Below are 104247 nucleotides of genomic sequence, written 5' to 3' on the forward strand. Positions count from 1 at the left end.
TGAAGGTGAATATTATTTGAATTGGAGCATACTTGATTGATATGTAGCTGTACAATAATGGAGTAAACGCTTACTTGCTTATGGCGGCACTATGTGCAGGATGATGTCATGCCATAGCTCACCGTTATTCATGACAGCTGGAAGGTCCCCTGTTGTGAGACCAGTGTCTCTGCATATGTTGTCCACGCAGGTTTAATGTGGTCTTCCAGGAGGCCTGCGCCCATGAGAGGACACCCACAGTATGAGACTGCTGGTAGCTAGCTCGAGATGCCTGGAACAGTGACCAGCAAATCTCAGCCTCCTTAAAACATTGACAAATTGACACAAAATGTAATAATACTTTTTTAATCACATTAAACAAAAGGGACTGCAGAGCAGGAACTCTGACATTCATCAGTGATGACCAACAGTTTGGCCATTTTATTTTACACAAAACAATCTCCCCTCCAAGCCATAAGCAACTAAATAACAATATTTACATAGATAAAAATCCAATACCAAACCCCAATAACCACTGAGCTTCCCAAATCAATCGAACTGGAACCTTGAACACTGAAAGCTGGACCTGCTTATGAATGTGAAAGACTATATAAACTAACTTTAAATCACAACTTCCGTTTCTTTACACATCTTCATAGCATGTCCTTATCTGAACTGCATTCAACTATTTACACTTTTGTAAATGCACATGGTTTGTATAAGAATAGTTCAGATCTTGATTCCTATAGTACAATGCATTTCTACTTCTGTCAACACAGTTTGACTTGTGCCTCCATAAGGATGGCACCAATAACACAAACAGCCCCCTAAAGAAGATCACAATCACGTTGAATTATTCTGTTAGAAGTGACCCTCCTACGACCTGTTCAACAAGAATGATGTGATGTTTAAGTGGTAAATCTCTTAGTGGTTGATTCACATTGATAAACGTGAGGAGGGTTGAACAACAACTTAACCTGCCGTGGGTTTGCATTTGTGGTGCGTTGTGAGGCTAATGACTCAAATCATCTTTTAACACTTACAATAGTATTGCTTAAAATGTGTGTGTGTGCGTCTTGTCTGCTTTAGGCTTTTGTGCTATATGCTGCATTCTACATTATGCTTTCCTAAATAGCCTGTACGTGTGGTTAGCTGCCCACTGTAATACACTGCATATTATCAAATGTACAAATGTTCGTTGCAGAGATTAAATGACCATAGAAGAAGACATGCAGTTCAGAACATAAACCAATATTTCACACCATCCCGTAGGCTCATGGTTTGACTTAACAACAGTATTATACGTACATGAGCATTGGAAAACTGTGTAAATATGTAGAAATAAGTCAATAATACAATGAAAACACAGGCAAGAAATATTCACCTTGTGTATCCTGTCTCGGTATCCTTGCTCAGGTCAAATACAGCAGCCTATGGGTAGTACAGTCAGAAGGGAGGCAGCTAAAATCACACAAGCACTCGGATGGACACCGACACATACAGCGAGTGGATGCATAGATGGAATTGGAGATCCAGAGGTAAACCCAGTCAAGAGCACAAGACATGACCGATATCAAGATAACAGTTGAAGAGGCTGGAACTCAAGGTTAAAATCCAATTGATATTCACATCTCAAATCTCCCCGGCAGTCAACAGAAAGTCATGTTATAGTAATATCTCTGTTGTTATACTTTTACAGGTCTAGGCTTCGTTTAACTATACACTTCTCCAGACAAAGTCAGAGGCAAAGGGTTTGAATAAGGCAAGGAAAAAAAAAAAAAAAAAAAAAACAGTTACGGATCGATCAAGACGAATAACATCGTCAACAAAAAGCCATCAACAGTATGGGTGAAAACAACACAAATCCCTAAGTCAGTCCATAAAACAGACAGTGACATGGGCAAGTACTTTGTTCCTTTGAAACCCCATGTCTTTGTACAGTGAAGTCAATTGGTGATGTGAAATGTTAAAGGGATACTTTGGGATTTTGGCAATGAGGCCCTAACCCTTTATTTACTTGAAGGAAGTTAGAGGTAGTTTCACGAGCCACACCTATACACTTCGAGTCATTGCGCTAACGCTAGTTGGCAATAGATCGTGAAACTACCTCTAACTTCCTTCATACTGGACACAGAGACATAAAAATGTTATCCACAAGTTCATCTGACTCTAGGGATGCCACAACCCATTGCCACAACCCTGAAGTATCACTTTAATAACAAAACATAAATGAATCAGCTGGGCTTCAACTGTAACATATGAAACTCCCACCAACAAAAAAGTGTGACCTCAAATATATAAATATCAAGTACCACTTGTCCCCTCTCTTTGAAAAGGAAACAAAAAGATCTGAACTGTTGCCATAACATGAAAACCTATTTACATGTATGTACATATATTGAAGTAAAAGAGTCATATATATATATATGTATATACTGTATATCCTTCCCTGATCAGTTAAGGCCAAAGTGCTATGGGTGCGCAGCTGCTCCAAACTTTGTATAGGCTGCATTTGCATTTAAATGTTCCTCATTTTTTTCCTCCAAAACAAAATGACAAAAAGCAAAATGACATCAAGCTCACGGGGCTCTTAAACTAGTGCTACGTTCTGTCTCAAACATGTAAAACTAAGTAACTCTTGCATCTAGAAGAAAACTATCAAGCATTTTTTTACACCAGTTCATCTTTCTTCATTAGAAAAGCAAGTGTTGTACAGCATATACATAGTGCCAGCAGACATATGAGGACTTCCCAGAGCTTTCTGGGGAATCCTGTGGGTTTCCTGTAATGCCCTCTACCACTGAAAGAGGATCATGGGTAGTCTGTGTGAGTCGAGGAGAGTTGTCCATTGTCCAAAGCTGATGGAGAGGATAACATGGGTATACCAGAGTCTGGGGGTGAGCTCCAGGGATAAGGCCAATCAGAGCATGCCGAAGCCCTCACTGCCCTCACTGATGGCGAGCTTCAGCATCTTGTGCAGCTCCTCATAGGAGTCATAGGTAGGGAGGCACAGCTGGTTAAAACTAGAGAGAAAAGAATCCACAGAGTCAATTGACAGTTGTGTATGTGTTTATTCTACAAGATGTATAGTGTGTCTGTGCATTATTCAAGTAAAGAACTGAAACCAACTACATAGTACATACATGTATATGAGCCAAGTACGAATGTGAGTGTGAGTGTGCATATACTGTAAATGTCCGTCTGTGTGTGTGTGTCTGCCCGTCCACTCACCAGGTGTGTGCGGTGGGCAGGGTGCTGTGTGTGGGCGCAGCGATGATCTGGAAGGAGGGGCAGAGGGTGCTGAAGCCCCCGGGGGGCAGCTGGGAGGAGCCGGTGGTGAACTGCAGCAGGCGAGCCAACTCCTCCTGGGTGAAGCTGGACACCACGGCCCAGAACCACTTCATCACCTAGGACAACACCAGAACACAGTCAGCATGGGGCTCAACACGAGCACATTTAACACATCTCCATCAATGCTGTAGCAAAGCAGTATCTTTCACCGTGTACTATGAGTCAGACCTGGTGATGTCACCCACCTTCTCTCTGAAGTGCCAAGACCCTCCTACGACCACAGCATGGGCCTTGAAGTCCTGGACATCAATATCCCCCGTACCACACAACAACAGCTAGGGACAAACAGACATTTAGACATCACAGGGCCATAAGAGTGACATTTAGAATATATGACGAGGGATGTACGCTTGGAATGTATGACAGTGAATGTGATTTTATGCAGCATACCTCCAGCTCATTCTCATCAAATATGGCCAACAGGTTCTCTGGAACAAGTTCATTCAAACCTGCAATTCACAAAACAGTTTGTTGCCTATCCCCTTACAGAGATTCCAGATTAGACACACAGGTGAATGTGAAGAGCCCTGTCTGGCCCTGTCCGGGGGTGTCCTCGGATGGGGCCACAGTGTCTCCTGACCCCTCCTGTCTCAGCCTCCAGTATTTATGCTGCAGTAGTTTATGTGTCGGGGGGCTAGGGTCAGTTTGTTATATCTGGAGTACTTCTCCTGTCCTATTCGGTGTCCTGTCTGAATTTAAGTGTGCTCTCTCTAATTCTCTCTTTCTCTCTCTCGGAGGACCTGAGCCCTAGGACCATGCCTCAGGACTACCTGACATGATGACTCCTTGCTGTCCCCAGTCCACCTGGCCGTGCTGCTGCTCCAGTTTCAACTGTTCTGCTTTATTATTATTGGACCATGCTGGTCATTTATGAACATTTGAACATCTTGGCCATGTTCTGTTATAATCTCCACCCGGCACAGCCAGAAGAGGACTGGCCATCCCACATACCCTGGTTCCTCTCTAGGTTTCTTCCTAGGTTTTGGCCTTTCTAAGGAGTTTTTCCTAGCCACCGTGCTTCTACACCTGCATTGCTTGCTGTTTGGGGTTTAAGGCTGGGTTTCTGTACAGCACTTTAATATATCAGCTGATGTACGAAGGGCTATATAAATAAATTTGATTTGATGAGGCCATACAATATCTACGTTTGTATCCTTACCTTTGAGAAAGTGTTCCACCTCGTCTCGCACCTGACTGGCGAGCCTGTACTGGGCCAGCAGGTTCAGATAATGCATCTTGTTCTCATTGTTGACAGCAATCTGAGCTCCTCCAGATATCAACTCCACCACCTGCAGTGACAGAGTAACAGAGCTCAGGACATGACTGACAACACTTACCGAACCTGACACACTACCTCTACTTTTACACACTCCACTTCTATTTAGGAGTCCTAAGCAGTCTACCGAGGAACTCATATGGGTTTCTTCTGTTTAGTTATTGCTTTCTTTTTTTCCTGTGAGATGACTTGGTGGATAAGGGAAGTCATGTCAAACAGAATGAATGCCTCATCACCTTCTCCAGCTGTCCCGACTTGCTGTACTTCTCCTCGGCAAACACCAGGTCCATTTCACTGACATCATTGTTTAGGATGACGCAGACTTTCATTTTGTAGAACTCCTGATCATCCGTCTCAAAGTACTGCCGTGGAAAATGAAATAAAAACACAGGAAAATGGAATTGAAATAGAATGACGTGTTTACCTCGGCGAAACAATAAGGATGACTTATCCACTTAGAGTGGCAGGTTCAGATCTTAATATGTTCTAGAAACACCACAACATACAACTGAACAATGCAACACTTACAATTTGATAACAATTAGGGCTGGGCGATATGGCCAAAATCTCATATCCCGATATAGATCATTTTCGGTAAATTCAATTTATAAATAGTCGATATAAAATGACCACATGTAAAGGCCTATTTCTTATTACATTTTGAATTATACTCAACAACTAAAAAGGTACTTACTCATATTTGATTATTTATTTTATTTAGAACCTGTGCAAATTTTCAATTAAGCATGAAACAAAATAAAATATGAATGTATAAAATCTAAAACGGTCAATAGAAAACAGTCCAACTATAGTTGCAAACAAAATAAATATAGGCCTGAAATATATATTATTTTGGGGGGCTTGCCTGTTTTGCATGTTATTTTGTCATTAATACGTGTCACATACCAATTTGGTACCTTGGGTCAAGTGTTAGCACCAACTCACGAAACCCTCGTTTCTCGACCGTGTAAACTGGGACCATGTCTTTGCAGATGGAAGTTGTAATGGCAGCTGTTACCTCCTTCCATCTTCGTGATTCATTGCCATATAGTGTGCCGTGGGCAAAAGCCTCTTGCAACGAGTCGGGGGTTTGATTGGAGCACTCGACTGTACTTTGTTGGGTCTCATCCGTTGACTCTCTCTGTATTGTTTGACATGATCCTTGCGTAGATGGTAAAAGAGGTTAGTGGTGTTTGAGCCTGTTGTTGGGACCGGTCTGCGGTATATTTTTCAGTGGACGGTTTTCTGGTCCATGTCAAACTTTTCATACCCAAATCACGTCCATGTGACCGAAGTAGCCCCTCTTTTAGGTACGAGCCCCGTGTCTCCGTGCTCTGTGTCACCGTGCTCTGTGTCACGTTCACTCTCCTCCATGTTTGTTTGTGTTGCAAATTTCCTTTCTCACGGCACATGTGGAAGAACACAAAGCTTCGTCCAATTGGTGAAAAATATTGCCGTAAAGAGTGCGATTTGCAACAACGAAATAAACAATAGAGCACAATATGAAACGATAGACGGTTTTCTATCGTCACACGATATATATCGTCATATCTCCCAGCCCTAATACTAGCCGAAGCATAGAGGTAAACATTGGGAGTGAGGTCTAACTCCAGTTCCTCTGAGCGGCTGTGGGACTGGGGTGGAGGGCGTACCTTGTAGTTCATCCTGAGTCCGATGATTTGGGCTAGGAAGGAGCGGGTGAAGCGAGCACGGACCATCTGCTTGTAGGCCCCGCCCAGGGCTGACTCGTACAGGCACTTCCCCACCACGCGGCCGGCAAACTCATACATCTTCAGACGCAGGTGGACCGGCCGCTCAGCGTTGGGATGGACCTGGGAAGACAGGCAGACACATTACCTCACTATCATATTGGCAAAGTCAGTGAATATTGACCCTAGCCGTATAGTGTTAGTTGTGCTGGTGAGGTCTTACCAGTCCCTGGTTGTCGTCACTGAAGCGAGTGAACAGCTGATTGGTGGTGTCAAACAGGGTCTTACAGACGAGCTCAAACCACTCCCTTCGAGGCCCTCCCCAGTCCAGAGCTAGGGGCCAACACAACACACATACTTAGTCATTCAACAGCCCTTACCACAAACAACACTAGCTGACCGGCCTGTCATCTGCTGATCTTACCTTCCTCATCCTGGAACACCACCTCAAAGTTCTTACTCCAGTCCGACACGGAAAAGTTCCGGGTGGATTTCAGAGACTGGGGAGAGAGAGATAGATTTTAAAACATTGTAATTTTCAATTTCCAATCATTGTCATCATATGAGTCTGCTGTAGCAGTTCTAAATCTCACTGCAGCTCGGAGAGTAGTTGCGCGGTGGATTCACTCACCGAGTCCAGGATGCAGTGGCGTGTGATCTTCAGGCAGGTCTTGGTGCGAGGTCTCTTGGAGTGGATGTGTCTGAGCTCCCTCTGGAAGAAGCTCACCTTGTCCTGGAACGTCTCCGAGCCTCCTGACAACGGCATAAAAAACATACAGATCTTAACCATGTACTCCCCATGGACACTGAATTGGAAGAGGAAGGAAACTAGGGCTGACCCCATTTAGTCGAATGGCCGATTGTTTGGTTGATAGGCTGTTGGTTGACCAAGATTGATTTAGTTGAGCAGTAGCAAAAAATAAATACAAACGTTAATGGTGTAGACACCTGTCTGATTGGCACCTGTCTGAGCGGACTAATCCATTATGGAGGCTGTAGGGATGGCATAGTCCATCACTATAAAACATGTGCTTTTGAAATTGTATATGGTTATATTATGTAAGAACAATGGTGCAACACTAATAACAATTATATTATTTATAACAAATGCACTTTCTGCCATGTTGGATAGCGGTCGCAGTTCTGAAACATCAGTGCGCTCTTGAATTGGCACCTTTTCCTAGACCAGCAAAGATAACCAGCATATTGGTGTTGAGAACAATGTGGTTGAGGCAGCAGCTGAGTTACGAGATGAGAAAACAGCCCTTTCCTTAATTGCCTAAGAAAAGTGAGGAGAGGGGAAACCAACTTAATTAGGTCTATAATCAATAGCCTAACTGTTAAATGTGCCTGGCTATATAAATCATCCATATGTATGTAGAGAAATAAGACAGATCCTGCTTCTGTTGCCAGTTTGAGTGTTTGTTTAATAGCCTGCTGATTCTGTGAGCACCAAGCCTCATGCAACCACAACATGTTGGATAAACAATTTCACAAATTTGTCTGTTTTTAATCTTTGCTATGCTGTAATAAAGGCAATGGACAGTCGGGGATAGTCCTAAAGGAAACCAACCGATATTCTTGTGCAGGAAACGGATGAAGGTGGCAGCCATGATGTTTCTGTCTTTACAGCTCAGCTCCACTGGCGGCTGGATCCCATCATCCACCACTAGAGTCAGGTACTTGTGAACAGGGTCAGGGCCGTAGTATGTGAACTGGGAGGGACAGAAGAGGAGGGTGAACACACCAGCTCATTAAATCTACTGATAAAAGGTCAGAAAGCATTATGTGGACATCGTACAGTGTTTCAGAGCAGTTCTGCTTGTCCTACCTTTGTCCCTGGACACACTCGAAAGGTAAAAAGGCGCCATGGAATAATTTTCAGGTAAAACTCCTTCACAGACAGTTGCTGTGTAGCAGAAAAGTACATTTTCCAGTCAATGACAAGTCTGCAACACACCCAACTGAAGAGCATGTACTATTTCTATGAAAATAGCTTTCCCTTTCTATCCCCTCTTCACCCACCTTTGGGGATATGTAGCAGTAGACCTTTTTAGGTTTCTTGACCTTCTCTGGCTGGTCTTCTACAGGGGAGTCATGCTCGTCCTCCTCGTCCCCTATGGAGGGTCGACTCTGAGGGGCCATCAGAGCCAAGGCTGGGAGCTGCCACGAGGAGTTACTGTAGTTACTGTAGTTCCCTGTGCCGTAGAGGTACGCCTCAAAGTAGATGCTGATCCCTGGAGTTGACACGTTCTTCTCCACACAGTTCTTCTCATTCTCTGTGGGGGAGGTGGAAGAGTAGCAGTTGAAACACAGGAGCGATGTAAGAGATTTTACTACACAAAGAACAAAAGTCTTCATATACACTGTACATGATCTAATTTTGAGTATGATAGACTGACTTTCTGAAATTACTTCCTTCACCTCAGCCTGTGTAATCGTACCCTAAAATAGGACCCTTACTCACCACTGAGAACGATGATGTCAAACTCCCCGTTGCTGATGGGCAGGTCGTTATAGGAGATGCGTGCCCGGAAACAGCCCTTCTTCCTAAGGGTGATCTTCAGCAGTACCTGGCACAGCTGCTTGTTGGACGTCACTGACTTACTGTAGTACTCCTCCAGGCTGTCGTCGTCCACTGTGCCCAACTGATAGGAGGCAGATACAAAATGGATTCCCATTTTCCACTTTCACAGTCTAAATTCCAGAAACAATCGACTTCAGGCTGTTATATGAGGATTGTTATATTGGGTCTCAAGTGTCTTACCGAGTGGACGTGGACACTGTAGTTGACCTCGTCTATGAGTGAGGTGGAGTTACTGGTGGGGTTGCCATACTCGTCCCGGGGCTCAATCTGCAGGGTATGCTGCTGGCCATATACTAAGACCAGCGTGGAGAAGTGGTAGGCTATCTTAGTTTTAGATGGGACCACTGTCCCTGAAATTAACAAAGAAAATAATGGAAACAGATGAGCATTGAAGGAACGTTTCAAATTAAAGTATGTAGTGTTTACCAGTACAATACATGCAATGGCCCTGAGACAACAGAGAAAAACAACTATTTTTCATTTACACAAAGGTTCAAGTTGCTTCCATGTTAAGGGAGCATTTCAACAAGTATCAAGCCTGAATGATCAAAGCTGTAGAGCATGATGACAAATGAAATCATTCCAAACATTGTAATATACAACCAGATGAAAATACAATGTTCCGAAAAATATTGATTTTGTCTTAAATAAACTTGATGTCATGACCAGCATCACATCATGCTATATTTAGTAAACAAATCCAAACTATAAAACAGATTGCGATGAAGAATACTATTAACAGCCTTATTATCGTGCTATGAGGACAAACAATGGAAAGAACATTGGAAGTAACATTGGCATTATAATAAGGGGTATCAACATTTCTGGTCTGGGTGGACATTCATTCCTACTAGGCAACTTCAAAGTTATGTTCTTTATGAGCAAAAGCACATGATTATCAATATCAATTACTTAAATGTCATCATGTCATCCATGCTTTGTATTAAATCTTACAAATATAGCTCAGTCCTGTCCTGAAATGGGTTACTTACACAGCCCAAAAGATCATGACCGTACCTGGCTGGAATATCTTGTAGTAGGGGCTGTAGGCCACGTTGAGTCCTCCCAGTTTGACGGCCACCTCATAGCGCCCGGCCTTTCGGACAGTGAAGGTCACTTTGACCACGTTGGACTCTGGCTCCTGCAGAACCTCCTGGGTGACAGGGATGTCTAGGGCCAGCTCTATGTGGGTGATGTTGACTCTTAACCCCACGGGCCGGTGGGCAGGGAAGGGCTGGCCGTTCTTATAGAAGAGCTGGGGTAGAGAGTCAGAGAAAACCATGAGAAACCATGGCAGGAAGTCTTGCACTACAACTTGTGCCAGAACACCATCCTGCCAACAGTCTATTCATTGTGTGCTTTATGATCCCAATAGAAACCCAACAAACAAGCCAAATAACAGAATCACTGATTTCAATCTGCAGAAACAAAAATATCCTTCCTCCACAATCTTTAATACTTGATGTAGGTTGTTGTCCTTTAATCATACAGTTTCAAACATAAACTAAACTCTTAAAATCCAGAAATTACTGAAGCAGACTTCAGATTTCAAGCCATTAGGTAGGTAAGGATCTTACCTGAACACGGAAGCTCATAGTTTGGCCCACTTCCTGTGGGTCCTTCCAATCCCATGACACATTGCAGGAGCGCGGGTCCAGGTAGTTCCCCCGTACATAGTCGTAAATGCTGCGGTCGCCCCTCCTCCCAGGGTCATCATTCTGCAGGAAGCTAACCACCCGCGCAGCGAGCTCACATAGGAACTTGATGGTAAAGACAAACGCTATGATGGAAACAGTAATTCCACCTGACAGGGGGAGACATTGTCACAGAGAGCTAAATGTGATTAAATGCACAGCACACATTAGTAGAGACCATTTGCAATGCAATATTACTTCAAAGAATGCCCTCCAGGTCTATTTGATGTAATGAGCTGCAGATAAGCAGTAATTGTATGGGTAAAGCCTGAAAGTCTTGGGACACAAACAGTAACACAAGTTCAAATATGTACTTGTAAGTTCAAAGTTCTTCCTGATAATTCTAAACTACAAGTTAGTTTAGACTCACTCACCAATCACGTAAAACATGAGGTCCCTTATCAGAAAGCACAGTGCCACAGTACAGCCAAATATAAGAGCTCCCGCTGAAAGAGAAACAAAGAGACGGCATACTTCACTTGACTTTCACAGCACAGAAGGAGCTTTTAACAGACATTTCATATAAAGCTGGCGTGCTCTAGTGTACACCATTCATTCTGAGAGGGCATACTTACAGATCAACTTGGAGGATTGACTTGTATTTCACTTTTGTTTTCTGATTCATCTGTAGACCATAAACCTTTAAATGTAGCACACGCCCAGGTTGGACTCTGCATCCAGGACGTTCATCTGGAAACCTATTAGGTCCATGTTGTCCTGCACTACCCAAGTACTGCAGTATATGGACTAGGGCTGACCCCATTTAGTCCACTGGACGATTGTTTGGCCGATAGGCTGTTGGTCGACGGAGATTTTTTTTAGTCGAGCAGTGGCTTAAGAATGTATAACACGAGACACCTGTCTGATACACGCCTGTCTGATACACGCCTTCCTGATACACTTCCTGATACACGCCTTCCTGATACACGCCTGTCTGATACACGCCTTCCTGATACACGCCTTCCTGATACACAGCTGTCTGATACACGCCTTCCTGATACACGCCTGTCTGATACACACCTGTCTGATACACGCCTTCCTGATACACGCCTGTCTGATACACGCCTTCCTGATACACGCCTTCCTGATACACGCCTGTCTGATACACGCCTTCCTGATACACGCCTTCCTGATACACGCCTTCCTGATACACGCCTTCCTGATACACGCCTTCCTGATACACAGCTGTCTGATACACGCCTTCCTGATACACGCCTTCCTGATACACACCTGTCTGATACACGCCTGTCTGATACACGCCTTCCTGATACACGCCTTCCTGATACACGCCTGTCTGATACACGCCTGCCTGAGTGGACTAATCCATTGCGGAGGCTGCGTGGGTGGTACACCAATATCACCAGTACTACTAATTACAATGTTGGTTTGGCTATGGTCATTTCTGTTAATGCATTCAATATAGTACGATTACAGTCTAACCATCATTGTAGGAGTGGACACGTTGTTTGCAGAGTGCACAACCTATGCTACACTTGTGAGAGAGAAAAAAGTTGTGATTTATGTAATTATATTTACGAGTTGTCCTGTCAATCTTGAGTACGCACCTCATTTCGCATAGAAGTAGGCCTAGGCTACCTGGCCTGGGCGCAAATGTAGGCCTACAAATATTCCCGTTTGGGCATTTGATACCATTTTGAATTGTCTTAACTCACTACCACTGTGGAGCTTCTCAAAGTAGTTTTGTCTTCGCCTTAAACTGCAAGTAAATTAAGTCTGTTTTTACATCCACTGAGAATGACAAAGTTGTGTGTCTGTCTAAGCTCACCAGCGTGGGAAACTCGAGGGCCCAGAAAATGGTATACAGTGTTGCAAGTTTGCTAGCATGAGCTTCAGGCCAGACCAAATTAATGGTTGATACAATGTTTCAAGTTCATTACAGAAAGGCCATGCGTAGCAAATATGATTAATAGGATATTTATTTTTGAAATCAGGATATTTTCTACCTGCAGTCTGCAATGTTTTTAATTTGTTGGCTTTATTTAGGCTATTTTTAAATATTGTCAATGGCAATAGAAGTTACTTTTAGATTTGTATCAGGAAAGGTTTTCTTCTGGTTAGGCTATATTGATCTCTGGCTCCCTCTTTAATAATTTGTGCATCTTCATTTTAATCGCAGTGCTTAAAGCATCAGACAAGCTCAGTAGCTTACATATAGTTGATTTTATTCAAATATAGGGTGTGTCTAATATATATATATATATATATTGTACTTTTTATCTCCTCAATTTTGTGTGGGTCGGCAGGTAGCCTAGTGGTTAGAGCATTGGACTAGTAACAGAAAGTTTGCAAGATTGAATCCCCGAGCTGACAAGGTAAAAATCTGTCGTTCTGCCCCTGAACAAGGCAGTTAACCCACTGGTCCTAGGCCGTCATTGAAAATAAGAATTTGTTCTTTTAACTGACTCACCTAGTTGAATAAAGGTAAAAAATAAAATATCCAATTGGTAGTTACAATCTTGTCCCATCGCTGCAACTCCCGTACAAACTCAGGAGAGGCAAAGGTCGAGAGCCATATGTCCTCTGAAACACGACCTTGCCAAGCTGCACTGCATTTTCACACACTGCTCGCTTAACCCGGAAGCCAGCTGCACCAATGTGTCGGAGGAAACACCGTCCAACAGGTGACCGAATTCAGCATGCATGTGCCTGGCCCGCCACAAGGAGTCACTAGAGTGCAATAAGACGAGGACATCCCGACCGGCTAAACCACCCCCCTAACCCAGATGACGCTGGACTAATTGTGTGTCTCCCGGTCACGGCCAACTGTGCCATAGCCTGGGATCGTGACCCGGGTCTGTTAGAGCGCTGCGCCACTCGGGAGGCCCACATTTAAACATTTCAATCGATTGGTCAAAAGCACAGACGACTCTCGGTTGACCAAGTTTTTTAAAAGTTGGGAACAGCCCTAATGTGGACACGTTATTCACTGATGCACCACATAACAAAGGCAAATCAAGATTTTCCAGGAATAGGAGTTAGGTATCTTCTCTGACACCAAGAATAGCCTATCACAGAAGCATAGCTATTTGCTAATTGAGAGTGTATAGGCCAATGAGAATCAGTGTGTGGACTACAGTACGTAAATTAGGATAGGAAATGGTACATTGGAGAATTGTAATGTAACAACATAGGCCTAGGCCAGTGGTTCTTAACCTGGGTTCGATCGAACCCCAGGGGTTCGGTGAGTCAGTCTCAGGGGTTCGGCGGAGGTCAAGACACACATCCGATTCATATGATTCGTGATGACATGCTCCGCTTGGCCATCATTGGCTGCAGGTGATCACGCTACATCGCTTGGCCTATCTGTGCTGCAGGGAATTTGGTGCGCTCAGTAGTCGACTTGTGACTGTCGTGATGGTACGTCTTGTGATTTCTTTCTTAATATTTTAATCCCTTCATACTTACTATGTCGAGCAAAAAAAGAAAGTGGTCGGACGAATATGTACAATATGGATTCACATGTATAACGGAACGTTATAAAACCAGCTGTGTTGAAGATGGCGAATATCATGCTGGGAAAAGAGGCTGAAGTTATTACAAATTCATCCATCAGCGACAAAATAGAGGACATGAGCAAAGACATCTTGGCTCAAGTAGTTGCAGATCTGATTTCAAGCCCGGAAAAATTCAGCCTTCAACTCGACGAGACCACAGACGTTTCCAATCTAAGCCAGCTTGCTGTATTCGTGCGCTGTGTGAAAGACGACGTGATAAAGGAAGATTTTTTTTATTTTGTAAGCCTCTTACAACAACAACTAAGGCAGCCGCTGTGAAGAAACTTGTGGATGACTTCTTCAAAGACAACAATATTTTGTGGGATATGGTTTCTGCAGTTTGTTCGGACGGAGCTCCAGTCATGCTGGGATGAAAGTCTGGTTTTGGTGCGCTAGTGAAAGCCGATGCACTGTTACACATTGTATTCTGCACAGGCATGCGTTGGCAACAAAAACCTTGCCTCAAACTGGCAGAAGTATTAAAAATTGTGGAATGCGTGAACTATGTGCGAACTAGTGCTCTGCGGCATCGCATCTTCAGTGAGCTGTGTAAAGAAATGGACTCTGAATTCGAGGTACTTCTGTACCATTCTAATGTTCGGTGGTTATCCCGGGGACAGGTGCTGAATCGTGTTTTTGCCGTGCGTGTGGAATTAGCCCTGCATTGTCATGCAGATTGCTTCAACAGTTCTGAGTTCATTCTCATTTTAGTGTACATGGCCAATATCTTCGCAGCTCTCAATAAGCTCAATCCAAATATGCAGGGCGGTGGAGTCAACATCATCGAAGCGGAGGAAAACCTAAAGGCTTTTCAAAAAAAGCTACCGTTATGGAAACGACGAACAGAGAACAATAACTTCGCAAACTTTCCCCTGCTGGATGACTGTGTAAGTAAGATCGAAGATGTATCTGGAATCAGAGACATTTCTGTACCTACGGAACTGAAGCAAGCAATTGCCACGCACTTAGATGAGCTTGCAAAGTCTCTCGACGGATACTTCCCTACAAGAGAGTCATATCCAGCATGGGTGAGACAGCCGTTCACGTTTAGTGTTGAGACAACAGATGTCAATGATGAATACCTTGATGAAATCATTGAAATTCAGCAGAGCCAGGTTCAACAGCAACTCTTCAGAACAACAACGCTTTCAACGTTTTGGTGTCAACAAATGGTAACGTACCCTGTTATTGCTAAGAAAGCTCTGGAGATTTTCATACCGTTTGTTACAACATATCTTTGCGAGCAATCCTTTTCGAGGATGCTGGACATAAAAACGAAGAAAAGAAACAGACTTTGTTGCGAAAATGACATGAGTGGAACTTGCCAAGGTGAAGCCGCGCATTTCTGAACTGGTCTCTGAAAGGCAACAGCAGAAGTCACACCGATTTGCAGTAAATAGTCATTATTATGTTTTTGTGTGAAAATCATGTTTTGATGATTTTGTTCTTTGAACACAGTGATGTTGATGCATGGTTCATTTTGTGCACCAGCCAAATATATACCTATGTTTTGAATTTGAAAAAATAATGTAATTTCTCCAATTAAGAAGGGTTCGGTGAATGCGCATATGAAACTGGTGGGGTTCAGTACCTCCAACAAGGTTAAGAACCACTGGCCTAGGCCTTAACATTATGTGGTTGCACTTTTTTGGGGGGGGTGAAAGATTTTATTTATGATTACGATTTTTTAAATCCAAAACATCCCATGTACAAACAACAACAAGCAGACGCACACAAACATCCACAACATCATCCCCGCCCAGACCCACCTGCTCACACCCCCATCTTCAGCACTCGTATTACTCTCCGCCACATGACTTCAAAACGCACCATTTTTTATCTCTCCGTCACCAACGCACATTTAGATAATAAAGCATTTGACCTTTCCATTGTGTTAACGATTTATTTCCAGTCAAGCATATGTTTTCTCAAGATGATTGATGAGAAAAGTATCGTCCAACACATCGGGTATCACACTGCACCCTCAAGCTTGATGCCCTCAATCTCACACAACTTATCAATGAACCTACCAGATAACCCCAAATCCGTAAACACGGGCACCCTCATAGATATCATCCTAACTAACTCACCCTCCAAAAACACCTCTGCTGTTTTCAACCAAGATCTCAGCGATCACTGCCTCATTGCCTGCATCCGTAATGGGTCTGCGAGCAAACGACCACCCCTCATCACTGTTAAATGCTGCCTAAAAGACTTCTGCGAGCAGGCCTTTCTAATCAACCTGGCCGGGGTATCCTGGAACGACATGGACCTCATCCCGTCAGTAGAGGATGCCTGGTTATTCTTTAAAAGTACCTTCCTCACCATCTTAAATAGGTATGCCCCATTCAAAAAATGTAGAACCAGGAATAGATATAGCCCTTGGTTCACTCCAGACCTGTCTGCCCTTGATCAGCACAAAAACATCCTGTGGAGTTCTGCATTAGCATCGACTAGCCCCCATGATATGCAACTTTTCAGGGAAGTTAGGAACCAACATACACAGGCAGTTAGGAAAGCTAAGGCTAGCTTTTTCAAACAGAAATTTGCATCCTGCAGTACAAACTCAAAACATTCTGGGACACTGTAAAGTCCATGGAGAATAAGAGCACCTCCTCCCAGCTATCCACTGCTCTGAGGCTAGGAAACACTGTTGCAACCGACAAATCCACTATAATTGAGAATTTCAATAAGCATTTCTCTACAGCTGGCCATGCTTTCCACCTGGCTACGCCTACCCCGGTCAAATGCCCGGCACCCTCCAAAGCAACCCGCCCAAGCCCCCACCATTTATCCTTCACCCATATCCAGATAGCTGATGTTCTGAAAGAGCTGCGAAATCTGGACCCCTACAAATCAGCTGGGCTAGACAATTTGGACCCTCTCTTTCTAAAATGATCTGCCGAAATAGTTGCAACCCCTATTACTAGCCTGTTCAACCTCTCTTTCGTATCGTCTGAGATTCCCAAAGATTGGAAAGCTGCCACGGTCATCCCCCTCTTCAAAGGGGGAGACACTCTAGACCCAAACTGCTACAGACCTATATCTATCCTACCCTGAATCTCTAAGGTCTTCGAGAGCCAAGTTAACAAACAGATTAATGACCATTTTTAATCACATCGTACCGTCTCCGCTATGCAATCTGGTTTCCGAGCTGGTCATGGGTGCACCTCAGCCACGCTCAAGGTCCTTAACGATATCATAACCGCCATCGATAAGAGACATTATTTTGCAGCTGTATTCATCGACCTGGCCAAGGCTTTCGACTCTGTCAATCACCACATTCTTATTGGCAGACTCAACAGCCTTGGTTTCTCAAATGATTGCCTTGCCTGATTCACCAACTACTTCTCTGATCAGAGGGCCTATTGTCCTGACCTCTGGCAGTCTCTATGGGGGTGCCACAGGGTTCAATTCTCGGGCCGACTCTCTTCTCTGTATACATCAATGATGTCGCTCTTGCTGCTGGTGATTCTCTGATCCACCTCTACGCAGACAACACCATTCCGTATACTCCTGGCCCTTCTTTGGACACTGTGTTAACTAACCTCCAGATGAGCTTCAATGCTAAAAACTAAATGCAACTCTCCTTCCGTGGCCTCCAACTGCTCTTAAACGCAAATAAAACTAAATGCAAGCTATTCAACCGATCATTGGCAGCACCTGCCCGCCCATCCAGCATCACTACTCTGGACGGCTCTGACTTAGAATACGTGGATAACTACAAATACCTAGGTGTCTGGCTAGACTGTAAACTCTCCTTCCAGTCGCACATTAAGCATCTGCAAAATGAAATCTAGAATCGGTTTCCTATTTCGCAACAAAGCATCCTTCACTCATGCTGCCAAACATACCCTCGTAAAACTGACTATCCTACCGGTCCTTGACTTGGACGATGTCATCTATAAAATAGCCTCCAACACTCTACTCAGCAAACTGGATGTAGTCTATCACAGTGCCATCCGTTTTGCCACCAAAGCCCCATACACTACTCACCACTGCGACCTATACGCTCTTGTTGGCTGGCCCTCGCTTCATACTCGTTGCCAAACCCACTGGTCGCCTTTCCTTCCAGTTCTCTGCTGCCACTGACTGGAACGAACTGCAAAAATCACTGACACTGGAGATTCCAATCTCCCTCACTAGCTTTAAGAACCAGCTGTCAGAGCAGCTAACAGATCACTGCACCTGTTCATAGCCCATCTGTATACAACCCATCTATCTACCTCATCCCAAAACTGTATTTATTTATTTTGCACCACAGTATCTCTACTTGCACATCAATCTTTTGCACATCTACCATTCCAGTGTTTAATTGCCATATTGTAATTACTTCGCCACCATGGCCTATTTATTGCCTTAACTCCCTTATTTTACCTAATTTGCACTCACTGTATATAGACTTTGTTTCCTTTTTTTCAACTGTATTATTGACTGTATGTTTTGCTCATTCCATGTTTAACTTTGTGTTGTTGTATGTGTCGAACTGCTATGCTTTATCTTTGCCAGGTCGCAGTTGCAAATGAGAACTTGTTCTCAACTAGCTTACCTGGTTAAATAAAGGTGAAATAAACAATAAATAAATAAATATGCAGACAGACGGATTAAAAGTACATTTACATTGTAATATTCTGACAGCCAATTTTCTAACTCCTCCAGTAACTTTTGGGCTTTATAGCATTCCCAGAAGGCATGGATTATTGAGTCATTGTTCGTTTTACACTTAAGACATAACCTGTTGTGCTGTAGAATGTAGCATGCGCATCTTCAATATGTAACCATTGTTCCTCTTTAATCCATTTAACTATATATCACAAGTAAAATCCCTGAGTGGCGAGTTGACACAATTCCAGGTCTGGAAGGTTAAAACTAGATGTCGACCAATTATGATTTTCAACGCCGATACCAATTATTGGAGGACCAAAAACAAATCGGCTGATTTAAAACAACGTATTAATAATGATGACAACTACAACAATACTGAATGAACACTTATAATACATCAATAAAAATTAATTGAGCCTCAAATAAATAATGAAACATGTTCAATTTGGTTTAAATAATGAAAAAACAAAGTGTTGGAGAAGAAAGTAAAAGTGCAATATGTGCCATGTAAAAAAGCTAACGTTTAAGTTCCTTGCTCAGAACATGAGAAAATATGAAAGCTGGTGGTTCCTTTTAACATGAGACTTAAATATTCCAAGGTAAGAGGCTTTAGGTTGTAGTTAATATAGTATTTAAAGGACTATTTATCTCTATACTATTTGTATTTCATATACCTTTGACTATTGGATGTTCTTATAGGCACTTAAGGCACTTTAGTATTGCAGTGTGACGTTTGAAACGCTATTAGCGCGCACCCCGCTAACTAGCTAGCCATTTCACATCGGTTACACCAGCCTAATCTCAGGAGTTGATAGGCTTGAAGTCATAAACAGCTCAATGCTTGATGCACAGTGAAGAGCTGCTGGCAAAACGCAAGAAAGTACTGTTTGAATGTATGCTTACGAGCCTGCTGCTGCCTACCATCGCTCAGTCAGTCTGCTCTATCAAATCATAGACTTAATTATAACATAATAACACACAGAAATACGAGCCTTTGGTCATTAATATGGTAGAATCCGGAAACTATCATTTTGAAAACAAAACGTTTATTATTTCAGTGAAATACGGAACCGTTCCGTATTTTATCTAACGGGTGGCATCCCTAAGTCTAAATATTCCTGTTACATTGTACAACCTTCAATGTTATGTCATAATTATGTAATATTCTGGCAAATTGGTTTGCAACGAGCCAGGCGGCCCAAACTGTTGCATATACCCTGACTCTACGTGCAGTGAACGCAAGAGAAGTGACAATTTCACCTGGTTAATACGGTCTACTAACCTGGTTTTCTTTTAGATAAATATGCCAGTTTAAAAATATATACTTCGGTGTATTGATTTTAATAAAGACATTGGAGTTTATGGTTAGGTACAGGTTGGAGCAGCGACAGTCCTTTTTCACAAATACGCACCGCATCGATTATATGCAACGCAGGAAACGCTAGATAAACTAGTAATATCAACCATGTGTAGTTAACTAGTGATTATGATTGATTGATTATTTTCTATAAGGTAAGTTTAATGCTAGCTAGCAACATACCTTGGCTTCTTACTGCATTCGCGTAACAGGCAGGCTCCTCGTGGAGTGCAATGAGAGGCAGGCAGGTGGTTAGAGCGTTGGACTAGTTAACTGTAAGGTTGCAAGATTGAATCCCAGAGCTGACAAGGTAAAAATCTGTCATTCTGCCCCTGAATAAGGCAGTTAACCCACCGTTCCTAGGTCGTCATTGAAAATAAGAATGTGTTCTTAACTGACTTGCCTAGTTAAATAAAGGTGTAAAAAAATATTTTTATTTACTTATTTATTTATTTTTTTTTTAATCGGCCAAATCGGTGTCCAAAAATACCGATTTCCGATTGTTATGAAAACTTGAAATCAGCCATTCCGATTAATCGGTTGACCTCTAGTTAAAACCACCCTCCAACTTAGGAAGATGTCAAACTTTCCCTTTTATTCTATGCGTTCTATTTTCCCATATAAAGTCTGTTATGACTGAATATACTTGTTTAAAGAATCTATTCTAATCTATTACTTTTATTATTTCCATAATTATCCCCCCCCATGCAAATCTTCTATCCTGAGATTTTAGAGTATTCTGATAATATCTTTAGCAAAGGGGGGCATTGTCAGGTACAGTGTATTCAGAAAGTATTCAGAACCCTTTCTCTTTTTCCACATTTGGATACATTACAGCCTTATTCTACAATGGATTAAATACGTAAAAATCCTCAATCTACACATAATACACCATAATGACAAAGCGAAAAAATGAAATAAAAAAAATGCCTTATTTACATAAGAATTCAGACCCTTGCTATTAGACTATTAGTTTCCACTGATCATCCTTGAGATGTTTCTACAACTTGGGAGTCCACCTGTGGTAAATTCAATTGATTGGACATGATTTGGAAAGGCACACACCGGTCTATATAAAGTCCCACAGTTGACAGTGCATGTCAGAGCAAAAACTAAGCCATGAGGTCAAAGGAATTGTCCGTAGAGCTCCGAGACAGGATTGTTTCGAGGCACAGATCTGGGGAAGGCTACCAAAACATTTCTGCAGCATTGAAGGTCCCCAAGAATACAGTGGTCTCCATCATTCTTAAATGGAAAAAGTTTGGAACCATCAAGAATCTTCCTAGAGCTGGCTGCCCGGCCAAACTGAGCAATAGGGAGAGAAGGGCCTTGGTCAGGGAAGTGACCAAAAACCCAATGGTCATTCTGACAGAGCTCCATGGTTCCTCTGTGGAGATGGGATAACCTTCCAGAAGGACAACCGGCACTTCACCAATGAGGCCTTTATGGTAGATTGGCCAGAATGAAGCCACTCCTCAGTAAAAGGCAGATGGCAACCCACTTAATGTTTACCAAAAGGAACCTAAGGGACTTTGACCATGAGCAACAAGATTCTCTGGTCTGATGAAACCAAGATTGAACTATTTGACATGAATGCCAAGCGTCTAGTCTGGAGGAAACCTGGCATCGGCAGGGAATGGGAGACTAGTTAGGATCGAGGGAAAGATGAACGGAGCAAAGTGCAGAGAGATCCTTGATGAAAACCTGCTCCAGAGCGCTCAGGACCTCAGACTGGGGTGAAGGTTCACCTTCCACCAGGACAACAACCCTTAGCACACAGCCAAGACAATGCAGGAGTGGCTTCGGGACAAGTCTTTGAATGTCCTTGAGTGACCCAGCCAAAGCCCGAACTTGAACCCGATCGAGCATCTCTGGAGAGACCCGAAAATAGCTGTGCAGTGACGCTCCTCATCCAACCTGAAAAAGCTTAAGAGGATCTGCAGAGAATGGGAGAATCTTCCAAAATACAGGTCTGGCAAGCTTGTAGCGTCATACCCAAGAAGACTTGAGGCTGTAATCTCTGTTAAAAGTGCTTCAACAAAAGTACTTAATGTACTATTTGAGCATTGTTAAACTTATGGGTATGTAATCAGCAGGGGACTGTCACATATTTTCTTGGTTTTAATATAACTGTTTGATACATGGAACTAGAAAGCACTGAACTGAGTGACATGTGTTGTCCTTTGTGTAAATAGGGGTGGTACTTTGTCCCATAATGATAAAAATAATTATATGGGAAATCCATGCATTCCTGGTGCTTTTCTCCGTCCGAATGTTTTAACAGTGTATCATATTTATATTTGGGTGATATCTTTTTTTAGTGATCATTTTTTGTCTGCTGATAATTCAGGGATGCAAACTGGTGAGGGCCCAAAAATGTGACACTTTTTTGGGGGGGTTGAAACATACAAAAAATCCCTGCTTGGGGGAAATGCAGGTTAACTAATTAAACAACAAAGAATATGATCTACATGATCAGTCTCTGTGTGTAAAATAAGAAGTGGTAAATGTGAACCTAACTCACAGCTAAAAAATGTAAAGAAAGCAATCCAATGTTATTTGTTGCCTAAAGTTTACTGCAAATGACACTCATGTCTTGAGAAAAAAACAATACACTAATATTGCAGTTAGCCAAGACAGCCTTTATAATAGAACGCTCATGACCACACGCACATATAAATATTGCACTTGAGAAACAAACATATTAAAAGTAGAAATAGAATGAAACAAACAGGCATTCTATTCTTGCTCTATTATAGTGGCCACTATAGCAGACATCGGTCAAGTGCACAAAGCTACATGTGCGCAAAAATAATGTTCACAGAGTGAAAAAACTATAATCCCCCTCACACACGTGTTAGTGTCAAATTCAACAGAACAAAAAAATTCAACAGTGTCAAATTCAACAGAACAAAAACTATAATCCCCCCCCCTCACACACGTGTTAGTGTCAAATTCAACAGAACAAAAACTATAACTCACACATAATCAACAGAACAAAAACTATAATCCCCTCACACACGTGTTAGTGTCAAATTCAACAGAACAAAAACTATAATCCCCCTCACACACGTGTTAGTGTCAAATTCAACAGAACAAAAAAAACTATAATCCCCCTCACACACGTGTTAGTGTCAAATTCAACAGAACAAAAACTATAATCCCCTCACACACGTGTTAGTGTCAAATTCAACAGAACAAAAACTATAATCCCCTCACACACGTGTTAGTGTCAAATTCAACAGAACAAAAACTATAATTCAACAGTCAAATTCAACAGAAAAACTATAATCCCCCTCACACACGTCACACACGTGTTAGTGTCAAATTCAACAGAACAAAAACTATAATCCCCCTCAACAGAATTCAAAAACAAAAACTATAATCCCCTCACACACGTGTTAGTCAACAGAACAAAAACTATAATCCCCTCACCCCTCAACAGAACAAAAACTATAACACACGTGTTAGTGTCAAATTCAACAGAACAAAACTATAATCCCCTCACACACGTGTTAGTGTCAAATTCAACAGAACTATAAAAACTATAATCAACAGAACAAAAACCCCTCACACACGTGTTAGTGTCAAATTCAACAGAACAAAAACTATAATCCCCCTCACACACGTGTTAGTGTCAAATTCAACAGAACAAAAACTATAATCCCCCTCACACACGTGTTAGTGTCAAATTCAACAGAACAAAAACTATAATCCCCCTCACACACGTGTTAGTGTCAAATTCAACAGAACAAAAACTATAATCCCCCTCACACACGTGTTAGTGTCAAATTCAACAGAACAAAAACTATAATCACACCCCTCACACACGTGTTAGTGTCAAATTCAACAGAACAAAAACTATAAAACTATAAGAACAAAAACCCCCTCACACACGTGTTAGTGTCAAATTCAACAGAACAAAAACTATAATCCCCCTCACACACGTGTTAGTGTCAAATTCAACAGAACAGAACAAAAACTATAATCCCCCTCACACACGTGTTAGTGTCAAATTCAACAGAACAAAAACTATAATCCCCCTCACACACGTGTTAGTGTCAAATTCAACAGAACAAAAACTATAATCCCCCTCACACACGTGTTAGTGTCAAATTCAACAGAACAAAAACTATAATCAACAGAACAAAAACCCCCTCACACACGTGTTAGTGTCAAATTCAACAGAACAAAAACTATAATCCCCCTCACACACGTGTTAGTGTCAAATTCAACAGAACAAAAACTATAATCCCCCTCACACACGTGTTAGTGTCAAATTCAACAGAACAAAAAAAAACTATAATCAACAGAACAAAAACCCCCTCACACACGTGTTAGTGTCAAATTCAACAGAACTATAAAAACTATAATCAGAACCCCTCACACACGTGTTAGTGTCAAATTCAACAGAACAAAAACTATAATCCCCCTCACACACGTGTTAGTGTCAAATTCAACAGAACAAAAACTATATCTGTGGACTACACTGCACATTATTACATTGTACACTTTCTGCCTGTGGACATCTGTTCTACAATGTGCCTGCAGAGCATGATACCCTTTGCTGGTATAATTGATCTCTTTCAGGCAGAGAGGACACCTGGCATAACCCCTTTTTATCCACTGTATTGAAAAAGTGAGAAAGAGGGAAAGTGTTGTGTTCCTTTCACCTCTATAGTGGCATCCAGCTTAAGCCAGGCCCAGCTCCAGCTACACTTGATACCTGAATCCACTTGTTGAACAAGCAACGCCTCATTTTCACCTCATTTTCTCATTATGAAAATTAACCACATTCTGTAGAGGGAAAACATTAGTTAACAGATAGTGGTTAGTTCTTTTTTTCCAACTAGGCAAGTCAGTGAAGAAAAAATCTTATTTTCAATGACGGCCTAGGACCAGTGGGCTGACTGCCTTGTTCAGGGGAAAACGACAGATTCTTACCTTGTCAGCTCAGGGATTCGATCTAGCAACCTTTCAGTTACCCAATGCTCTAACCACTAGGCTACCTGCCGCCACAGATAACGTAAAAATTTCACACAGATTGCCAGGGTTCAGTAAGCAACTAACGCGTTATAACTTGAGGAACGGAAAGGAATCGTATACCAGTTAATACTATAGCGAATGGTTAGGTTACTAATGTTTGCTCATCTGATGTGATCTGTAAATTATTTGTAGAGATGACATTTTTTTCTCAGTGTCTTTGAAGGTTCCTTGAATTTGCCTTTTTTATTGCTATGTCTGTCAAACTTATCAACTGTATTATTTAGGTCTCATGCTAAGATAATAGTTCCTGTCTGGATTTGACCAAATATATATTAAATTCCATCTAAAAACACCAGATTTGCCTATTAAATCAATGTGTAATCTTTTACCATGTTGTCACGCCTTGGTCATAGTATTTTGTGTTTTCGTTATATTTTTGGTCAGTCCAGGGTGTGACATGGGTTTAAATGTTGTGTTTCGTATTGGGGTTTTGTAGGCATTGGGATTGCGGCTGAGTGGGGTGTAGCATAGGTGTGGCTGCCTGAGGCGGTTCTCAATCAGTCAGGTGATTCTCGTTGTCTCTGATTGGGAACCATATTTAGGTAGCCGGGGTTTCACTGTGTATTTCGTGGGTGATTGTTCCTGTCTCTGTGTAGTGTTCACCAGATAGGCTGTATTAGGTTCCACGTTCCGTTTGTTGTTTTTGTATATATATATATACAGTTATTTCATGTATCGTTGTATTTTTCATTAAAGAACATGAGTAACTACCACGCCGCATTTTGGTCCGACTCTCCTTCAACAAACGAACGCCGTTACAGAATCACCCACCGCACAAGGACCGAGTGGCGTGGTAACAAGCAGCGACAGCAGGAGCAGTGAAGGGAGGACGTTATGGACAGCAGAAGTATGGAGTATACTACGTGGGAGGAAATAGACAGGTGGGCGGTCGACCCAGAGAGAGTGCCGGAGCCCGTCTGGGATTCGCTGGAGCAGTGCGAAGAGGGCTATAGGAGAATGAAGTTGGAGAGACAATCACGACGGCGCAGAAGAAAGCCCGTGAGTCAGCCCCAAAAATGTATTGGGGGGTGGCTCAGAGGGAGAGTGGCAGAGTCAGGAGATAGACCTGAGCCAACTCTCCTTGTTAATCGTGAGGAGCCAAGGAGGAGACCAGAACCAGAGCCGGTGTTAGAGGTGAGCGAAGCAGAGACTGTGAAGGAGTTAATGGGGAAAGTGGAGTGGGGAGTAATGAGGGAGTTGCTAGCTTGCTGCTTTAAGTACAAGATTCGTCCGACAGAGCGTGTCGGGGATTTGATGGCACCTGGGTTAGCGCTCCATACTCGTCCTGAGGTGCGTGTTAGTCGGCTGGCGAAAAATGTGCCAGCCTCACGCACTAGGTCTCCTGTGTACCTACCTAGCCTTGCACGTCCTGTGCCAGTCCTGCTCTCAGGCTCTCCAGTACAACTTCACGTTCCAGTCCATCCTGTGCCACCTTCACATACCAGTCCTCCGGTGGCAGCTCCCCGCACCAGGCTTCCTGTGCGTGTCCTCGATCCAGTACCACCAGTTCCAGCACCACGCACCAGGCCTTCAGTGCGCCTCGCCTGTTCAGCACAGCCAGCGCTTTTCCCCTCTCCTGCTGCCAGTCTGCATGGAGCAGCCAGAGCTGCCAGTCTGCATGGAGCAGCCAGAGCTGTCAGTCTGCATGGAGCAGCCTGAGCTGCCAGTCTGCATGGAGCAGCCAGAGCTGTCAGTCTGCATGGAGCAGCCAGAGCTGCCAGTCTACATGGAGCAGCCAGAGCTGCCAGTCTACATGGAGCAGCCAGAGCTGTCAGTCTACATGGAGCAGCCAGAGCTGTCAGTCTGCATAGAGCAACCTGAGCTGTCAATCTGCATGGAGCAGCCAGATCTGCCAGTCTGCATGGAGCAGCCAGAGCTGCCAATCTGCATGGAGCAGCCAGAGCTGTCAATCTGCATGGAGCAGCCAGAGCTGCCAATCTGCATGGAGCAGCCAGAGCTGCCAGTCTACATGGAGCAGCCAGAGCTGTCAGTCTGCATGGAGCAGCCAGAGCTGCCAGTCTACATGGAGCAGCCAGAGCTGTCAGTCTACATGGAGCAGCCAGAGCTGCCAGTCTGCATGGAGCAGCCAGGGCTGCCAATCTGCATGGAGCAGCCAGAGCTGCCAATCTGCATGGAGCAGCCAGAGCTGTCAATCTGCATGGAGCAGCCAGAGCTGCCAGTCTACATGGAGCAGCCAGAGCTGTCAGTCTACATGGAGTAGCCAGAGCAGCTAGATCCGCCAGTCAGCCATGATCTTCCAGATCTGCCAGTCAACCAGACTCTTCCAGATCCGCCAGTCAACCAGACTCTTCCAGATCCGCCAGCCAGCCAGGATCTGCTGGAGCCAACTACCTGCCTGAGCTTCATCTCAGTACTGGGCTTCCTCTCAGTACTGGGCTTCCTTTCAGTACTGGGCTTCCTCTCAGTACTGGGATGCCCCTCAGTCCCGGGATGCCCCTCAGTCACGAGCTGCCCCTCAGTCACGAGCTGCCCCTCAGTCACGAGCTGCCCCTCAGTCACGAGCTGCCCCTCAGTTCAGTGGGGTTCTGGGTGAGGACTATTAGGCCATGGTCAGCGGCGAGGGTGGATTATCCCAGGACGCGAAGGGGAGGAACTATGACATTAATGGAGTGGGGTCCACGTCCCGAGCCGCCACCATGGACAGACGCCCACCCGGACCCTCCCTATGGTTGTGAGGTGCGTCCGGGAGTCCGCACCTTAGGGGGGGGGGGGGGGTTCTGTCACGCCTTGGTCATAGTATTTTGTGTTTTCGTTATATATTTGGTCAGGCCAGGGTGTGACATGGGTTTAAATGTTGTGTTTCGTATTGGGGTTTTGTAGGCATTGGGATTGCGGCTGAGTGGGGTGTAGCATAGGTGTGGCTGCCTGAGGCGGTTCTCAATCAGTCAGGTGATTCTCGTTGTCTCTGATTGGGAACCATATTTAGGTAGCCGGGGTTGCACTGTGTATTTCGTGGGTGATTGTTCCTGTCTCTGTGTAGTGTTCACCAGATAGGCTGTATTAGGTTCCACGTTCCGTTTGTTGTTTTTGTATATATATATACAGTTTTTTAATGTATCGTTGTATTTTGCATTAAAGAACATGAGTAACTACCACGCCGCATTTTGGTCCGACTCTCCTTCAACAAACGAACGCAGTTACACATGTAAGGTACAATTCAACATTAGAAAATGTCCTTTTTGGTCTGTGTGCTAGGATAACAGAAAAGGTTGTATTTATCAAGCATGCCTACACCACTGCTGTTACTACAGAAGGTGGCAGTAGGGCTGGGCGATATGGCCTAAAACTCATATCTCCATTTTTTTTAAACGTATAAGTGATTCAAGATTTATATATATATATATATATATTTTAAGTTCTCTCTAAATAAGCTTTGTTGTACAATTAAAAGGTCAAATACACTGCTTTTTAGACAGTCACCAAAATTCTAATTAATTGAGCGCTTGTGAAAATATATATATGCCTTCCACAACCACTAATAATGTAATTATTTTATAAAAAATAGTTGTACCTTTTTTTTTCAATAATCTTTTTGCTTTCAGGTCTGTCTATGAAAATGTTTTTTTTTTATAACAAATGTAACCAAAACCATGCATAATGCACATTCAGTAATAATGGTGCGGACATTATATAAAATGAACACCAGTCTCATAAACAATCTGTCAAACACAAGCCCGTGTGCTAATGAGTAGCCAGCTAATATTTATATTTCATGTTCAGCCAACTTGGATGTAGGTCAAATTTCAGAAGCTCTGAATTCCGCTAACAAGGCAAAACATTATGAACACACCCTTCTGTCCGTCTCCAACTGTTTGAACAGCATGCTAGCCTGTCCACTTTGTTCACATGTTGAAATAAGTGGCCTACCTTATTTCTCAGAATGAGAAATAGTTGACAATTCCTTATAATTGTTTTATGCTTATTGCACATTTATAAAAGATAGACTAAACAGCGAGTATAACAATCTTTATTTGACTAAAATGCTGCTAGTGATACGTGGTACCGTAACCCGTGGGCACGCAACGAACTAAGCATACATTTTCCAGAATAATTGTTCATTGGTACATCCGTTTTATTCGTGTCTGCTCTGCTTGAAATGTAAGGAGTTGAAACATAAACAGGGTATGGTTCGAGAGGTTCACGTTTCCTCTATTACAGTAAAATAATGTCTCAATGTGTTTCGGTGTCCATATGAACGATTCCGTTGGATCAAACCTCAAATAGCAAGTTGAAACCGTTTGTCAGAGAAGAAGTGATCTCCCATCTTAGTTGTTGTGAGTGGTAGGGGGAGGGGCTTTGGAGAAAGAGGCGAAGCGAGAAGTTTCATCTCGTCATTATATACAGATCTCTGGTGTAAATGGGAAGGTGCACAGCACAGAAGGAGCGAACGAGACCAAAAAGACAACATGAAAACAAGCAGACAAACGCTCATAAAAACAAAACAAAAAAAAATCCTTCTGCGATACAGGCATTTGGAATATCAGGCAAAAACATTCATTTTAATTAATTAGATATATCGCTCAGCCCTAGGTGGCAGCATAGACCTCTCCAACCCTGGCTCCTCTTTAAATATGACATTTATCCTTTTTTGAAATGTAACACTTGCAGGAAAACCACATCTGCTGACAGTCTCTAAGTGTTCAAGAACTATATGCTTTTTCCCCATCATGAAGCCTGTGCACATTCCATGTAATCAATCAAATGTATTTAGAAAGCTCTTCTTACATCAGCTGATTTACAAAGTGCTGTACAAAAACCCAGCCTAAAATCTCAAACAGCAAGCAATGCAGGTGTAGAAGCACGGTGAGCAGGGAAAACTCCCTAGAAAGGCCAGAACCTAGGAAGAAACCAGGCTATGAGGGGTGGCCAGTCCTCTTCTGGCTGTGCCGGGTGGAGATTATAACAGAACATGGCCAAGATGTTCAAATGTTCACAGATGACCAGCAGGATCAAATAATAATAATCACAGTGGTTGTAGAGGGTGCAACAGGTCAGCACCTCAGGAGTAAATGTAATAAGTTGGATTTTGTTAACCACTCAAAATACACTCAAAGTTAACCAGATAAAACATTTTAGCAGTTGTATAAGGGCAGTGGGCCAGTCATTGAGTCATTGTATGAATACATGGTTATTGTATACATTACATCTATAGAGCATGTGAGCATGCAACCTGAACAGACATTTAACAGAAAACATACAAAAAACTAAGTAAAGTACTTTTGTACTTTGAGGTGCTATGCCTTTTTAGGGCTTTTAAGCTCCAACTCCTCTTCTAGTGTACCAAGAGTCTAAGGATTATGTCATTGTACATAGATGAGTGGAGGCCTGACACACACCTAAGAAGTGTCTAATGCCTTCCCATTCACCCTGTCCCAATCCCCCAGAAAGAGCCCCCCTCCACTCTCACGAATAACCACCATTGAATCTTAGCTGTAATGACAAATTCAACATCCTCTCCTAATCGATCCAGAACTCTTACTCATTTTACAGCAGGTTTGCAAGTCACAAAAGTAAATTAAATGATATTGTAATATAGTTAAATACTTCTCTCTCTCCCAAGCCAAACCCATACCTCTTTACCTCCCTGCTTTCTACCCCCTTTACCCAAGCAAAGCTTGTCCCAACCTCCCATCCTTGTCCACCCAAGCCAAGCTTGTCCCAACCTCCCATCCTTGTCCACCCAAGCCAAGCTTGTCCCAACCTCCCATCCTTGTCCACCCAAGCCAAGCTTGTCCCAACCTCCCATCCTTGTCCACCCAAGCTAAGCTTGTCCCAACCTCCCATCCTTGTCCACCCAAGCCAAGCTTGTCCCAACCTCCCATCCTTGCCCATCCAAGCAAAGCTTGTCCCAACCTCCCATCCCTGCCCACCCAAGCAAAGCTTGTCCCAACCTACCATCCTGTCCCACACTCCCTCCCTACCTCTCTGACACACTTACACCCATCAACTTACTCATCCATTCCCACCCAACATATACCCTATGTATCAACACACCCATTCTCTCCCACCTTCCTACACATATTCACCATCCATCACCAGTTTTAACCAGTAGGTAGCCTAGCGATTAAGAGCGTTGGGCCAGAAACCGAAAGGTCACTGGTTCGAATCTCTGATCCCTTGACCGAGGCACTGAACCCTAATTGCTCCTGTAAGTCACTCTGGATAAGAGTGCCTGCTAAATGACCAAAACATATATATACAGTGCCAGTTAAACGTTCATTCAAGGCTTTTATTTTATTTTTTACTTTGTAGAATAATAGTGAAGACATCAAAACTATGAAATAACACATAGGGAATCATGTAGTAAGGGAGATGGAGCTAGCATGTTGGAGTGAACGGCTGTGTGAGAGAGGCTCCTGCAACTGTTTTGCGAAACAATCTAACTTAACCTACTTTACAGCACTTTTTACAACATAAGTCTCTTTCTAATACAATATTGTAGTGTAACTTTGTATGTGAACATGCCGAGTAATAGGCGACTAAAGGACAATAAATCCTCATCGGAGCCCTTCTCCCCACCAAACAACAAGACAGACATGGCGGAATGCACAGTTAACAACGTGACACTTACAGAACTTACCCGGGCTCTGGGATAACTACGTGTTGCTATAGCTGAGGATTAAGGCTACTATTTCTGAACTGGACACCAAAATCGAGAGCACCATTTCAACGGTTGCTTCGCAGGGCCAGAGTATTGCAGACCTTGAGAAGACTTCTGAATTCAGCGCTGATCGGATCGACAAGTTAGAGGAGCTATGCACGTCCTTGCAGGACAGTGTGCGGAGGCTTTCTGTGAAAGTGGTTGACCTAGAGGGCCGATCCAGACGTCATAACATTCACGTTGTTGGTCTGTCAGAGGGGGTGGAGGCTGGCTCTCGTCCCACCGACTTCTTTGCTTGTTGTCCCCGTGCCTGGACCGGGCCAACGTCCTCACCCAGTAATCACCTGTTGTCACAGTTTCAAGACCAAGGATCTTATCCTGCGTGAGGCTCGAATGAGGGGTAACCTGTTACATAAAGGACATCCCTTCCGTGTCTATGATGATTACGCGCCCGATGTGGCGAAGCATCAGGCCGGCTGCAGAGATGTCACGACCAAACTCTACAAACTCCATCTTGGCCCAGCCTTGCTCTTCCCTGCCAGACTCAGAATTACCCCTCCTTCTTGTGAGATGATCTCTCCTTGGTTTTGGACGCAGAGAATTTTAACCGGGAATATGCACTAATCCCCTGTACGGGTTAGATTGCCTTGTCATTGTGTGTTAGGGTGTGGTGTGCTCATGGACTCAAATACATACTATGTCATAGCGGATAAAACCTTATGAAACTGTCTCAGCAAGGGCTGCCAACTGAAGTTTTATTGACACTCCCGGACATGTAAGATGCTGAGCCGGCCAATGGAGGGTGGTTAGAGCTTTCATTCAGGCTGGAAGACTGACCTGTCCTTGAAGTTTAGACGATGCCTGTTTGAGTGGCTTGTTAGGTTTGATCATTGACACTTTAGGATGGATATACTTATATCACCCATTTTTGTTTTGTTTCATTATTTCTCAATTCTTAGATTATTCCTACATTATTCTTATTATCATACCATTTATTGGTGGTGATGGTTGGGTTGGGGCAGATGGGGTGGCATTAGACACCTGGATATCATGTTGGCTCCTGTCATTACGGCGGGCCGCTCTGCTTCTGTCATTACGGTGGGCCGCTCTGCCGTTCTGCTTCTGTCATTACGGCGGGCCGCTCTGCTTCTGTCATTACGGCGGGCCGCTCTGCTTCTGTCATTACGGCGGGCCGCTCTGCTTCTGTCATTACGGCGGGCCGCTCTGCTTCTGTCATTACGGTGGGCCGCTCTGCCGTTCTGCTTCTGTCATTACGGCGGGCCGCTCTGCTTCTGTCATTACGGCGGGCCGCTCTGCTTCTGTCATTACGGCGGGCCGTTCTGCTTCTGTCATTACGGCGGGCCGCTCTGCTCTTCTGCTTCTGTCATTACGGCGGGCCGCTCTGCTTCTGTCATTACGGCGGGCCGCTCTGCTCTTCTGCTTCGGTCATTACGGCGGGCCGCTCTGCTTCTGTCATTACGGCGGGCCGTTCTGCTTCTGTCATTACGGCGGGCCGCTCTGCTCTTCTGCTTCTGTCATTACGGCGGGCCGCTCTGCTTCTGTCATTACGGCGGGCCGCTCTGCTTCTGTCATTACGGCGGGCTGCTCTGCTTCTGTCATTACGGCGGACCGCTCTGCTTCTGTCATTACGGCGGGCCGCTGTGCCATTCTGCTTCTGTCATTGCAGCGGGCCGATCTGCTTCTGTCATTACAGCGGACCGTTCTGCTTCTGTCATTACGGCGGACCGTTCTGCTTCTGTCATTACGGCGGACCGTTCTGCTTCTGTCATTGCGGCGGACCGCTCTGCTTCTGTCATTGCGGCGGGCCGCTCTGCTTCTGTCATTGCGGCGGGCCGCTCTGCTTCTGTCATTGCGGCGGGCCGCTCTGCTTCTGTCATTGCGGCGGGCCGCTCTGCTTCTGTCATTACGGCGGGCCGCTCTGCTTCTGTCATTACGGCGGGCCGCTCTGCTTCTGTCATTACGGCGGGCCGCTCTGCTTCTGTCATTACGGCGGGCCGCTCTGCTTCTGTCATTACGGCGGGCCGCTCTGCTTCTGTCATTACGGCGGGCCGCTCTGCTTCTGTCATTACGGTGGGCCGCTCTGCCGTTCTGCTTCTGTCATTACGGCGGGCCGCTCTGCTTCTGTCATTACGGCGGGCCGCTCTGCTTCTGTCATTACGGCGGACCGCTCTGCTTCTGTCATTACGGCGGACCGCTCTGCTTCTGTCATTACGGCGGACCGCTCTGCTTCTGTCATTACGGCGGGCCGCTCTGCTTCTGTCATTACGGCGGACCGTTCTGCTTCTGTCATTACAGTGGACCGTTCTGCTTCTGTCATTACAGCGGACGGCTCTGCTTCTGTCATTACAGCGATGATTCACAAAGTTACATTTTCTACTGGGGAATTACTCTCTTCCCCCAAGTACATCAATGACAGATTTCGTCAGTTTTACGAGACTCTATATGCATCTAAAGCAGATCCTAACCCCTTAATTATGAAAACGTTTTGGAGGGCTGTTATCTCCCTGCCCTGAACCAGGAAGATTCCAAATTCCTGAATAAGGAAATATCTCTAGGAGAAATTCAAGAAACAATTACATCTTTAAAGAGTGGCAAGACCCCAGGTCCAGATGGATTCCCTGGTGAATTCTATAAAACATTCAGCAACATGCTCTCCCCCTACCTGCACAAAATGTTGGTTCAGGCCAATGAGGATGGAGCTCTCCCACCTACTTTGGATGAGGCGTTTATTACAGTTATTAATAAAAAGGGTAATGATCCGGAAGAGGTAGGGTCATACAGACCAATATCTCTCCTTAATACAGAACAAAAGATTTTAGCAAAAACTCTTGCTAATAGGGTTAGCACTTTAGTGGGCAAATTGGTCCATTCGGACCAGACCGGCTTTATCCCTAACAGAAACTCATTCTTCAATCTCAGGCGCCTATGACCACAGTTGAGTGGTCCAATATATTCAAGGTCCTACAGAAATGTAATATTGGAGATGGGTTCACAAAGTGGATCCAGTTTGTATATAGGAACCCCTGTGCGAGAATACTCACTAACCAATCGCCACGATTTAACCTTTGTAGAGTGATAAGCCAAGGTTGTGCGCTGTCGCCTCTGCTTTTGCTCTAATCATTGAACCTCTCGTCACAGGCAATCAGATCTCATGCAGAAATACACGGCTTTAATACTAAAGATACTCTAAATAAGATTTCACTATACACAGATGACATACTCCTCTATGTAACAGAACCCCAATCTAGTATTCCAGCTATTCTTGATTTGATTAATTTGTTTGGTACCTTCTCGGGAATAAATTGGAACAAGAGTGAATTAATGCCCATAAGGTTGCAAAACACCTCTTGGTTAGAACTGATTCCATTTACCTATCTAGGAATTGTAGTTACCAAACAATACCCCTCACTATTTAAAGAGAATTTCCCCCCTCTGATGCAAAAACTCAAGGCAAACATATGAACTCTCCCAACTTCATTGCTCGGAAGAATTAATGCCATTAAAATGGTCTTCGTCCCACAACTGCTTTACCTATTCCAGAAAATCCCAGTATTCATACCTAAATCCTTTCATAAACATCTGGACTCAATTATCAATCCATTCATCTGGGATTATAAAACACATAGGATAGGTTAAAAAAAAACACCTGTAAATCCAAGATGGAAGGAGGATTCTCTCTCCAAAATGTTATATTTTACTATTGGGCCGCTAACCTCCGTGCTGTTACGTTTCTGCTGGATGACGCACTTCTGTCATCCGGTTGGCTTAGAATGGAGCGTGAGGATTGCCACCCCTTCTCTATTGAAGCTGTGATTTTGTCACCTGTCACGTTGGAGATGTCACTTTATAGTAACAATCCTATTATACATAGCACAGTCTGAATCTGGAAGCAAATTAAAGTCTACTTTGACCTTAGTCCAAAATCATTCCTACTCCCTGTTGCCAGGAATCCATCCTTTTCCCCCTCTAACCTTGATAACACCTTTGAGCGATGGGGAGAACTAGGGAGCAATACCATAGGGGGATCTACATATAGAAGGGACCTTTGCCTCTGAGTTGCTGAGGGAAATGTATAACCTTCCCAGAAGTAACTTTTTCAGATACCTACAGATTAGAGACTAATCCCAACCAATACACACAAAAAAAGTATTTTGCAATACAGGGATTTGGAATATCAGGTAAAAACATTCATTTTAATTAATTAGATATATCGCTCAGCCCTAGGTGGCAGCATAGACCTCTCCAACCCTGGCTCCTCTTTAAATATGACATTTATCCTTTTTTGAAATGTAACGCTTGCAGGAAAACCACATCTGTTGACAATCTCTAAGTGTTCAATCACTAAGTGTTCAAGTTCAAGTGTTTAATCATGAATTTAAATGCATTCCAGGTGACTACCTCATGAAGCTGGTTGAGAGAATGCCAAGCGTGTGCAAAGGTGTCACTTTGAAGAATCTGAAATATTTTTTGATTTATTTAACATTTTTTTGGTTACTACATGATTCCATGTGTGTTATTTCATAGTTTTGATGTCTTCACTATTATTCTACAATGTAGAAAATAGTAAAAATAAAGAAAAACACTTGAATGAGTAGGTGTGTCCAATCTTTGACTGGTACTGTATACGTAAGTCACCTTTCCATTCATATACACACACGTACTCCCACACACACATCCATGAAACAGTTATTGCACTTATTGTTTCAGCATGACTATGTAATAACAGTCAACTTCTCCTTCACAACATATTACCTAGTTCTGCTCATCTGTGTGGCTATTGCTTAATAAAACACTGAAACGCTAGGGCTTGCAATACATCAGTATTTCTACAGACAGCTGTTGAAGTCACTGTCTCAATACAAGGCAGAAGCTTTTCAACACCTGTCAAACAATGTCTACAAAGTGATCTGGCACTCACCGATAGACCACTTCTCATTCAGCCGCCTCTCAGCAAGGTTGTGCACCAGTTGGATCTCGTAGTCTTGGTCGCGGCGCCCCCTTGAGGCCTGGAGAACCTTGACGCCCGTGGACAACTTGATGTAGTCTTCGTAGTAGTATCCCCACGCAGCCAGAGAGAGCTGCAACTGGCTGTCAAACTGGGCTAGATCATCCAGATTCATACAACCCAAGGTCTTCAGTCTTCATTTGGACCACGGTGCAATATGGTCAAACAGAGAGAAAAAAAACTGTCAATTGTATTCATTTCACCTCTAGCATGGCCACAGTCTCACACAGGACAACACGCAGAGCGACTGAACAAGAAGAACCTGGCTTTAAACAGGGCAGTGGTCTGTTAGCGAGTGCCTTAAATAGGCTTCTGTGTACTCTAAGTTACATTTATATTAAGCATTAAAAAGGGGCAATCTGCAGTTCAAACAACAACAAATCGGTCAAACTGCCCCTGATTTGGTAAATAGCTGCGGGAATGCTGGAGAAATGTAACCACTCTCAAATTCATAGACAAAGCTATGGATGCAAGGAAATGAAATGAGATCAAAATGACAGTTAACCATATTGAGGCAATACAGTGTTTGTTTACAATTACTTTATTTAGAAACAAAGGAGTAGAGCAAGTTTATATTTTGGGTTCTGATGGGGTAAGAACATTTTACTACGCTCATGAGGGATTTATAAGTTATATTCTTCAAGAATCTATGCAAATTAATCATGAATTTAAATGTCGAGAAATTGATGTAGCAATCGCAGATTGCCTCTTCAAGAGTTATATAAACATTAGGAAGCCAGATAGTCATAGTGTGGTATGGAGTGAGTCATGATGAAAGTGGATTAATATTCCTATGACACATGTATTAAATGGTAGTGTAATCTACTCAAGGAGCAAAAGCTTTCCAGGGTTGATAGCTGCTGTAGCCACAATAAACACAGTGTAATAACCACTATAACCCAGCTGCTCATGTTCACAATACATTACTCTAGGTAAAGAGCCAGTGCTCAGACAGACCTGAGCTCATACTGTACTGAACATATGAATGTGATACAACTGAAAATAGAAAACATTTGTCTTTATTTATTAATTAATACATGAAACAAGTAAAGGTTATACTATTATACAGAAAGGCATATAGGCTCAGTCTGACTGCAGTTCAACTCAGTCCACAGAGAGCTACCCCCACATTTGTAGGATTGCAGAACATCGACTACTATATCGTATGTGTAACAGCCCCTTAAGAGCACTCATTACTGCAGTGACCCTCTGAAACACTGCAGCCTCCTGAGCTCAATGTCACCAAGCGCAGCCAGCCATGAATGGGGAGGCTGCTCCCAAGTGGACAAATAAGCAGACACAAAGCAGTATCTGTTCTATGGTTGTTATTCTCAGCCATGTAGCCTCTCTCAGTGAAAGAGAGAAAGAGAGAGACCTCTCAGTGTTTCGCAAAATGAACGAATTCTGTAAGATGTAAGTGCAGAATTGTGTAGTAATGTTGAATCTGCCCATGACAGGTGAGAGGTAGGTAGTACTGTGCTAATAACATGGTGGTCTTATGCTTACGTATGATAGTAGTGCTCAAGGCTCTGAGAGCAGAGCCACTCCTGGAAGGCAAAGTCTCGCAGCAGCTGGATGTGAGCCTCTGCGATGTCCCTCCAGCGCCGCTTCTCTCTCACCACGTCCTCCAGACGAGTCAGAACACTCAGGCTCAGCTCCTCCAGAGTCTCCACATCTACACATACAGACAGACAAAGACGCAGACAAATCAGCCAGAGCAGACATGCCAGTATGAGGATCTATTCTAGTCTATAGCCTTATCACAAAGACATACACCTCAACATTACCAGAATGAGGGGAACACAAGAATATACTCTTACCTGCAAACAAGAAGGCCCTAAATCACTGAAACAACAACCCCAGGCACTACAAAGAGTTACACTAATGGCTGAAAATAAGCTGTCGAGAAGGAATTTCACCCATTGGCCTAACCTTCATTAAAACGCCCTTTGAACTGTGATAGGCTTTTGTGCAAACTCCAATGGATGAGATAATTTAAAGATAATAAATTCCTCTTGTTGTAAAAGAACTGGGATGTGGTGCATTAACTACAGAGCAAATCAATTAAGATTTACTGTGTTTGGTTACAATGAAATTAGCCTCCTTCCCATCAGCAATAGTTCAGATATGCCAAACTGCCACTGAAGAGGTTCCATGTCTTTCACAAACACTGGATCATCGCAAAGAGTGGCATATATTTTCTCAACTGACCTTCAAGTAAGTGTTTGTATTCGGAGAGACTGTGGCCTTGAATCCATTCTTCAATCTGACTTTCTTTGCCTTTCTTCCAGCACACTTCCCAGAAGAAAATCCACGAGACTGAGCAGAAGAGGAAGGTCAGCAAAAAGCGGCGGTCCATCAGACCATCTTCAGCCTGGACTCAGACTCCTCTGCTCCTCACAAAGGCTGGGCCAGGTCCAAAATATTGCACGATAAAGTCTTAAATGGTCTTAAATTCTCCAGCTTCTTCACTTGGAAAGACCTTGAGCAACAACAAAACATGACAGGTATAAGTACAGCAGTTCAAAAAGAATTAACCTAAACAATGACTGAGACAATGAAAAACGTGTGACCATGCTCATTTAGCTACACAGACACTGTCACTAATCAGTACCAGCATAGCCAAGAAGACATGTATGAATATTAATGTGTCACACTGGAGGAGTGTTGGGTGATGGGATACGACATGTAATCCAGATGACTTAAATATGCATGAACTGGCAAGGGTCCTAAAAGGTCTCATTACTTGAATCTCATAATCTGAACTAAAGACCACCAAAGACCATAGTGATAAAAACATAGAATACATGCATTGTGGCAATACCCATAGACAGACTATCTACAAAAACAACATCCCCACAAGATACCCATTTGTTATCAGCGCCGATTTGGAAGCCTTCATCAAGGTTGAAATGATACGGCATTGATATACATATGACCCCTATGAATGACAACTAGGTGTATCAATAAGGAGGTTTTTTGACAGCATATCACAGAGTGTTGTTTGCTAAAGATCTGACGAGAAATGACACATCTGGAATGGTGAAAGGTTTAGTAATACTGCATAGCTTCAGTAATCAATATGCCTTGATACTGGCTCTTGGGGTTAACTTGTCCTGCTAACGTTACCTGGCTGGTTGACAAAGTAAGGAGATCAATTAACGGAACAAGCAGTTAGTTATGTCGTTATCTCGCTACTTCATGCATGTGTAGAATGGAGAACCGTAGCTAAATAACGACCATCATTAGAAACGTGATTAACATGTATTAGGCTATGCAAAACTAACAAAACTGGCAGGGATGAATATATAGCCAGCTACAACATGATTTTAGTTCACGTTAGTTAGATACACAAAAAAATATGTCGCATCATCAATTCCTTCAAAACAAGTGCATGACAAGTGCATGATAGCTAGCTAACCTTAGTTGCTGATAGCTAGACTGTGCTAACTAGCGACGTTAACCGTCAATGTCAACGCAAAATAGAAATGTGGTATTCCAAAGCCAAATTCAGTGTTTCAAAACAAATGTGATAATCCACCCCTCACGCATAGCTGCGCCAACTATTAATTGAAATGCATTACATAGCTAATACAACGTTCATTTCAACAATAACACTTACCATACCTTGCTTGTATTTATCACATTTAGCTAGCCAGCAGCAATCGGAAGTCAAAATGTGCAAAGGCAGCAAACGTCTATTGTTGATGACGTACAAACACAGTTACACGAGGGCTATACTACTAGCGAGATGCAAGAAGTCGGCTGTTGGATAACAAATCATGGTAACGTCGTCCTTTAATAACTTATCATATTATAATGACATGATACAATGTATATAGTGGTTGTTGATTTAGCTGTTTTAATGATTGAACATGTGTTTCAGTAGTTGTTGATGGAAGTTCGTATGCTTTGTGTTGCTCTGCTACTACTAACTAACGAACGTTAACTTGCTAACCATGAGCTAACGTAACGTGCATTTCTCGATTAACCGTAGCTAGCTAGTAGTTTTTGTTCTTCTTTTTTTGTTCTGACTGTATTATTCCAATATGTGTAATTCAGGGGAAACGGAAGACTAAAAAGTTTGCTTCAATGAAGAGAATGATAAGTTTGAAAGATCAGAGAATGTGAGTTGCTAGTGTTTACTAAAGACCCATAAAACGTGAGAGTACGGGAGCGAATTGGTGAAAGGACGGTTCAAGGAGAAAGACGAGCCAATTCGGGGGAGGACAAAACTCTGCTCAACTCGGAGAACTGATCTCAGGTCGACCACTAAAAAGGTAAGCAAAACCTGTTAAAACAAACTTTGCATATTGTCGTTTAGTCTACTCCAAATTTAAGATCAGTAATACCGAGTGTGAGTATGAGTTTTGTGTAAATTTAATTTAACAAAATTTCATTGAGCAGTGAAGTAAATGAATTGTGGAAATATGAATGCAATGTATTGACTGTTTAAAGTTAAGGTGATACAGATTTGAATTGTATGTGTTAAAGAACTGAGATGAGTTAGGTTGGAGGATATTGCAATGTTAGCTTGATTCTAGATACTATTCAGATATGTCGACAGCATTCGATGAGGAATAGGTCTATTTGTTGATTAGTGATATTATTCAGAGATGTCAGCAGCGACTGATGAGGAATAAATCTAAGTGTTGAATATGACCAAATGTTCGGTTGATACTGCTACTAGGTGATTTACATACCATAACCTAGCTCATGACTGGTTAAATGTGTTGTAGAGTTGCTACCTGAGTACATGAAGTATACGAATGAGGCATATTGATAATCGACTAGTAACCCAACAGACTGGCTGTGACCGGTGAGGTTTTAACTGTACACAGCGTCTCACAAGGGTTTAATTGGGCTGTATTGTCTCACCAAAATCTGAATATATGACGGAGGAGCTCTGAGATAAGACAGAGTACGAGTAATAGTTTCTCCAAGAATACATCGCTGTCGCGAGACAGTGACGGGCTAAGTATATTCAGATAGTCAAACTCATTTATACACCATGGCAACTTCGCAACCTCCAAAACTGAAATTCAATGATTTTCTAGACCAACGTATGCAGGATAGGTCAGGAGGAAAGGAACAGTGGAAGTCAGTAAAGAAGGTTTGGGAAGGGTTGAAGTTGAAGTGGACACAGGCGGGTTATTTGGTAGGGGGAACTCCAAATAGGACTCAGCTTAGCACAATGGAAGACGAGTTGCGTGAAGCATTACAGGAAGCTAAAGACAGGGAGACAGAACAGAACAAGTTGCATTTATTCAAGAAGGAAGGGACTAAACAGAGAGAGAAAGCAGAAGCTGAATTGAAAATAGGCACTTGGGCTATCGAGGAGACCCGTAGAGTACAACTGAACAAAAAACCGGAAGTAATGGCAATAGTCACTGACACAAAAGAGGGAGGGGATACCACCACCCCACCAGCCAACCCAGACAAAGGACAACCGCCCAACCCGCGGCTCTACCCAAACCTATCTGAAGAGTACAGACCACCACCCTACTCGCCTCTCCCAGGCCCAACACTAGCTGCTATACAGGCCCCTGTAATGACGGTGAGAGGGGGTGTGATAAAGGGGGAAGTAGCAGTGCGCCTAATGGAAGGAGCAATCGATGTTGAGGATCTGGCGCCCCCCAGCGGTCTCCACTCCATGAATACTGTAGAGACGGGGCCCCAAAGTGGACGGACATCACTGAACCCATTCACTTCACACTCAGTCAGCACCGACAGTTGCTCCAACGACTTCAAGCCTCTCCCACCCAGTCTCCTTTCTCCACTATCTAAAGCAGTCTCTGCAGCAACCCCACGCAGCTACACCAGTGAACATCGCTCAGCTGAAAAAGGGAACGTCGAAAGGGAGTATCTGACATCATTAAACCTGCCACAAGAGGAGGATGAAAATGAATGCAGTGGCGGTCCAACCCGGGAACAGATATGGACAGCTGCCGAACAGATCAACAGGGAACAGTTTCCAGGTGGGGGAGGGGGACCATATCATCTAAGTGGCACATATCTGGGTGAAATAACCGATCTCCGGGATGCGCTAAACCACCCACCAACAGGCCTAAGGCGATCACAACGAATCCAAGACCAACAAAATAGACAGGCATCCAGCATACAGGCTCCACTCCGCCTGAGTACAACGGGAAGAGGGGAGGAGTACAAACCATGGCAGCTGACAGATCTAACCTCCATGATGGACCAGTTACCAAGCCTTCATGGAGGTGCCTCTGCCTGGCTCTTACAACTACGAACCCTGACCTCTGGTTTCCGGTTAGCACTAGGAGACATGAGAGCACTGCTAGCCAGAGCCACTGACCACACCACCATGGATGTAATCATGAAAACAGCCGGTCTGGACCAACTACCTGGAGCTACCCCTCCTGAATCATATTCAGTAAAACTGTGGGCTGAACTCAGGAGAGCATACCCAACGGAGAGAGACTATGCAGCACTATCATCATTTCTCATGAACACAGGAGAAGCCCCTGCTGAATACCTGGACAGAGCTAAAACCACCTGGAGAACTGTCCACGGGGAGCCATACGATGCCTCAGTGACATCAACCAACATGTGGAAGGAACTAGTTATCAACGGGACACCTCCCCCAGTCAAGACTAAATTGAGGCAGACCGTCGGCTTGTGTGCCAAACCTGTAGCGGAATTTTCATCACATGTGCATCATCACATCTCCCACCACAACAAGGAGTTGGGAGGGGCTGAAACTGAGATGAGAGCCCTGCAAGTACAACTACTGAAACTCCAACTGAAAGATGCACAAAAAACCACCCAACCAAAGAAACAGATGGTCGCCGACCCTACATCAATTCAAATTGTTGAAGACACTGTCCGACAGATGCTAGCAACTCAAGGACCGGCACCCTATCAAGCACCCCCTTATCCTCAGCCTGGCCCCTATCAGCAGACTCCTCAAGTTTATGTGAGTTATCCCCCTAGGGGCCCGCCGCCAACAGCTGGACAATGGGGCCCCCGCCCTTGGAACAATGGCACCTGTTACAACTGCGGACAGCCTGGACACCGTGCAAGGGTTTGCCCATTGCCACAAACACACAAACAGAGAGCGTACCTCCAGAACCGAGCCCAAAGCCTAGGTTTCGCTCCTGGTGGAAGAGGGCAGCCACGAGCATCAGGCCCTAGACTGGCTAATCCAACATACCACCACCCAGCAGCAGGAGCTCCACCCCCTGCCGGACCTTCCCCTTCGTTCCAGGGTGTCTACGAGGAGAACGTGCCATGGGAATGAAGGTGCCCACCACCACCTGAAAATAAAGATGTCCAACGTTTCTCTGTATTTACTGAACCCACTGTCACTTGTCAAATAGAGGGGGTTACCCATCGATTTCTAGTAGATACTGGATGTACCTACTCTGCCGTTAGGACAACACAGGCCTTATCAACAGACTCCATACAGGTGGTGGGGGTATCAGGAAGAGCGGAGACACAGCCCAAAACACAACCATTGCTTTTCCAATGGGGACTTTCAACAGTACGACATCAGTTTCTATACTGCCCTAACTGCCCAATCAATTTGCTAGGGAGAGATTTACTCTGCAGACTTGGATGCTACATCAACTTGACAGAAGCCGGAGTGGAGGTATCCATCTCACCTCCGACTCAGGGAAGAGTGTTACTCTTACCCTCACTCCCTGTCCCACCTCTGTCCTTGACACAGGAAGTCTATTGGCTGAAATGTTTACAAACTACCGCATCTACCCCTGCCGTCCAATTCCAATTCCATAGCTGGAGAAAATTCATCTACACTCTACACCCCTACAAGACGCCCCTCTCCGAGGTGCACTGCACCATGAATGTTACGGATGAGGAAGACAACCCTTACACTGACGACTGGGATGACAATATGATGCATCTGACACCCACTATCAGATGTGCATCTATTGTTTGCGGTCCCGAAGGTGTTGCTGCTCCAGTCATTTTACCTACACACCTTAAACCATGGTATCAGCTTGCACCCGAATCTGCCCCACACGTCACATTAGCAGTTGGAAACGGCTATGAAGCAAGAAGCCTGGGACCCATGATACGCCGGGCCTCCAAACTCATCTGGGAACCTACAGCAACACCTGGCGTGATGAAGGCATCCACGGAACAAATGTGGCGACTTACCTTGGTAGATACCACCGAGACATGCCAACCAGAACGACTCTCTCTTCCTCGTCATCATGGAAAACCCTACTCCGACCATCCATCCACCACAGCCCTATTGGACTCTATTGACAAGTCAATCTGGACCACATCACCTTTTGATGTAGGGAAACTTGCAGTCCCTCCAGTCAAGGTAACTCTTACAGACCCGTGCCAAGCCCCTATATACCGGTCACAATACCGTTTGAAGCCGGAACAAACAGAAGGAATTCGCCCTACCATCGAAGGACTGTTGGGGGCTGACTGTATCTATCCTACCCATTCACCATGGAACACCCCTATACTTCCGGTTCCCAAAGCAGATGGGAAGACATACCGAATGGTACAAGATTTCCGAGCTATCAATGAAGTGACAACAGGGGTAGACTTTCCTGTGCCAGACCCTCACGTCACCCTGAGCAATCTTTCACCCAGCCACAAATACTTCACCGTGGTCGATCTTGCTAATGCCTTCTTCAGCATACCATTACATGAAGGTTCTCAACCTCTGTTTGCCTTCACGTTCGACGGTCAGCAATATTCGTATTCTGTTCTTCCCCAGGGCTACAGGTGCTCACCCGGATTATTCAACCGTATCCTAAAGGATCACCTGGCTGAACTCATTATCCCTGAGGGTGTGGTGCTCATCCAGTATGTAGATGACCTTCTGCTGGCCGCACAATCTTCAGATCAATGTCTGGCTACAACCAAGCTCTTGCTGGATTTTTTGGCGATAAAAGGGTACAAGGTCAAGAAATCTAAGGTTCAAACGTGTCGTCGAACTGTCCTGTTTCTTGGAAGAGAAATCTCAAGTGAAGGGGCAGGACTGTCTACCGCACACAGAAACTCGATTTTGCATCACCCGCGGCCTACCACAGTCTCTGGAATGCTCTCGTTTCTTGGTCTTACGGGATACAGTCGTACCCACATACCAGACTACACCACCAGAACAGAACCCTTACGCGAGATAGTCCGAGAAGCTGGGCCTAGAAACCTTCATGCCCCTCTGATATGGACTCCCCAAGCAACTGATGCGTTTGGCCTCCTGAAAACCGAACTCTCAGTGGCAGCTGCACTTACTGCCCCAGACTATGGCAAGCCCTTCCACTTGGATGTTTCCGAAAAAGAAGGATTCACATCATCCATTCTCTTTCAGAAACAAGAGGGGGAGAGAAGGGTCCTGATGTACCACTCATCAAAACTGGATCACATTGACACAGGTCAAACCACGTGCTCAAGATACGTGGCGGCGGTAGCAAAAGCAATTGAAAAAACTGCCCACTTGGTAATGTGCCACAAGCTGGAAATACACACACACCATGGCGTTGCAGCATACCTAACTGCAAAAGAATTTACTTTCAGTGCACACAGAAAAAACAAAATTCAGAACAAATGTACACAGTCACACATCACGTTTGTCAACACGGACAAGAACATGGCTGACGCCCTTAATGCGGAAGAAGGGATAACCCATGTGTGCGCAGAAAGAGCTGCTCAAGAACTGAAACTCAGACCAGACTTGGAAAACGAACCCATATTGACTGCAGACCTATGGCTATACACTGACGGGTGTTGTTACAGAGGAGAAGAAGGCAACATAGCAGCATATGCAGTAGTACAACAGACTGAGGATGGAGCCCACACCACCCTGGAATCAGGTATAATACCTCAGCCCGCATCAGCCCAATTGGCAGAGATAATTGGACTCACCCAAGCATTAACAGTGGCCAAAGGGAAAAAGGTCAACATATACACCGACTCAGCGTATGCTCATGGAGCAGTACACATTGATGGACCACAATGGGTCAGACGAAACTTTACCACTACTGGAAATCTACCAATCAAGCACAAGACCCAGATGGAGCGACTGATTGCTGCGGTATCACTTCCTGAAAAGGTGGCCATAATGAAATGCAAGGGACATCAGATACTGGACTCCAAGATCAGCAAAGGAAATGATGCGGCCGACCAGGCAGCTAAGAAAGCAGGTGGCTACACTCCCAGACAAATGGTTCTACAAGTAAGTCCACCTAGGACTGAATTGACTAACCAACACATCAAGGAACTACAACAAACCGCCGGACCGTATGAACACTCAGTATGGGGACAGAGGGGAGCGACAAAAGGTCCTGATGAACTGTGGCGATGCCATGATGGCAGACTAGTGGCCCCTGCAAACCTCTGTCCTGAACTAATCAGAGAAGCACACGGACTGACACACGAGGGGAAACTGAAGACTTGTCAGAGAGTCTCTTACGTGTGGTGGCATCCTTACATGAAAGAAATGACAGATTTGTTCTGTGACAATTGTGACATCTGTGGAAGTCACAATCCAAAGAAACCTTACCAAACACCAATGGGTCACTATCCGGTACCTAATGCCTGTTTTCAAGACATCAGCATAGATTATACAGACATGGGAGCAGATCAAGTGAAGGGAGGAAAAAGATATTTGCTAGTAATGGTAGACAGATTCTCTAAATGGGTAGAGGCCATTCCTACAGTTAAGGAGGATGCGAAGTCAGTCATTAAGTGGCTACAAACGGAACTCATACCTAGGTATGGGGTCCCGCGACAAATCAGATCCGACAATGGGTCCCACTTCTCCAACCAACACTTGAGACAGGTTGAGGAGAGGTTTGGCATTACACACAAATTCGGTTCGGTGTATAAGCCGCAATCGCAGGGACTTGTGGAACGCTGTAACCAGACTTTGAAAGCTAAGATAGCTAAGGTTTGTGCAGGAACTAAATTGACATGGGTGGAAGCCCTGCCCCTGGCACTGATGGCCATGAGGTCCTCACCAGGTGCAGGGACACATCTCTCACCCCATGAGATAATGACAGGCCGAGTGATGCCTGGGCCGCCAAGAGAGGGAGGTCATATGCCCCCTCTTGATGTCCACCAGATAGGAATGTCTGACTATGTAAAAAAACTGACCGAATTATCTGCAGCTCTCTCCACGCAGATACACCGGGTCGCAGAGGGGGAGCTGACGGATGACCAGGAACAACCAAGGGTAAAGGTTGGTGACTGGGTAAGGATCAAAGTCCACAAAAGAAAGTGGGCTGATCCCAGGTGGACTGGACCGTACGAAGTGAAGGAAGTTACTTCACACTCAGTCCAGGTCAAAGGTAAACCAGGCGCACCTTGGCACCACCTGACGCATTGTACACCAGCACCAGCACCTGACAGAACACTGACAGAAGTCAGAAGCGATTTGATCGCATCTAATTCGGCTACAAATTCTGTTAGCTCTGACAACTGAAGGATGTGGAGACGCCTCCAATCCTCAGGTGCCAGCGAAGGGCACCTTTGGTCTAGACGACAAAGGGCACCATGGGAAAGATTAGGATGCTCTCTTCCAATGTTTGTGCTATTGCTGTTCACCTCGGGTGTGGTAGTAGGAATAATGCTTTGGGCTTTCGAACATACAGTTAACAAAACAGATATAATACCAGAGGGCACTAATTCCACAATTGACATCACTGATCTTACCACAAATCTTACCACAACCACCATGGCTAGTCACAACCTACGTAAAAGACGCATTGAAGTCATAAACCAAACTTGTCCAACTGATCGGGTAGGTAGCACCACCCTGTGTGTACCAGTTAATGTTACTACCACTGTCACTATACCCTGGGGAACACTAGAGAACAATGTGCATAAGATTGGGGTTAATAACTTATGGCAATCAAAATACCACTGGTATCTTACTAAAGGAAATAGTCCCCGCGATGATTGGATTTGGAGAAATTTAGTTGCTGAAACAGGCCCTGATTGGTCTAGTTATTCGAAAGGAGACTTAGTGCTGTTATGGAGAAATAGATTGACCCTTACCAAATCAAAAGTGGAACTGAAACTGGTGATTAAACCAGGTAACAAGGAGGGATGCCAAGGTTTCATTTTGGCACCTTGGATAGACCACAGAGGGGCACCATTGTACATATACTACTTTAGATGGTTTTTGAATGTCTGTGCGATGTCAGCCCCTGTCCCTTCTTCTGTTACTAAAAAGGAAGGTCAAGGAGCCCAATCAGGATCTGGAATGTGGGGACCTGTCCGTATGACTGCCAACCCACCGACATTTGATGACGCTATCTTTACTGCCACTGGGGTCTCTGGGTTCTCCAACAACTGGCTCCTGTTAACTGAGGAAGCAGGTAGAGTGTCTCGCCAGGACTGTGTGGTATGTATGGGAGCCAGGCCTCTCCTTCGCATTGTGCCTGCAGCCTTACCTGTCAATTGTGTTTTCCCGGTTATGAGATATAGTAACCCAACTCGAAATTGTTCTTCCTGGGATAAGGTTTATCCACTAGTCAAGGGCAGACAGGCACCGATTTTCTCCTCAGATGTTGCTGAAGGAAATTTCACATGTGTGAACATGACCCAAGGACCTCCATATTTAGGTACTGTCCCACCCCACTGGTGTAATGCTACTCACTTCCCTAATTCTCCCCTTAAGGTTGTAGCTAGGGCAGATGTTTGGTGGTGGTGCGGAGGAAATGGACTTTTGTCTAGGTTTCCTCCTAACTCATCAGGTTTGTGTGCCCTAGTGTCACTGCTCCTCCCTATTGCTGTACATCCCATGAGTGTGGCTGGTCTCCTCTCCCAAGTCAGTGAAACCCCGTTAAGCAGATATAAAAGACACACCATGGTATCACCCACTGACAATCCGACCTACATTGATGCTATTGGGGTGCCCAGGGGGGTACCTGATAAATATAAGTTGGTTAATCAAGTCACTGCGGGGTTCGAATCCTCAATTTGTTGGTGGTGCACTGTTAACAAAAACGTGGATCGCATAAACTATATCCATTTCAATGTCCAAAGACTGGGAAATTGGACCCAGCAAGGGTTTGAGGCTGTACATGGTCAATTATCGGCCACCAGCCTTATGGCTTTCCAAAATCAAATTGCCATAGATATGCTATTGGCTGAAAAAGGAGGTGTCTGCTCCATGTTTGGGCAACAATGTTGTACATTTATTCCGAATAACACTGCGTCTGATGGCAGCCTGACAGTAGCTCTAGAAGGACTTAGGACTCTTAATGGTAAAATGAAATCTCACTCTGGCATTGATAACTCTATGTGGGACTCCTGGATGGATGCTTTTGGCAAATACAAGACTCTCGTTTCCTCTGTTTTAATTTCTATTTCTGTTTTTGCGGCTATTCTGGTTTTGTGTGGGTGCTGCTGCATTCCATGTATTCGCTCGCTTACCAATAAAGTGATAACTAAGGCTATTGACCCTAGCGCCCCGGCTCAGATGTATCCTCTCTTGGGCCCGGAGGATGTGTACGATGACTTAGAGATGTGCGAAATCGACTGATTGGTCACGTCTGTAAGACGTGAAGAGAGGGATTTGTAAATAATACTTTGATAACCATACATATGCTTGAAGGCCGTGGCAGGCCTCTATATCTAATGCTTCAGCCCTTAGTAACGAAGGGCATAAACAAACGGAGATTACTAATGTGTTTGCTATAATGTTGCTGTAAGCTGTTTTGGGTGCGCCTCTGCAAATGTTTCCACACATAGTCACGAAAACAGGAAGAGGGCCAAACCACAAGACTGGAGAAGCCGCACCTCGTGAGGACATATCTGCTGATGACAGGAACACACACACACATACACACACACCCCACCCAGATACATTCACATTTAGAACCACACACCCAGCATTTAGCCTCAAGGGATCGTGGGCGTATCTGCTTTTGACACATGTAAGCTAGTTGAGCAACGCAAAACAGACATTAAGCAGGAACATTCTGAGACAATGGCAACAACAACCTTGGACCAATAAGGAGAGACAACGCCCGGGTCTGGACCAATCCGAGGACCAGACCTTCCAGAATCAACCTACTTTCTGTACTGTATAAAACATGTATGCTGTCTAAATTAGGGGCTCTCTTTTTCTGACTCCCTCTGAGTTCAAGGAACAGAGCCCGTATACGCTGTACACAATACTTTTACTCTGAATAAACTGCAGATTGTTAAACTTTAACTCCTCGTCTGAACTGATCCTTGACCGACTCGCTCACCTAAGCATCTCACCTTTTATCAACACTAGCTAGCAAGCTAAGTTACTACCGCCGGTAAACACGAATATGAATGTATATTGTACTTTCTGCAACAGGATCATCACACACACACACCATTTAGCTAACGTTAGTTGACTAACAAACCATGCCAACTTTTCCGCCGGTAAACACGAATATGAATGTATATTGTACTTTCTGCAACAGGATCATCACACACACACACCATTTAGCTAACGTTAGTTGACTAACAAACCATGCCAACTTTTCTGCTTGTAACGCCAGGGTAGTGGGTTCGATCCCCGGGACCACCCATACGTAGAATGTATGCACACATGACTGTAAGTCGCTTTGGATAAAAGCGTCTGCTAAATGGCATATATTATTATTATTATATTATTATTGTATATACCAATTGTCAAGTTAACAAATTGGCATGGATTGTCAGAAATAACTAGCTTGCCAGTTTGCTTACTAATTGTTCACATATTCCTTTATTTACTTTGAATAAGACATAGCTAACTTATCTATCACGATCTCTCCAGTTTGAATTTCTATGGTAATGACTGTGTTTCTTTAGAAAAGAGAAAGACCGTACCAAAGTACAGGCGAAAAAAAAGAAAGATCCTTCAGAAATAAAGGAAAAAGAAGTGTAAGTACATCTGAGTAAAGAAATATAAATGTACCAATAGTTCTTAACTGATATTCAATATATTGTGAACACATGATTGATTTATACGTTGATAACTTCTTACTGTGTGTTCACACATACCTTTCCTACCTGCAGGCCAAAATATCCATCATGTCTGTTCTTCCAGTACAACACTCAGCTTGGTCCCCCTTATCACATCCTCGTCGACACCAATTTCATCAACTTCTCCATCAAGGCTAAACTCGACATAGTTCAGTCAATGATGGACTGCCTGTACGCCAAATGTGAGTATCTGGAAAAGTTTATTCCGCTGAAACTCAATTAATGTAACCCTATTAGGCAATAACTGTACATTTTAAATTATCATCAAGGTATCCCATGCATCACAGACTGTGTAATGGCTGAGATAGAGAAACTGGGGATGAAGTATCGAGTTGCTCTAAGGTAACTAGCCTGTTGTGAAGACCAACACCCAGGTACATCTAGACATAAACACATGGTCAGAGCACAGGAGGTTGGTGGCGCATTAATTGGGGAGGATGTGCACGTGGTAATGGCTGGAGCGGAATAGGTGGAACAGTATCAACAACATTAAACACATGGTTTCCATATGTTTGCTGCCATTCCATTTGCTCTGTTCCGGCCATTATTATGAGCCGTCCTCCCTTCAGCATCCTCCACTGGTTTAGAGGGTTATTATCGATGTTCCATAGGGGAAGTATTTGACAGATAAATATTTGTCTGTTTCTGTAGGATAGCCAAGGATCCTCGGTTCGAACGACTGCCATGCACCCACAAAGGAACTTACGCTGATGACTGTTTAGTTCAAAGGGTAACACAGGTAATGTAGTTTAATGTACTAAATTGACAATATATTATACTGATCAAAAATATAAACACAACGTGTAAAGTGTTGGTCCCGTGTTTCATAAGCTGAAATAAAAGTTCCATATTGAGAACTTATTTATCTCAAATTGTGTGCACAAATTTGTTTACATCCTTGTTAGTGAGCCTTTGTTTTTCCAAGGTAATCCATTCACCTCACAGGTGTGGCTTATTAAAAAGATGATTAAACAGCATGATCATTACACAGATCCACCTTGTGCTGGGGACAATAAAAGGCCACTTTAATATGTGCAGTTTTGTCACACAACACAATGCCACAGATGTATCATGTTTTGAGGGAGAATACAATTGGCGTGCTGACTTCATGAATGTCCAAAGGGTTTGCACAAGGTGCTTAAAGTACTTGAATTTGCCACACAAATTCAAGTACTGCAATACCTTAAATCTGACATTTTTGAAGTTGGTCCTTGAATTAAAATGAGAGGAGAACAGAAAAGGATCAAATATGAAAAATATTAGAAAAATGTATTTGTCTTTCTAATTAATTCCCAGGCAGACTACTGTGTTTTGTTTCTTGTTTCGCTCTCTGGTTTCCAGGCAAGCTCACTAATTTCACCCACACTGCCACTCAGTTAGGCAGGTACAGAACTGACTGAATAGGCACCTCCAAAGGTACATCGATAGCTAAAATGACGGGCAAATGTAGATTCAATCCTGCATGGCAAAATATTTATGTTTTGCCAGACCTAACCAGGGAGCAATGATTCATATATGCTCGGTATGTTCCCCTGGTCCCCCGGATTTACCTTGTTGGCAGCGCATTCATTCACCACTCTGCCCAACATTAAGCAGTTGACCTCAGCAGGAGCAGTTGACTGAAATTAAACTAGCTGTAATCAAAAGATGGGCTGCTATAAGTTCTTATAACAAAATGCATTCTTTATAGAGATTAGTGAGACAGACAGTTGTGAGTCAGGCTGAAATGAAAGAGGCAAAGGAGATACAGAGAGAGGAAGCATTGAAGCAAGGAGGGAGAGCGGTTATTAGTACAGTGGTAACCAAACTTGGTGTCTGAAACCCATGTGGGATCCCCTAAAATGTAAATGTAGTACCCTGAGATAAGATTAACAAGATTATCAAACACATTAATAACTTGTTTCTCTTCAAATGGGTATAGAATACAAAAATGTAGAGTCAACTAAGAGCCTTTTACACTTTAAGTATTCACTTTCATAGCATGTGTTGGGACAGACTGGGACCTCACATTTAGGGAAATATAAAGACAAGTTTAATATTATTGCCATGTAAACTAAAATATAAATGCAACCATTTCAAAGATTTTACTGAGTTACAGTTTATATAATTCAACATCATCAGTACTGACTTACCACTTGTGTATGTAGTGACAAGTTCTGTTTAAGGTTGTGATGTATAGTAAGTTATGGGGATATTCTGCCATCCGGTGGTGACTAGAAACAATTGCATAATATGAACTGACAAATTGATTTTATTTTTTATTTCACCTGTATTTTACCAGGTAGGCCAGTTGAGAACAAGTTCTCATTTACAACTGCGACCTGGCCAAGATAAAGCAAAGCAGCCTGACAAAAACAAGAGTTACACATAGGATAAACAAACGTACAGTCAATAACACAATACAAATGTACAGTGTGTGCAAATTTAGTAAAATTAGGAAGGTAAGGCAATAAATAGGCCATAGTGGCGAAATAATTACAATTTAGCATTAACATGAGTGATCTATGTGCAGATACTGGGGTGCAAAAGAGCAACAACAACAAAAATAACAATATGGGGATGAGGTAGTTGGGTGGGCTATTTACAGATGGGCTGTGTACAGGTGCAGTGATCTGTAAACTGCTCTGACAACTGATGCGTAAAGTTATTGAGGGAGATATGTCTCCAGCTTCAGTGATTTTTGCAATTCATTCTGGTCATTGGCGGAAGTGAACTGGAAGGAACGGCGTCCAAAGGGGGTGTTGGCTTTGGGGATGACCGGTGACATATACCTGCTGGAGTGTGTGCTACAGGTGGGTTTTGCTATGGTGACCTGAGATAAGATAAGCTGAGATAAGGCAGTGCTTTACCTAGCAAAGACTTATAGATGACCTGGAGCCAGTGGGTTTGGCGATGAATATGTAGCGAGGGTCAGCAAACGAGAGTATACAGGTCGCAGTGGTGGGTAGTATATTGGGCTTTGGTGACAAAACCGATGGCACTGTGATAGACTAAATCCAATTTGTTTAGTAGAGTGTTAGAGGCTATTTTGTAATTGGCATCGCCAACGATCGGTAGGATAGTCAGTTTTACGAGGGTATGTTTGTGTAACAGTATAACTTTAGACCGTTCCCTCGCCCATACCCGGGGTCGAACCAGGGACCTTCTGCACACATCAACAACAGTCACCCACGAAGCATCGTTACCCATCGCTCCACAAAAGCCGCGGCCCTTGCAGGGCAAGGGGAACCACTACTTCAAGGTCTCAGAGCAAGTGACGTCACCGATTGAAACGCTATTTAGCGCGCACCACTGCTAACTAAGCTAGCCGTTTCACATCCATTACATTTGGCAGCATGAGTGAAGGATACTTCGTTGCGAAATAGCCCATTTAATTTTGGATTGGAGATGCTTAATGTGAGTCTGGAACGAGAGTTGATAGTCTAACCAGACACCTAGGTATTTTGTAGTTCTCCACATTTTCTACGTCAGAACCATCCAGGGTAGTGATGCTAGTCGGGCGGGTGGGTGCGGTCAGCGATCGGTTGAAGATGCATGCATTTAGTTTTGTTAGCATTAAATAGCAATTGGAGGCCACGGAAGGAGTGATGTATGGCTATAAAGCTTGTTTGGAGGTTTGTTAACACAGTGTCCAAGAAAGGCCAGATATATACAGAATGGTGTCGTCTGCGTAGACATGGATCAGAGAATCACCCGCAGAAGGAGCGACATCATTGAAAAGAGTCGGCCCGAGAATTTAACCCTGTGAAACCCCTGCCAGAGGTCCGGACAACAGGCCCTCCAATTTGACACACTGAACTCTATCTGAGAAGTAGTTGGTGAACCAGGCGAGGCAGTCATTTGAGAAACCAAGGCTATTGAGTCTGCCGATAAGAATGCGGTAATTGCCTTGGCCAGGTCGACGAATACGGCTGCACAGTACTGTCTTTTATCGATGGTGGTTATGATAACATTTAGAACCTTGAGCGTGGCTGAGGTGCACCCATGACCAGCTCGGAAACCAGATTGCATAGTGGAGAAGGTACGGTGGGATTAGAAATGGTCGGTGATCTGTTTGTTAACTTGGCGTTCGAAGACTTGATAAAGGCTGGGCAGGATGGATATAGGACTGTAACAGTTTGGGTCTAGAGTGTCTCCCCCTTTGAAGAGGGGGACGGTCCTTGAAAATAAATATTAGTGCTTGAAAAAGTACTTAAGTACTTAAGTCCTTGAATTTGACTTGCCAATGTCTCTTCGAATCCTGCGTCCACCAGAGCTGTTACCAGATCATATAATGTTAATTTCTCTACCATAAACTGCCTCCAATGTCAGTTTAGATAATTTGGCAGTACGTCCAACCGGTCACACAACCACAGACCACGCGTAACCACCCCTGCCCAGGACCTCCATATCCAGCTTCTTCACCTGCAGGATCATCAGTGACCAGCTATACGAACAGCTGATGAAACTGGGTTTGCACAACCAAAGAATTTCTGCACTAACTGTCAGAGAACATCTCATGGAAGCTCATCTGCTTGCTCGTCATTCTCACCAGTGTCTTGACCTGACTGCAGTTTGGCGTTGTAACACACCTCAGTGGTTAAATTCTCACTTTCGATGGCTACTGGCATGCTGGAGAAGTGTGCCCTCGCGGCTTAATCCCGGTTTCAACTGTACTGGGCAGATGGCAGACAGCGTGTATGGTGTCATGTGGGTTAGTGGTTTGCTGATGTCATTGTTGTGAACAGAGTGCCCCATAAAATTGCATTTTATCAATGGCAATTCTAATGCACATAGATACTGTGATGAGATCCTGAGGCCCATTGTCGTGCCATTCATCCGCTGCCATCACCACATGTTTTAGCATGATAATGCACAGCCCCATGTCGTGAGGATCTGTACACAGTTCCTGGAAGCTGTCCTGCATACTCACCAGACATGTCACCCATTGAGCATGTTTGGGATGCTTGGATCGACGTGTACAACAGCGTGTTCCAGTTCCCGCCAATATCCAGCAACTTCGCACAGCCATTGAGGAGTGGGACAACATCCCACAGGCCACAATCAACAGCCTGATTTCCATGAGGCAAATTGTGGTTATACCAGATACTGTCTGTATGTTTTTTTTTCTCCACGCCCCTGCCTTTTTAAAGGTATCCGTGACCAACAGCTGCATATCTGTATTCCCTGTCATGTGAAATCCATAGATTAGGGCCTTGTTTATTTCAATGGGCTGATTTCCTTATATGAACTTTAACTCAGTAAAATCTATGAATTTTGTCCATTTTACATTTTATATTTTTGTTCTGTGTATATTAGGTGAACCCTGTAGTTATTAGAACACTGGTTTTCTACCAGAGAAGAGCATCAATGAAATTCTGTGTCTTTCACAGCACAAGTGCTACATCCTGGCAACTGTGGACAGAGACCTGAAAAGAAGAATCAGAAAGATCCCAGGAGTACCCATCATGTACATCTCCAACCATAGGTCAGAGTTAACATAAATTACTACTGTTCAATGATTCATTGAACACTAGTAATGGATCATTAGGAACACCTTTCTAATATTGAGCACCGATACCCCCCACCTTTTGCCCTCAGCGCAGCCTCAATTTGTTGGATGCATGGACTCCACAAGGTGTCGAAAGCGTTCCACAGGGATGCTGGCCCATGTTGACTCCAACGCTTCCCACAGTTGTCAAGTTGGCCTTTGGGTGGTGGACCATTCTTGATACACACAGGAGACTGTTGTGTGAAAAACCCAGCAGCGTTGCAGATTTTGACACAAACCAGTGCGCCTGGCATCTAATACCATACCCCGTTCCAAGGCACTTAAATATTTTGTCTTGCCCGTTCACCCTCTGAATGACACACATACACAATCCACATCTAAAGGCTTAAAAATCCTTCTTTAACCTGTCTCCTCCCCTTCACACTGATGTTATCAAGAGACCAATAAGGGATCATAGTGTTCACCTGGTTAGTCTGTCATGGGAAGAGCAGGTGTTCTTAATGTTTTGTACACTCAGTGTATGGCAATAAAATGTATAGCAAGGTAAAATAACTTATGTCTAACAATATTTATTCACAGGTTCAACATTGAAAGAATGCCTGATGACTATGGTGCTCCAAGATTTTAACATTCAATGGATGGACATAGGATTTAAATTCCAGTTGGACTGTGGCTTCTGTCGAGGAGGATTTGATTTGTTTACCTGCTTATTGTATATTATCAAAGGACTTGAGTTTATGCTGGGGGTTTTTTGTGAAAAAAAAGGAATGACAGAATATTTTTTGCAAGCTTATTCTGGCTGTGTTTTTCTTACCAATCCAAACCTAATTTTTGTCCCATAAAAGTGCAATAAATTAATGGAAGAAGTAAAATGTCTCCAGTTTTTCTATTATAGTACTCCTAGAGCTTTGATAACTTGGAGAATGCATTTGTTATACAGTAAACCCTTGAGCTTTGCTGCATGTAAAGTATCCAAGAATGATGCCAATACAGTATATTTGCTGTTAAATGTTAATATAATAGCTGCCCACTGTGCTGGCATTATATCAAGTACCTGTAAGCCATTGCAGTTCACAGTATATTTATCAATAGACTAATGCATTTTCCGCTCATCATTTGTCTGTAATAGAGGAGTAATTTTGTTTGGCTGACGCCACCCACAGTAGACGACATGTGCATGTCGTGGAAGATGTAATCCGTCAGATAGAGCATGCGCAGCTGCTGGGTTCTGGGAGTGTCTGAGCGGCGCAATATTGTAGCAGGCGTGAGATCAGCACTCGCTACTGTGAAGCCATGGGCGTTCAAACTGGACAATGACTTGGACTGACAAGAAGAATATGATGTCAAATGGACTAGACTGAAATTCGCCACCGGCTAAGCAGAGTGTCGAAGAAATGTCCAATCGAATCTTTCCCGGCGTTTTGGATATAGACGGAATCCCCGCTCTGGGATAACGGTGCCGGGTATTAGTGATTTGTAATAAGGTAGTTTGTTGTGGCCTACCCTGTTGGAAGACTGCTATTCTTTCCCCGTTATGTTGTAGGCATTGTGTGTATTTATTATTTCCAAGGTGCTGAATTTATCATCAATGTTGCAGGCCTAGTATAGTGTGTTTAATGTTGGCTGCCAATTCACGCCTTTTCTAGTTTTGATAAATTTTGTGTAGTTTCATGTTTTTCAGTGATATACTTGACTTGCATCTTATAGATCATTGTGATTTTTATAAAGTGCCAATAACCATGTTGATCAGATAGTGATTATGACTATTGAGGTAGCAAAAATTCCCTTTAATCTCTGATTTTGGAAGCGTTTGTTAATGTTTTTGAAGTTGAACTCATCTGACAATTTAAGTGGACAATTGTAACAACATATGGAACATATTTTCAAGTCAGTGTGCCATTTTGTTCATGAGAGGCACAGTATTTGAATAGCTAATAGCCTGCAGTTTTGCAAAGTCCTACATATCCAGTGGGTCATGAATTGCTCATGTTTCTCACCTGCTGTGGGAGTGTTACTTGCTGAGAAACTGCAATCAGATTGACAGTTATAGGGCGAGGCTGTAAGCCATTTGTGCCAGCCAGGTTCCAGGACTTGGGCCCGTTGTGTGGCGGGATGCTGAGGACCACAGTGGGGTGTGTGGGGGTGGAGGAGAGAGATGAGGAGCAGGAGGATGAAGGGGAAGAGGACTTGCGGGATGGAGGGGTGCCCTTCTTTGTGAACAGGGGAGGCCTACCGGTGGATGAGGAGACTTGGGAGCAGATGTGGAGGCATGTGGCCCGGATTCACCCTGATGGTGAGGCCATAGGGAAACGCATCCGGGGAGCCAGTGATCTGCCCAAGGTAGGATGAAGGTGAAGTCCTGACCTAGCTAGACACCCTGCCTGACTGTTGAGAACTCTACAGGCTGCACTCGTACGCAGACTTTGTCAATAGCCCCCCCCCCCTGAAATATAGGCCTAGACACTGTTTCAGTAATATGCACACCAGTCACATTTAAAGTAAACCATCATTCAAGATTGAGATAAACATACAGTGAACGGTTCAGGAGGATATATTTTCCATAGCATGGGCTTAGTATATTATGCTACATGAACTTCATCAAATTCACACTTACTGACAATAGAGTGAATAGCTGATTATGCAGAATGATGGTAACGGAGTGATTCAGTTACGGCCCGTCTAATTGTACAACGGTCATTTAAACGCTACATATTTCTGTCATGCAACATACAGGCATGCAGAATCCAGTTGAGCTGTCCATGCCTTCTACACACCTGGATATAATACATTCAGTAAATCAACCATACATGCAAAGTTAATTGACTATATAGTACATTTGGAAAGTATTCAGACACCTTCCCCTTTTCCACATTTTGTTACGTTTCAGTATTATTTTAAAATGGATTAAATAAAAACATTTCCTCATCAAGCGACACACAATATCCCATAATGACAAAGCAAAAACAGGTTTTTAGACATTTTAGCAAATATATTAAAAATAAAACTGAAATACCTTATTTACATAAGTATTCAGACCCTTTGCTATGAGACACAAAATTGAGCTCAGGTGCATCCTGTTTCCATTGATCATCCTTGAGATGTTTCTACAACTTGATTGGAGTCCACCTGTGGTATATTCAATTGATTGGACATGATTTGGAAAGGCACAGACCTGTTTATATAAGGTCTCACAGTTGAAAGTGCATGTCAGAGCAAAAACCGCGCCATGAGGTCAAAGGAATTGTCTGTCGAGCTCCGAGACAGGATTGTGTCAAGGAGGTGATCAAGAACCCGATGGTCGCTCTGACAGAGTTCCACTGTGGAGATTCCAGAGGGACAACCATCTCTGCAGCACACCACCAATCAGGTCGTTATGGTAGAGTGGCCAGACGGAAGCCACTCCTCAGTAAAATACACAACAGCCTGCTTGGACCTTGCCAAAAGACACCTAAAGGAATCTCAGACCATGAGAAACAAGATTGAACTCCTTGGCCTGAATGCCTAGCATCACGTCTGGAGGAAATCTGGCACCATCCCTACGGTGAAGCATGGTGGTGGCAGCATCATGCTTTGGGTATGTTTTTCAGCGGCAGGGACTGGGAGACTAGTCAGGATCGAGGGAAAGATGAATGGAGCAAAGTACAAAGAGATCCTTGATGAAAACCTGCTCCAGAGTGCTTAGGACCTCAGACTGGGCGAAGGTTCACCTTCCAAAAGGTCAACGACCCTAAGCACACAGCCAGGACAATGCTGGAATGGCCTTGGGACAAGTCTCTGAATATCCTTGACTGGCCCAGTCAGAGCCTGGTCTTGAACCCGATCGAACATCTCCGGAGAGACCTGAAAATAGATGTGCAGCAATGCTCCCCATCCAACCTGACATAGCTTGAGAGGATCTGCAAAGAAGAATGGGAGAAACTCCCCAAGTACAGGTGTGCCAAGCTTGTAGCGTCATACCCAAGAAGATGTGAGGCTGTAATCGCTTTAACAAAGTACTAAGTAAAGGGTCTGTATACTTATGTAATATTTCAGTTTTTTATTCTAAAAACCTGTTTTTGCTTTGTCATTATGGCGTATTTTGTGTAGATTGACAATGAAAAAAAACAATTTAATCCATTTTAAGCCTGTAACGTAACAAAATGTGGAAAAAGTCAAGGGGTCTGAATACTTTCCGAAGGCACTGTATGCTTGAAGACATCCACGGACTATTGTCAATGATGGGGTGTTTGTTTTCGTTAAGTATACTAAGTGTGTCTCCGACTGCACATTCCAGATAGGAATTTCATGATACAAAATTACATTATTTTCGGACCAAAACCAAGTGGATAAAGCTGTCAAATATATACATTACAGACCACGCAGTTAAAAATGTCACTAGATTGTCACAGCAACCTTTCAGTTAAACCCCATCACACTTAACCGTTAGGCTACCTGCCATCCATAGACTCGCCATAGGGAACCATTAAGATAATGATCATGGGTTAAAAGTAAAAAAAAAACATGGTTGTTAGGTTAAACAAGTGGACATTCTCCAACTCTGTAAATATAGGGATTGTGTGATATTAATGCCTCTGGTTGTGCTCTGCCTCTCCCCCATAGATTCCAACACTGAGTGTGCCTACATACCAGCCGACCACCAGTATCCCACAGCGCCTAGAAGCCATACAGAAATATATCAGGGATTTGCAGTATCCTTTGCCTGGAATGGTAGAACTGCTTGTCACTATTGCCAAGCTCTGAACCAATGATAGCCCAGGTAGTCTAGATAAAGCTATGATTCTTCATTGGACCTCAAGGTGCAGTTGTTTGTCATGGTCAGTTTTTATGATTGACAGGGTGGGCTGAACAGTTTAGGACATATCCAGATATGTCAACAAAATATACATTAGGTTGAGCAAACAAACTCAATTCCATGCATGATGCAAGCACACTATGCTCTGGGTTTGAATTCAAGATGGGTTTTCTGAAATATGTGTTAGCCATGCACTGTATTATGTATTGCTTTAAGCTTCATACATAATTCATAGATATAGGCACAAGCTGATTCCATGCTATTGGAAACTGGCCCACACACAGTAGATGTAGTGAATAAGTATTATGGTGGTGACTGACCAGTATAATAGTTCATATATACTTTATACTTGTTTGACTCTGACTTTTTAAGACGATATGTATGTCCTAAACATGTCACAACATCTCAGAATGTAGGCCATGTTTAGGCTATAATCTATTTTCAGCATAAACATTAGCACCTCTCAGCTCAAGAAGCTCATCCATAATTCACAAACGAGGATGTATGAATATCAGAAATCACTTAACATGGTTTTATTCTCCATGAGAATATGTTTAGTTGTGTTTGAACAGTTTCATGTTGTTTCACTCCCTCTGCATTCTTTGTACTTAACAATATCCTACAGGTACAATCACACAGGAACACAGTTTTTTGAAATCAAGAAGAGCAGGCCTCTTACTGCGTAAGCACAGATTCTTCTATCCAATGAATGTTTCCTAACGTTTCGTTTTAGCTTAGCTCTTTGATGATCCTAAGTGTTTGTAAATGTCAGACAGTGTAAATGACATGACTGTTGTCTGCCAGAGAGAATCTCAGGGTTTGACGAAATAGCTTTTCCTGGAGCTGCAGAGAGGCCACAGAGGCAGCAAACAGAAGAAGCAGCTGAGGATGTTTACCAATTGCTTCCTAGTTGCGCTGATCATGACAGAAGCTGAAGGAACTGGATATCTGGATCAGCTGTATGTCTGTTGCACCCCAGGACTGAGGGAACAGGAACTGTTATCATAGTCTAATAGGATCTGTTTCCCGGGCAGGAGCTTCTAGTACATTCTTCTTGCTCATCCACTCAGTTTGTGACATTTGGCACCAGACGATTTTATTTCTCAAAGTGGCAGTTTTCTAAGCTTTGAGATTTTTAGTAATCAATAGTTTTGCCTAAAGGAGATAATAATTTTCTCTTTGCATGCATGCACATGTCCTGCAATGTGTGCTAATGTCCTTCAGGCCATTTAGAATCTATGTTTGGAATTATTACCTTAGTGTAGACTATTTTGTTGCTTTTCCTTCAGGTGTATTCTAACCCTCAAATTCTGTGTAGGTTGATGGACATCGCCAAGGAGATGATCCGGGAGTCACTACCAATCAAGTGTCTGGAGGCAGTGATCCTTGGAATGTATCCTTTCCTTTAATTAGCTTAGGAATTCCATGGGTCACACTGACAGCACGTGGAAATTGTAATGAGTTTCTTATGCCCGTGTTTTTACCTGCACATACTTTTTTGGTCAAATTTTGGAGATTTGGGAATGGGGTGAGAATAAATGATGACCTGGAAATGTTGTTTTCCAACTGTGTTTATGGGAAACTAAAAATAACCCAGAGTGATTCCCCAAACAGTGTGGTAACAGGGATTTAGATAAGACAAAGCTTTATGGGCACAACCAGGGCATCCAAGTATTATGTGATTAGAACAGACTCGTGTGCTTACTGTCTGAGACTACTGTATGTGACTAATGTATTCTTGTTTAAAAACCAGATCATTGGAGCTGGAAAACTGTTGTTGTCTATGTTACCCTGTAAAGGAGCAGTCCAGTGTGAGCATACAACCAGGTAAGTTATAATAGGGGTTTCCATTTCCTTGACCTTGCCTGTCCCAGTTACCTCAGCAACAGCATGCCGGGTGTGGAGCGCTTCCCCCTCAGCTTTAAGACGCAGTTCTCAGGGAACCACTTTTGCCACATCGTGCTGGGGATGCACAGCGGTGGCCGCTTCGGAGCACTGGGCATCAGCCGGCGGGAGGACCTCATGTTCAAACCCCTGGAGTTCCGCACGCTGGCTGACCTGGTGCAGGAGTTTGAGGGGGCCTACAGGGGCTACTGGCACACCTTGAGGAAGGTGAAGATTGGTCAGTATGTGTCCCATGACCCCCACAGTGTGGAACAGATAGACTGGAAACACTCCATAATAGACGTGGACAAACTGACCAAGGAGGAGCTGCGGAGAGAGTTGGAGAGACACACCCGGGACATGAGGCTGAAGGTACAGGACCAGGGATACAGAGATCATCTGTTAAAGAGTGTTGGGGTGTGATGGGATGTACAGCACTAAAGCAGGACATGTTCACACATCCAGGAAGGATCCTGGGGACTGAGATGGAAAATGTCCATGAACCAAACCAGTCAGCTTCCTTATTAGAGAATTCTAGTGATTGCATTAGCTCCAACCAGTGGTGGAAAAAGTACTGTCATACTTGAGTAAAAGTAAAGATACCGTGATAGAAAATGACAAAAAAAAGTCACCCAGTAAAATACTACTAGAGTAAAAGTCTAAAAGTATTTGTTTTTAAATATACTTAAGTATCAAAAGTCAATGTAACAGCTAAAATATACTTAAGTATCAGAAGTAAAAGTATAAATAATTTCAAATATCTTATATTAATGCAAACCAGAAGGCACCATTTCCTTGTTTTTAAAATTTACGGATAGCCAGGGGCACGCTCCAACACTCAGACATAATTTACAAACAAAGCATGTGTTTTGTCCACCAGATCAGAGGCAGTAGGGATGACCAGGGATGTTTTCTTGATAAGTGTGTGAATTAGACAAATGTCCTGTCCTGCTAAATTAATACAAAAGTAACAAGTACTTTTGGATGTCAGGGAAAACGTATGGAGTAAAAAGTACATCATTTTCTTTAGGAATGCAGGGTAGCTTAGTGGTTAGAGCATTGGACTAGTAACTGGTTGAAAGTTCAAACCCCCGAGCTGACAAGGTACAAATCTGTCGTTCTGCCCCTGAACATGCAGTTAACCCACTGTTCCTAGGCCGTCATTGAAAATAAGAATTTGTTCTTAACTGACTTGCCTAGTTAAATAAAGGTAAAATAAAAACATATATTTAAAAAATGTAGTGAAGTAAAAGTTGTCAAATAAATACAAATAGTAATGTCCAGATATATACTGTAAATAAAATAAAAACGACTTTAGTAAAGTATTTTTACTTTACACCACTGGATCCAACTGAGACTGAATTAGTCTGCAGCATATCACTGTACCAGCACTGAATTTAGATTAGTGTCAAATGAAATTGGGATGCATGTGAGCTACATTAGATCTGAATCTATGTGAGAGGGAAGCACAAGGGGATCGTTGAATGTGAATCCATCCTTAGCAGATGGAAAGCCCTTAATCACAGAGTTGCTGACCTCCTTTTGACCCGTCATGCATGATGATATGGAGTTGACCTGCCAATTCAGGAGCTATCATCCTCAAATGATGACCTCTCATGGGCTATCATCCCAAACAGTAATGAAAGGAGCCTTACGCAGGACCCTGTGAATAATAATAACTAATGTGATGACATTTCTCTGCTCCATTGTGAGTCACGCATGGCTGCCACAATCAATCAATGGCTGATCGTTTATAGCGAGGGCTCTCACCCAATGGCCGCACTCACAATCACATTAAAGATGGGGGCGATTTTACCGTCATCACCGTCAAAACTGTGCCTCCTTTAGCACATTAGGGCCTCTCACTGACGTGCTTGCTCACCTTAGCACTACTCTAAGTAATTGAAAGCTGATGATCTGTGTGTGTGTATCTATCTATAAGCATGTGTCCTTCCTCCTCCCTACTCTGCATAAATGGTGTGCTGAATTTTAAAATAAATGTTTAGTAATTGGAGAATTGCACTTCTCCTTAGTCTACACGGTGGATATGACCAGAACTCAACTTGTAAGCATTTGTACCTCTATCTTTGTGTTGCCCCTTGTTGTTACTGTGAGGTAAACAGAACTGTGTGATTGTCTTTCAGATTGGAAAGGCTGCGCCCCCTTCACCCACCAAAGACAGGAAGAGTAGCATGGGCTCGCCCCTCCGTAACCCAGGCAGCCCCATGCGCAGGAACAGCCGCATCGAGAGACGGTAATACTGATTGTGCACTATAGTCAGATATCAGGAGCTGCTTAGTCTCACTATAGTCTCCCTGACAGCACAGTAAATACTCGTTAAGTCAATAAACAAGATGCTAGCTGTAGTGGAGATGGCCCTGCACTGATCTGAACAAGCACTAGAGGCTATAAGTCCTATGATGGTGTAGTTCAAGAGGAATCTTTGAACAGTAATCTCTCAGTTTTAATCTGTGTCATGAGAAATCATATATATCTTTTTTGGGGGTTTACAGTCCATCTGGAGAGAAGAAAGTTCTTGATCCGAAGCCGCCACCAGACATGAATGGATATCAGATTCGAGTGTGAGGAGGATTTCACTTCATAAAATCATTCTGCAAAACAAGATCTTAGAATGGTGGGGTTCTGTCTGACAAAAGGTTTGTTCTGGGGAATGGGGCTTTTGTGTTCAGTTTTCCAAATAGGTTTGTACCGTGTAAGCAATTTATTTGGGGTATTTTGCATTCAACAAACATGAGGTATACTGTACAGAGCATGGCCATGTCTATAACTGATTATTGACTAAATGTACAGTACTAGTCAAAAGTTTGGACACCTACTCATTCTAGGGGTTTTCTTTATTTTTATTATTTTCTACATTGTAGAATAATAGTGAAGACATCAAAACTATGAAATAACACATATGGAATAATGTAGTAACCCCAAAATATATTTTATATTCTTCAAAGTAGCCACCCTTTGCCTTGATGACAGCTTTGCACACTCTAGGCATTCTCTCAACCAGCTTCATGAGGAATGCTCTTCCAACAGTCTTGAAGGAGTTCCATCAACTCCACCAAAACCATCTCAACTGGGTTGAGGTTGGGTGATTGTGGAGGACAGGTTATCTGATGCAGCACTCCATCACTCTCCTTGGTCATTGTCTTGTTGAAAAACAAATGATAGTGCCACTCAGTGGAAACCAGATGGGATGGCGCATCGCTGCAGAATGCTGTGGTAGCCATGCTAGTTAAGCATGCCTTGAATTCTAAATCACTGACAGTGTCTCTAGCAAAGCACCATCACAACTCCTCCTCCATGCTTCACGGTAGGAACCACACATGTGGAGATCATCCGTTCACCTACTCTGCATCTCACAACAACACGGTGGTTGGAACCAAAAATCTCAGATTTGGAATCATTAGACCAAAGGACAGATTTCCACCGGTCAAATGTCCATTGCTCGTGTTTCTTGGCCCAAGCAAGTCTCTTCTTCTTATTCATGTCCTTTTGTAGTGGTTTCTTTGCGACAATTTGACCATGAAGGCCTGATTTACGCAGTCTCCTCTGAACAGTTTAAGTTGACATGTCTGTTACTTAAACTCTGGGAAGCAATTATTTTGGCTGAAATCTGAGGTGCAGTTAATTCTAATGAACTTGTCTTCTGCAGCAGAGGTGACTCTGGTTCTTCCTTTCCTGTGGCGGTCCTCATGCAAGCCAGTTTCATCATAGCGGTTGATGGTTTTTGACATTTTCCATATTGACTGACCTTCATGTCTTAAAGTAATGATTGACTGACCTTCATGTCTTAAAGTAATGATAGACTGTCATTTCTCTTTGCTTATTTGAGCTGTTATTGCCATAATATGGACTTGGTATTTTACCAAATAGGGCTATCCTCTGTATATCACCCATACCTTGTCACAACACAACTGATTGGCTCAACTCATTAAGAAGGAAAGGATTTCCACAACTGAACTTTTAACAAGGCACACCTGTTAATTGAAATGCATTCCAGGTGACTTCCTGATGAAGCTGGTTGAGAGAATGCCAAGAGTGTGCAAAGCTGCCATCAAGGCAAAGGGTGGCTACTTTGAAGAATCTCAAACATAAAATACATTTTGATTTGATAAACACTTTTTTTGGTTACTACATGATTCCATATGTGTTATTTCATAGTTTCATAGTATTATTTAACAATGTAGAAAATAGCAAAAATAAAGAAATTAGGTGTGCCCAAACTTTTGACTGGTACTGTATGTTCAAAAGCCTATAATTCTAAGGTCTCGCAATGCTCAACTTTGGGGATATCGAACACTCGTTTTACACCAGGGGATATCAAACCCTTGTGTAGGATCAATTCCACAGGCCTACTTATTATTATTTTGTTCTCAGTGGGATCTCAACTTACGTTTGAGAGGTAGAATAAACATGGTGCAATTTCAAGATGTGGTTGTGCATCAGCAGTTTTTCTCTTGCGTCAGTCACTGGAAGTCACTAAATGAACCCATGTCAGCTAAATATTTTTAGATTGGTAAATTAGTCTAGCGGGCAGCTATCTAAACTTCTAGTAATCCTGATCGAATTACCAACTGGGGACCCCCCCATTGATTTTGTTAGTCACTCTGACATATTAAAAACGGCAAACATTTCTCTCGACCCTATGGCAAAATGTGTAGAATTGCAGGACATTAGCTGTAAACTGCACACAAAAAACCCCCCTGACAAAATTTGTAGAATTGTATGAAATTAGTTATAAAATTATTTCCAAAAACGTGGCATGGGCCATTCAGCAGCTCTGTGTTTCTAGGTTGCTACCAGGCTTTTTATAAATCCGGAAGCTTGGTAGTGACACCGTTCTTTTATAGTTCATTCTACAATAAGATTGGTTCAGGCAGCATTTAAGGAATTCCCAAAGGCTAAACAGGTATGGCTCATGTTTTTAAAGATGGGTTAATATGCAATGTTACATTTAGCTTAAGCTGTGTAAGGTGTAAAAATGAGTAATTTGACATATCACAGAAGAGATCCATGTTGTCAGTTATTAAGAATTGCAATCTGTCTCCATGTTGTACTTTAAGTGTGTAAATATTTATTTTAGCTCTACTGGATAGTAACCGCTTTTGTAGTGTAGTTTGCAATCCACATACCTTGTGCCTTTTAATGAACATTTTAATAGACAGTGATAAAGAAAACAAGTGTTACTGGATGAATAGTTTATCTTCCATTTCACTAGCAAAACATACTGTACCATCTGTTCTATCCCAAATAGCCAGCAAACTGAGTGATCTACACCTTACTCTCGTATTTGTATGTTCTGCTATTGATTACACATGATTGAATATGGGGTAATTCAGCGTGCAGTAGTCTATATAAACCTTCCAAAGCATGAGAAGTGTGGATTCCTTTTAGGATAGTAAGAGAAAGTGGTCACTGTGGTCGACAGAAGTTTAGAATTTTGTGGTCACTCATGAGACAACCTCACATGCACAAAATGTTTTTGTCCAATTGTGAACGATTACATTGCAGGTGATTTAAAAAAAAAATGCTGTCATTATTATTGATGAAATAGGCATTTTGAAGGCAGCAGTTGCTTTTTTTTATATTGACATGGACTGATATATTTAGTTTTTGTTCAGTATAAATAACCTTGTTCTTATTTTAACACACAGCCTTAGTGTGGTTGTCTAGCTACTCTAAATATTAAACAGTTGTATTCAAGGTGCAAAGAGATTTGTTTGCAGTATTCTCATCTGCATTTTTATATGGCATTTAGGCCAGAGTTTCTGTAATTTTATACTAGCCTCAATTTTTATTATTACCGAGCATTTGAGAAATTGAAGTCCGCACCACGTTTCTAAATATTGCCACAGATCACATTGAAATGGGTTGGTTGGGATTCCTTTAGTCCACTTTAATTTCAATACCATAAACACAGGTTGTTGTCTTGTGCCAAAATATTGTAATTGTCCTTTTATCATGTTGTAAGGCTTTCTATTGATTTAAAGTCAACTCCTCTCACTTTCCTCCCAGTGTGTCTGTTGTTGCTAGGATTTATCTAACTCATTGACATGGGTCAGATTGCTGAAAGTTTATTAGCAAGCTTCAACTATATTTAGAGATCGACAAAATACAACAGTGGACAAAATGTAGTTAAAAATCAATGACCGATACGGTATAAATAAACTGGGTGCGAAGGACATGGAGGACAAACTGATAGCCTACATGCCAACCAAGAGTCCAAACTGGGCAGTGTAGCCTGGACTAAAGAGTGACTAACATTTCCTCCTTTAATTGTCTTCAAAGAAAGCTTAATACAAATCCGATACTGAGGATATGTGTACTGGGGGACCATACAGTAAGACAATGAACAACATTTGTTTGCAGCTATACTCATTAGAATTTTCTGTATATTCTGTTGCCCGCTGATACACTGTGAGACATTCGACCGAGCCCATTTTGGGCTCCAAGACATGAAATCAGAGGTTTTGATATTTCCTCCTTTCATTGCAATGTGGTCTGTTTTTGTTCCTTAGTGCAAAGATGTGGTGATGACACTATATTAATACATGTCATCTGAAATATTGTAACCGTAAATCACCCGTATGGCTTTGTGACACTTGAAACTGAAATAAACAAGGAACTGGTATTTGACCAGATTTGTTGAAAACAAATGGTGTAACATTTGAGTGATTAACATACCTCTTTTCCCATTCATCACATGCTTTTGGAGAGATGCCAGTGCTAGCAACCAGCATGGGTTGTACAAGTCAATTGTACTGTGCTGGCGCCCAAGGATTCTGCTACACAAATCAATTAAGTCTAATGGAAGCCTGGCTGAATGGATAGTCTACCTGACAGCACTGCAATCGGCTAACAAGGCTTAACTAACTAAACCCTGCTAACCTGACATATTTCATCATACGAGTACAGAAGACTGCCATGGTTGTTGCTCTCCTGAACAAACAGCCTCTGTTACCGTTTCATGTTCAGACCAGGGAGATTTTGATAGCTCTTATATACAGTAGCACAAGAGTAGCTGGGGACTGTTCTCTTATGAAATGGCTCCTGTTAGTATATGCTATAGCTGAATGTACATCATGTAGGTATGGTATGTGAAATGCAAGTGTTTAAAGGAATCACAACTGCAGTTGAAATAGGTTTGTTAAGTTGGGGGTAGGGTTGGTAATGTTCAGTGGCAAGAATGATTTCAAATGTATGAAGAGACAGAAGCCCAGAGGTAACAAACACTAGGTACTACCTCCCCCACCACTGTTTATGGAATGAAGACAGAAGGAATAGTGGCCTACTTTGAAAAACCTACTGACCATTTCTCCTCAGTGCATGTGTTTTGTGCCACGGGAAATATATTTTTGTGCAGCACAGTTAAACTCATAGGTTAAGGTAAATCCTGGAATTCTTACACACTCAACCCACTGCCTGCTAACTTGTGTTTAAAAACTTTCAGTGATTCATTATGAGACAGAAAATAATTCCCCGAAAGACCTGAGAGAGAACACCTGATTTATTGTAGTTAGACTAAAGGAAGTGTCAGACCTTGACATTTGTGTCATTCCAGTGAGCTATAACTAGAGGTCTTAGTGTTGACAGGAGTCTGTTGGCTGTTCCTCTAGACCAGGCTTTCCCAAACTCAGTCCTGGGAACCCCCCTGCACGGTGTACCTTTTGGTTTTGCCCAAGCACTACACAGCTGATTCAAATAACCAACTCAAATTTTGATGATTTGAATCGGCTATGTATTGCTAGGGCAAAAACGTGCACCCAGGGGGAGTCGTAGGACTGAGTTGGGAAAACCCTGGTCTAGACTGCAGTACACACACACACACACACACACACACACACACACACACACACACACACACACACACACACACACACACACACACACACACACACAGACAGAATCCCCGACAGTGCCCTAGCATGCATGAACGCTCCCTCCCTGCAACCTGAATGAATAATTGATTCATGCCTCAGCCAGCCACACTCATCTTCTCCTTGACAGTGTGCCTCAGTAGAGCGAGAGAGCTTCCATCTCAGTGTGGCACTGCCAACATTCAGGTCACAATTTTAACACCCAAAGATGATGTAGATCACCCTAATTAGACTGCCAAGCTATTGTTAGATTTATTTAAGATTTCTACCACACCACTTGAACAAATAATACTGACTGGACCAAAGCCAGAGGATAGGGGGGAAAACAGCTAAATAAATAGAAAACATTGACATTCAATTATTTCACAGTTTGTAAATGTTTTAAGACAAATGTTCCAATTTACTAGTGTAGCAGATTGTGAACAAACTGAGTAAACAAAATCCCCATAAACTTCTAAATCTAAAAGCTTCTTGTATTCTTATCTTAACAGTAAGAGCATTTGTCAAAAACTCCAACTAACTGAATCTAACCTTTTTGGTTATTTTTTTCTCTCTATACATGTAAACAAATATAATTCAGAGGACATCCCATCTCTTCTGGAAATTGGGCTGAGTAGTTTTTCTTCAGGTAGGAAACAAGCAGAGTATTAGATGGGACTCAAAACTCTCTGAGCCCCAGGGACCAAGTAAGTATTCACTTTTAAAACATGGAATTGTGCCATGGGCAAATCATGTAAGGTTTGAACAAAAATGTTTAAATGCTTGACCTCTGTCCTCCTGATTCTTCATTGACCATAGACAGCCCAAATCACACAGGATTCAGGTCCAACTGGAACTTGGCCAGGAGACTGAGGTGGTCAGAGGGGAACATTTCATTGGGTAAACCGTTCATTGACCAGAGGTCCTCCTCTGGTAGGAGGGAGAGACGACCAAGCAGCTTCAGACCTTGGCTCTGCCGTTGACCTCCACCTGAAACAACGTTTTTGGTACACCATCTCTCAATTCTTCTTTCTCTATACACTTACTAGACTGGAGGACAATATCAATGGCTATTTATATATATTTCCTTTGGATACATGCCCCTTACCTTTCTGATCAGCACCAGAAATGCCACGCCTTGGAGAGTAGAAGATGTAGTCGACTGTAGCTCCAACCTCTGAGTGCAGCGTGGTCACCTCAGCACGGTCTGTTCCAGGGATGAAGTGGCCGTAGGCTGACCGCAGGTTCAGGTAATGGGAGATAGTCTGTCTGAACCTGAGGAAGGACATGCACAATGTTATTACATTTAACATGTATTCAACACTGTCAGAGTGCCTCCAGGAAGTATTCAAACCCTTGACGTTATCCCCATTGTGTTGCGTTACAGCCTGCTTCTACTGGACTCCTATTTACAGTTGAGATCGGAAGTTTACATACACTTAGGTTGGAGTCATTAAAAATCATTTTTCAACCACTCCACAAATTTATTGTTAACAAACTATAGTTTTGGCAAGTCGGTTAGGACATCGACTTCGTGCATGACAAGTCATTTTTCCAATTGTTTACAGACAGATTATTTCACTTATAATGCACTGTATCACAATTCCAGTGGGTCAGAAGTTTACAACCTCTATATTGACTGCCTTTAAACAGCTTGGAAAATTCCAGAAAATGATGTCATGGCTTTAGAAGCTTCTGGGCTAATTGACATCATTTGAGTCAATTGGAGGTGTACCTGTGGATGTATTTCAAGGCCTACCTTGAAAACACAGTGCCTCTTTGTTTGACATCATGGGAAAATCTAAATAAATCAGCCAAGACATCAGCAAAGAAATTGTAGAGATCCACAAGTCTGGTTCATCATTGGGAGCAATTTCCAAATGCCTGAAGGTACCACGTTCATCTGTACAAACAAAAGTACATAAGTATAAACCCCATGGGACCACGCAACCGTCATACCGCTCAGAATGGAGAAATGTTCTGTCTCCTAGAGATTAACGTACTTTGGAGCAAAAAGTGCAAATCAATCCCAGAACAACAGCAAAGGACCTTGTGAAGATGCTGGAGGAAACAGGTACAAAGGATCTATATCCACAGTAAAACGAGTCCTATATCGACATAACCTGAAACGCCGCTCAGCAAGGAAGCCACTGCTCCAAAACCACCATAAAAGACAGACTACGGGTTGCAACTGCACATGGGGCAAATATCATACTTTTTGGAGAAATGTCCTCTGGTCTGATGAAACAAAAATAGAACTGGCCATTATGACCATCATTATGTTTGGAGGAAAAAGGGGGATGCTTGCAAGCCGAAGAACACCATCCCAACGTGAAACGTAGGAGTCTCAGCATCATGTTGTGGGGGTGCTTTGCTGCAGGAGGGCCTGGTGCACGTCACAACATAAATGGCTACATGAGGAAGGAAAATTACGTGGATAAATTGAAGCAACATCTCAAGACATCAGTCAGGAAGGTAAAGCTTGGTCGCAAATGGGTCTTCCAAATGGACAATGACCCCAAGCTTACTTCCAAAGTTGTGGCAAAATGGTTTAAGGACAACAATGTCAAGGTATTGGAGTGGCCATCACAAAGCACTAACCTCAATCCCATAGAAAATATGTGGGCAGAACTGAAAAAGCATGTGCGAGCAAGGGGGCCTACAAACCTGACTCCAGCTCTGTCAGGAGGAATGGGCCAAAATTCACCCAACTTATTGTGGGAAGCTTGTGGAAGGCTACCCAAAACGTTTGACCCAAGTTAAACTATTTAAAGGCAATGCTACCAAATACTAATTGAGTGTGTTAACTTCTGACCCACTGGGAATGTGATGAAAGAAATAAAACGCTGAAATAACTAATTCTCTCTACTACTATTCTGACATTTCACATTCTTAAAATAAAGTGGTGATCATAACTGACCTATGACAGGGAAGTTTTACTAGGATTAAATGTCAGGAATTGTGAAAAACTAAGTTTAAATGTATTTGGCTTAGGTGTATGCAAACTTCCGACTTCAACTGTATATTAGTGTATATTAGTGCACAATTTCTGAACACAATCCATTGCACAATTCCTCAGCAATTGTAAATATCCTACTTCAATTCGTTGAGTGCCTTCTAATTGCATTTAAAAAATAATAATAATAATAATAATAAATATATATATATATATATTTTTTTTTTTTTATGAATTGAGCTTTTAGTATGGTTTTATTCACTTAATTACTTTCCCATTGTGGAGAGGTGAACCTGCAGGTCAGCATTTTATTGCACTGTGTACATCAGGTGTATATGACATATAAACTAAATTGAACATGAAATGTGGCCCTTTGAAAAGGAACATAAAATCTGACCTTGTTGTAGAAGGATGCTTGTCCTCAGGATCTATTGGAAATAAGTGAAAGAGTAACATACAGGAGTCATTCACTGTTCTCTACACAACTGTGCTCTGGGGTCTCACCTGCCGTGGGTATAGTTGAGATGAAATGTTCTGGGGTTTAGTTTTAGTGTGCGTGTGTTACCAGGTGTGTTGTCAGTGACCCCTGGGATGAGCTCCAGGTCCTGTGGCCGGACACAGGCAGCCTCACAGAAACGCAGCCGCCGCAGGAAGCCATGGTTGTACTGCAGGTTCCCTACAAAGGCAGAACAAATATAGAGTGGCCAGTCAGACCAACACACAAGACTTAAATGGAGATACTGAGTGAGAAGATGGAATCGACCAATTGTCATAATGGGAGCTTGACCAACAATCCACCCTGACATGGTCCAAACAGAAAGACTGACACATACGTTCTGGACTCTGGGTTGACGTGATTTGACTCTTTGGCTCATCTACAGTTGTGTACTGGCAGTTGTCATCGATGCCCACGGTGCTTGGCCAAAGGGGAGCGAATACCCTCCTATGATGGATGTTGTAGGACAGATCCTCTTGACCTGATATCTGCCACACATAGGAAACAAAACACAGAACCCATTGGCCAAGGTGACATACTGAACACCAACTCACCATTGAATTATTAAGTAGCTTAAAATTGACAAGTCATTTTCCATAGGAGTAGTGTGCTCACCATCCAGGCAGGTAGACCATGATAGTAAAGCTGTCTTGTCGTGATCAGTTGGTACAGAGGCATGTTGGGCAGAGCATTGAAGTCTCCACATAGAACAACATTGCAGTGCTCTCCCTTCACCTTGCAGTTCCTCACGATGTAGTCGATCTCTGCCAGCAGCATTGCAAGCTGGGTCAGCTTCACGTCACCCCTCCTGGTGTTGAACAGGAGGTGGGTGGTTGCCACACAGAGGGGTGGGCCCTTGGCAGTGACTTCTGACCCCTGTGTGATAATTGGCTGGAGCAGCAGGACAATGCCCACGTTGTCTCGGTCCAGCAGCTCACACTCTGGCCTGTAGAACTCCAGCAGACTCTCTGACACCTGGGAGAAACGGTCGCCGCGGTAACAAATCACACAGCCGTCAGTCTTGGTGCCGGTGCGCCGCTTGTAAACACAGGTGTAGCCTTGAGGATTGAACCACAAAATTACAAATATTGATAAACAAACAGCTATTACATGTCTGTTACTAAGTGTAGCTGACTTGCATTATTCTGCAATGGTCTTGATTGTGCCATTAACAGATGCTGAGGAACTTGGACCTACCCATGTCACGAAGGACAGGATGGAGTTGCTCTGTAAAGTGGTTCTCCTGGACCTCTTGCAGACACAGGATCTACACATGGGAATAACATACAGCTCAATTCACAAGGAGACTCCGATGACAATTGTTCAGCAACACAGTGTCAATAGATGTTACTGTATTCATTTGGTAAGGTCAGACTGACATCTGGTTCCCATTTCTTGAACTCCTGTGTGAGGTTTGGGAAGCGGTAGTCCCAGCTCAACACCCCTAGATGGCAGTGTGTGTACAGCTCCTGGTTGGCCTCCAGCAGGTCCTGGGCCAGGATGTTGTAAGACATCACTGTGAAGTCAAACAGGGGCCGGGGTTCTGAGGGGGGCCTTTGGAGAGGCTCTGGCGCTGTGTGGGTCTCACTGAGTTCCTCCCACACCCTCCACACCACTGAGGGGGAAGCAGAGAGACGTCTAAGCAAACGGTAACACTGATATTCTGATGGTGATGTGGGTTCACAAACAATCAATCAAAAACCTGTACTTAATGTAACAGATATCATGCAAAATGCTCACCTTCGAAGGTCTCTCTCTCCAGTGAATGTGGGTAGTAGCTCATGCTTGGGAACGCTGTGGAAGGGCAGAACAACACCTCTTTCAAGCCAGGGCCGATGGGGAAATGCCAGCCCTTGGGTGGGGGCTGAGCCCTACTCTCCCATGGCTGTGTCTGGGCCTCTGCCTCACAGAGAAGGGAGACCAGGTCCAGCCCAGGATCCCATATCTCAGCAGGCACTTCACTAGTGCTTGCATGTGGGTCTACAAAAGAGCTCAAGTCTAGTCCTGCTGCAGTTTGGTTCTCCCACTCCGGTTTTTGCACCTGTGCCTTGGTTACTGACTCTCCCATGCTCATCTTTTCCACTATCTGTTCAAACAGGACATGGACAATCGCTTTATCGTCTGTTGTCCTGCTGTCCTTGACTGATGGATTCTGTACTTCAGATGTCTCTGTTGTTAGCCCCAGTGCTGGGTTACTATTCTCAGACTCCTCTGTGGGGGAACAGGGAGCCTCCTGCACGCCATCATCCCTCATGAGCTTCTCTGAGTAGAGGATAGTCTGCTCCTGGTCCTGCTGCTTTGGACCTTCCTCTCTGACCCCGTCCCCCTCCACGCCGTCTCTCACCTCTGGCTCCTCTTCCTTCACTCCATCAAGCAGCCGACCCTCCAGAGTTACGAATACAGGCTCTTTCCTGTCTTTCTCTGGTTCAGACCCCATCACCTCTTTTACAGTGCTTTTCTTCATCTCTGCCTCTTTACTCTTCTCCTTTTCTAGTGCGCCGTTCTCCTTCATCCATTCCCCAGTCACTTTCCTGTGATCCTTCTTGGCCTTTGTGGGCCCGCTGCTTGTACTAAGCCACCGATCCAACAGGCCTGCCTGCGTTTTAGTAAATCTTTTGGAAGGGACTTCACCATCCCACACCTTCTTGCCATTAATGGACACAGAGGAACCCTTTTTCAAGGGTTCTGTATAAAGAAATGGTGCGATAACTTACATATGTGTTCAAACACTAGCTTATTATTACTGCATGCATCTATAATAAAACAAATATTTTAAGCAATTATATCATTACTCCTCATAAAATCAAACAAAAAGCTGTCAGTCACTGCACACACCACAACATATGCACGTGGTACTCATATGACGTCACGCAGTACATTTGGAATCCATTGCGCCTAGCTAAAATGTCAATGCCATGTGTTTGCTATTTAGATTATGCTCAAACTCAAATAGCATGCGGTAGCTAAAGCAGACCAGATTAGCCTTTTAGTTAAATCATCGATTAACAATTGGACTCCAACTAAATATGTGCTACGAGACGTGTAGTTAGTTAGCTAGTGCTAGCTATTCGGCCATTCGACTTTATGCACCCAAACGAGCCATCATGTTCGGCGAAAATGTACAGGCAATAAAACAACAATCTATGTGTCAAATGTTTTTTGTTTGTATGTGGTTTACCTGTGACGCAGTTTATAAGCCGTGACAACGGGTAAAGCCCGTAAAATATCAGGCTCCCAATCATGCTCCGCTCCAATGATTGGGCGGACCCGATCATGCCGAGCCGCGGGGCACCGGGCTATGGCCCGTGATATGAACGGGAGGAGTGCCCTACTCAAATCGAACAATAATCTGCGCCACGAGGTCATGTTCTCAACAAAACATCCATTTCCATAAAATGTTTTAATTGTCTAACTAGTTTTCAGTTGGAAGGCAGATTACGCGTTTTATCAAAAACAATCACCTTTGAAAAAACTAAGAATCCTGTTCATTACGCCATGTGCTTAATTACATGTCACTTTTGTTTTGACACGATTTAGCGTGGGCATTTTCCCTATTCAAAACAACTAGGAACTCGGAAATCTCCGACTTCTGATTTAAATGCGTTTTGTATTTAGCATTTAACTAGGCAAGTCAGACAACTGGGTACTCGGCGAAAGAAAATAGTTCCGACTGGGAACATCGTTTTGAATGGTCATTCAACTCGGAATTCCATGTCGGAAATTTTTTCCAGAACTCCGATGTTTACTCCGAGTTTTTTTTTCGTTTTTTCACGGAGTTCCCAGTTCCTCATGCCCAAGCGCAGCTAGCCCGGTTCCAAAACGAATGCAATCAACTTTCGTCCGGGCCAGATGAATCGAATCCCCTCACTGGTATGCTCACATGAATTATGTATAATTGTCTTTAAAAAAAAAAGTGAACCCATACACTACAACCGTCTCAGTGGCAGACTTCAGTATAGTGATAACAAGAAAGCTGCACGTTGGAATATAGACTCATTTTATGTGTTTGTAAACAGTGCTGCACGAGATGGTGGCAAAATATGCAAGTTCTTATGGAATGCCAGCTAATTAGTGCAGTTCACACTATTTTGGATTATAATTTGACTTTTAAGGTTCGTATGAATGACCTGCTTAATATGTTTGTGTCATCATCGCAAAACAACTGCATTATGCTTACAAAAACACTTAAACTTCAACCAGTAAAACATTGACTAGCCTTTGCTATGCCCAAAGTCAATGAGCGTTAGCATTCTAGCTACCTGCTGCATTAAAAAGTTATTTTGCAAAGATCACAACCAACTATAATCTTAGCGACTGTTCAAGTAAGAATCGAAACATTATTGTAAGCGCATGACAACCCCAAAAAGTTATTTGGTTGAGAAGTAATAACAACGCACGTGCGTTGCAGCCAAGAGTCGCGTAACGTCAGTGTGTCGTGCACTGGAAAAGGGCCTATTTGTAAACATTATGGTCTGGAACTGTGAATGCAGAAATTTTATGGATTGACAGTGAAAATCCTCCCAAATCTATAATACTCAATGGTGTACTACCCAGGAATATTTTATATATTTTTTTTTCATGATAAACACTATATTGTAATGACCCGACTAGATCATAAAGGAACAATTGTCCAGACAGAGGCTTGAGTTTACGAATTGACGGTTTATTACACCAACTTTACACAGGCTACTGTTTGGGCCGTAGCACACGCCGAATAGATGACACAAGCCAATCGTGACCTTCTCTTGTGAAGCCCAGACGTAAGAGAGAGAGAACAAAAGCTGAACCTGGTCTTAACTTCCAATGCTCCACCCCCCTGCCCAACCCCCCTCCACGCCACTCCGCCAACCACCAGGATGCCCGGCATCAGAACATTCCAGGCATTCCCGTGATTGGCAGATAGCAGGTTGATTGACAGGTTGGACCCCGCGAACGCCGGGTACTGGTCAGTACAACACAACCACCTCCTAGCCTAACACATAACACACAGCTGTCTGTGCGGGTCGCTACACAGCCCCCCCCACCACAAAGTCCCTCGTCCCCGAGGGAACAAACAAAGTCTCTGAAGCGACCCGGAGGTCTCCTTTGCCTGCGTGGTCGTGATGGTCGCAGAGTGCCCCTCTGGGACCCAGGGGATGAAGGCAGGGATATGGGTGACAAGGAAGCGGGAACGGGTAATACAGTCCGTGGCTCTGGGGAACCACGCGGTGACACAGGGGGGGAGACAGGGGGAGTGGGCTGTCTGGAGCCTTGTCTGCGGCACCTGAGGGTGGGTGCCTGGAGAATGTCATTGCCAGAGAGGGGAATTGTGGGGGTTCCTGGGGTTTGGGGAGAAGAGGCCCCTCTGTATGGGGCTAACCTGTCCCGGTGCAGTGCCACCTTTCTCCCCCTGGGAGGAAGCTGCACCGGTACACAACCTCCCCTACCCTCTCCAGGACACTGCAGGGTCCCACCCAGTGACTGTCCAACTTGGGGCATCTGCCTTTTTTCCTTAGGGGGCTGTAGACCCAGACCAGCTCCCCAGCCACAAAGTGCCTTCCCCGGGTGTGCACGTCATAGTTCCTTTTCTGCCTCACACCTGCATTCACCAGCTGCTCTCTGGCGAAGGTGTGGGCTGTCTCCAGGCGGTCCTGGAGTCTCCGGGCATACTCCGGCCCCGGAGGAACATGAGAGCTATCCAGGGGCCGACCAAACGCCATCTCCGCAGGGGTGCGGATCTCTCCCCAGCATGAGGAGGGCAGGCGTGCAGGAAGTGGAGTCTTGGACAGCGGAGCGGCATGCCATGAGGACCATAGGCAGGTGCTTGTCCCAGTCACGCTGGTGTTTGGAAGAGACGATGGCCAGCTGCTGTCCAAGCGTTTTGTTGAAGCGCTCCACAAGGCCATCACTTTGAGGATGGAGAGGAGTAGTGCGGGTCTTGTGCATACCCAGCCTCTCACACATGGTGGCGAACACACGGGACTCAAAGTTTCTGCCTTGGTCGCTGTGGATGGACTCTGCAGCTCCAAACCTGCTGAACATCCCCGCTGTCAGGGCGTCGACGATGGTCTCTGCCTCCTGGTCAGGCAGAGCATAGGCCTCGGGCCATTTTGTGAAATAGTCCATGGCCGTGAGCACCCAGCGGTTTCCACTGTCTGTGGTGGGGAACGGCCCAACTACATCCACTCCCACCCTCTCCATGGGAGCCCCCACTGGGAACTGTTGGAGCTGAGCATGAGAGCGGCCTGGGGGGGCCCTTTCTCGCCGTGCAGTTGTCACAGCGGCGACAAAAGTCCTCCACATCCCTCCTGTGCTGCCCCCAGTAGAAGCCCTGACGGAGACGGCGCAGTGTTTTTGTGACCCCAAAGTGTCCAGTCCCCACCCCCCCCATGAGTACTCTGGAGCACAGCCTCCCGCAATGCTTTTGGGACCACCACCTGCCACCTCTCCTCTCCCGTAGCTGACTCCTTCCATGCCCGCTGTAGCACGCCATCAGCCAGCCGCAGTCTCTCAAACTTCGACCACAACCTTTTGGTCGCGAGTGAGAGCGCTGTCACCTCTTCCCATGGTGGCCTCACCTGCGCCTCTACCCACTGTAGCACTGGCTGTAGGTCTGTGTCCCGTCCCTGCTGCTGCCGCCATTCAGCCACGTCGACAGTCTGCAGCTCACAGCAGACAGGCCCGCTCGCCCGACACACTGTGGCACAGACACCCTCCTCTGCCCGCAGCTCTCTCTCCCGTCCCTCTCTCCGTTCACAGTGGCGGCAGCCGTCTGCAGTACAGGGCCGACGGGACATGGCGTCGGAGTGGCGTGCCCCTGCCCTGTGCACCACCGTGAAGTCATACGGCTGAAGCTCCTCCAACCAGCGTGCCACCTGCCCCTCTGGCTCTCTGAAAGACATGAGCCACTGGAGAGCAGAGTGGTCAGTCCTTACAGTAAAGGGCAGACCACCCAGGTAGTACTTGAAGTGTTTGACGGAAGCCACAACAGCCAAGAGCTCCCGCCGGGTGACACAGTAGCGGCGCTCATGTTTGTCAAATGTTTTGCTGAAGTACGCCACCACTCTCTCCCCCTCTGGCCCCACCTGGGCCAGCACCCCACCCATGCCCACATTGCTCGCGTCTGTGTCCAGGATAAAGGGCAAGGTGAGGTCAGGGGGCGAGCACGGGGCCTCGATCAGTGCACGCTTGAGGGTGTTGAACGCCTCCTCACACTCCACTGTCCAAGTGAAAGCCTTGTCCTTCGGCAGCAGGCGGTTCAGTGGAGCAGCAACGCTTGAGAAGCCCCGTACAAACCTCCTGTAGTACGAGGCCAGGCCCAGGAAGCTCTTCAGCTGACGCTGGTCGGTGGGGGTGGGCCAGTCTCTGACAGCCCCTACCTTGTCCTCCATGGTGCTGATCCCCTCCTTCCCCACTCGGTGGCCCAAGAAGGACACCTCTCTCCTCATGAAGTGGCACTTCTCGGGGTGGAGCTTCAGACCTGCGGCAGCCACCCTCTCCAGCACACGCCGTAGCGCCCCAGGGCTGACTGGAAGGAGCTGCCATGGGCCAGGATGTCATCGAGGTATACCAGACACTGCTGTCGGGGATGCCATCCAGCACCCTGTCCATCAAACGCTCAAAAGTAGCTGGAGCGTTGCACAGGCCAAAGCACAGGACCTTGAACTGCCAGTGTCCTCTGTTAGTGGAGAACGCAGTTTTGGCTCTGGCCTCTGGGGAGAGGGCACCTGCCAGTAGCCACTGCGGAGGTCTAGTGAGGAGAACCAGGAGGACCCCTAACCAGGTCCAGCGACTCATCGATACGTGGTATGGGGTATGAGTCCTTCCTGGTTACCTCATTCAGCCGCCTGTAGTCCGCACAGAACCTCAGCTTGCCCCCTTCTTCGGAACCATGACGACTGGCGCCGCCCAGGGGCTGTCTGAGGGCTCAATGAAGTCTGCCCGCTGCATCTCCAACACAGCCTTGTCTGCCGCCTCCTGGCGTGCCAGCGGGATACGGCGGGGACGCATCTTGATGGGTCGAGCATCACCTGTGTCGATCTCATGCTGCACCAGATGAGTCTGACCCACCTCTTCCTCACTCAACGCAAAGCTGTCTCTGAATTCAAACAGCAACTGCCACAACCGTTCCTGCTGCTCAGGGTCAAGACCAACACAGTTCCTCCCCCATATCTCCCTCACTGCAGACAGTGTCCTCTCCTCTCCCATCTGGGGTAGCTGGGCTGGGGGGATGCGACCCGGGCTCACAGAGGGCTGTGTCATGGAGGTAGCTGGGGGAATGTAACACACCGCTGTAGGTGACAGGGGGACTGGGGAAAAGTCACACACAGCTGTGGGGGAGGGGCGCAGCCATGAGTCTCTGCTGCTTTAACTGTTGGAGTAAAGGGTTTGTTGGGTTGAGTGAATGTGACATTAGGGGGGCCATGGTGACTTCCGTCCCTCCCTGGAAGCTCAGTGTGCCCCTATTTAGGTCTAACTGGCAGCCTGTGCTCCTAAGAAAGTCCAACCCCAGGATACAAGGGTCCTGCACAGCCACCACCCACACAGGATGACGCACAGTCCTGCCCCCTACTGTCAGAGTCATTATTCCCTTCCCTTTCATGGGTGCCAGCTCACCTGTGACTGTGCGGAGCTGCACAGTTGTAGGCTCACACTGAGTCCAACCTGGCACAATATCTGGCCTCACCAGGGTTACTGTGGACCCAGTGTCCACCAGGGCGGAGCAGGGCACCCCCTCCACAGTGACAGGGACATGACAAAAGTCCCCAACACAGGTCCGGCCCACCACAACAACAGGCTCCATCCGCTTGCCCTCGTCTGCTTCTGGGGGAAGTGGAGCCTTGCTTCCCGTCTGTGCCGGTGGGCTCCTCCAGAAGATGATGGTGGTTGGGATAGAAAGCCAGGGGTCCGCACTACCCGGTCTATGCGGCCCCGAGCCGTTTCCCTGAGCTCTGGGGGACATGGGGCAAACTCGGCGCAGATGGCCTGGCTGGCCACAACCCCAGCAGACCCTGGGACCAGGGCGTGTGTTTCGTTCCGCCTGTAGCGACACAGCACGAATGAGTTTTGTCATTTCGGCCACCCAAGCAGGCTTTTCCGGCTCCGGGCTGCTCTGCCCCCCAGCTCGCACAGAGGGTGTGTCTCCCTGCACCCCCACCAAAGCCCCAGCTGAAGCCCCAGCCCACACCAGCTCCCTCTCCAAAGCCATCTCCAAGGCTGTCTGCAATGACTCAGGATGAGCCAGCTGGGTCTGTATGCGCAGCTCCGTAGGAGAGAGCGCCTGTATGAACTGGTCCCGTGCTAGCTCGCTCTGCACGGAGGGGGGCATGTGAGCATATGCCCGCCGAGAGAGGCTCTCAATGTCATTAGCTAGCACCCGTAGAGGCTCTCCAGGCTGCCTGCGTCTATTACTCAGTTCGGAGCGCAGTAGCCCGGGCTGTACACACTGTCCATAGCGCCTCCTCAGTGCTCCCACTAAAGCCCCATAATCATGCCTGTCCTCGGGCTAATCAATATCAAACAGGCCAGAGCTTCATCCGTGAGGCATAAAGCCAACTGCAGTGCCCTTTCTTCATCCGACCACCCCCTAAAATGAGCTAACAGTTCAAACTGAGCATGAAAAGCTTCCCAATCCGCCTTACCGGAATATTTCGGGGTCTTAACAGATACGGACGCAGCCGGGAACTGGGCGCCGCCATGTTTGTTTACATCCTGAGCCCCAGATTCCTCATCACGCCGCGTCGACGTCACCACTTCGGTCCGCCCACCAGAATCCGCGCGAAATACATTCGACGACGCACTCATGCCCGCTTCAGCCGCCATCGCTCTAACGTCCTCCCTCAAGCGGCCTCTGCGCTCCGACGCCCTGGCGATCTCCTCAGACAGAGCCCCGACGTCCATTCACACGCAGCTCCTTGGCCATAATCGTCCCCTACCTCCACCTTCACTTTCGGATTCCCTCGAAGCATTTTCCATCCCCGTTCTCACCTACGGTAGCTAGCCACATAAGTCAGCTAGCTAGCTGGCTAACTTGTATCAACGTTTTTACTTCTGACACCAATGTAATGACCCGACTAGATCATAAAGGAACAATTGTCCAGACAGAGGCTTGAGTTTACGAATTGACGGTTTATTACACCAACTTTACACAGGCTACTGTTTGGGCCGTAGCACACGCCGAATAGATGACACAAGCCAATCGTGACCTTCTCTTGTGAAGCCCAGACGTAAGAGAGAGAGAACAAAAGCTGAACCTGGTCTTAACTTCCAATGCTCCACCCCCCTGCCCAACCCCCCTCCACGCCACTCCGCCAACCACCAGGATGCCCGGCATCAGAACATTCCAGGCATTCCCGTGATTGGCAGATAGCAGGTTGATTGACAGGTTGGACCCCGCGAACGCCGGGTACTGGTCAGTACAACACAACCACCTCCTAGCCTAACACATAACACACAGCTGTCTGTGCGGGTCGCTACAATATATACAAAAGTATGTGGACATGTCTTCAAATGAGTGGATTCAGCTATTGCAACCACACCCGTTGCTGACAGTGGAATAAAATCGAGAAGACAGCCATGCAATCTCAAATCAAATGTTATTTGTCACATGCGCCGAATACAACAGGTAGACCTTACAGTGAAATGCTTACTTACAAGCTCTTAACCAATAATGCAGTTTTAAGAAAATACCAACAAAAAATAAGTAAATAACAATATTGGGGGTACCGGCATAGAGTCAATGTGTCAATGTGCTGGAGGCACCGGTGTTAAGATAATTATGTACATGCAGGTAGGGTTATTAAAGTGGCTATGCATAGATAATAACAGAGAGAGGGGGGTGCAAATAGTTTGGGTAGCCATTTTATTAGCTGTTCAGGAGTCTTATGGCTTGGGGGTAGAAGCTGTTTAGACTTGACGCTCCGGAACTGCTTGCCGTGTGGTAGCAGAAAGAACAGTCTATGACTAGGGTGGCTGGAGTCTTTGACAATTTTTAGGGCCTTCCTCTCCAAAGACAAACATTGGCAGTAGAACGTGGCACCGTCATAGGATGCCACCTATCCAACAAGTCAGTTCGACAAATTTCTACCCTACAAGAGCCCAGGATTTTGGAATTAGATGTTCGACAAGCAGGTGTCCACATACTTTTGTTCATGTAGAGTAGCATGTGGTGGGAAGTACTGTATCAATGAAAGACATACTGAAATGCAAAATAATATTTCAACATGCATATGTGGTGGACCTGCATCTGGTGAGAGTTGAACACAGGAGATGTCTATCCTATCTCTCAAGTCTGCCAAGCAGATAATGTCAGTCCATCCCTTGCAGAAGACCTAGACCTGCATGATGAGTGGGATACAGACCTGGAGGTTGATGAGTATGCTATTTTATGGATAAAAAAACCCATCAGATCACAGTAGTTATTATAATGTATTATTGTTTGTATTGTACGTTGATTTGTTTATGCATATCTCACCCTGATGGTTGTCTGATAGTGACACCACTTCTTATCATCGTTAGAGGTGAAAAAGACCACCGCTGAGATGTACCTGCAGGCCTGCAGCTGGTCCGAGTGGTTCCTGTCTCTTACTTCCTCTGGAATCTGGGCACCTCCACCATGAGCCACAACCACCACGGCGTGGGACCCCTGGGGGGAGGCGCTGGTCATTGCCCTGGTGATAAGTCTGCTGGATGTCTATTGACACAAGGAATGCTCATCAACAGGACATGGACTATCATCTGTTGGTCCTTGACTGATGGATTCTGTACTTGAGATGTCTCTGTTGTTAGTTCCAGTGCTGGGTTACTGTTCTTAGACTTCTCTGTGGGGGAACAGGGACCATGCACATCACCAACCTGGAGCTGGCAGGAAACTACCTGCTGGCTGAGGGAGCCAAATACCCTGTGGCGATGTTGAAGGCAAATTTCACCATTCACCATCTGGTAAGTTTGTATGAGTTCTTTGTAAGAAGGTAATGTAAATGTATCTGGTAGCATTAACATCTCTTATTAAACATGTTCATTCAGAAGTGGGACAAGTATGCGCTATATGTCCCACAATCTGCCACAAGAGGGCATTGGAGTCGTGCAGGCCATGCAGTCCTTGACATTAAGAGATGTATTAAAATGCCCACTGTTTGTCTAGTAGAATTTGTCCAACAATCGCTTACTGTCTGAAGGCGCTGAGTGCAGAGCAAAAATGTTGCTTGACAACATTTCCATCAAATCCGTCAAACTTTCAGGTAGTACACACAGATTTGAAAATGAAAACAAAAAACTCTGTTCATTAGATACACTGAAAAAAATATAAACGCAACATGTAAAGTGTTGGTCCCATGTTTCATGAGCTGAAATAAACGAACCCAGAAATATTCCATACTCACAAAAAGCCTATTTCTCTCAAATGATGTGCACAAATTTGTTTACAGCCTTGTTAGTGAGCATTTCTCCTTTGCCATTTCAGTTGAATGCATTCAGTTGTACAACTGTCTAGGTATCCCCTTTTCCCTTAAGATGCGTTTATATTTTTGTTAAGTATATATTATATTTCTCTACTTTATTTGTGAATCTTTTTTTCAAAAATGTCAACAACAGGGAATGGATACATAGAGGACGATGCTAAAAGTTTTGCAGATGCCCTGGCAGTAAGTGAATAGAAATGACATTTAAAAAATGCAGGCATATTGATGATATTACTGTCATTGGCGTCTATAGCTAGCTACTTGCAATATCTCTCCCTTTTGAACAACTACAGAGTGAAGGAGCTGGACTTGAGCCACAATCAGTTCTGTGGGAGAAGTGGGGAGCATCTGGGGCAGATGTTACGTAGAGACCATTTCACTTTATGTCTGCATCTCACATCATTACGGTTGAGCAGTCTCATGGAGTCATTCGGGTTACAATCATTCACAATGTGAGTGTTTAGCGTTTTGCATCTGCTGTCACTGACCTTGTAATCCTATAGCAAATGATGAAGGTCTGGCGGTACTAGACTTAAGCTGGAACGTCTGCAAATGAAAGGAGCTGTGGCTTTCTGTGCCAGCCACAAGGTGTGGATAAACATACTCATCCCAATTCCCACATTCAAAGTGTAATTGTTCCTTTAAAAAAAAATAGTTAAACAGTATGTGATGAACATATCTCCTCTTCACAAAGGTGAATGTGACCCTGAAACACCTAGACCTGTCCTGGAATGTCTTTGGGAATAAGGGGCCTTGACTTTAAGAGAGGCACTGAAATTCAGCAACACTCTGGGATCTAAATATCTAGACCTCAACTACAACTGCATCACCAATGAGGGGTGGGCATGCAGTGCAAGGGCTGGAGGCCAACAACACTCTTGGAGTGCTGACAGTAGGTGCTTGATTGACAGGGCTCACATCCACTGACCAGAACTGCTCTGGAGGAGTTCAACATATCTGTGAGCATTGTTGTTCTCTACTTGATGTACACGAAAAGTGTTTTGGTTCCTCTGTTAACACTCCAAACCATGGTAAAGTTATAACTGAGTCCTTTGTGTTTGTGAGTCGAATCCAGTCTAGAGGTGCTGTATGGAGGTGTCAGAGGCTTTATCGAAAAAGAAAACATCCAAATGCCTTGACCCAGGTACACTGACTGGTCATATAATTTTTGTCAAATGTGTATTTACATGCAGTAGTTACAAGTGATTGTAAATCATAACTGAATACAGAGTATTTAAACACATTTTTAAATAAACTTCAAATTCGTTTCACTGGTACCTAGTAATCAATGTTTTTCAAACCAGTGCAAGATGTGAAATAGGGAGGATTATGTCAAGGAAAAACATCTCTGCTCTTTTCTTTGAAGGATTATCTGGATCATCAAAAGCTGCACCTTTGGGACTGAACCAAATAGATGGGACAATGCAAGTGTCTGTAGCAGACTTCAGGAAGGCTGTGCAGCTCTCAAACTAATTGCTCATCCCATAGTCTCTGACATTTGCAGGGTCTGTTGAGCTAATGCATTTCCAATGCTCGAAGATACCCTGGAATACCCTCACTTGCATGTACTCGTATGAGTGGTTTCTGTAATGTTATTCTCATACACCGAGTGTACAAAACATTAGGAACACCTTCCTAATATTGAGTTGCACCCACCATTCCCTTTGCCCTCAGAACAGCCTCAATTTATTGGGGCATGGACTCTACAAGGTGTCGAAAGCATTCTACAGGGATGCTGGCCCATGTTGACTCCAATGCTTCCCACAGTTGTGTCAAGATGGCTGGATGTCCTTTCGGTGGTGGACCATTCTTAATGCACACATGGGAAACTGTTGAGCGTGAAAAACATAGCAGTGTTGCAGTTCTTGACACACTCAAACTGGTGCATCTGGCACCTACTACCATACCCTGTTCAAATGTACTTAAATCTTTTGTCTTGCCTATTCACCCTCTGAATGGCACACATACACAAAACATGTCTCAAGGTTTAAAAATCCCTCTTTAACCTGTCTCCTCCCCTTCATCTACACTGATTGAAATGGATTTAACAGGTGACATCAATAAGGTATCATAGCTTTCACTTGGATTCACCTGGTCAATCTGTCATGGAACGTTCCAGAGACTGGATCGTGAAAGGACAGGGATGGTTGATTACAGGTGGGCATTTCTCATACAGTACAGACTGTCAGGGTGGGGTGAACTAGCAACATTATTTGAAGACCGCTATGAGTGTGTAAAGAAAACGCCAAACATCAGCAATAACCTGAGAACTGAACCGAAACTTGTCATAAACTGTCCATACATCTGTTTACCCTAAAAAAAATCATCATGAGCAGATGTTTATGGTCAAAGTGTCGAAGTAGGGCAAACATATATATTTATTATTGCATTTACATTTACATTTAAGTCATTTAGCAGACGCTCTTATCCAGAGCGACTTACAAATTGGTGCATTCACCTTATGACATCCAGTGGAACAGTCACTTTACAATAGTGCATCTAAATCTTAAAGGGGGGAGGGAATACTTATCCTATCCTAGGTATTCCTTAAAGAGGTGGGGTTTCAGGTGTCTCCGGAAGGTGGTGATTGACTCCGCTGTCCTGGCGTCGTGAGGGAGTTTGTTCCACCATTGGGGGGCCAGAGCAGCGAACAGTTTTGACTGGGCTGAGCGGGAGCTGTACTTCCTCAGTGGTAGGGAGGCGAGCAGGCCAGAGGTGGATGAACGCAGTGCCCTTGTTTGGGTGTAGGGCCTGATCAGAGCCTGGAGGTACTGAGGTGCCGTTCCCCTCACAGCTCCGTAGGCAAGCACCATGGTCTTGTAGCGGATGCGAGCTTCAACTGGAAGCCAGTGGAGAGAACGGAGGAGCGGGGTGACGTGAGAGAACTTGGGAAGGTTGAACACCAGACGGGCTGCGGCGTTCTGGATGAGTTGAAGGGGTTTAATGGCACAGGCAGGGAGCCCAGCCAACAGCGAGTTGCAGTAATCCAGACGGGAGATGACAAGTGCCTGGATTAGGACCTGCGCCGCTTCCTGTGTGAGGCAGGGTCGTACTCTGCGGATGTTGTAGAGCATGAACCTACAGGAACGGGCCACCGCCTTGATGTTGGTTGAGAACGACAGGGTGTTGTCCAGGATCACACCAAGGTTCTTAGCGCTCTGGGAGGAGGACACAATGGAGTTGTCAACCGTGATGGCGAGATCATGGAACGGGCAGTCCTTCCCGGGAGGAAGAGCAGCTCCGTCTTGCCGAGGTTCAGCTTGAGGTGGTGATCCGTCATCCACACTGATATGTCTGCCAGACATGCAGAGATGCGATTCGCCACCTGGTCGTCAGAAGGGGGAAAGGAGAAGATTAGTTGTGTGTCGTCTGCATAGCAATGATAGGAGAGACCATGTGAGGTTATGACAGAGCCAAGTGACTTGGTGTATAGCGAGAATAGGAGAGGGCCTAGAACAGAGCCCTGGGGACACCAGTGGTGAGAGCGCGTGGTGAGGAGACAGATTCTCGCCACGCCACCTGGTAGGAGCGACCTGTCAGGTAGGACGCAATCCAAGCGTGAGCCGCGCCGGAGATGCCCAACTCGGAGAGGGTGGAGAGGAGGATCTGATGGTTCACAGTATCGAAGGCAGCCGATAGATCTAGAAGGATGAGAGCAGAGGAGAGAGAGTTAGCTTTAGCAGTGCGGAGCGCCTCCGTGATACAGAGGAGAGCAGTCTCAGTTGAATGACTAGTCTTGAAACCTGACTGATTTGGATCAAGAAGGTCATTCAGAGAGAGATAGCGGGAGAGCTGGCCAAGGACGGCACGTTCAAGAGTTTTGGAGAGAAAAGAAAGAAGGGATACTGGTCTGTAATTGTTGACATCGGAGGGATCGAGTGTAGGTTTTTTCAGAAGGGGTGCAACTCTCGCTCTCTTGAAGACGGAAGGGACGTAGCCAGCGGTCAGTGATGAGTTGATGAGCGAGGTGAGGTAAGGGAGGAGGTCTCCGGAAATGGTCTGGAGAAGAGGGGAGGGGATAGGGTCAAGCGGGCAGGTTGTTGGGCGGCCGGCCGTCACAAGACGCGAGATTTCATCTGGAGAGAGAGGGGAGAAAGAGGTCAGAGCACAGGGTAGGGCAGTGTGAGCAGAACCAGCGGTGTCGTTTGACTTAGCAAACGAGGATCGGATGTCGTCGACCTTCTTTTCAAAATGGTTGATGAAGTCGTCTGCAGAGAGGGGGGAAGGGGAGGAGGATTCAGGAGGCAGGAGAAGGTGGCAAAGAGCTTCCTAGGGTTAGAGGCAGATGCTTGGAATTTTCCGTGGTAGAAAGTGGCTTTAGCAGCAGAGACAGAGGAGGAAAATGTAGAGAGGAGGGAGTGAAAGGATGCAGGGAGGCGAGTTTTCCTCCATTTCCGCTCGGCTGCCCGGAGCCCTGTTCTGTGAGCTCGCAATGAGTCATCGAGCCGCGGGAGGGGAGGACCGAGCCGGCCTGGAGGATAGGGGACATAGAGAGTCAAAGGATGCAGAGAGGGAGGAGAGGAGGGTTGAGGAGGCAGAATCAGGAGATAGGTTGGAGAAGGTTTGAGCGGAGGGAAGAGATGATAGGATGGAAGAGGAGAGAGTAGCGGGGGAGAGAGAGCGAAGGTTGGGACGGCGCGATACCATCCGAGCAGGGGCAGTGTGGGAGGTGTTGGATGAGAGCGAGAGGGAAAAGGATACAAGGTAGTGGTCGGAGACTTGGAGGGGAGTTGCAATGAGGTTAGTGGAAGAACAGCATCTAGTAAAGATGAGGTCGAGCGTATTGCCTGCCTTGTGAGTAGGGGGGGAGGGTGAGAGGGTGAGGTCAAAAGAGGAGAGGAGTGGAAAGAAGGAGGCAGAGAGGAATGAGTCAAAGGTAGACGTGGGGAGGTTAAAGTCGCCCAGAACTGTGAGAGGTGAGCCGTCCTCAGGAAAGGAGCTTATCAAGGCATCAAGCTCATTGATGAACTCTCCGAGGGAACCTGGAGGGCGATAAATGATAAGGATGTTAAGCTTGAAAGGGCTGGTAACTGTGACAGCATGGAATTCAAAGGAGGCGATAGACAGATGGGTAAGGGGAGAAAGAGAGAATGACCACTTGGGAGAGATGAGGATCCCGGTGCCACCACCCCGCTGACCAGAAGCTCTCGGGGTGTGCGAGAACACGTGGGCGGACGAAGAGAGAGCAGTAGGAGTAGCAGTGTTGTCTGTGGTGATCCATGTTTCCGTTAGTGCCAAGAAGTCGAGGGACTGGAGGGAGGCATAGGCTGAGATGAACTCTGCCTTGTTGACCGCAGATCGGCAATTCCAGAGGCTACCGGAGACCTGGAACTCCACGTGGGTCGTGCGCGCTGGGACCACCAGATTAGGGTGGCCGCGGCCACGCGGTGTGGAGCGTTTGTATGGTCTGTGCAGAGAGGAGAGAACAGGGATAAACAGACACATAGTTAACAGGCTACAGAAGAGGCTACGCTAATGCAAAGGAGATTGGAATGACAAGTGGACTTACACGTCTCGAATGTTCAGAAAGTTAAGCTACGTAGCAAGAATCTTATTGACTAAAATGATTAAAATGATACAGTACTGCTGAAGTGCTTGTAGTGTCGTGCCAATGTTCTTCCTTTTCAAACGCTAAGAAAGTCCTTTTAGTGAAACATCACATTAAATATGTTCTTCGGAGTCTCTCCTCAGGGGTCTGGCCGACACTAGGAAGCAGAAGATGCCAGCTGCATAAGATGGAGTCCCGTCAGAAGAAGGAGAAGCAGAAGAGCGAGCGCATCCTGAAGACCTTCCAACACCCCCCGCAGCTCATGGTCATGTCCCCGGGGGGCACCAAGGAGGACTCCAGTGGCCCCCAGCACTTCTCTGCCACCCCACTGAACTCCTGGCACCACATCATCATGTCCAACAGCAGCCGCTACTCCGTCACCAACCTGAGCAGGGAACGCATCCACCTTCCCATGCCCAGGAGCAGGACCCACCACAGGCCAACCAGCTCCCCCACCATGTGCTCCTACTCCCAGCCCAAGCTGACGGAAGACTCCACGCTAGCCCCAATCTAAACCCTGTTATGCAATTTTACAGAGAAATCACTGGCTTCTACATACAGTCCATGCATTACACATATAACCATAAAATATACATTCCTCCAGTATACATAACCACGTTTCAGGCCAACTTTATGAATCAACTGGGGAAATTATAATACCACACCATTATGACATCCCTGCACTAAAAATATCCTAGCAGTTAGAACCAACAAGTCTGAATCATAACCACCTCGACTACTCCAGAATGACTTCCACTCTGTTTGTCTTAGCTCTCCTGAGAACCACCTTGGCCTTTGGGGTACGTGTGATGTGATTCTGGTGCATCTCTCTCATACTAACTGATGCCTATAGAAGTGACTAGTTTATTTGCCTTCTTCTCAGCCTGTAGGCCCGTGGAGCGAGAGCAATGGGACAGAGGATGGAGGTGGGAAGTGCTCCTGTGAGGCCTTCCTGCCCGGCTCCACCTTCCCAGTGGGAGAGCTGGTCCTCCTGGAAGAGATGGCTATGCAGATCAACCACAAGCTGGAGATGGAAATGAGCAAGGTACACCAGTATGGAGTCACATAGATGGTTATAATGGTGGTTATAATGGCCTATCACTCTCTGACACACTATACACCATACATCCTATCATCAAATCACATTTTATTTGTCACGTGCGCGGAATACAACAGCTAGACGTTACCGTGAAATGCTTACCTAAGAGCCCTTTCCCAACAATGCAGAGTTTTAAAAAGTAAGAATAATTTGCAAAAATGAAATGGTAACACAATAAAAGAACAATAAGGAGATTATATACAAGGAGTACCATCGTAGACCTATAGCTAAGCTATAAAGATTGAGCAATAAGCACGGCTTCTGATGACCTACTCTTTCCTTAACAGTAGATCAGTTTGCCTATTATAATATGACTTATACAGTCATTTGTATTTAAAATATCCCTCCCCTCCAGTTCGAGACATATGAGAGCAAGCTGAGAGTGTAGGCAGAGAGGATAGTGAACCTGACAGTACTGGTGGAGCTGATGGAGGAGAACCCTGACGCCTACAGGAGGTGAAGGTGCAGATCAAACAGTTGGAGGCTCTGATACAGGAGCTCCTGGGCTCCATACAAACCTCCACTATCGCCTTTGAGTCTCTGCACCAGCAGGTAACTATCCGAAGACTGTCCCCAACAACTCATCTGGCCACGATGCAGCTATAAACAATGAACATGTCTACTTTTCACTTCAGACATGTATCTTTTGAAGGACTTAAACTTATGGTTGTTTATCTGTGTTCTCACAGATCTCCTCCATGGTGGTGGTCGTGACCAAGCTGGAGAGATACAATAAGAACCTGGTGTTGGTGACCCGTCGTGAGTACATCAATATACAGCTCAAACTGGAGGAGTGTGAGAAGCGCCACAATGAGATCTTCAACCCCAACATCGGTAAGTCTAAGACTACTTTTATGGTCTCCTTTATGGTCTATCTATGCACAATCACTTCACCCCTACCTTCATGTACAAATTACCTCAACTAACCTGTACCCCCGCACACTGACTCGGTACCGGTACCCCTTGTATATAGCCTCGTTATTGTTATGTTATTGTGTTACTTTCTATTATTTGCATTTCACGGTAAGGTCTACACTTGTTGTATTCGGCGCATGTGACAAATAAAGTTTGATTTGATTTTGAATTGATGGTGATACACACCCGCCTCATGCCAAAACATTTGTAGACCATTGCATCTTTGATGTCACTGACTTTACCCTCTTTTCTCAGGGTCCTGAGAGCACAGAGGTATAACCAGAGGCAGCAAGCCCATTGTCAGTCAACTGAATGCCCACTTGAATGCTGGCTTCAAATGGGGAGGCTGGGGGAAAGATTCTAAGCCTGTGCATGGTTCTGAATTTTAATACTGGTACTCTGGCTATAGTGGTGCCTCAATTGTTGACATGAGATTTTACAGTAGCTATAAAAATCCTATTTTGAGAACTCCATTTAAACACCAAAGCTTGTCAAGTAGCTGGTATGGAACTGGTAACAACTTCATTGTTCGTGATAACACCCTGTATTATCAATTGAACAATCCATTTAACATGGCCAAACTGAATTTTACTACTATGAACTATGAGTACAGGGTCATTGCAAAGGCTAGCACCAGATTCTCGTATAGTCACTCACCCAATCAGAACCTAGACTATGCTGCTGATGAGAATGGGCTGTGGGTGACCTATGCTACAGAGGAATCCAAGGGTAAAATGATCATTGCTAAAATTCATGAGCCATCATTTGGTATAGAGGAGTTGTGGGAAACCAGTGTGTACAAACCATCTGTGAGCAATGCCTTCATGGTGTGTGGAGTCTTCTATGCTGTCTGAACAGTTGACATTCACTATGAGGAAATATTTTATACTTATGACACCAAGATAAAACAAGAGAGCTACATGAGTATTCCATTTGAGCGGTTCCAGGACAAGTATGTCAACCTGGACTTACAACCCCACTGATCAGAAACTCTACATGTACAACGATGGCTACTATGTCAACTATCATCTCTGGTTTGACAACCAGGCCACTGTAAACACAGCACACCCCTTGGTCAAATAAAAGGCCTATTGTGGCATATTGAAACTCGTTATACTCAAGTCAGATTTAATCTCTTTTGTAGTTGCTCTGATTATATAGAATATCCGGGCTCATGCTCATCGTGTTGATTTGAAATAAATGGCTTAAGCATTCTCGTTGTGTTCAAGGGTTTACCTTTGATATTCCATCTGAAATAGTACTGTCTTCATTGTATTAAAGTATTATGATTCCGTCAGTCTTCAGTCTACATCAGCATCTGTATAATGAGGTGTATACTATACCCCAGATTCAGCCAAATGGAGGTCAGTTGTGGCTAATAAGCATGATTCTGTGTATCTCATATAAAATACTTTAATTGAGTCCCTTATGCTGATAATAAACTCGGTGTCAAACATAAAGTCAGATGCCAATACATTTTCTGTCTCTAGACTGTCTTGTTAATCTTCATGTAGGCCTACTGTAGGTACTAAACAGTCTCACTCACCAACATCACAGAGGGGGTTTGTGATACTGTTTTAGAGGAGAATCTCTCTCAATATGCAGCCCATTGTTAGGAATTAATGAACAGTAACACACTTCATTCCTGAGAATACTAAATGACTTAAATGTAAATGTACTTGATATCTAAACATATAGAAAATAAAACTTGTACAATATAATGTGACATTTTGCAAGGATTGGCTACTGCATAGTCTTGAAAGAACAACATTTGTCTGTTCCTTGTCTAAAAAAATACTATGGTAAAACCATGTTGAACACAGACCCAATCCTCTTTGGCATCTGGCCATTTATTTTGTTAGCAATACAGTATGGATTCGAACTATGGAAAGTGGCTTAAGTGTTAACTATGTAAACGTAGTTTGTGTACAGGTGTGCGATTCAGTCTGTATCGCCGAAGCATCGCAGATGATCCGAATCCCGATCGAGCCGACATATGCAGCCCGTGAATGCATTCTCTGGGACAGCAGAAACATTTGCTTTATTAATTGTCAATCACATTATAACGCAGATCTTCAGCACCTATACTTCTTACCAGCATAATCTAAAGTCTCAGGTGGAGAAAAAACGTTAGCATAATACTTGTGGAATTGTGTGATGGAACTTGCTAGGCTATATCATTGGAATAAGGATGAAAATACTTTATTATACTATGCTTATCTCAACATATAATATCCTGCCACATTGTTGATGACTAATAGTAAGATCCATTTATGTAGTTGATAATATCAGGTGCCATCTACCATATGCCATCAATAACATGTCTTCATAACTGAAAAAACTGTCCATATGCCCTGTTTCTCATGCACTCCATGTCCACAGAATTATTGTGATCAATAAAATTATGAGACAGATTTAAAAAATTGTACTTGAGTATTTTATTACAAGCGAACAAGGATGTCTGCATATAATTCCTAAAGATTTGAAGGTAGTCTCTTAAGAAACTGCAGTAATTATGGGAAGAAGCAAGATGTTTCTCATTAGCTGATAGGAGCGAGTCTTTAAAAACCCAGAACAGATGGACAAGGACCCACACCAGAACACTGGATACAAGATGGTTCTGTTTCTAGTGCTCCTGCCTCTCCTTTGCCCTGCAGTGGCTTGGCTGTTAAGGGACTCTCATTTTCTCCTTCCACTAAACCTTGACAGTAAGAGATACTTCCAAAGAGTGCTAGTTTACTACTTGAGTGAGCCACCACTGAAGTTCAGTCCAAACTTGTATTTTCCTCCAGCCAATGGAGGACTGGGACTCTGGAAATGTGACTGCAAATGTAGGTGAGTTGGGGCAATGTCTTAGTCATGTGTTTCTTCCTGACATCCCCTTCCCTGCCGACCATGTGGAACACGTGCAGCAAGTCACCAAGGATCTAATGCTGGAAGTGGGAATCCAGATAAAATCATTTACTGTTGTATTGTAATGAACACCCTGAGGTTTGAGCCCCCTGAACAGGATTGAATCAATATTGCATTTACACACCAGGTTGTTGAGTGATCTTAACAGTGGCCTACTCCAGTTTATGAAACATGTAAAACCTTGGGGGGGGGGGGATGCTTGTGTATATTTAACCGAGACCTCATTCACAGTATACCCTACTAGATATCTTACACCGGAACTACTACCTGTGTCTCTCTTGCAGCTGGACAGTTACAAGGGCAGGATTGTGATCTATTTGGCTGAGTTAAGCAACCTGACTATGCGAGTGGAGGTTGTGGAGAGCGGCCCTGATAAGTACATCCGACTGGATTTCGAGCTTCTCAGGATCGAGAAGAGAGAGTTTGAATTGTTGGTGACACAGCTGAAGGAATCCCTCAACTCCTCCTCACCTATGTTCGACAGCCTATACACTGAGGTAAATGGGTGACAGGTAGACAGACATAGCAGAATGACTATTAATGACGGTCATTGGCATTATAAATAAGTGACAGCTAATATCATGCGGAAGAAAGAGGAATGTTGCTATATGGAACAAATGACCTATTTGTCCTTTGTACACATGCATCCATAGATTCACAATATGAGCCTGATTGTGAACCAGCTGGAGAGCTATGACAAGAGTAACCTGGAGGTGATCTGTATTGAGTTTGGAAAACTGCAGAAGAAGCTGGAGGAGTGCCAGAAGAACCAAGAGGAGGGGACAAACCCAGGTATTGATAAGAAGCCTCTGTGATGGTAGCATTGTTAACGTATTGTATCATTATTTCAAAGCCAGTAGTTTGTGGATTTGTTTGTCTTATATATTATTAATAGCTATTTATGTTTCCTCCCAGGCTCCTGCAACCATAAAGGCATTGCCAGTGTAGGGAAGCCAGTGATCAGCCAACTGAATGCGAACTTGAATGCGGGTTACAGATTTGGGGGGTGATGGAAGGCTCAAAACCCAATCGTGGCTTTGAATCAATGTATTGGTATGGTGCCTATAGCAGTGCCTCAGTGCATGACTTTTATCTTTACTCCGGCTATCAAAATCTGGTTTTAAGGAATTAATTTAAACAACAACTTGCCAAATGGATAGCAGGGTACCGGCAACAATTACATTGTTCATGGTAACACCCTGTGTTACTAGAAAAACAGCCCATGGCTAAACTGAATTTGACCACCTCCAAATATGACGACAGAGTAATTAAAAAGGCCAGTGCAACATTCTCATACAGTTACTCAGCCAATCAGAACATGAGAATGATGAAAATGGGCTATGGGTAACCTATGCCACTGATGAATCCAAGGGTAAAACGGTCATTGTGTCACGCTCTGACCTTAGAGATCCTTTTCATTCTCTATTTTGCTTAGGTCAGCGGATGACTAGGGTGGGTAATCTAGTTTTCCTATTTATTTGTTTGGACTGGTATGGTTCCCAATCAGAGGCAGCTGTCTATCGTTGTCTCTGATTGGGGAACATACTTAGGCAGCCTTTTTCCCACCTTAGTTTGTGGGATCTTGATTTTGTTTAGTTGCTGTGTAGCCTGCAGAACTTTACGGACGTTTTGTATTTTGTTGTTTTTCGGTGTTCATTTGAATAAAAGTAATATGTTCGCCTACCACGCTGCACCTTGGTCTCCTCATTCAAACAACGAACGTAACAGAAGATCCCACCACAAACGGACCAAGCAGCGTTCACAGCCCAGCCTGGTACGACCTGTGCCGGCTCCACGCACCAGGCCTCCAGTGCGCCTCCGCAGTCCGGAGCCTCCTGTGAGGGTTCCCAGTCCGAAGCCTCCAGTGATGATCCATGGCCTAAAGCCTCCAGTGATGATCCATGGCCCGAAGCTTCCAGTGATGATCCATGGCCCAAAGCCTCCAGTGATGATTCATGGCACGAAGCCCACAGTGATGATCCGTGGCCCAGAGCCTTCAGTGATGATCCATGGCACGAAGCCTGTAGTGATGATCTGTGGCCCAGAGCCTGCAGTGATGATCCATGGCCCGGAGACTGCAGTGATGATCTGTGGTCAGGAGCCTGCAGTGATGATCCATGTCCCGAAGCCTCCAGTGATGACCCAAGGCCCGGCGCCTCCAGTGATGATCCATGACTGGATGCCTCCAGTGATAATCCATGGTGCGGAGCCTCCAGCGAGGGTTCCCAGTCCGGAGCCTCCAGCGTCAGTTCCCAGTCCGGAGCCTCCAGCGACGGTTCCCAGTCCGGAGTCCCCGGCGACAATCTACGGTCCGGAGTCCCCGGCGATGATCCATGGTTTGATTCCTCCGGCGATGATTCACGGTCCGGAGCTTCCGGTGACGATCTCCACACCAGAGGTGCCACCGAAGTTGGCGGGGCCACGAGCGGAGCGGGGTCTGCGTCCCGCACCGGAGCCGGCACCGAGGGTAGATGCCCACCCGGACCCTCCCCTATAGGTTCATGTTTGTGGCCGGAATCCGCACCTTTTGGGAGGGGATCTTGATTTTGTATAGTTGCTGTGTAGCCTGCAGAACTTTCCAGTCGTTTTGTATTTTGTCGTTTTGCGGTGTTCATTTGAATAAAAGTAAGATGTTAGCCTACCACGCTGCACCTTGTTCTCCTCATTCAAATGACGAACGTAACACATTGTCAAAGTAAACGAGGTTGAATTTGGCATAGAGGAGCTGTGAAATATCAATGTGTACAAAGCGTTGGTAGGCAATGCCTTCATGGTGTGTGTGGTTCTCTATGCTACCAGACCAGTAGATGTTTACACAGAGGAGATCTTTTACTCTTATGACATCAAAACAGAGCAAGAGAACTACCATTTGAGAAGTTCCAGGATGAATATATAAACCTGCACTAAACCCTATTGACCAGAAACTCTCCATGTACAACAAGGGCTACTATGTGTCTTATAGTGTCACGTTTAGCAAAAACTTGAGCCTCCCTCTGGTCTATCGTATTGTGACTGAAATGACTCTCCGACAGCATGGGGCTTTGACTGAATAAATACTCATTACTTTGTCCGATGCACTGACTTGCATTCAAAACTCATGTCCCTTGAATTTCTGAAATAAAATCTAACTGAAGCATTGAATCTGTTTGTGTTGTAGTTCAGTTCATTTGAAGTTGAATTGAAAATTAAAATGTTCATTATTACCATAATGATTAAAATACCCAGCCAACTGTGTCAGATTCCCTCCCATTACCTAAGGCAGTCCAATGAGAAAGAGAAAGGGTGCAGTATCCCACCCCTTATTTTTTAGTAGAATATGAGTCATCCCCAGTATTTATTTAACCTTTATTTAACTAGGCAAGTCAGTTAAGAATAAATTCTTATTTTCAATGACAGCCTAGGAACAGTGGGTTAACTGCCTGTTCAGGGGCAGAACGACAGATTTGCACCATGTCGGGGGTTTGAACTTGCAACCTTCCGGTTACTTGTCCAACACTCTAACCACTAGGCTACCCTGCCACCCCAGTATGATATCAGACCCCTCCCTCCCTAGCTTTGGGCTGGGCTGTGGTTTACTCTCTCACACCCTCTCTCATTTCCCCTTCCCAGCTCTCCTCCTTAGGCTCAGGCTGGGGCTTCCGCCTTGCTCCTCTGTAAGCAAGCCCTCCCCTGGGGTGGCCCTCCTCTTTGTTCTCCAGCGAGAGTCTGGGTCCAACTGTTACCGAGGACCAAATCAGAGCAGATTAGACTAAGCAGGCAGGGTGAGGCCACATAGCATCCATTCACTGCATGTACAACAATGAACCATGCACATTGTTTTATTCTTACGGTTTCAGGTCATTGTTATACAAATCCATTGACTAATTAAAATGTGGATACAACATTATACTGTAATAAATGGCCAAATCTATCTGAAATAGAAAAAAGGTCTGAGAACAACAGCAAGACAAAAACAGAACAGAACCGGATATTTTTTATAACTAAGCCAAGATAGACAACAGTCTGTCGTTTTCAAGGGCAACAAATGAGCCATAGTGGGCAGAACACACAAGGAGGGGGCAGAACCAAGCACGAGTGAGCGAGATCCCATTGGTGTTTTAGCATAATCTGCATATTTCCGTTAAGAAACGCCTACTCTCGGAAGTGCGCGTGTGCAATAACTCGATTCGCTTTTGGTTTTGCACTCCTTCTAAACAACGCGATTTTTAAAAACTTTTGCAAAGGCCAAAGTGTACAAACCGTAGTCCACTCTGTTCATAACATATTGTAGTTTTGCTAAAAGAAAACAGTATTGAATGTCGGCCAAAATCCATCTCGTTCCATCTTCTCCTACTGCGCGCCAGTGCTTCACGTTTATACATCCAGTAAAATATCTGTCTCGTTGTTCTATCTGACAGCTCCATCTCTTTAAATATAGCATCTGTCAGGATGAGACGGGGGAAGTTAAGGCCTCGTGGCTAATGGTACCACCAAACATAATGTCAAGCCAATAGGCAGCCTCGCTAAGCTCTCCTCCTCTTCCTGATATCTGTGCAGAGGGAGGCTGCTGAGGACGAAGGCTGCTGCTGGAGCAGTGGGTCTAGGGGGCATGCTCTGATCACATCAGGTAGGATATATGTGTGCATGTGTTGTCTGTCGTGTGGCGATCAAGATGAATGTATGATGCAAGCATGTCTATCCATTGCAGACAAACAAATGGGATTATTGTATTGTTAATATTGTGTATTCTGGTTTGTCTCTACACGGACAATGCTTGTCGTTAGTATCAAGGATATTGGTGCATGTAACATGGAAATACTGCAGGGGGCGGACTGATTCTCAACAGACACACTATGACTTCTCCTCATTAGACTGTATGAGGAATGATAGAGTGTATGTGAGTGGGATACAAAACTAACCCCATGTCACAATGATAGACAATGGTAAGGCATCAGCACATTTTCATAGTGCACTTGTGTGGAATGCTAAGAGCTACTATGATTGCAATACATTAGCATTTATAAATCCTCTGACAGGGATCTGCCCACAGCGTTCGTACAGTAATATGTACCCACAGGGCAAAGACGTCGATATTTCAACGTCTAGTTTTGATTTACATTTGGTTCAGTAGTCAACTAACGTAAATTCAATGATAAATAAACAACAACAAACATCACTGTCATTGGATTTAAGTTAAAAGTTTGGTGGGAAAAAAAGAAGACAAAATGCCCTTAGGTTGATTATTTTTTCCAAATCTATTCAGTTTTCCACGTTAATTCAACATAAACACAGATTTGTTTTGAGATAAAATGTAAATAAATGTTTTGCAAATGTATTAAAAATTAAACAGAAATACCTTGTTTACATAAGTATTCAGACCCTTTGCTATGAGACTCAAAATTGAGCTCAGGTGCATCCTGTTTCCATTGATCATCCTTGAGGTGTTTTGACAACTTGATTTGAGTCCACCTGTGGTAAATTCAATTGATTGGGCATGATTTGGAAAGACACACACCTGTCTATATAAGGTCCCAAAGTTGGCAGTGCATGTCAGAGCAAAAACCAAGCCATGAGGTTGAAATAATTATCTGTAGAGTTTTGAGACAGGATTGTCTTGAGGCACAGATCTGGGTAAGGGTACCAAAACATTTCTGCAGCATTGAAGTTCCCCAATAACACAGTGGCCTCCATCATTTTTAAATAGAAAAAGTTTGGAACCACCAAGACTCTTCCTAAGGCTGGCCACCCGGCCAAACTGAGCAATCAAGGGATAAGGGCTTTGGTCAGGGAGGTGACCAAGAACCCAATGGTTACTCTGACAGAGTTCCTCTGTGGAGATGGGAGAACCTTCCAGAAGGACAACTATTTCTGCAGCACTCCACCAGTCAGGCCTTATGGTAGAGTGGCCAGACGGAAGCCACCCCTCAGTAAAAGGCATATGACAGCCTGCTTGGAGTTTGCCAAAAGGTGCGTAAAGACTCTCAGACCATGTTAAACAAGATCGGCCTGAATGCCAAGCGTCACGTCTGGAGGAAACCTGGCACATCCCTACAATGAAGCATGGTGGTGGCAGCATCATGCTGTGTGCATGTTTTTCAGTGCCAGGGAGACTAGTCAGGATCGAGGCAAAGATGA

The 104247-nt window shown here is 44.5% G+C and overlaps 5 protein-coding genes and 1 pseudogene across 15 annotated transcripts; 4 read left to right on the forward strand and 2 right to left on the reverse strand.

Moving 5' to 3' along the window:
* Positions 1–329: 329 nt before the first annotated feature.
* LOC124046447 (apoptosis-resistant E3 ubiquitin protein ligase 1-like) lies at positions 330–40645 on the reverse strand. 3 transcript variants are annotated; one of them, XM_046366817.1, is made up of 22 exons: positions 40390–40645; positions 38979–39249; positions 38274–38442; positions 36681–36901; positions 10971–11042; positions 10480–10706; positions 9920–10157; positions 9083–9252; positions 8783–8963; positions 8341–8594; positions 8147–8224; positions 7889–8030; positions 6947–7068; positions 6740–6815; positions 6539–6648; positions 6259–6438; positions 4843–4968; positions 4490–4619; positions 3721–3779; positions 3516–3605; positions 3211–3386; positions 330–3002 (listed from the first exon to the last, which is right to left on the reverse strand). In XM_046366817.1, exons 2-22 carry the CDS (start codon positions 39124–39126, stop codon positions 2900–2902), a joined length of 3072 nt encoding a protein of 1023 aa, XP_046222773.1. In that variant the 5' UTR covers positions 39127–39249; positions 40390–40645; the 3' UTR covers positions 330–2899. The 3 variants fall into 3 exon arrangements, with proteins under 3 accessions (XP_046222773.1, XP_046222774.1, XP_046222775.1); XM_046366818.1 differs by having other exon boundaries at positions 40395–40466; XM_046366819.1 differs by lacking the exon at positions 40390–40645 and adding an exon at positions 40189–40330.
* On the forward strand, positions 40456–58094 carry LOC124046448 (rRNA-processing protein FCF1 homolog). 7 transcript variants are annotated; one of them, XM_046366827.1, is made up of 8 exons: positions 40487–40552; positions 40830–40894; positions 51558–51629; positions 51765–51913; positions 52001–52073; positions 52383–52470; positions 57104–57198; positions 57802–58094. In XM_046366827.1, the coding sequence occupies exons 1-8, from the start codon at positions 40550–40552 to the stop codon at positions 57848–57850; spliced, it is 594 nt and encodes a 197-aa protein (XP_046222783.1). In that variant the 5' UTR covers positions 40487–40549; the 3' UTR covers positions 57851–58094. The 7 variants fall into 7 exon arrangements, with proteins under 7 accessions (XP_046222782.1, XP_046222778.1, XP_046222777.1 ...); XM_046366822.1 differs by lacking the exons at positions 51558–51629; positions 51765–51913; positions 52001–52073; ... (1 more) ...; positions 57104–57198; positions 57802–58094 and adding an exon at positions 47888–50943 and having other exon boundaries at positions 40479–40552; positions 40830–41047; XM_046366821.1 differs by lacking the exons at positions 51558–51629; positions 51765–51913; positions 52001–52073; ... (1 more) ...; positions 57104–57198; positions 57802–58094 and adding an exon at positions 47902–50943 and having other exon boundaries at positions 40479–40552; positions 40830–41047.
* A 358-nt stretch (positions 58095–58452) lies between these two features.
* On the forward strand, positions 58453–66812 carry vash1 (vasohibin 1). The gene is made up of 7 exons (XM_046364550.1): positions 58453–59562; positions 61822–61910; positions 62640–62696; positions 63333–63407; positions 63889–64270; positions 66043–66152; positions 66412–66812. The coding sequence occupies exons 1-7, from the start codon at positions 59335–59337 to the stop codon at positions 66482–66484; spliced, it is 1014 nt and encodes a 337-aa protein (XP_046220506.1). The 5' UTR covers positions 58453–59334; the 3' UTR covers positions 66485–66812.
* A 3159-nt stretch (positions 66813–69971) lies between these two features.
* Positions 69972–78760, reverse strand: angel1 (angel homolog 1 (Drosophila)). Of its 3 annotated transcripts, none has more exons than XM_046366828.1 (10): positions 78400–78760; positions 76962–77906; positions 76601–76836; positions 76419–76488; positions 75837–76279; positions 75559–75709; positions 75291–75401; positions 75123–75153; positions 72878–73044; positions 69972–72759 (listed from the first exon to the last, which is right to left on the reverse strand). In XM_046366828.1, the coding sequence occupies exons 1-10, from the start codon at positions 78494–78496 to the stop codon at positions 72599–72601; spliced, it is 2412 nt and encodes an 803-aa protein (XP_046222784.1). In that variant the 5' UTR covers positions 78497–78760; the 3' UTR covers positions 69972–72598. The 3 variants fall into 3 exon arrangements, with proteins under 3 accessions (XP_046222784.1, XP_046222786.1, XP_046222785.1); XM_046366830.1 differs by having other exon boundaries at positions 76962–77015; positions 78400–78759; XM_046366829.1 differs by having other exon boundaries at positions 76962–77892; positions 78400–78758.
* A 15107-nt stretch (positions 78761–93867) lies between these two features.
* On the forward strand, positions 93868–96676 carry LOC124045264 (olfactomedin-4-like). The gene is made up of 4 exons (XM_046364551.1): positions 93868–94006; positions 94090–94251; positions 94995–95139; positions 95476–96676. Exons 1-4 carry the CDS (start codon positions 93953–93955, stop codon positions 95481–95483), a joined length of 369 nt encoding a protein of 122 aa, XP_046220507.1. The 5' UTR covers positions 93868–93952; the 3' UTR covers positions 95484–96676.
* Positions 95793–101790, forward strand: LOC124046930 (annotated as a pseudogene).
* The last annotated feature ends 2457 nt before the right edge of the window (positions 101791–104247 follow it).

The sequence above is a fragment of the Oncorhynchus gorbuscha genome, linkage group LG10 (genome assembly GCF_021184085.1).
Source record: "Oncorhynchus gorbuscha isolate QuinsamMale2020 ecotype Even-year linkage group LG10, OgorEven_v1.0, whole genome shotgun sequence".
In the NCBI taxonomy this organism is placed as follows: Eukaryota; Metazoa; Chordata; class Actinopteri; order Salmoniformes; family Salmonidae; genus Oncorhynchus; species Oncorhynchus gorbuscha.

Coding starts and splice junctions, on each gene's coding strand:
- LOC124046447 (XM_046366817.1), bottom strand. CDS start 39,126: ATGGACCGCCGCTTTTTGCTGACCTTCCTCTTCTGCTCAGTCTCGTGG. Junction 11,043..36,680: donor GAATGAGAAGTGGTCTATCG/GTGAGTGCCAGA, acceptor TTTCTCTTTCAG/CGGGAGCTCTTATATTTGGC. Junction 8,964..9,082: donor ACAGTGTCCACGTCCACTCG/GTAAGACACTTG, acceptor GCCTCCTATCAG/TTGGGCACAGTGGACGACGA.
- LOC124046448 (XM_046366820.1), top strand. CDS start 41,779: ATGGCAACTTCGCAACCTCCAAAACTGAAATTCAATGATTTTCTAGAC.
- vash1 (XM_046364550.1), top strand. CDS start 59,335: ATGCTGAGGACCACAGTGGGGTGTGTGGGGGTGGAGGAGAGAGATGAG. Junction 59,563..61,821: donor GAGCCAGTGATCTGCCCAAG/GTAGGATGAAGG, acceptor TCTCCCCCATAG/ATTCCAACACTGAGTGTGCC. Junction 63,408..63,888: donor GAGGCAGTGATCCTTGGAAT/GTATCCTTTCCT, acceptor TGCCTGTCCCAG/TTACCTCAGCAACAGCATGC.
- angel1 (XM_046366828.1), bottom strand. CDS start 78,496: ATGATCGGGTCCGCCCAATCATTGGAGCGGAGCATGATTGGGAGCCTG. Junction 75,710..75,836: donor ATGGTCTACCTGCCTGGATG/GTGAGCACACTA, acceptor TATGTGTGGCAG/ATATCAGGTCAAGAGGATCT. Junction 75,402..75,558: donor GTCAACCCAGAGTCCAGAAC/GTATGTGTCAGT, acceptor CTGCCTTTGTAG/GGAACCTGCAGTACAACCAT.
- LOC124045264 (XM_046364551.1), top strand. CDS start 93,953: ATGACTTCCACTCTGTTTGTCTTAGCTCTCCTGAGAACCACCTTGGCC. Junction 94,007..94,089: donor GAACCACCTTGGCCTTTGGG/GTACGTGTGATG, acceptor CCTTCTTCTCAG/CCTGTAGGCCCGTGGAGCGA. Junction 94,252..94,994: donor TGGAGATGGAAATGAGCAAG/GTACACCAGTAT, acceptor GTGTTCTCACAG/ATCTCCTCCATGGTGGTGGT.